Raw genomic sequence first — 142,741 nt, 5'->3', positions numbered from 1 at the left:
GATGTGCGACAAAGGTGGTGGCAGCACCTTTCTCTGACGTTAGCAATTTGATCAATTTGCAAAGCAGAATGGGCAAAAGTTAATTATGCCTCATTTCTATTGAGCGGTACAGCGGTACAGCCATCTGCACAGATGGACAGAGTGTCCATCTGTGCAGATGGACACTCTACTTTGTCTGTTTCTATTGCAACAACAGCCCATATTACTGAACCACAACATTTCTGGGCCCCCTTCATTCCTATGTTAAAGGACAATAGTATGGCACAAATAGGGCGGAGCAACTGGCATCACAGAATACAGTCCACTGACTGGGGTGATGAGCACAAAACATACTAGTGCATCACATTTGTCTACGGAGCATTTGGGTTTAACCCCACCTGCCCTGTGAGAGTCCAAGTCTTCATGGAAGCCCCCTTTTTTCAATACAGAGGTCCATAAGATTGTGTACCGAACCTCAGCGACCTCACAGATGCTGATGTATTGAGACTGAATGCCAAAACTGAATCAAAAGTTAGTAGTTTTAGTGAAAGACAAACACTTTTTACTGTTTTTTTCCCACAGATTTACCCCTCTTACAGGTCATAAATGTCACATTGATGGTTTCTTTCACAAAAACCTGGCATTTTTACAGCGGTGTGTAGATTTTTTTTTTCTGTCCTTCTTTATGTAAGACAGCAGTAAATGGCACCTAGGAAGAATCTATGCTCAGCAGACCCACCAGGATGAAAGGCTTTAGCACAAAAGGAGCCTGATTAATTCTTTATACTCCTCAGTTAAATAAACCAACTCATCTTCTCAAATGAGATTTCCCTTTTAAAATGCTGACCACATACAAAGGTCGTCTCTCAAACATGTTCGGCCCTGGAAATACTCGTGGAATGAGACATTTGCTGTTCCATCAGGACCCACCGAAGAAATAATTTGAAGGTCTCGTAAGTGCTCTAGTTATTATTCTGCGTTTTATGGTCCTGTTGTAAAAATGCAAGGTGTCACAGAGACATCTCTGATCTCCCTGACACCTCCCATCCTCTTTCCACCTTGCCACTTTCGTCTGAACGGAACCGTAGGGCTCACTTTACGGCGCCGATAAGCTGACAAGTTTTGTAGTGCATCGCTACTGTCTGAAAGGTGTCTAAGATGAGCAAGTTGTTAATGGTGAGGTGGAGTTTCAGATGGGAGACCGGGCTATCACCACATCCTCTTCCTGCGGTGCAGCTTCAGTGGTTTCCTCTTCTGCAGCAAGATGAAAGACGTGGAGGTGTTTCCTACTTCTGTCTTGAACATTTGTTTGCTTGACTCTATTGGTAAAATCCAACGATAAAGGGTTGCATGTTGGTGGAGTTGGCAGTACTGTTACTCCCAACTGTTACTGTTGCACCAAGAATGTCATGAGTTCGAAACCCGGCCTGTAGTCTTCCTGCAAAAGGTTTGCATGTTCTCGTCGTGTTTTTTTGAGTATTCCGGATTTCTTACACAGTCCAAAGCCATTCTTGCTAGGTTAATTGGTTTCTCAAAGTTTGTTCTTTGTATTACTATGTAATGGAGTGACAGCCTGTACTATCAAGGTCCTGCCAAGACCAGTACCTTGACTGGACCAGTATCTTGACAAAACCAGTTTCTTGTCAAGACCTGTACCTTTCCACTTGCCTCCTTGAGACCAAGAACAAAGGATTGACCTCATCCATATGGTGTTTTCTGAGTTGCAGAGACTTTGCCTGTTTCGCTACTCTGGTTGCAGCCTCTATTTATTCTATTGTCTACTTTGATTGAATCATTGCATTAAATCTTCCCTGATGAGCAGGCAGCATAAATCCAAAGGTAACCGATTACCTCTGAAATATGAGAAATGCTCTCTAATTGGATTTGTTTCCAAGAAAACGATGGAATTAACATTTAATCAAGCCAGATAATCTAATTATCTTAAAATACCATCGTTATTGCTCGTCTCTGCGTTGGTGGTTCAAGGAAATCTGTCTGATACTCAAAATCAGACATCTGGATATACAGGAGGCAGCATGTGAAAGATGTGATTGATGTTTTTGAAAGGTAAGGGTGCAGGACAGATGTGCATCACTTGCACTTTATTTACACCGCACTTATTGGGCTTGCAGTTTACCATCCAATCTGTGCTGCACAACCTCTTCTGCATTGTTCATTGTTGTGGTGGACTCACTGCTGAGTCAGGGAGACTGAATCCCAGCAGCGTGACCGAGCTCAGCTCTTATTAGTTTGTTCCCCCCAGAGGTCGGCTCCCATCTAAAGTCAGCGAAGCCCACAATAAAGCCTGCGTGAGAACGCCGCGAACTCCCCTGGTTGTCTCCCGTTTGTTGTTTTCGTCCCTCCCACGCTGCTTCAAAGCTCTCTAACCTGAGATTGCATTAGCACTGATCAGTGACGACGCTTTTAACAGTCAAAGTTTTGTCTGCCGAGATTCAGCTGTTATGGTGCGCAGCTGTTGTTTCAAGCCCAAGTCTGTTTTTATGTTATAAAGAGAGTCTCGAGACTCTCCTCCTCCCACTCTTTTAATTGCTCAGCGGTGGAGGATGTTGTCGTCAGTAATTGACCAGAATCGCACAAAACTTTGCTTCAGAAAGCTAATGAGCTGCACTCTGGAGCCAAAACCGGTGACCCAGAGAGGATTCCTGTCACTGTACTTTTGTGGTGATTCGTCTTTTATGGAGCTTTCCAGCTGGATTTCTGCCATCATTAGCTACTTTCCTTGTATGACTTGCCCGTCAGTTACACTCAGAGTCTTCCCAGAGGTGATTTATCAGTGGAGGTGTCTCTCCCCTGGATGCTTGGAGAAGTCTCTCCTCATCCGTAGCCTCTTCTTAGGTGGGCGGCCAACTAGATGAATGGGACTGGAATGTCTTAAGAGACTGATGTGCTCCTGAATACAGTTATGGTCTTAAATTGTTTTACCTTTTGTGTTTTAATTTCTTCAAAAAAAAAAAAAAAAAAAAAAAAGTCTTATTTATTGTATTTAAGAAACTTGGATGTTATTTCAGTGTAATAATTTACTTACTGTTGCTGCATGCTTGGCTTACTCTTCATGTCATATTATCTTTGGACGTTTTCAGAGCTTCTGGACATTAGTCAGATTCAGTCAGCTGGACTCTGTACTATCCACCTTGCTGTCTGACTAATGAAATCCAGCACCTTTGGGGAAGGTAGGTAGAAAAAGTGTCTAAACTACAGATGCACCATTCCGATAATATCTGCCTCGGTTAATTTGTAAAAGACAAAAAAAGTTTTAAGAAAATTTAACTTATTTCAAAAAATACTTTATTGATCCCAAAGGGAAATTAGATAAATTCAGCACTATTTTTCTGGATCTGATTGATATTGGCAGATACTGAACTTCAGATACTGGCACCAGTGTCGGAAGGGAAAAATGTGGCCTGGTACATCCCGGATCTAAACATTGCATTTATTAGTGTTATTCCCTCTTCTTCCTCCAAAATTATACCATAATTCCACAGAAGTGGTCTAAAAGGTGACATATGATTATGCGTCACAAGCTGCGCCTCTGTTTTTAGCTTAACTTCCCGTCTGGTGCTGTTGTCTTGAGACTCTGTGCAACATCTTCCTGGAAACTATTTCCCACATCGAAAACTTGGAGAGGCTGTCATTGTTCTGTGTTTTTCATGGGGATGTTTGCGCAAACAAAACCAGCAGAGGCAGTCCCATGACTGCTGCACCAAAGCACACAGTGTCTACATAAACTATGCTAAAAAATGCACAGCTCAGAGTTCGTCCTGCCAGGCTGGTTATAAGGGCCTCTGTCCCCTGAGTGCACTTTCCTCCCTTACACCACATTTCCTGCACACGCTGGTGATTTCAGACACCATCAGCTTTATTTGGAGGCCAGAAACTCCCAGAGGGCGCGTTGGACGCTTAACTATTTCAGACACATGAAGCACATCTCTGTTGTCTGCATCCTAACTGGTGGAGACAAGCAAACGCACCTGTGTCACTCTGCGGGGTGCTGCAGCTGAGCACAGGGTGTAACCCACAACAGCCTGGATGATCTGCTAAATCTCAACTAACAGGAAGGGTTGCCTCCTCCTCTACGGCTTGTTGGGTGTGATTCAGGATGATGTGCTTAAAATTAAATAAATACCTCGAGCTGTGCAGAGTAGTAGTCAGACTATCAACAGGCAGAGATAATATTGTGCAGGTTTCTGGAGTAATAATAAAGAAAAATGATGAGTAGTTATAGTTTGTTTTTTTTTTAAATGTGGATTATCTGACTTTTCTCATATATATATATATATATATACCTTCTACATCAATAACTTGCATATACAAACAGTATTCCCTATATTTCCTCTATATTTTCATATACACTGAATAAATAAAATTGCACTATATTTTAGCTTGGCGTTAGACAGAAGTGGTTGGAAGTAGAAAGACGTTGTTTTTGCTCTTTGTTAAATCAAAGTTGGATTCTATTTGTGCCAAGCTTGTTACTTGTAAAAGTCACCTCAAACTTTTAAGTAGTAGAGAATGCTTCCCTGTTCTATCCGCTCAGACTGCAACACATCCAGAGTTGCTGCTCTGCTGTATGTGTTACATTTATTGAGTTGTTGTTGAAGGATCTGTTCATTTCTAGGTAGCACTCTCCATTCTCTATTGTCAAGTTTCACTCCAGCCAGTTAATGTCTGGTTGGGTGTGTTTCCATTGGCAGTGTGTTTCTCACCATGTCTGTGTGAAGGAATGTAGACATTTTCTTTAAGTATTGTATTTCTTTTTTTCTTATGTCAGTATATCTCCAGCATTTTCTTGTTGAACTACAAGATTCTGTCTCCACTGTTCCCTGTTTTTTATTATATCTTTTTATTCCTCAGTGTTTCATTATTAATAATATTACTAGTATATTACTGTATATTGTATAATATTCTCTAGTTTGGTCTTTCCTTCTTTTTCCCATGTGTAACACAGCCTTCCGTTTGCCAAGAAAAATTGCAATGTATTATCATCGCGAGGTCTTATTGGTGCGTCCACAACAAGAGCGTTAAAAACACGTCTGATGCTTAAAGTTTGACGCGTGTGCGCTTGGAATGCAGACGCTTGACATTTTGCTCTACATCTAGTGTTTTGCACGTCTGGTTTAGATTCAAAGTCAATGTGGAGGCGTGTCTAAATTGCTCTATGCGTTGCTTTCCGTTGCCAGCCTATTTGTCCGAAGCACTTTATGCTTCAAGCACTCAGAATGCTCCAGATCGCTTCAAATCACACCTTGACGCGGCTCCACATAGATTTTGACTGTAAACCAGATGCACCCGATGCTCGAAAGGCATTTGTTGTGAACTCGCCACATGAATTTCCATGCTACCCTTTCAGGAACCTGTTTTAACTTTTAGCTACAGTCTTAAGCTGTGTGTATATTGTTTGTATTAAGAAAAAAGACATTTTGCTTGTGGTTGACAACATAACACGAGATATTCTTGTCCATTTACATTCCTGCAAGCGACAGCGTAGTTTTTCTCCTGGTCAACAGCCGACAGCTTTAATCGTAGTTCATTCCAGGTTCTGCCATGCAGAACACAAACCCTATACAGCAATCGTTTCAGAGCTCTGCTCTTCAGATATTTTCTCTGTCTGCTTCATGGTGTGTGTCCCATCTTCATGTTTGGCCTGTGCAGCTTTTAGGGCAATGCCTCAGAGCAGGAGCAGCACAGTGATGTTTCTGTCCTCTCTCTTGTTTTGCGGTCCAGGTGGAATCACGGGACACGTTGAACAGCATTGCGCTCAAGTTTGACACCACACCCAACGAGCTGGTTCAGCTCAACAAGCTGTTCTCCAGAGCAGTGGTGCCTGGCCAGGTGTGACCCGCCGTGCTCGCCTTCACTGCGCCACTCCAGCCACCCCACGAACACCTCAGGCTCATTTCACTGCTCCATTGTGCATTCTCAGTGGTTTGCCTTCATCACAAAGTGACTCTATCGCCGAGTTTGTGAATATATCTGAAAAATTGGGTTTTTCCACCTACTTTCTCAGCGCAACTGGCTGACTCACTAACCACATCTCTGTCTGTCCTAATTGCCTGCTAATTACAGCATCATTTGTCCCATTAGGCCGCAGCACATTCTGTTAGACCCATTTTGTTTCTAAAAACATTTAAGAACACGTGTGATTCTTGGATTCAACCCCCTGATGCTGTTGTTCCCACATCACACAAGATAATCATCTATTACCTGCCAAACGCTTTGCCAGCCTCCCTGGCTTTTATATTTGTTCTTTTCGTCTTTTTTATGGGAACGTGACTAATATTTCTATTTGTTTTTGTCTCTGCATTTCCTGGCACTAAAAGAACCCAAACCGCAGCTTGTCTAGCTGGCACCCCTCGCTCGTCCTCAGCTCTTAGCAGACATCATTTAGCACACTGTGAACAGGGAGCAGTGAAGGCACTTACTGAGACTGAAGATATAGCTCCAAAAATGGGGCCAGATTTTATTTCACCCAAAATTTGTAGCCAGATTAAGATTAATGTTGATCTAAAACAAATCCCAAAACAGAGTAACAAATGATCGAAATTTAAAAGCAAGGGATTGGCATGGTACATGTCTAAAAGCAGGTCACGATTGGTTTAATGCAAACCCTGCCTCTTTGTTCTCAGTAATTACCTAAATTAATCTTGGGAAACATTCATTGGAATTCTGTCACTTTAAGCCATGGTGTTCCGCAAGGTTTAATTTTAGGCCCCACACATTTTAATCTTCACTCCCTGTCTTTGGGTGGTGTAAATAGCCAAACTTAGGGAGTGTTGCATCCGTCTTCCATTATTGTTGAACAGCGTTAAATATGTGATGATCCATGTCTGGGAGTTTTTTGTTAATTCCTCCAGCAGATTTGTAATTTGCGTATCTGAACAGATTGATGTAGCTGGAAAGAATTAACAATGTTCTCATTTGTCAACATTTGTGACAGAGCCTACTAAATTAATAAGTAAATAAAATAAATAAATACATATTAAGAAAAATAATTTAGCTCCGTCTCAATAACTTTTAGACTTGCGTCTCTCTCAGGGTTTCACAGAATCCCTGTGATACGACAACCTTTTATTACTAGAGGGAGAACTATTACTGGCAACCTTCCAGAAACTTCACTTTAAGCACACATTTTCACCATTGACTTGCTTTGATTGCCTGCAAGAAAAATGATCCGTAACAAAAATCCAGGAAGTCTTTTACCAAGCCGTGGGTTAATCTTGTTCAAAACTCTGTATAAAAAAACCTAACTATGTACATGGTCTTTATTCAGGCTTAGCAGTATTGCAACACAAATTGTTAGCTTTCTTTTGAAAGCATTTAGGCTAGCTTATTTTGCGGTTTCATCTCACAACATTGGGCATTTTAAAAATGATTGTTTCAGTTTGAAATCTGGTTCTGTGTGAGCAGTTAGTTGCTAATCTGCAATTTTCACCCAAAACGTCACAAAGTAAAGAACTTCAGCGCTAACATGCTAACAGCTTGCCGGAACATGGAATGGTTCTGGTAGGTGTTTTTCTACCATCGTAAAAGAAATATCGATCTACATAATTAGTTTTAAATTAATTTAAGATATTTATAAACATTTAAACTGGCTTTCAGTTTTATTTCTTCATTTATAAAATAAATTAAATGGTTAGCATGATTACAAGTTTCAGTGCTTACATGCTAACAACTTGCCAGTCAGTGGCCTAAAACAAAGAGCCTTTCTAACATCTTAAAAGAAACATCAAGCTACATAATTTGTTTTAAATTAGTTTCAACTATTTATAAACCTTTAAAATACCTTTCCATTTAATTTCTTCATAGGATTGTGGTTATGTTTTGCATTCCTTATGTTGATAATGGACTGTTGGGTCTATTTTAGTTCCTAACCTGCAAGGAATCAACCAGAGACATAAATTACTTTTCTGCAGAAGAGGGAAGTTTGAGCCAGACACGGAGAACCGTCGTCAAACACTGTTTGGGATCAACTCCGTCTGCTCTCAGTCCCCAACTGCCTTTTATTATTATCCTAAACATCCTAAAAACAGTTAATGATGTACTACAAAGGAAATAAACTAAGTAAGAAGCTAAGTAAAAATCACACAGAATAATAATATGAAAACATAACCTTTCAAAATAAATTCATAAGTAGATAAACCTAAATAAAAGAATTCTTCTAACATGGACTAACTTTATTGGTGTACATAACCGAATAATGGAAATATAACAAAAGGTTTCCAAAATGTTCTTTACTGTGATCATTTCAAGAGTAAAGTTTTTAAAAAATCACTTTTACTGGATCTCACTTAGACTAGCCTCCAGCTCTGCCGTGGATTCAAAAATTTCTCTCTTTTTAAAACGAGGGCATGAAAGGAAGATTGTAGCTGCTCATTCGCTTTCCTTAGAGCCTTTAAAAAATACCAAACATCCTTTTAAATTCGCCATTACGCTACTCTGTAGGTGGTTTATAGAGCTGCTGAATGTCCTGCTGGGTTATGGGAATTGAAATGGATTGTTTTTGAATTGTGTGACATTTTAGAAACTAAACGGTGACTAAATTTATTTGAAGAAAACCCATTGCCCCATCAATAATGTAAAACAAATGGTCAGCTGCGGCAGAATAAATGCCGGCTCATGCTCTAAATGTTCTAGCCATGAAATGCATGAGACATTACATCCAGTTACTGCTAATTCTCACCCTGTCCTACTGTTATGAGTGTCACTTTTCCTCTGTGTTCACTCGGTCAATAACATGAGACTTTGACCGTGATTTCATGTTATTCGCCTTGTCAAACATACGTCTTTGCTGTGCGTGACAGCAAAGGCGTATGTCTCTGTCGTCACCTGTGTTAGTGTGAGTGGTATGGTGCGCATTCTGTGTAAATACAGACATGGGTTATGTTTGCAGGTTCTGTACGTTCCTGATCCCGAGTACGTCTCCAGTGTCGGAAGCTCCCCCTCCCTCAGTCCCATCAGCCCCCTGTCTCCTACTTCCTCTGAAGCTGATTTAGAGAAGGCTACGGTATGTTGAAGCACGGTCTCTCTCACACACACACACACACACACACACACACACAACAAAAACCCCACTGGTTTATACATGAAATCAATAATGGCAATAAATAATTTGATTCAAGTATCTATTTCTTTTCAAGAGCAAAGTAGCATTTATATTCACAGAGCAGTAAATGAAACCCTGGACTCTTCAAGTGCATAGAACCTTAAAGTAAAATGGTGTTTGTGTTGATTTAATGAGTTTATTGAATATCCGTCTATAGAATCTGATTTACACCTGTAGCATCCATATGCTTCGAGGATTGGGGGAGCTAATGATCCTTCTCAGCTACAGAAGTTTCTTAATTTCGATCTGACTAATCTTATCAGACAAATGATTCAGTTGATTGTTTGCCACTTGCTGCAATCAGCATCAGCCGTTGATTATCTAAAAAGATGGAGCAGGAACTTAATGCAGACGCATCTGCCATCCTTAGCAGTCTGGATGTCGGCACAGGGCTCTTAAATAACCGCAGGCTTTATCTGTTTTTACTGGTTCATTCAATAGTAACACCAGCTCCGCATCCAGACACTGGACAAGATCTGTTTGGACAGTGACTTACCAGTTTCTACAAAATTAGGAATCACTGAAGATAAAATTGGAGTTGGACCACATCAGGGATTTTTGTAAAGCTCGGTTCAGTTGGTAGATATGATCAATTTTCTGAAAGGTAATGATTAATAGAATTTTATTTTTTTACCTTTGATAAAAATTGGGGAAAAAAATAGTTTAATTCTCAAGGGAAGCGCAAAGGATTAGATTTAAAGACCTGCCTTTCTCTGCATTGCTGGAAATCTGTAATTTCAAAGATTATAGAACAAAAATATCTGTACAAAAAACCCAACCGAACAAATATCATGACCATTTCGCCCTTATAAAAATGATTATAACTTCCCCTTAGCACCTATAAGTACACAATTTCACAATGTATTAGTTTTTTTTCTGCAAGATCCACTCAAATTACAGCCATGTGCAACCTAATACTGTAGATTTATTATATATATATTTAGAATGTTGGTCTGAATCCTCAGACTAACTTTGTAATGCTTTGTTGCTGAAATTGTGCTATATAAATAAAATGATCTTACCTTACCTCAGAATTTAATGCAACTTTGCTGTTAAATAGGATTTTACTAACATTTTAAACCAAGAACCAAAATTTATTTTGTTGATGCCCAATGGGAAATTGCTTATTTGTTTGAGAGGCTACTCCATCCAAGAGTTAAATATTAGCAAACATTAGCAATGTAATATCACACTTATGTTCTTAACAAATTTTACAAGTAATTAAAATGTAACCTAAATAAAAAATGAATAAATCAAATACAATAATAAGTATGTACATGGAAATATGCTAAACAAGGACCTTACTGCAAAGGTAGCATTTTTATCTTCTTGTATCTTAGATAATTAGTAGATCTAGCATTAATAACCTTACATCTCTCTGTTTGTATTTTTTTTTTTTTTTTTGAGAATTTTGATTCTTGTATTAACTCTGAAATTTCTAAAAAGTTTCCTACATTTCTGACCCTTTTCAAATTCAGTTGAATTAAAAATTATTTTATTGGTCCCAAAGGGAATTTAAATATTGCTGTAAAGTTGACAATGGCTGTTGCCAGGAAATATCTCCAGTAGCAGTCTGCATTACAGCAAGTTTGAAGAAGCCTCTGACTAAAGACATTCTGCTTTTTTTTTAAGCAGATAACTGATAACAGAGCCACTCTGGACTCCATTCATCCTTCCAGTTATCTCCTGAAATGTAACAACCTGATGAACAACTGATAGGACTTCATTTCTGAAAAGCTCAGATCCTGAAAATGGCTGCCTTCAAGTCATCTTCGCTTGGTAACCACTTCGGTTTCAAAAATGTTGTAGGTAGCGCAACTTAATATGGTGCGTTCACTGATCATAAAATAAAAAGATTCTGAGAAACTGAACACCAATAATGAATGATCAAGCTAAAAATGGTCCATTTCCATTCTCTGTACAAATGTACCTGAACGCATCACCCATCAGCATGCATTATTTTCTTTGGAAGAATCAACTTGGAAATCGTTGCTAAGTATGAGGCAGACAAGAACGCCGTCTAGAGCTTTTTCCACAGGAACGTAAAAGTGTGAAATAGGCTATTATTGAAACTTCCTGCTCGAGTTCTCCGCTTTAATTAGTAACCGAGTTGATTGGACTCTCCATTCATTCTCTGTTTACCAAGACGACGACGTGGGACGTAAATATGGTTAGTCTCTAGGATTGAACAGAGGAGTTTTATCGCTGCTCTGCAAGATGTACCAGCTACACAACACGCAATTCCTCCCAATTCCACACACAGCGACATGCAGAAACGCTTCAGATTGATTCCCTGTGGAGTGTGTGTCTGCGTGTGTGCGCAGCGAGTGCAGGTCTGATCCAGTCAGCCGTACATATCCTGTCCTCACAGCTCTTAAAAGCAGCAGCGTAAGCCCTCCGCTTCAGGTACCGTCTGCAGCATCTCAAAGATCCAATCACCGAGCACCGCAGGACGCTCGCTAGTCCCTTAAGTAATATATGACTGTTTGTTGGTCTCCATGGAAACGGGGGATCTTGTTTTTGTGCATTTGTAAGAAAATGGATGCTGCAGGTCTCTTCCTTCCGTCCGTCAGGCCATTTTTAGGGGCCTGGAGATTCTGACACGTTTGGCTGCAAAAAGAAAAAGAAAGACGCCCCCACATTCATTTACCACTTATCTATTTAGGTCTTTGCCTGTGAAAACAGGAGCATCTTCCACGGCTCTCGACGGGGGAGGGATGAGAGAGAGAGAGAGGGGGCCATGACTGCATGGAAATTAAGCCTTTAAAAGTGATGCGGAGTCTGATATTTAGAGCAACTAATGAACGGAGGCCAGACAAGCAGCCAGGCAGCAATTATTCCAGGCAGAGGAAGTGTGCTTGGAAGGCACATTACCTCACTCAGTGTGTCAGCACTGTGTTTGTGTTGATGGAGGCAGCGGCGGTGTGTGTGTGTGGTTGTGTGTGTGCACGTGTACATTTGTGAATGTTAATGTCAGCGGCAGCTTCCTCGCTTTCGGTCTGTGAATTCATGACAGAACGATGCAGCATTTAGTTGGGGTTTATATTTTTATTTATAAAAAAAGAAAAAACAAAATTTTTTTAAGGGCCTTTAGTACTCCCTCTGCTTCTTGTTTTCTCCAGAAACGCAGACGTCTCTTTAATTACAAGCCTATTTTGGTGCGCAGCACACTTGTCTCGATGAGGGCATTATCCAAATGAATGGTTCTGGAAGGTGTACAGTAATGGCAGCGCAGTCAGAACGGAGCTGGTAAAGCCTTGATGAAGATGAGTACCCTGAAGAGAAACGGCTTTCAGATTGATCTCTGTAGGAATACCATAGAAGACTATTACAAGCGCTTTAAAAATCCCGTTAGCTATGAAAGTAACTGAAAATAATCTGAGCTGTTTCTGTGAGGACTTTTCATACCTATTGAATTTTTTCACATCTTGTCACATTTCTACCACAGTCGTTGATGTAATCTGCAGGGATTTGACATGATGAACCAGGATAAAGTCGTTTACAATATTTCTTACAGGTAAGTCTCAGTAGTGTGGCAGGCAGGTTTATTCAGCTCCTCTGATTCAATAGTTTGTAAAACCAGCTTTTGATGCAACCGCAGCTGCAAGTCTTTTGGGGTTTGTCTCTACTAGCTTTGCACATCTAAACCGTTCAGTCACACTGGATGGATCACACTGTCAACGGTAAATTTCAAGTCCAAGTTTGATTTATGATTGGAAGTTTGCTTTGATCTAAACGATTCCATGGTAACTCTGGTTGTGTGCTGATGTTGTCGTCCTGGTAGATGATGAATTTTCACCCCAGACTCAAGTCAGTTATGTTTTCTTCCACAGCTTCATAGGTATGCACTGATTCACTTTTTCCACTTCCAATACCGATACAGATATCCGATGTTCAGTATCGGACGATACAGTTCAAATACTTCCACCACAACAACCATGTGGCTACCTTGTGGTTAATCCACATTGTACTTCTTTCTGTTCAAATCTGACAGGAACAAGCAGCATAAGTTTGAACAAACCTAAATTTGTTAACTCTACCGAACACTTTCTCCCAGATAGAAGAGGCAAAGAAGAACACATTCAGCAATATGTACAACAAAATACTTTTATCTTGTTGCAGAGCGTTCCCAGAGAACTTCATCTACCCTGTTCAGTGTCAGTTTGTTGTACAGCAGGTCTGGGCAAGCGTTTCGTAGCTTATGTAGCTCTGAGGTACTCATGTTGGTAAAAAAGGCAGCTTCTTTCTAAACAAAGAGTTTTTCTTGTCAACTTTTATTGTTCTGGGTCTCTCTGAAGGAGTGTAAAGACGGTTCAGAAGGCCTTTAAGTGCCTTCCTGGCAAGACTTTGCCTGTTGGCAGGGAATTGTGGCCCGTCTTGACGGCACGGACCATTGGTTGGTTGCCTGTCTGGTTCTGTGTGTTTACATGTTCGCGTGCGTGAGTAGCTGGCTGACTCTGGGTTGACCGCCCTGCTGCCGTCGGATTATTTGGCAGCCGACTCTCTCTGGCCCCGTCCCTCTCTATGGTCATCTGTGTGAGTGCCCGCGTCCTGTTGGTACTCTCTGGACCTTCCTTGTGCTCATGCTGACACTCGTGCCCACGCACCCTGGTGGTGCAGCTACTACTGAGATCTTTTCCGCTGCTTCCTCTTTTGGCACCACGTCTATCTCCCTCTGTGCCTCCTTCTTTCCTCTCTTCCGGGTCATGGTTTAAAAATAATTGTGAATGAATCAGAACTAGTTTAGATCACCTGTATATCACTTTTTTAAAATGTTGGAATGTATTCAATGTAGGAACATCACATGCACAAAATGCCAGGTAGGTGAATAGCACAAGATCAGAGCTGCAGCCTGACAAACCTTAATGACAATCATTTAGTACGTCTTCATCTCCTGCAATACAATCCCATTCCCACTGGAGGGAGCTGTGGATTGGTTTTTGGGTGTTTTACTGTCAAGGTCAAAGCTGGGTGGCACCTGCAGGCTTTTAGTGCTACAAAAAATGTAACAAAAGGCAAATGAAATGTTTCTTTTTACTCTAATTTTCTAGAATTTTTCCTTGCAAACTTTTGTTAGGACAAAAGCCACACAGTGCTCAGTTATTTTTCCCTCCCAGTTGTAAATGTGGTTCAAGGAAAACGTGTTTGTGTAAATCTGAAATTATGTTGCTTTATAGTTTGTTGACATCTTCAACAAGTGTCAACTAACAATGTTATCTTCCAAGTACACCTCTCAGAGGTTTGTGATAGGATGTGGCTCACCTCATAAATAAAACCCAGAGGAGTTTTCATATGCAAACCAGAGGACCTTACCATCCATTTGTAGTTCCTTAGTTTATTCATTCTCTGAGTGTACAAAAACTACACTGGTTGGTTCAATAGCAAAGAAAAACTTTTAGATTGTTAATTCAGGATACTGTATTTTGTGATTTAACTAATCCATCTGAAATTCAGACACAACACATAGGCATAAATCTCCCTTTCTTCCAGTTTGACTGAATATTCATAGCATTAAAGCTGTAAATTAGCTTGTAATTGGCAGCATGATTATTACATAATTAAAACTAGGGTTGCACCGATTGCAGTATTCTCTTCCATCACCAATCTTTAAAAAGCCTGACCTACCTATTCCAATTTTTTTCCAAGCATTGCTTGTTTTTGTTTTTAGGAAAATAATTTAAAAATAAATTGATACAAATGCATTTAGTTGTTTTTTTGTTGTTGTTGTAGTGTTTTTGTAAGCGTCTCTGTTGCTCTGAGCGTTTCTGGCGGAGCAGATTTATTCCTAAAATATAGATTTATAGTTGATGCATTTAAAGGGCCAATCACACAGCTGGTGTCTCTGCACATTGCCTGGTGCGCTGTCGCTGCTTGATCTCTGAAGTTTACCTCAGCGCAGCTCAAGCACGCCTCCTTTCACTAAAACTGGACACAGGCTGACCTGAGTTTGTCAGATTGCGCAGCGATCTGACAAACTCGCCTCATAAACTCGAGCAACTAAAACAGTTTCTGTGGCGCAAAATGGAAAAGCTACAAAAGCCACATTAGCAGCACTAAATTAAATCTCCCATATGTTAAGCATCTTTGCTCGCAGTGCAGTGGATTGTGATCTGTGTTAAAATATTCGCATTTATGTAGCCCTGGAGGACCTTATGGAGCCGTTGACTTAATGTGGATTAAACAGAAGTGCAAATAATTGATATTCATTTTAATTGTACTTTTTGATTTGTTGTTTTCAAGACTAGTTGTAAGTTTAAGTAGGCTGTCACTGGCAATGTTTCCCAGTAACATGTAATTATCCAGTAATATTTTTACATTTCCTGTCTACTTGGCATCTTTTAATACAAAAACACGGTGGACCACCTCGGCGCCCTGAACACCAGGATTGACAAGTTTTCTGGGGGAAACCCTGATTGAGCAATGGTGTCCAAACTACTAAAATAATTTAATTATTTAATTGTTTCTATAGTCTTCTTTCATATTTAAACTTTTTTCCCATGTAAGTATTGACCGATTGCCAATTCCCTAAAATTATTAGTGCACTCTTAATAATAATAGCATGGGATGCAGCAGCAGTACATTTTCTCAATATGTTCCATTAGCTAGACATATCTGACCTGTAAGGAAAAAGATATGCAGTTTTAAAATTATGTTTATAAGTGAAAACTGAACATAGTGGCGTACATTTGGATTTAACCCCTCTGTTACTCTGATACATTTTTTATAAAATCCAATGCAAATAGAAGTCCATTTGTGTCTAATGTAAATTCTACAAATCCAGCCGTTCTGTGAAGAGTTTTGTTAGAGAATATTAATGAAAAACAGGATCAGGAAGACAGTTGTTTATTGGAAAGAGTCCACATAATTCAAGCTTATTTGTACAGCACATTTCAGCAACAGGACAGTTTAAAGTGATTGACATAATGAAAACATCATACATTTGCCAATTGTGAAAGAAATAATAAACATTACTGGAGTCACGGTTCTTCCGTGACGGAGCTAAAAAATAAATAAATAATTTAAATCAAAAGTGCATTACTGCCATGCAAAGACGTTATAAAATTAAACCTTTTCTTTCCAAGAAGAAATAGAGGATTGTTTACCTTGACTGAGTTTTAGTTTATCTCCCTCTTTGTGCTTTTCCTTTTCACCCCACCCCCCCTACCATGTTTACCGCTCTGGTTGTCTAGACGGGGCTTAGTGTGCAGGATGTAATAAAGCGGCAGGTGAGTTCAGTATTCCACCTCTCAGCACCACTCAGAGGCTTCCAGGAGGCATCCAATATTTTCTCAGCTGGTACCAGAGGCCTGTGCAGGACAAACGCTGGTCAAATATTGAGTGATCAAAACAGAAAAGCAATATTTGCGTCTTATGTGAAGTATTTTTGGCCCGATGGCGCCTAAAGCTGTATTGATCTGTGAGCTGCACTTTTCCCTTTGAGCTTGTTAGCAATCGTGGCAAGCCTACACTTTAAATCATTAAGTGGGACTCCTTCCCTGGGGTGTACTTGGAAAGATTAAATCAGTCACTTAAATCATATAGGGACAAGAGTTAATTTACATATATTCTCGCATCGTGAGCCTGTTGTTGGAACTAACTGCTGTTTAGCAAAGGCCATGAACTCTGGTTAGGTATTTAGCACTATGTGGGGAGAGGCTTAATTAGAAGTTGTTTGTGACAATGAAAGGCTTTTAATACCAGTAGAGATGATTGTAACTTTCACAGTTATCCAGCTTTCTGCAAGGTTCTGCCTATTTGAGATGTTGGATCCAGTAGGGCAACATGGACATCAATCTCCTAGAGAAACTTCTCCGCCTCCTAATCAAATATCCCAAGGACTTTTCAAGCTAGATATACCCTTGGAACATGACCAGAAAACCTCCAAACTGAGGTGTCGTGAAGAAATCCTAATCAGATGCCCAAACCATCTTGCATTTTGATGTGACAAAATGGAAAACCCAAATCCAATGCTCATAACCCAGACAACAAACCACTTAAAGTTGTCTTCTTGAAAAAAAATTCTCGATCTGATGGAGCAGTTCTACTTATCTGTTTGAAAAAGCATTTATTATCTTTTTTTTTTTTTTTTACAGAATGTTAATTTATGATGTCTTTTCCATTACAAATGTCCACACTGTCAGAAAATCAAAACTTCTTTGATATTTTCCTACCAAAACGTTTTGCAATTTTGTCGTTTCCTTTACATAAAAAATGCTATTAAAATATGTGAATAAGCTTGCTCAAAGGAAAAGTCAATTAAAATTGTAGTAGCAACGGATGTAAACGGTTAGATGAAATATATTTATGTTTCAGCCACACCACTAGCAATCATCATCAGACATCAGAGTAGACATCAGCGTCTTACTGAGGCGTTGGAGCGACTACGTATTAACTGGCTTTGGGAAACTCTAGTAGGCTATTTTACAGAAGGGCAATGGATTCAACACATTGAATGATAATGTCAACTTTTGATGAACAATGTTGTGAGAGGTCTTATGGCGCCAGCTGCACATTGTCCAAGGAGGTCAGCTTGTCTACAAATAAGTGCCTTGCTGCTGTATACAAGCTGGCATGACTCACGTGATTCGAGAACTTCCATTGCAGTTTTCCAAAATGCACCAATGTCGATATGAACGTTGGTGTATTTCGCTAAAATTTTTTTATTTGCAAAATGTGAGTTTTTCTTTTTTGTTCAATTGACGTGTTTCTATCATGCAAATTTATTTCCATAATTCTAATTTGCTCAGTTATACTGTCAATGGAAACGTGGCCTAATATGCTGTGAGCTAACTTCCTGGGTTGAGGTTGCAATGTACCAATTGCTGGCAATTTGTCTCAGTAATCACAAAAAACATGGCAGGATCAGAGGAATATATGCTTCACACACATCATTCCTTGCCAGTAACACACGGGACGGGTTGGGCTAACGGACTAACTTCAGCCAGCGGTAGTTTCTTCAATAGCTAAGGGATCCAAACCAGGCTTTGCTCTACATCTTGGGATTCATGCGGACACCTCTCTTGGTGACTAATCAGATAGTTGATCAGTTTGCAGGCAAAATGGGAAGTTGGTATCTGAGACACAAACATGGCTCTGGTTGGATCAGAGTTTTGCTGGGTCTGACATAGACCCGATCCTTCAATAAAGAGAAGCAGACCAGCTCCATTGACTGTGATGAGTTTTGTTTTCTTCCCTTTGTCATTTATTGAGATGAATTTCATGGTTGTTAATCGCTTGTGGACGGCTCGCAGCTGATTGGCAGAAAGTGTGCCTTCGCCATCCACTCAAGTGGACACTGTGGGATGTTTGATGGGTGTTATTTCGTTGCCAACACATAACACCCCTGTCTGAGAGGTGCTAGACTTAATGACAGGGGATCCCAGACTGTTTCTGTTGTGAGGGAGGATGTTTGGACGCCGGCGGTTGCTCGGTTAAATGCAGGTGTGCGGTCGCACGTGTGCTGGTGGCAAAGTTTGTTCTGCTTTTCTTTGTTAAACTTGAGAAGTGCAAGGCTGGATTAGAATGAGTCACAGCTCAAAGTGAAGCGCTGCTGTGCGGCTCGTTGAGCTGTTCAAACTCTGCAGTTGGAGCTCTGATCTTAATGTCAGTAACAATAGGATAGTTGACTGATCAGAGACACATTTTTTTTTTTTATTGTTGCTCTTACTGCTTTAATGCTCAACTGATTCTTCTAGATTTCTTCAGTCTGTCCTTCTGGAAGGATTTTCACGGGCGAGCCCTCTCAGCCTTCCCAGGCCGCCAACGTCTAGGCTCAGTGTGTCGGTGTGGGTTAGTAGCTTCAGACGGTTTGTCGGCTGCACTGGGAGACGGAGAGGGGGAGGCGTAGGGGTTGATGTCAAGAGGACAGCAGACAGTTATTATATGCTCAGATTGTCTTCTTTCAGCTCTTCACTGCTACTGTAGCTCTCTCCTGCCTCTCTCCTCTACACCCTGATGTCCTTCATGACCAAATCCCCAAATGGAAACTCCTACACAGATCTCACAGTCCTGAGGTGTTTTTTTTTTTTCTCTTCTGTCCTTCTGCAAATCATGTCTTTTCATTGCTGTCTGTTCTCTTTTTTTCCCCTGTATTCTTTGTCTGTGGTAACAACTGTATCGTCTGTTTCTGCCTTTCTATTTCATTGTTCTGCATCTTACATCCAGACCTTTTTCTTGTCCAATCCGATTCACACTCCATCCGGTCGATCGGTGTTCAATCAGTCATGCCAGCAGGTGTCCTTGTGGACAGACATCAGTCAGTTTGTCGACTGCATGGCAACAATGCCATGGTAGATGCACTGCCCTGCCACGCCTTGTGTTTCCACGGCAGCACACACACCGTCTGCAGCGTTATCATAGGATATAGATGGTAGCAGTGACAGCAGTGCTTCGTAATGCTTTTTGTCTTCATGTCTAAGAGGTGGTTTTGGTATTATACCTGCACTCAAACGCTTTTTAAATACATGTCGTATAAAAACTCTATACCTCCATTCCTTTTTCACATTCTGTGATGCTACAATAACAAACTACAATTGATCAGAGTGAATCCCCCCCACACACACACACACCTTCTTCAAATAAGACAAAATTGGTGCCAGTGCTGGTTTGTGCAACAAAAATGTTTGTGCCGCTATCATTTTAAACATGTTAATACTTGTTTCCAGTGGTCATCAAAGATCAATCAGCTCTCTCTCTTATATACTCTGTCAGGCAAATAGATGAGTTGTTCTCACATTTCATTGCATTCTCTGACTTGAGAGGATTGCTTGCTAGCTAGCTGTTTTGCATCAGTTATGGGTAAGTGCAAATGTATCAAAAGTTGTCTGATTGAAGTTTGTACATTTCTGTGGAGATACATGATCTTAAATTTTATCCATAATGCTCTTAAGAAGCATTATGAATGAAGCTTCAGTAGAAGAAACTATGTTTTTGGAACTGACGGGTCGAAACAACCACTTATGGCTCAAGTTGCGGCATGTTGCAGTCAAAGCAAAATTAAAAGTTTTGCTTAGTTTCCTCTGAGTGCAAGTTTTAGTCTCTGCCTCACATGCATGGCAATCTACAGAAATCCAAGTTAGATACGTGTACAGTTTAGTTAAATTTAACCTCAACACAGTTGTGGAAGAAATGGGTGTAAATGTGAAGAGCGGGTTAGGAAGTCTGTGTTTCCCCTGGACCAAAGCTTTGCATAGGTGAACCAGAGGAGACAAAATCTCCATGAGAGATGCAAAGCAGTCAAAACAAACCCAACAAATGCAAAAATATTTAAAATAGCAACGAAGAGACTAGAAAGAATCAAAGATGGCTGAACGCTGCTAATTCCACAGACCTTAACAAAAACAACAAAAAGAATCATCTGAGAAGACCTGGGGGGTGGCAGTACTCGCACTCCAAACGACATCTTTTCATTGAAGCTATTTAAAGTAATACTATTTTATTATAGTTGATAAATAATACAGCTGTTTGTTTCATCTGCAGCTTGTTATTGCAGGGCAGCCAGATTTAAACACATGCGTAATAAGTCCAAACGAAGCCCAGCAGTCCAGCCTTGACTCGAGGGCATGCTAATGCGCTCTCTGAATGTTTTTAGCTCGTTAAAGCCTCACAGGAAGCTCATTGTTTTTGGCTCTTCGCTGGCTTCCTTTAACTAGATTGTCCGTCTGTGCAGAAAAAGATGTGATACATTTAGAGACTCGAACACGTTAGTTTGATCAAATGAGACGCAAATTAGTCACGCTGTGTGTTATCAAATGAACCGAGGCATGCAGGGGGGGGTTCCTCCCAGAGTTCATGATTTATCTGTTTTGTACTTTGTTTAGTTGTAAATTATTTAGAGGTTTTTATTTGTGCCTGCACTGTAAAAACACAAAATCTTACCAAGTATTTTTGGTCTAGTTTCCAGTGCAAATAACTTTTTAGCAAAATAATTAAGTAAAAAATGTCTTAATATTGATTAAACAAATACTAATTCCACTGAAAATACAAAATTTTATCAAGTGTTTTTACTCTAGTATTTAGTGCAAACATCTTAGTACACTTGAAATAAGACAAAACTAACTTACAAGTAACTTTTTATAACAAAGTTTTGGGGAAATGTCTAGTTATAAATTAAATAGTCTGTTAAGAGGAACTAGTATATTTTTTAATCAGTATTAAGAAACTATATACTTTAAAATTGCTGCTATATCTTATTGAAAAGTTGATTTTTGGTTAGTTGTGTAATTTCAAATATAGATATAGATATTTGCTCTAGAAACTAGACTAAAACTACTTGATAATATTTTGTGTTTTTGCAGTGTGTATTTTCCTCTTCCTTTAAGAGTTTTTGCCTCTATTTGTGCAACAAATTACAAAAACATATCTTTTGTTTCCTTCCTCTATTTTTTACCCCACTTTCAACCACAGCATTTTTTTTATTTTTTTTTTATGTACGGGAAATCTATTTTCTTATTTTAAAGTCTGACTTTCTTTAACACTTCCTCTATAATATGATTTTTTTTATAAAGGTAATCTGTCTTCTGATGCAGCATGCTGCTGACTCTAATGAGGATCTCAAACATAAACCTGCCCTTCTGCTTCCAGGAGTCTGATGCCCCCCCCAGGCCAGAAGGCGTCCACCCCCCGGTGTTCTCGGCTCTGCGCCAGTCCAGAGTGGTCTCATCCACCTCCGAGGAGGAGGAGGCCCTGACCGAGAAGTTCCTCAAGATCAACTGCAAATACATCACCGACGGCATGGTGAGACAACGGCGGGCGGCTGCAGCCGGCAGCATGACGCGCAGAAAAGCTGCAGAAACCGCTTTCACCCTCTTCCTTAGATGAAAAGGAAGTGGGTGAAAGCGGGTCTGTTGGTGTTAAACTAAGAGAGCGAGTGAGCTGCGGAGCCGCCAGCTGCAGACACTAAACACATTTAATATCTGAGCTTATTTTAAAGCCTTACTACAGAAACAGCTTAGAGCCATTAATCAGTGCTAAGTTGTTACACAGGTTAAAGAGTAAATGTTTTATTATCATAGTCAAACAAGACCGCAAAGAATGTTTAAGGACGAAACGAAAGTCGCTCCATCATGGAGCCGAGTGAGTTTTTGATCAGAAGAAGCAGCGAAGTCGAGACTTTAAAGAGACGAAAAATCTTTTTATTCAGACATCAGTCAGCCTTAATATACTGTGGCTTCTGTTGTTGGTGAAAATGTGAAACCACAATGTAGGAAGCACTGTGTGTTTTATATTTCATCCACTGTGGTGTTCAACACAGGGGGGGTCAGCTAAACATGAATCAGTGGAAGCTGAAAGGTTAAGCTGGGAATCATCTGACTAGTAAAAGGAACTAATAATTCAAATATCCGACATGATTTGCTAATGTTCACTGTAAGCAATCAGTTAATCACATGATAAATTTAAATGAGCTCAGCACTTTCCATTCTGATGTCTAAAGGGCAATTTTGTTTACAGAGAAACAATAATCCATTTATTTATGGGTTTAGTTGTGTTTTATTTTTGGATACTTAAAATATCTTCCAGTTGCAGTGTTAATTGCTCTGTACAAAATTAGAGTTTATTTGCCTTAAGAAGGCAAACTTATTATTCTCTCATCATCAATAGATTACTTTAAAAAGATCTCAAAAAGACAATGTCATCATTTATTGCAATAACTACTGGGAGAGTTTATTGTCCAGCAAAATATCTTATCATGCTGCTTTGCACTCTATATTTATCCCTGTTTGTCTGGTTTAAGTTGTGATTCATTATTCTTTAATGAAAATGTTAAAGTTCAAGTATATACAATTTAACTTCCTAAAAAAGGGGTGTCCAAAGTGTGGTTCGGGGGTCATTGGCAGCACCTGGACTGATTTTTTGCGGCCCACGACTGCACCTCCCCACCCTGCACGGGGGGCTGGACTTGACGGAGAATTTTATTTTTAATCTGGACAAAGATTTTGCAGACAAATTAAAATCTTACATAAAACAGCTGCAGCCTGGCAGCAGCTGGTTTTTTTTTTTTTTTAGAATGAAAACAATAATAACAATAATAATAATAATAATAATGATAATACAGACCTTTGGGCACTTAAATAACTTAAAAACAACATAATATGTAGGAGAAAACAAGATACAGAAACCCTTCAGTTGTTAGTTTGACAATGAGGAACAGCAGAAAAAAAAAAAAACAAGTCTATGATTTGAATGTTGTGATGATTTAAAAATGTCTGCTGGAGCTCAAACATTTCATCCAGCTGTCACGTTGTCAAAAGGAGGAATAAAAACAACTGAAAGGCTTTCAAAAGGCCAGTCCCGCTTGCACAGCGTTTTATTTACAGAGTCTTTGAATATCTCAGTGGTCCAGAGATTTTCCTACCAGCACCATCTGGATCTCTCTGGCGTCCAGCGTTTCGTATGTCAGGAATTAAATATTAAACTACTTAATATTTAAAGTTATTAAATACTTTGTTGTTGCTAACATTTGTTATTGTGTCTACTTTTCAATTAAAGTGATCCTAATTGTTTTTTTGTTTTTTGGGGGGTTTTTTGACACAAAATGTGATCATTTGTCTCGAGAGACCCTGAATTAACAGTTTACAAAGCGGACCCATTTCCTTTAAGGAGACAAACCTTCAAAACCTTTTATTTTTTTGGATCTGCAAATATTTACACATCCATTTCCAAAGAAAAATGTGATTATTGGTTTAATTAAAGTTTTGCAGCTTAGTTTATGGTGGAGCAAGTAAAAATAATTCTTATTATTTTATGTTTTTGGTCCAGCAGTAATCCTTTTGACTTGACGATTTTGGCCCGTTCAACAAGAAGTTTGGACATCCCTCTCCTAAAACCATTAAACTTTATTTTACTTTCTCATAAATATAAGCTTACTGGGTTTAGACATTTATAGAGAAATAAATGTCTCTATAAATGTTAGTTTTCAGCTGTTCAGCTGAAAGTAGTGCACATTGAGCCTCATCAGATTTGTTGAATTAAATTAAATGTTTATGTAGCAACATCAGAGCTGCCAATAGGGAAAAAAGTTGCTCTGCAGTAAGTTATTAAAAACTAAACAGAGCTAAATGATATCCAGTGTTGAGCAGTGTATTTTATTTCAAAATTTTGTCTCAATTTAACATTTGCTTCAGACAGGAAGAGACCTTTCTGTAGAAGAGCAGGACAGACAATACTCCAGCTCCATGAATAATTTCAGAGCGGCTCGTCTGCAGCCTGGCAGCAGCTGTTTGTTTCAGCTGGATGCGGTTGGGATGGCTGTTAATAGGTCTGCAATGACTTCAAACAAACTGTAGCTTCATTTGTTATTTAACAAAAATTGTTAACTGGTGATGAAAAGCCACAACCGTGAGTAATTTCTCTGCATTTTAAACTGTGACCATGCGTTCAGTCCAGCCCCACTCAGCGGCTGTTGGCTCTGTTTTTGGCATGGTTGGATGACTGCTCCGCTCTGTGGCCCCCAAAACACCCGCTAACACTAAAATTCAACATGTGGCGACGAATTTTTACTCGAGGCGGTTCATATCTGTTTACCTCTCCGTTTCCCAGGGCGCGGTGAGCGGGGTGCTGTTGGTCACGCCCAACAACATCATGTTCGACCCCCACCGCATGGATCCGCTCGTTCAGGCCCACGGATGCGAGGAGTACGGCATCATGTGTCCCCTGGAGGAGGTGCAGTCGGCCGCCGTCTGCAAGGAGATCACCGACCCGAAGATCAGAGAGGCGGTTCCCGAGTAAGAACATTTCCTCTGCTTCGTTCTGGTGCCAGCACACCTGTGTCAGGAGAGAGCAATGATTAAACTCTCGAAATGAGCTGCGTGATGTCAGATGTGTCTCCAGCGAGACGAGGAGACGTCTTCGTCTCCCAAAATTAATTAAATAATGTCAACAACAAAAAAAAAAACGTTTTTCAATAAAAAGTTTTAGGAGGATGTGGGTTTTTTATCCGTATGAAAATGAGTGTATTGTGCAAAACTGTAATGGAAACAGTTTTGGTTTTGGTTTTTTTGGGGGTTTTTTGCATCACACAAATCACGTGATCAACACCCAGATGTTACTACCGGTGTAAACGACGAAGGCGACGACAGGAAGTAATAGGAAGATGATGGTTTGTTTTGGGAATTTTTTTACAGACAACATGCAGCTGGCTCCAACAGAGCTGTCACAGCATCACACAGTTCATGAAAAGTTGTGTCATTCCAGCGTGTTGAATCCATAACTCCTCTGTAAAATCACCAACCCGTAGTTTAGTGGTGTAGTTAAACCGTTTTATTAAGACGCCGACGTCTCCTCTGATGGCTGGAAGACGATCAGCGCTAGAGCCATGACTGAGTTATGACTATATATCATGTAAGCATTTACATCCGTCACTGCCATGATTTTTGACAGCTTATCACATGAACAAGTTTATTCGCGTGTGATTTTAATGTCAATTCTTATTTAACCGCAATTACAAAATTGTGTTTTTTCAACATCAGCAGTTTTTTCAACATCAGTATTGATAAAGATTTGCACACATTCATAATGAAAACGCAGCTCCTGTCTCATTTTAATCAGCGTTGCTCTCTGGTGCACCCAGGATCAGACGGCATCACAATGCACCACTCTTTAATTCTTTCCCCCCACGTGAAGAAGAAACAGCAATTATGCCAAGGTTAATGAAGTGTGTGTGCTTTCTCACCTCATTATGCAGCACAAGGACCTTCTACAGGTCTCCAATGTTTATTCTTTGTTTATTTTATCTTGGGTTTGTTTCAGTGCCTCTGAAGACAGAGACGGAACAGCACACGGCAGGATGAGCCGCAGTTTGCCAGCTTCCTTAGAGGCAGAGACGAGTTTAGCTGGCTGAGTGTAGCTAATGGCAGGTTTCTGTGCCAGGTCCAGCTGTTCTCCCAGCTGAGACCCAGCGTCTGCGTCTTCTGTTTGTCCTTCTCTCTCGCCTGACCTCTTTTCCTTCTGCGTGTGTCCTACTGATCACGACGCTGGGCAACAAGTGGAGCTATGAAGTGTGTGAAGACTCTTAAATGAGAATGAAGGAGACGTCACAACTGCGGAGGCAAGAGACAAGAGTTAGGTAGAGACAAGAGACTCGGTCCGATCGTAAAAGTTGCCACGCGACTGGAAAATTGTCTGAAATGTGCCTACAATCATGTGGACCAGTGGACCAGCCCAGCTTTATTTCAGTAAAATTTCAGCTGGTTACACAGATTCATTGTGTTGATATGTGGTGCACACTCCCCTTTTATTTAATTTATATTTATTTATACTTTTGCTTTGTGTGGTTTGTTATTTAGGTGGGCTGCTGGCTGCCAGTGATTCATTGTTGTCTGCTTTATGTTTAGGAAGAAAATTAAAGTGTGAAAATTCTGTCACTTTCAATATTATACATTTCATTTTTGATTAATAATACAAATACGGTTGAGAGAATTTTCCTTCTGATTTACAATTATATGCTAGTTTTTGTTGGTCTAAAATCCCCCAAAATATTTTTTGATGTTTGTGGTTGTAATGTGACAAAACGTGGATAAATTTGAAGGGTTTTTCAGAGCATAATATTAGTCAGCAAAATTAAAAAGTGTAATTGTGGAATCCTGGTTGATAAATTGTATTATACATACCCCTATGAATGTTAAACTGTATTATTGCTCAAATCTGCTACAAAATTTTTGATTTTAGAAGCAAAAATCTTTGCTTCAAAACTTTTAGATTTTTGAAGCAAAATCTGCTCATTTTCTTGATCGTGTGATTACTTTTGCTCCCGGAATACAGATCATTTCAAAAGTCGACTCAAAGGTCACTATTATCGGATTTATTCATTTAGGACATTGTCTTGAGTCTCCCCTGGTGTTTTCTATTTACAAACCGAGGTACACTCCCTAGAGGCGTTGCGCCTCCGTTGAACGTCATCCTGGTTGTGTCGCAACAAATCCTATTTTTCTCTTGTTCGCGCTGAGCGGTTTGCATCGTCTGCTCTTCTTCTCCTTCAAATTTGTGTTAAGGTTCCTCTTAAACATTTCACTTTTCCGCCTTTTGTTGTCAGTGACCTGGAGCCTCTGCCAGCTGAAAGACACCCATCCCAGCAGAAAGACCCAGCGGAGCAGCGCCTGAAGGACCAGGGGCCCAACGGAGGCGGTGGCGCCGTCCCGCGCAGCACCGAGGGTTCCATCTCCGAGGACGTCTTCACCGAGACAGAGCTGTCCCCCATCCGGGAGGAGGAGCAGGCGTCCAACGAGGACCTTCGCCAGGACAAATCGTCCGGCGCGTCAACGGAGTCTGTGCAGACTGTCGCCACGGCGGCGAGCACCTGCGACCCGGCTGGCCCACCGCAGGAGCCAGACACCACGAAACCAGAGGACAATCCACCAGAGACTGCCACGGTGAATGACACCCAGATCTCCCTGGGGCCCAAGCAGCACAGTGTAGAGAAGCCACCAAGCACACCCACCAACACCACCAGCAGCAGCACTAGCCAGACCCAGGGGCCCAGCAGCAGCAATGTCTCTCGCCCAGGGTCCCAAAGCTCAGTCACTACTTCCGTCCCAGCCAGCCAACAGCCCGACGCCAACCAGGAGGCCAACGTCTCCAGAACGGACACTATGCAACAAGGCACGGAGGACAAGGAGAACGCAGAGTCCATGAAACAGGACGACACACAGAACTCTGAGGGTAAATACACTTCCTAAGAGATTTTTACCCCAATCAAAGTGAGCCAATCAAGTCCTCTTCTCTCTGGTTCCTGATAACCTTTCTGTTTCCACTCCGCCTCTGCGCGGGCAATCGGAATACAAAGACGAAAGGGAAAGGTACGCTCGCCGTTGCTATCGGCATCGCAGAAGCGTCCCTGGCCTTACGACGGGTTTTCTGCAGCGCTTTGATCTCCAGCCGCGGTGGCCCAGGCGATAAACTAAAGCCCATCAAACGCCACAATGCCACAAACGTACACAGGGCACCCAGAGGGGAATCTCTGTGAACGAATAAATCCCACATCAAAACGCCGTCTGAGGCAGCATTCAGGCTGCTTTTATTTATATCTCGCATCATTTTCTGTTGCTGCTTTCATGGCTATTTATACAAATGGTAAATCCCACAATCCAAGGCAGAATTCATCTGGTTTGATTTTTCCCTTCCTCCTTTGAAGGTGATGGCCTAAGCCCTTGTACACAAGTAGCCAGGTCTTTATTTAAAAAAAAATAAAAAATTATATATATATATATGTCCATATATATATATATATCCACCACACATTAAAAAAATATATCTTATTCACAGGACTGGTTTCCAAAACGTTTTCATCTGTATTGACCTGCACAGTTCTGCCATTGAGCGTTGTTTTAAACATCCCAAACCCATAGGGGGCAGTGTGGTTCAAATCTAAAACCTGTGTCAGCTAATCAGATATGTTTTCATTTTAGGAATTAAACAGATAGATAGGTTGAACTACTTTTAAATAGCACATTAAAACTGTTTGTAATTCTTAATACACTTTTTTCAATAAGTTTTTTAAATGTATGAATAGTTTTGTTAATAAATAATAAGACAATATCAATTGGGAAGAAAGTATGCGGATATAATGCTGCATTATTTGTTGCAGATTATAGTGCGTATGGCTGTAAATTGGCAATTTCCCATGTACACACGCAAACACAAAAATTCTCAAATGTCCACTTTGGTCAAAGTTTTTATTAATCATTTTTTACTGATACTAAACAGTTTTTGTGTTGTTGAAAGGCCAAAACGCATAAAAATATGTTCATTTTATTCCAGAGCTTCACTAAACAATATTTATTATAGAAAGAAAAATTCAAAACACCACACTGCCAACAAACCAGATTTGACGCAACACTTATGCTAAACAAATGTCATAATTATTGAATAGAGAGTAAAAGAGAGGAAAAGACAGTAAGTAGCACTGTCGGTGGGTTGGAGAAGTCTGTGAACCTTTTGACTAAAAGTGGTTAAAAAAAAACAACAAACAAACTAACTTTAGAGCAATATTTCCGGAAGCTTAATAAATAACTTGGGCCTTACTTTTAATGTACACATATTTAATTTTAAAAAACCTGAAAATGAGTCACTGCTGTCTATATTTTCAATGTCACGTAGCTTATTGACTCAGCTGATCCCACAGTGTTTGTTTGCCCTCGGTCTTGCCTGTAGCACATTTCTTCATGGGTCAGAAAAAAGCGAAGGGCGTCCTCTACAGAACTTCAGGAAAGTATTAGATATACAGTGTGGAACAAAGTCATAATCGGTAATTACATTATGGTGTTTGTGCTGTGAAACATAACCCAATTTGTTGCCGCAAACAGCAGCAAACTATAAAAGTCTCAGTCTGCCACTTTCCGCTGCAGTTCTAGGCGTTACTGTGATTCTGAAACGGTTTCTCCCTCCATGATGAAGCAGCATAAAATGTGAGAGGCAGAATTCTGTTTGGTGATTATCCCCACGCAGATGTCTGGGCACCGCTGAGCGGCCCATTATTCGGAAACGCATTCACAAAGCCCACACAGGAAATGTCAACTTTGAAGCCAGGCCACATCAATCTTAAAGAAATGCAAGGCCTCCCCTTCAACCTCCTGGGGTTGTGACCTTTGACAAGGCCTCTGATACTTTCTGTTCTCCATTTACACTATCTATTACATTAATGGCATTCAAAGATTAATGCAAACAGAGTAAAGGATAGAGGAAGGGCTGGTTTGTATTGGATTGTAATTGGGGCTTTTAAAGTAAAGAAAGCTGAATATAATTGGACGTCACGGTTTTCAGATTTGTATTTGTAAAAAACAAAAAGTGTTGAAAAGCCTTTTTCTATTCCTTCCACCTAACAAATACATTTAGTTAGTCCATCATATAAAATCCCAATAAAAGTTTCTGGTTGAAACCAGACAAAAAGTGAGAAAATTAAAAGGAGTTAGAGTATTTTCATTGAAGTGTCATTGGAGGTACTTTGATTATGAACTAAATATTGAATTCTCAATACTTGAACTCATTCACTAGTTTATTGAATATGATTGTAGATTAACTTCACTTTACCACCAGCTTCGAGGCATAGGGGAGGATATATTACTATAGGCTCGGGCTTGAAGGTTGTATTCATGTCCTTGTCTCGTTTAGGTACTGGGTCTGCTGAGAGGACGCAGCACCGCTCTCACAAGTTCCTGTGTCTGCGAGTGGGGAAGCCCATGAAGAAGACGTTTGTTTCCAACGCCAGTGCCTCCATGCAGCAGTACGCCCAGCAGGGCAAGAAAAACAAGTACTGGTTTGCCGTTCCACAGGAGAGGTCAGTGTGACGCCCAGCAATCCTGAGCCCAATGCGTGTTGGCTCAAATCCCAGGATTTAAAATCCCAGACGTTTGCTCGTGCTAATATTAGAGAAAATCACAAAGCAGCCACCCCACACTTGGATTTGTCCCTTTTCTACAGCACAAGTCCCTTTTAATATGTCACAAACTCATTGAGCCTACTTCTAAGGCTAAAACATGCTAACAGATGTGATCATAAGCTACATAATTTGAATGCTATGCTAAACATAAACTATGGACCTGGCGTCGTTTTGTGTTTGAGTTTTTCCAAGTTGCCTCAGCCAGTCTTGGTGCTCTGCTGCCAAGTAAGCAGTACTTGAAATTACATTTGGAGCTCTTCACACAGGAGGGAGACGCATTATAAGTGACTGTCTGCTTCCACACGAGTCCTCGTAATGTGAAGAATTATTCCCACTTGCACTAATGGCTTAATTTGATAAGTTACTTTCATTTAAAAAGCCATTCATTGAAGCCAGATTTGGAGCTAATGTAATACAGCACTGTGTCAAAGCTAGTTTAGTTAGTTACACATGTTCTTGCTCAGGCTGGTAATTGTCATCAGAATAGATATCAGGTGCTTCTTGTAGAGGCATAAATAGTGTATACATAAAAGATGTGTGAAAAGTCTCAAAATAAATCCATATTTTGTAATCTTGCGCAGAAAAATATAACATTTGATTTGAGTCGGTATTCAGTGGACAACCAATCCCATGTTAGGAAATTACTTTTGCCAAAAGCACATTCAATATATTGAATCACAATCTTGATAGCTTAGACTCAGTGTTTGGTAGGCAGCCATTGTAAATCCGTTGCCATATGTTAAACTCTGCTTGTAGAGAACACATTTAGCCACTTAGCTCCACATTTGCTGTTCTTGATGCTCTCATCCAATAAGGATCATCTGACCAATCAGATCAGAGCGCTGAAGGAACGGTATGCAGACATTGCGTTAGTGGAAAAGGAAGAGCAACAAGAAAAGTAAATGTTAATATCAGCAGATATAGTCATTGTCATAATCTACAAAGATCACAAAGTCATATTCCATCAAGCAGCCCTGTATATTTTTTCTATAAGACGCTGACCTCTCTTCATCTTTCTCCATGAACTTGGAAGGTAAAGCTCATCTCTGCTTGTCCCCACTTTATAACAGCAAATCTGCTGCAATGCACGTTTCTCTGGGGTGAAACAAACAAAGATAGGGGCCGAATCAGAGCTAACATTAAAATCTGACTTGCTCCTTTTTCCTCAACTGTCTTTACAGATAATTGATTACAGAAGGTCAACTGTGTGTTGGGACATGATCCTAAATCTTTCAGATTGCCACAACAATCCTTCACAGCGTTGTTTATTCAGATAGGCTGCTGTGCCTTGACCTAGATGGGAGGCGACCTGTGAGATGTGTCTCTTAGTGTTGTGTCATTAGTGAGTGAAGAGAGAGGCAGCTGAAAGGCCCACGCTCACCTGTGACCCTGAACACAGCTTTCCACTGCTCTGTGTGTGGTTTACTTAGATCATATTAAGAACCAAATTGTAAGACTTAAAAAGTGGAACACTGAGGACCTTCCGGATGACGAAGGGTTCTTCCAACTTCTACACCAATAGGAGTCGGTGTTTGATATCAGTGGTGATTGTTGAGTCAGTATTGCATTTGTCCTCTTTGTTTTTGTATGTTGGAGAAAATCTGAACAGTGTATTTGACCTCCCTTGTCTGAGAATATAGTTTTTCTTTTCATGTTAAGATGAAATTAAATATTAAGTGTACAGAAATACTCAACAGATTCCACAATAGTTACAAACTCTTTTACATGAAGTCCATATGAAGAAAATTATAGATAATAGTGGTAAAGGTGCACCAACCAATAGATCAACCCTGATTTCCTTCATTTTGGGTAATTGGCAATCAATCAATACTTGCATGTGAAATTAAATTAAATTAAATTAACTCATCCAGAAAAATCCAAATCTAGTTATAGTCCGTCATTAATATCAGATTTCTATTTCGGTCGCAAGTTTTATATCAGTGCTTTCCTGGTTGCTAAGACAGAAAGTTCCTTTTTGGACTCTACAGACCTTAGCTAGCATGTTAAATGTTACAGCTTATGACAAAACAATTCTAGAAAGACTATTGGTTTTAGCTCTGAAAACAATGTGGCAGCATAACTCAAGATTGGAAATCTGCATCAGAATAAATCTCAAGTCTTCTGGGACATGCGCAGAAACCAAGCAGCATGTCGGCACCAACAGTGTGTACCGACACTCAGGGTTGGTGTTTTGCTAAAAGTGGTTCTCTTTGCTATTGAAGCATTTGATGCTCTGAACGTTGCTGTTTAATTTTGGCTTCATCTTTGTTAAATAACTAATAGTGTTTCTCTAATCAACTCATTAAGTCACAATGCTAAATATTAATAGCATTCAGCTGTTTATTTCCAGCTTTAAACATTAAAATTGTCTCTGGGTTCGGGTTTTTTTTCTTTCTTTTTCTTTTTTAAAATTAGCTCTGTATTTACAGCGATTACACCTTCACCGTGTGCTTCGTTTTCAGATCGGAGCACCTGTATGTGTTCTTCATGCAATGGAGTCCGGACATGTATGGCGAGGGCGTCAAAGGGATGGGACAAGAACCCGGGTTCATGGTGGTCAAAAAGAACGTTGCAGCAGAAACCCCCGACGATGAGCCCATCACCGACCTTAATGTGAAGGAGTGGGAGGTAAGGTCAAGTTTCCTCACATGGCCAAGAGCCTCATCTTTTGTTGTTGTATCAAACCTCACAGATATGGATTAAGTTTACAGCTCTATGCTGGTTTAATCCATATCCTGTGAAACCCAAGTTGTATGTGCTAGGCTCTCTATTCATTTGAATGCTAAGTTAAATGTTAAATAATTGATTTGCTTTCATTACACAGTGCATATTGTGGATGTATCGTGTAGATCTTGTTTGAACACCATTTGAATTTTGTAACCGTCAAGCCTCTGTTTTGTATTCTACTTCTGTATTTTTGCTCTGTTTTCGTACCACTGCATTTTTTTTATTATTATTATTAGTTGTAGTAAATCTGTCAACTTTCTATCACTTTGCAAGTTGTGTAAAATGTCTCACACTTGCTTTGCTTGGAAATGTGCTTCTCTGAGCTTCCAACCAAAGTGTTTTGCATGTTTGTGTAATTTCTTTTTTTAATTCCTCCAAGTCACTGTATGGTAGTTCCATCACATGTCGTGTGATTGTCTCAAATGTCGGTCAGCATTTGTCACCTTCAGTTGCTGAATGACAAATGACCGACGCCACAATGAGTTACTTATGCATTTTTTTGGTTATGAAAGGCTCTGTGAAGGGAAAGTGACGCTGATTTGGGTTCTTCCTCTTTGCGAACAAAATTTGTTTAGGGAGGAAGAGATGATGATGATGGCTGCAGATTGAAATTTTTGCTTGTCCAGGTCAGTTTGGTGCTGCTTTGTGCTGAGTAGGATAGGATCTTCTGTAGTCAAACAAGACATGTTTCCACCCGGTGATTAATGCAAGGGGTACATTCATTGTAGGGAGAAATTGAGACGACAGAGGCTGTGCCCTGCATTTAAATTTTAATGAAAATGAATGATGTAGGAAACAAAGTGGACTGATTTGTTTGTCTGTAGACTTCTGGCAAACAGAGGCAACATGATCCATTACATCTGAATAAATAAATAGGGATCGGAAGCAGGACGTTTTAGCAACCTGAAGCAAAAACGTGTTGTTTTCATAGCTTATTTTATCCAGCTGTATATTTTAAACTTGAAATTGTTTATTCAAATCCCCATTTTAACACACAAGACAACCTGACAGTTTAAAAACACTCTGGGGCAGGGGTGTAGCTGTGTCTTTAAATTCTGTCGGCTGTGAGATGGGCGTGATCGAGTTCCTTTTTTAACCAATAGGATGCCGGTTTCCGTCCAGTCCAGTGTCGTCATTGGAGCTCGGCGATGTCACGCAAGTCAGTCATCGCAGCGACCCTTTGAGGGGCATGGAGGGGGGAAGCTTCTATTTCAGTCGACCAGTCTCCCAGGCTTTCTGCCAAACTCCCTCGGCGAGTCTCGGAGTGACACGGAGAAACTTAAAGGATGTGTAATGTGACTGTCCAGCTTTAACACCAGCCAGTGAGCAGGAAATGTTCTCTAGGAGGGGGAAGGACCAAGAGACACGGGAGACTCCTAAGTACACCTGTGTATGTTGTCTCTGCTCTCTTTCATGTTCTCAGCCTCTAGCGGCATATATTTCTTTATGGTCAGTTGTTGTTGTTAGCTCGCTAGGCTAACGTGCTAACGGCGCACATTTAGCCTGCTGGGTCTATATGCGCGTTGGGTTTTGCGGCGGTTTTATGGGAAGATGAGCCGCTCCTGTCTCACTACTTGTTTGTATTGACTCTGTTTTGGTCTTCTTGGCAACGTGATTCGCTGTAAGCTATTAAAATATCCCGTAGTAACACGTCCCCGACTTATTACACAGCCCATTGTTCATTGACTTTTGACTTGGCTCGTTTGCTCTTGCTTTCAGTCCAAAATATACAACTCTTACCAAACTACAGATTTATTTTTTGTGACATTGTTTCTGTTTGTCTGAGTCAAATATTAATTTCTCAACTGGAATAAAACAACTTTAAATAGAGTAACAATAATTATTATGTATTGTAGACTAAAACTTTAAAACATTTTTAGCAAAAAGTTACTTAGTAGCAACAGAGTAGAGCATATTCTTAAGACTGTATGTCTGTGTCACAAAAGGTTGTTTTAACCCCTTTCTGACCATTCTAAACCATCACAATATTTTTCTTATATTTTATTACCAAAATATGTAATTCATATGTAATGTATGTATAACGGCAACATGTTTGTTAAAACAAAAAGCTGTCCTTATGCACTTCTAAGATCTTAAGCACATCTATATTTATCATTTGGTAAAAATAAATCTGAGAAGCTGAATCAGATGGACAATCTGAAAGCTCTTTAATAGCCTGGTGGTCAAAAATGATGTGTAGTAGCAGCTGAATATTAGGTGTTCATTAAAACAATTCAGAGCTTTATTCTCACCTCATTGAAACATGATCCTGAATGGAAAATCTGAAAAAATACTGATGTCTGAGCTAAACATTTTCAGCCCTTTATGATCTAATATTGCTCTATCGACCACCTGTGGTGAGAATTTTTTTTAATATGTAATTTGTGTATTTATGGCAGTGTGATTGTTCATGGGCACGCAGGCTGGACGTTCTCCATGGTGTTGTCTGGTTGTTGGATCAGTAGCCATGTTCAGTAGCCTAGCAGTCTGGATTTCAGGGCTGCTGCTGACAAACCGCTCCAGCAGGTTTTGTTGCATCACATTGACCTCAGCTGCTGTGTGTTAATGAAGAGGATTCTCACACTCAGGGTCTTACTGCTTTGCTTCCTCATCAGTGCTATTTCCCCCCCCACACACTTATTTTTAAATGGAACTGCAGGACCTTTAGTAGTGAGGTATAATGCGTTGCACAAACATGCAAAACAACTAAGTGCTCTTCTTCTCTCTCAGCTCTTAACAGAGGCGATCTGTCTGTTTCAGTTTGGGTATGCAAACTGAGCTTCACTACTTCTGCTGGTTAACTCTTTCAGGACTCACCTTTCCTTTCCCCCTCCCCAACATGGCCGGCAAACAAAAGCGGTCGAGTTTTTATGTTTCCACTTGTTCCTGTGTTTGTGCTGCCAGGTAGTGTCTCTGACGGAGTACCACCGTCGGATCGATGCGCTAAACAGCGAAGATCTGCGCTCGCTCTGCAAACGACTCCAGGTGCCCTGACCAGCCCTGCTTATCTGTCTGCTCTGCCCAGCTCAGCTTCCACCCCAGTCCACACGGCCTCCTTTAGGCTCCCTGCTCCAGGCATCCGTTGTAAAAAAACAAGATAAAATAGAGATGCGGAGAGTAGACGCCGTAGTGGGAACAGTTTTAGATTATTACTTACAGGGTTCATTGAAAATGCTTGAATTATAATAAGGTGTTTTCAAGGTATGGAAAGTGTTTGATTTTTGTATAATGTCCTTGAAAGTGCTTGATATGCAAACTGCATCATTTGGTGATAAAGTGCAATCTAAGGCTTGATCACAAGCTTAAACATGGAATATTTACAGTTGAAACCAGACATTTAAAGATAACAAAAAAATATGTACTAATTTTTTTCTCTCTCGCTGTCTGAAGTTAAATCAGACCAAACTTAAATTGTTTTTGCTCCGTTGAAATTATAAAAATTATTTCTGTTGGCTAAATGCCAGAAAACTTTGCTAGAATGTTTTCTTTAGAGATGATTTTGTAGCTTTAGGTGTAAGAGAGATATTTCAAAACATTAAACTTTGTTAGATTTAATTTTACTTTGTTCCTGCTGTAGAATGTACAATATTACCACAAGATATCAATAATAACAGCAACAAATGTCATTAATAGTGGATTGAAACAGTCTTTTTCTTTTTAAGTTAATTTTTGTTCTTATTGTTGCTGGGAAAGTTTGAAAACTTGCCTTGAAAATGCTTGAAAAGTTCTTGAATTGTGCAGTGCGAGAAGTGTATGAACCCTGTAATTATATTTACACTGGCAGAAAGATTCAAATGGTTTATCGCTTTGATGCAGAAATGATGCGGTTTTCACGTGACATCAGTCTTATCTGTGCGTGTCAGGCTTCCCCTCTTAGACACGCGCAGCGTTACAGGCGGTTCATTCAGTTGTTCATAAGTTAGTAGACGTCGATGTTTAGTGATTGCATTTGAAACGGGTTGAACGGTTGGGATGTAGACGTCATAAATACTGACCAAAGACACAAAGAGAGTCTGTCTCAGTGATGAGAGGGCGGAGTGAGACTCCCCTTACAGGATGAATGATCTTGTCCGGAGACAAAGCAGGACGGCAGGATTTGAATCGGGGCTGAAACAGGAGATGGTTCCCGGCCGCTGGTGGCGAAGTGCTCCATAGTCGGCCTCTGTTATCGAGGAAGATAAATAACCCGCCACCGGTCTTTTCGTTAGGAAGGAAAAAAAAAACTGAAATTGAAGAGTTGCAAATTATTCATTGGGTTCATTTCCTCTTCAGTTTGCATTCTCATCTCCCAGGCAGCATCTCTGCCTGTGCTCTCTGTTCTGCCAAACCGGTCCGGATCATCTGGCGTTGCAAGGAGGCAGCAGCACATTCAGCTGTCTTCATCAGATTCTTGAGTTTACAGTGTGATGCTAGTAAACGATATAGCTATGGTTCTGGCAGTAAAACTAGTTTCAAAGCATGGTTTTATTGTTATCGTTCTTTTAGTTTAAAGCGGGACATCTGCTGCTCCTATAGTTGGTTTTCTGTTCCCGGGGCTAGTTAGTTGTTGATTGCTGCGTTTCTATGCAGCCTGACTGTTATCTGTTGTAATGGAGTACAAGTAGTGAAGCTGCGACTGAACCCAGTCAGTGTCTATGCTCTGTGGAAGTAGCTTCGTAGTGCACACGGATCGCTAACAGATGTTTGTTTGTAGATCACCACCAAGGAAGAGGTGAACTCCAAGCATGGCACATCGATCAAAGCCGAGCTGGAGCCGGAAACGTTCAAACCCAACCTCAAAGAACCCAGCGAACTCCTGGAGGCCAACCAGATAGAAAAGGTTTGTGAAGCATGAAACATCCATCACATACGAGCTGGACGTTACCAGCATTTAGCCTTTGTGATGATAGCTTGGTGTGTACTTGGTGTGTACTCGCTGTTTCACTCCGTCATTTCCTTTATTACAATAAATATAATAGACAGAGTTGTAGTTGGTTTACTTTTAGGCTACTTTCAAGCAGCGGGTCTTGATCAGGGTCTCCTCATCCTTTAAAAAGTCTCATCTAATGTTTGTAGATATAAAATTAAGCAAGTTGGCATTAAATGCATTAGTCACAGGTCTCTATATTTTGTCCAATTTTGTCATTGAGTCATATTTTAAGTCATGTACATGTAGTGTTTTTTTCTTCGTGAAACATTTCTGTCAGGTAAAAGTTTAAGCCGCACTCAGACATTTTTTTCTGCTGTCTGTGAGTAGAAATGGCTGAGGCTAACGCTAACCTACTGCTGACATGTCCTTGCTAGGATGCAAAAAACTACCTGTTTTTTGCATCCTATCATGGGTAAGTGCAAATTTATCACCAACCCACTGAAATTTGTGCATTTCTGTAGCAATCTAGGTTTTAAATTCCATTCATAAAACCTTAAAGGTCTCAAAGCATTTTAAATCTAAGTTGGTGACGCCTGCAGAAAGCATTGATGTTCAATTCCTGTGACCGTAATCAGACTTCTGAGTGGACGGCTTACAAGCCCAAAGAGACCTGCATATGCAGAAGAATGTTTTAAGTTTTATTCTGCTTTAATTTGTTTGCATCACAATGTTTACATTATATAATAACAAAATGGAGAAGAATAAAAAGCAGAAGAAAGATGACTTCACACAGCAGCACACCGTTTACTGAACTAATGCTGCCGACCGTGAATTGTTTTTAAAGTTATTCACTAACAGTATCATCACAAGATCATAACAAGATGAAGGAAGCTGATAGAAACACAACTAATAGAAAAGGCCTTATATCAAAGTTTTATTTTATGTGGCTTTGAAACATTTTTAATTGTCCAGGGGCAGAATTACGATGCACGTCTCACATCAATGACATAAAAGTCTGAAAAATTGCGCCATGACTGTTTAGACTGCAGTCGCTTTGGAAACGGGATGCACATCTGATTTAGTATAACATATGGACATTATCATGGCTGTTCATTATCATGAAAATGTCCAATATGTGCAGCGTTTGGACAAAACCATCTGACTTCTGTCGCATTTGCCTGAACAAACACTCCAACATGCTCCGTGTTCCACAGAAGAGAATGGCCCAGTCAAAGTCCAACTGAGACTCTGTGGCAGAAAAAAAAAAGAAATCATTTAAACTTTACCTGAAGCTCCTATCATTTTTTTTTTTTTTCATTGGACCACAAAAGGTTCAAATAAAATACATGTAAGTTTGTGAAAAGATAAAATGTGAAAACCTTGTTCTTCGGTCAGCTGTGTTTCATCGTTGTGTTTGGGGGATAGATGCTGCAACATCTCTGCTTCTACAAATCCAGCTGCTGTTTGGTTGCTTAGTGACGACATTCAGCAGGAACACCCACACCCAACCAGTCCTTGCATAGACACTAAAGAACCTGGCTAATTACTTGGTGAAGCAAATGCAGATGCAACTAAATAAGCAGATTAGTGTTTTTGAATGATAAATAATTAAAGTGTACATAAAACTGCCCATAAACTAGCAAATCTCTTGAGCCGTTTAAGATTAAAAGCTGTAACAATATTTCCACTCTGTAGTTGAGGTGCACCAATCCAATTTTTTCACTTTCAATACCGATGCAGACATCTGAGGTTTATTATCGGTGATACCAATCTTGCTGAATTAGATTAAAATACCTGTTGTTGTTTTTTCTTTTTAAACACAGACATAAATTAACTGAATTACATATTTATTAGATTAACACCAACAGCTTCGCAACCTTGGTCAAACAACTTTAATGTGTTCAGCAATAAGGAGAATAACAGCCAGTATAAAATAAGTAGTAATAAAACTGACGAAAACAATAGTTTGACTACTTTGGTAAAATATATAAAAATCAACAAAATTTCTTCCAAATGGTTCAGAAATTGTTAGGAATTCTAAATATAATGTAGAATAAACATTATAGCATGACGTCGCTCAGAGCACAAAGTATAGAATTAGACTGAACAGATGTGCTCTTACGGATCAGGCACATTGCCACCAATACCTCATCTAAATAATTTTTTCAGTATGTGGGCCAATACAGATATTAATATCAGATCGGTTCATCTGCAGACTCTAGTCTGTGGCTTTTTTATGCGGCTGTTAGAAATGAAGTGTGTACACTTCCCTCTTCCTCCACCACGTCTGTCGGCTCTGTCTCCCCATCCAAACAGCCGCCGTTCATCTTTCAGTGTGTCTCTCTGATGAAGGCCCGCTCCTCTTCCTTCTCTCGTGGCTGAGCGCCACGTTTGAAGCGCCGTTACTCTGCTTTAAACTCCAGACGGTGTTAAAATGTCACCACACATGTAATTGAGCGTTGGTGGCTGTGGCCTTTTCACTGCTTCTGTGTCTTTTTCTTTTCTTTTTTTCCCCGTCATGATTCCTTTATCACTGTGTGTTCCACACACACACACACACACACAGCTTGCCAGGAATCTCCCCCCACGGACCATCGGTTACCCCTGGACGCTGGCGTTTGGCACGTCAAAGCACGGCATGAGCATTAAGACGCTGTACAGAACCATGCAGGGCCAGGACACTCCGGTCCTGCTGGTCATTAAGGACAGCGACGGTCAGGTGAGCAGAAAAGCTGCTGCACAGCGTATTAATATTTCAGATCTGTTTCTGCCTCTGCTCACAGTCTCTGTGTGTTTTCTCAGGTATTTGGTGCACTTGCATCTGAACCCTTTAAAGTCAGCGATGGCTTTTACGGCACAGGAGAGACCTTCCTCTTTACCTTCAATCCAGAGTTTGAGGTACAGCGTCGACTCGGTGTCATGCTCTCGTATTTGAAAAGATTTTGGGCCTTTTTAAAAGTTATTTAGAGGAACTGGAGGTTTGATTTGTGACAGTAAAGGGAGTCGGGTAGACTTCCTGAAATGAAAACGTATCAGCAAAGGACAAATGCAAAACCTTTTATGCTCTTTTTCTAAATCCTAGCTTTTTTTGTTCACCAATAAGAGCTGTTCTCTTCTAAATCTTGATTTGGTCTTCTGCATGTGATGGCAACTAAAACATGGCTGAACACCTGCTCTGTCCACAGGTATACAAATGGACAGGTGACAACATGTTTTTCATTAAAGGAGACATGGACTCTTTGGCTTTTGGTGGAGGAAGGTAAGCCAGAAACCAGACGATCTGAACTATAGGAACTGAATATGATCTCATTCTGTCGATCAGATGATACTGCTCACTTCTTGGTTTAATTTAAAATGAAATCCGACTCCAGAAGAACCTAAAAAATTCATTAATTGCACACAGATGGATGTTTGAAAGCCTTGATTTTCTATTTGCTGTAGTAATTTTCTACTTGTAGCTAATCGTAAACATGGCAGTTAAAATTAGAATATTACATCAGACCAATAAAAAAAACAAAACTATTTTTAAAAACAGAACTGTAAGCTTAATGTAAAGTATACTAATACCTGCTTAAGCGTTATTTTCAAAATGTACATTTAATCTGACAAATAAGACTCGCTGTAACGGATTGTTGACTCATAGAAGGTACACCCCGCCTCACGCAGTGGCCACTGTCAGTAAGGGTGTCTTTGGGTTTGTTTGGTTTTTTCCACCACTGCACTGTCTGGGTTTTCAGTAGTTCAGAGTGAGGTCATCACTGGCATCATGTTTGAAAAACATGTTCACTTATTTGGACTTAGAATTCAGGGCAACTCACAGAAGGAAAAGCATGTTTTTGAAAATGTTTGTTGTGATTTATAATTTGTTTTTAAGGGAAAGAGGTGAGAAAAAAATGCACTAAGATTGACTTTGTTGTGAAAAAAAAATAGTAGATTTTATTTTTAAGCCCAGGACAGCTATATTTTTCACCCAATTCTCCATTTTTATAAGTCATTGAAGTTGTTTATAGCATATTTATTCCACTCTCAGAGGAACTAAAATGAGTAACATTCATCTCCACTATCAGTGAATGTAGATGTGGCTGATATGGACTTAGAGTTTTGTCATGATATTTTGTGGTACTATAATGAGTTGTACCACAAAATATCACTTCAAACATGAGTCTGGCAGCTGATTGGCTGGATGATAATTACGATTAAAAACTTTATTTCTTACTATTGTTTTTAGCTGTATGGCTGTGACTGCATGACACCGCAGTCATAGCCCCACAAACACGAGAACATGATCAGTTTCATATCATGATGAGAAATTTATCCTGATAAATGATAAATGGTACAATAAATGTTCATCCCTAAGCGGACGAAATCTCCTAACTGGAAATGTAGCTTAGATTTACCACATCTCTTCTACAGAAGTGAACCTGAGTACTCGCAGTGCCAGCCAGCTGTGTAAAGTGCCTCCTGTGTGTGTGTGTGTGTGTTCTGTTCCAGCGGTGAGTTCGGCCTGTGGCTGGATGGAGACCTGTACCACGGCCGGAGCCACTCCTGTAAAACCTTTGGGAACCCAATGCTCTCCAAGAAGGAGGACTTCTTTGTGCAGGACATCGAGGTGTGGGCTTTTGAATAACAAACCTGCTGCAACACAGGGGGAAAAAAACAAGTCCTACACACAGGACTAAACCCAGGGAGCGGTCCTCCTTCAGAACAGTGGCAACATCCTAAACCTAACTGCACACCACCAGCTGCTCCCCTGTCTGGAGGCCAGCTAATGGATGCTTGTTGTGCGTTAACTACTGCAGTTATTAAGGAGCTTTGTTTTATTTTCCTTTGTTTTTTTTGTTTTTCTTTGTGAAAAATAAACCTCTGTGTGTATCTTATTGCAGCCCTGTGCGGCGTCTTTGCAGAGTAGGGAGAGTACGAGGAGAAATGCAAGGGAAGCAGGGTAGGGACCGCGCAGTCGCTAAGGGCAACTGGACTTCCTGAGGCTGAGGTTTGGGACTGCTGCAAGAAAGGAAAGCTGCCCCACCTGGTGCAAATAGTGCATCAGAACTCTGAAGAACCTCAAGGAATCCACCCCCACATCACCACACCACCACCACCTTCTGGGATCCCAGCTAGAACTCCAACTCACTGTGCTGTCAGCCGTTACGGAGAGAGACTCAGTCGGAGGAAACCGAACACATTCCATTTCTCTTGATCGTGGAGTGTCAAAAGTGGTGACTCGTGGTGAACTTACAAAAAAAAATTAAATTAAATTAAAAAAACGCGTCCGCATCAGGAACCAATGACGCTAAAGCGAGTGAACACTTGCTCTGTGTGTAGGTGAAAGGGAGAGGGGTGACTGTGTCCTCCGCTCCCTCCTCCCTTCAGGCTTAACTTATTGAGTATCGTGTGTCGTAGTCCTGTCGTTCACTGTCCATAGCACACCATCTGAAAGCACATAGCTATAACCAGACCACCCGTCGTCGTAGCGTTCCGTTCAGTGGGTGTACGTGTGAGTCCAGCTGCCGGCCGGACGCTGGCTCTACTGTTTCGTAGACAGTAACGTGTTGCAATAGATTTGTGGAATATGCAAATAAACTGTCCTGTGACCTCAAATAACCCCGCCGGGCGGCGACTCTTCAGCCACCGTTTGGAGAAAGAGAGAGAGGAACGTGTAAAGCTTTTACGTCTTGACACATAATTGCTTCTCTGGGTATCATTTGAAGGCCTGAGATGTGGTTACCTGTTTTACATGCATATATGACAATTATATATTGTATATATGATTATATAACTTTATATAATCATATATATTTTGCTGTTGAGTGTGACAGTGATATATTTGTGCTGATATTTCAGCTGTTACTATATATTGTATATTACCCTGTAAATTAATGGTAAAATAGTAGATTTGTTGCAATATATATATATATATAAATACATTATGCTATATAAATATATATATATATAATAAAGTGTGAATCAATGGGTTGCTTTTAGCACTTTAATCTGGTTCAAAAGCGTCAAGGCCAGGTTCTTAGATTATCTTAGAAGTAGCTGTACAGTATATATTTTTTTCCTTTCCTGTTAATTGTTACTAGAAAGCTTGCTGCTACCAATATCAACAGGAAAATGTCCTAGTGCTCTCTGGAAGGACGAGGATTACTCTGAGGATGTAACGTTTGGGGATGAAATGTTTTAAAGACAGCAGCAGGTCTCGGTTTCTCTCCGCAGATGGTCGCCAGGTGAGTCTGAGGCAGATGCACATAATAAACGTGGGAGAACAACATAACACTTCCCCATAGAGTCCTGACTTCCCTTTTTTCTTTTTTTCCCCGCCCCTCCCCCCTGGTCTTCCACGCCAGTATTTGTGTCCACGTAGAAAGTCACAGCAAGTAAATATGGTTACCTCTTTAATTTCACCAGAGCATTGTATCAGTGATGTACAAATACTAATAAAGCTGAAGTAATTGTTGTAACCAGCGAGATCTCTGCATTTCTGATTCTTCTCTTCTGTTTTATCTTTAACCTGCACAAAGTAGCATACAGTTTTAAGTGGGCGGTAAATGCTGCTGCTTCTCTTCTTACAAAAAACACATTTTAAATTATGGTGTACATCTGTATACCATAAATAAAATCCAGTGCAAGGAACTCATTCCAATTAGTACAACCTGTGTGTAATTTTTGAGTATGTATCCATGTCGTCAAATGAAGACCTTCATTGGAAGGTATTGGAGCTGCAGTGTGTATATAACTTTAATAAACAATCTGTAAAACGGTGAGTATGGTGTCAAGGTGCTTTCCTTTAGGTCTGGAATAAAAATTAAAAAATAAAATTGAAATAACATAAAAATGACAATGTACTGAAAGAAATACTAAATCTCTCTGAACAGAGATCACTAATCATGCACACAACTCAAAAGTTGTTGTTTTTCTTTCCCCCATTATACTTGTTAAAACTTTCACTATGTCCTGACAGCGTGACACAAAAAAAGTGCTGGTCCCAGTGACCAATCAGAGCCAGGGAGAGGGTCTTAGTGCTGCCAATCACCTCAGACAGCTAGTTCCTGATATGAATGCTAAGCTAACCTGGCCAATATAATGGAGGATAAAGGGTTTTCCTGTAAAGGTAAGTTGTTTCTCAGCCTTTAGGACATTTAGCAGCTGTTTCTGCTGTTTCAAGGCGAATGTGTGCAGGTTTCTGCCTCTAACTGTGTGAAGCTGGTGGGGGTTTATCCTAAGTTTATCCTAAGGGGTTTATCTTTAGTTACGCCTGTAAATTGAGTAATTTACGCACATACTTGACGTAATTTTGAGAAGTAAATGTATTTTTTTCCTTCCTCTTGACAATTATATGCTGATGTGTGTTGGTTTAAAATAGCGGTGAACTTTTTATCACACGAACTAAAACTTATAGGTCAAAATGTTGTTGTTTTTTAATGGTTTTGAAAAATTACTTTTTATTTGCAATATTTTAATTAAATGAAGTCGTATTTTTATATTGTTGAAAATGGGTGTGTAAATCCTTAGATATTGAAAAAAGGTTTTCTGCATTTGCCTCGTAAAAAGAAGAGTATCTGGTGTTTTAATTTTGGGGGGACGAGAGGAGAAGGGTCTCTGTCGCGAAGCTCGAAGCATATTTATTCTAAAACATCCTGCATACATTATATACCAGTTCCTGAATTTTAATTCTAAAGCACAACATGGTGCCTTAATCTAGTTGTGACCTGATCTGCTTCAAAGCAAGAATGTATGTGTGAGTGCGCCCTCTGCTGGTCGTATATAATATTTGTTAACGCCTTAGCTGCAGCTTTATGGAAGATCTTAAAATTCAGGTGATTTCTCTACAGACATTCACCTCAACTGAACAACAGACACAACTGATGAATACTTTAAACATACTGTAGATGATTTGTACTATGTATTGCCATTTTATAAATAAAAAGACAACAACCCAGAGACCATTAAAGTAGAAGAATTTATTAAAAATGTTTTGTCTTGTAATTTTTTTTTTTTTAGCTTTATCCCATGACCTAACCCTTTTTCACTAAATATATATACACACACACAAAATCCAGCCGGACAAAGCCGGGAAACTTGGAGAAATGCCAAACGTTTGACTTAAAACTAACGTAGGACATTTGTTCAGCAACAGCTGAACGTATCAAGGCATTTTCTTGGGGGGGAAGAGTACAAAGGTCATCAGAAAGGCCTTCAGTTTGGCCTTCCCATCACTGTGCTTTCAATTTAAAATACAAAAATCAGTTTTTCATTCACTACAAAAATAAAACGGCACAATAATATATAGAAAAGTGGTAGACGCTATGCTAGACTACATCCCAAATAAACTTTGCAGCAATAAGGGCTTCTTGATCACAGGACGGCCTTCCTGTTTAATTAGTCCATAAAGTTAAAAAGTGGGACAAGAGCGTTCTGCTTTAGTGCAACAACCAACACGCACGGATGCAGAAGTGGGCAGCAGTTAAAAACAAATGCGCTTGTCCTGCTCTCAAGTCAAAATGTCTGCCATAAAGCAGATCTGTTGTCAGTAGATATATGTAACCGATGTGATTGTCACCAGCACTATGGCACAAACACAGAAGCTTTGGAGGGAGGACCACACACACACACACACACACACACACACACACACACACACACACACAGTTTGGTTGTTATGTCCTCATGTTGTGCTCTTTAGTAGACCAGGTACTGGAGTTCAGAGTAGACGAGGGGGAACATGACGGTGCAGGCCCGGTACAAGATGGCGGCGCTCTTAAACAGCGCTCGAGGTTTCGTGCTCCAGGATTCCGACTTGAAGTTGAAGTAGATTGCGTACAGCGCCACGGCAAAGAAGTGACCAATCAGGGTCATGGGTTTAGGCGACAGGCTGTGAAAGCAAAAAAAGTTTTCAATGTTTAATTCTGATTTTAAAGAAACTATATGTAAAGAAACAATATCATATGCGAGTGTGCTATACCTTGTACAATATTGTCACCTTCCTAGAATAATAGGCCAAGTCCTTTTTTTTTTGTTGTCAACAGTGATTTTTGCAAAAAATGAAATCACCACCTATTCTTTGCCAGAAAACAATTTAGGCAAAAACTAAATTACTTTTGGCAAAAATTGCAAGAGGCCATTATTTTTGGAAGGCAGCAACATGTGAAAGCTGCATCTGTGCATGTTTGCTACTTACACTGAGAGGAGTCCAATGGGCCCAGTGATGCACGATCCGCCCAGTTTAAAGTACTGGAAGCAGGCCTTCCTCAGCTCATGGAGAGAATCTGATGAAACCCAACACAAACACAGATTCAGATCATGTCTGTCTCCAACATTTCATATCGTTGCTGCATTTCCCCTCATGTGCTGTTGGCTGCAGGGCGAGGTGGTGACTCACCGTCGGTGGCTGCAAACAGTTCGTACAGAGCCTGGGCCAACACGTTCACTACAAAAGAATGTGATGACTTGCGTTCCCAGTGGAATTTTTTCTTCGCCTGTTGGGAGGAAGAGAAAGAAGAAGAAGGGAGGGGTGTAAAAACACAGGTTGTTAAATTGCACACTGGTCTGCAGTCTCCCACCTTCAGCCCAGTTTAATAAAACATGATGCAGCTCAGTCCAAATATAGAGTCAGCCTGAATCTCTCCTGCTCAGGTTTGATCCTGGAAAATCAACCGACCGCAGGCTCTGGACACGGCCGTGTGATTTATGTCAGCGCCAACACCATCATCTTCCTCTTCTTCCAACTCTGACTATGGTTTGTTTTGGTTTTTTTTTTAATTCCCAGTGAGAGGAACATTAAATAATCACCTGTAATAAAGCCGCGTCGTCGTACAGATCCGGAAGGTTCCTGAGCAGGACCCTCCAGATGCACACGTCGTTAAGGGCAACGCTCATCCCGCCCCCCGTCAGAGGATGCCTCATGTTGTAGGCGTCGCCCAGGAGGAGCACACCTGGAAAAAGACGCACAGCTCAGTCTGTGTTGTTCTCCTACTAATGTCTCATTCCAGCAGCTAGACCCCCCTCACTCCCAGGATGATAAAGAAACAGGTGGGGGAGGGGGCTGACTTTGTTTTAGTTCAGTTTTTCTGTGAAGAAAATGTTTCTGCCTAAATGTAAGCTAACTATATTTAGTTTTCACTTAAAAGTGCTAAAAAAAAAACAAGAAAGAAAAGAAAACACAGGGGTGTCCAAATATAAAATCTTAGGATTTCTGGCAGTAACTACGTCTAGCTGTTGATCATGTGACCTGCGTGACGTGAAAAAAGGGTTTCCATTGCAGTTTTGATGCAGCCAAAAAAAAAAAAAAAAAAACACCTCATCCTAGCATCAAAACATTTTAGCAAATATTGGTGTATTTCCATTAAGCGAATACAGTTTCGAAATGTCAAATTGTGCAACTACATGGCCAATGGAAACGCAGCCAGTGGGACAACAAAGGATTTTCTATTCTGAAATTCTCAGCATGTCCTCTAACGTTCAGACATCCATTATGTTAAGTAAAACAAACAATATGAAAAAAAATCTGGGCATCCTTAAAGTATTTTACTATAAAAAAAACTTTGAAAATAGTAGAAAATGTTTGATTTAACCTTGAAATTCTACGAAATTTCAGGAAAACGGCTAGGGAGGCCTTAGTATTATTAAAACAAACACATCTGAGTTTAAATGTGTGTTTTCCTGGGTTAAAAGTGGCAGCAGAAAGCGATGGATAGACTTCAGTACCTGGCTTGTTGACGGGGGCAGGAGGGAGGAAGCTGGCGGGCATGGACCTGAGGCGGTCGTTCTGCAGCGCCTCCATGAAAGGCTCCTTTAAATGCTCTGCAGAACGGGAGAAAGGGAGAAAGGGAGAGCACAGGAGGTCCATCAGCTGGATGAAAGCACACAGGTGCATTCTGGGAACAACCGGGGAGTAGGAAGCCTGTTCTTTCTCAGTGCATCGGCGGCGCAGTGGGACTCTGAGGTCATCGGAGTCGCTGCTTTGATACTGTGGCTTTGATGTTTCAGCTGAGAAAACGTCAAATCCTGATCTTTACGTCTTGTGGCAATTCATGTTAAATGTTTGTAAATCGGAAATTTTGTCAATTTAGTTGTTTCTTTAGGACGTTTTGAACCAAAATATGTAATTTTTTTTTTTTGTTGTTGTAATTGTCATGATTACTTTGATAACTTTTACCCCCCCTTCTCACAATTAATTTAAAGGGGCAGTATTTTGTATTTTCCAACCACAGTCTTGATTTCAGGTATAGGATTATTAAACCAATAAATAATCCAGAATGGAACGCTCTGAGCAGGACCTACCTGGTAGCTGTGGGTGTATCCTCTCAGCCATGTACCCTGGAAGGTCACGAGGCATCTCCCCTCTGATGTCCACCAGCACCCTGGTGTGAGAGGAGGAGATCTGGTAGATGAGCACCGGGTTGGGGTTGGCCAGCACCAGCTCTGCGTGATTGGCCTTGAACTGGGGACAGTCCTGTTGGAGCAGCAGAAGATACTGGTTTAATGGTGGACATGTCCTTTTAAACCTTTTGGTTCTGTTCCCACAGAAGCTAGAAGCTCCTTTTCTTAAATTAACACGTAATAAATAAATTCCATTAATGATCATTTTCACTGCAGTTCAGATTTTGCTTATATGCAACATCATCCACATTTATTTACCTTTAATAGTTGCAAAATTGTGCACAAACTGCTGAAGCTGCATAACCGTACACTAAAAATGTAATGAACTACAAACTTTGATTTGAAGACATAAGCCCCATGGGGATAAAACAAATAAACATAATATATCGAAAAGTTATTTTTGTTTTTCAGTAAAATCGCAGTGTCACATTTATTGACACGCCTAACAATTTCTGTAAATGAATATTGAAAACATTTCTAAAAGGCCAGTGTTATGTATTTTCCATACCCACAGTGTTATTTTGTAGCACAATAGAGTAAATATGTTACCCTCAGTTTTTTTAGAAATGCTCTAGACATTTCCAAAAATGTGACTTTGTACTTTCTCACCTTAAAATTGTGCATCTGTCTCAAATGGCTCTGTTGTTTTTTCCGATCTTCTGTCTTCAGTGTGTCTTCACAGCACTGCTGCTCCATTAGCTCTTAGTTTCTTTCTGCTATAGTGTTACACTGAGAAGTGGTTTGTATGATGAGCTCAAAAGATACTTAGTTCCAGGTGTTTGCTAATTGCTTTGTTTTCCCACTTTTTTGTATGAAAACAAAAACCATTTCTAGTAGCCTCCCTTAAAAATGGGAAACACAAGAGAACATGCAATTCCAATAAGGCAGCTGTGCGTTGACCTTGATAATACAGGAAGGGGTTCCAAGCGAACCAGTGCAATCTAGGCTGGCTCAAATCAGCAGTCAGAGTAGAAATTAAATCAATCAAACAATTTTAATATTTGGATTATTTTTCTTTCTTCTCTTTTCTCTCTTGGGCTTCTGGCACAGCTTTAATTTTTGGTTGAATAAATGTGGAAAACAATGTTTATGGCAAATGTTTAAAATGTTGACTGAAAACCCCCGTTTTTTTACATTCAAAAGTTCCAGTTGGAACCTTTGAAGTTGCATGTTTCTGGTACACCCATAAACCTGACGCACAAAGGACATCTGCAAACAGCAACGGACGACAAAGGAGCTTCTGTATCACACTGGAGTTAGCCTCTCTCTAATTTAGTCTTTATTCAAGACTAACTTAGCATCTCAATGCTAAGCATGTAGTAGCAGAATTGAGAATGTTGTTCCACGAGTAGCTCTGATTAAAAGGTTCTGCTCTTCCTACCTTCATGAGGCACCCGACGAAGTGAGAGGAGATGCGAGCTTTCCCTGACACCAGACTCTTCCTGAATTTGGAGAAGCAGCCGTCGGCCACCACGGTCAGCCCGGCGTGGATTTCCTACAGGAAACACGGCGACGCGGTTAGAAGGTTCCTCCCGCAGGATGAGAGGGAAATATGAGATTTAAAGCAGACACCTTGATGTCTCCGGTTTCTTTATCTTTATACTGGACTCCAGTTACACAGCCATCCTCCTCCAGCAAGCTGCTCACCGTGCCTTCTATGAATCTGACACTAGGGGGCGCAATGAAACAGTTGACAATCAAGAAAACTATTTTTTATGGTATGTTAAGGTAATTCTAGACAGAAAAAAATGAGTCAATTTCCACCAAGAATTTGTGAACTCTAAAAGTTGAAGATTTGTGAGAAAAAACTGAAATTTTGAGATTAATCTCAGAAATTTTCTAGAAAAAAATTGAAAATTTGAGTTTCAAGAGCTTTTGACTTCACTTTTGAAAATTTCCGAAAGTGGAACATTTTTTATCCTTGATTGTCAGAAAATTTCCAAGTTTTTTTCTGGAATATTTCTGAGATTAATCTCAGATTAATTTGAGCTTCAACAGTCCAAAATGTTGAACTTTTGGAACTCCCAAGTTTTTTCTAAAATGTTTTGAGGTAAATCTAACATCTAAAAAAATTCTATATGTTTTTTCCTAGACAATTTTCAACTTTTCAAACTCAGTAATGGCCTAGTTTTTTTCTTCTAGAAAACACCAGAGATTAATCTACAAATTCCTCCTCCTTTTCCTTTCAATCTACGATGGCCCTAATACGCCGTCGTAGTTAGTTACCGATATGACTCGGCTTACTTTGACTCTGCCATGGCAGCTCTCCTCAGCCCCATTATGAAGCGGCCATGATGGAAAGCTCGTCCACACTGGACACTCCCTTTCTCCTGAGGATAAGGGATCTCCACCTCTGATTGGCTGTCCATGTCGTGGATCACATAGCCGTTCACCTGGTGGGCGTCCAGACCTTCCACCGAACCTGAGGCCAAACAGTACAGTTACACAACGCAGGTTCACGACTGAATAAACACCTGGTTATGGGGTGCAAAATTGGAAAACCGGGTGAAACCTGATAGCAGCCTTTTCAAAATAATATGCTAAAATACAAAAAGTCTGTTGTTTAGTTAATCATGTTGCTCATGGTTGGAGAAATGAATCTTTAGACATGAAAAGAAAAGAAACTTCGACCAAATTTAATCTACTTCCACAATCACCAAGGTGTACACAAACTAACCAGCTGCTTAGGGACTCCAGGCCAGAAGAGGGCGCCCAAGAATGCTTAAAATTTCACACATAAGATGAGAAATGTATATTTTTTGTGTAAGTTAAACACTTTTTCTTCCGTTTCAACACCTGTAAAAATAACATTTAGTCTGTTTTCCATGTTCCCACTGAGTCTGTGCTGAAGCTCTGCCATCGGCTCAACAATTAACCATGAAGTTGTCTAGTAAAGCAGTGATCAAATATGAATAATGTTTCATTTTTAACTGTAATGGTGGGTAATTAGCTTCATTGGAAGTTGCCTCCAGATCAAATTCTGCATAGGGCCTTGTCTAAGTTTGGGGTGATGCGCACAACAAATAATCCATCTATTATGCAAATCCTGTATTTCATCCTGAATAAAGATTATTACAGGAGAAACCTCAGTTTCTGGTCAACTTTATTATTTTTATTAAAATTTGTCAAGAATAATGCTAGAGGAGCTGTATCACATCTTATATGTCCAAAGGATCAGTCTAACAACAAAAGTAGATCCAACAGAAGCGCTAAAGTGCTTCAACCTTCATTATCTGTTCTACCTTAATGCAGCTCATTCTAAAGACCTTTCTGGTCAGGCAGAATTAACTTTCACTCAATAAATTGTGCTGCTGAAGGTAGATTAAAATAAATTTGTTAAAGACTCATTGTAAATGAAGTAATATTCAGCAGAGTTACAGATGCATTTGTTATCACTCCTGGTGAATATGTGTGAAAAAGCCTTAAAATAAATCCACAATTTATCGGAGAACCTATTCTTACATTGAAAATTGCAGCAGAACACAACTTTCAATTTGAGAAAATGTACATATCAATTTATATTAATTCTGTTTTATAAAATCACTAATGGTATGAATATTAGTACCATTAACAATCTGTTTGAATCTAGATGTAACACGCATTATTATTGAAACCATGACTTTCTGTTTCCCTGAGTATAATTCCTCTGAGCCGATGGTGGACTAATATTTTCAGAATCTTGCATGGTTATCACGTTTACAAGAGATAAAATAATAAATAAATAAAGCTCTCAGTATCCTCCTCTGTTCTGGAATGTTAAAACTGACTAAGCACTCCCCTGTAGCTCATATTTACAACAGGAGTATTAATAATGGTGCCAGCCTTTGGAGAGATAATGGTGATTCTGTTTCAGTCATTTTTTTCCCTCTGAATTGAGTTTTATTTATTTATTTATTTATTTAAATTATTTTACAGTGTCAGTGAGACTCAGAAAAAATGTGTCTTATTATATGAGCCTGAAGGTTTTGAATCTGATCTGACTCATCAGGACTGAGGCTCATATCTGTTTGACCTTTGTGGTGCTTTCTGCATAAGGTCAGATTAGTTTTCTGATTGGTCAGGAGAAATACTGACGTCACATTCTCTATAAGTTCGATTTCTATATGTTTATTTTATATAGTCAGTGGTTGCCTTCCTTTCTCTCTCTTCTTTCTCTCCCTCTTCTGTTTTGTCTATGTGATGTCCTGCCACATTTTCTGAGAAAACATAACATAACTTTCTGCTTAGCAAACCATCCAAAGTTTTCTCCCAGCAGTAACTGACCTTCCAGTCCCAGGTCCCTGAGGGCCCTGAAGCCCCCTGGCTGGAGCAGCTCCCCCACTATCCTGTCTGGCTCCTTCAAGTCCCTCTCCACCACCGTCACCCTCCTGCCATCCCGGGCCAGGACGGCCGCCATGGCCGAGCCCAGGACCCCGGCCCCGACTACCACCACATCTGGCCCAGGGCCCTCAGAGGGGCCACAGAGTGGGGCATACTGTGAGGTGGAGGACTCCGGTTCTGCTCTTCTTCTTGTCCTCTTACTCTGCAAATTAAAAATACTTTTTCTAGACTTTTCATAGTAACAGAAACAAAACCCACCCAGACTGAACCAACAAGCAGAAGGTAAAGCATCTCTGCTGACTTACCTTTTCAGTGTTCTTCTTCTCTGCTTTCTTGCTGCTTTCAGCTCCAGTTTGAGGGATGAAGTGTTTGACCAGAGGTAGAGCTGACAAGACGCTCAGAGGCAAATAAACTATCTGAGACAATGACAGTTTGTGACCATGAACAAATCTAATGTAAGAGATCAGCAGTCCGGCTGAGAGGAACAGAGCGGCTATCAGCAGCAGCTCCTTATGAGCCACATTCAGCAGCATGTTGGACTTTTTATAAATGTACGTGAAAGTTGCAATTCCCAAAAAGGTCCACATTGTTTCAAAATAGTTTTAAAAAAATGCTTAAAATAAAATTTTCTGCCTGAAAAGTTTTTGTTTCTTTGTTTGTTTAAGTTTTAGGTTGTTCTGTTGCCGCTAAAAAAAAAAGAAACAAACAAACAAAAATATGAAGAAGCCCGACGGCAGAGGCTGGTCGTAGACAGCTGGAGAGATGCTGCTGAATATTTTATGATAACAAACCGGGAGTTCTTTAGATTGGCTGGGGTACTCGCTCTGTCTGCTGCGCCGCTCGGCCCTCCAATCAGGACCGGCGTCAAGGTGAGCAGAGCTCGCGCTATGCCCTGATTGGACGGCGGGGACACCACCGAGTGTCCTCTGGCTCGCTGATTGGACAACCGCGGAGCAGGTTGGTAGTATGATGTGATGTCAATGGAAGGTGCGTGTTTTATTTTGTCTTTTTTTTTTGTCCTGTTCCGAAGCAGAAGTGACAGAAAAGATGTACTCTGTGAGATCTGACAGGATGGCTCACTCTGTGGGTAAACCCAGAATGCGGTAAAGTAAACATATGACTCAGGAAAAAGCACAGAGTGAGAGCTCTTTCTGAACTTCTTCGTATGAGCTAGTTAAGTCTGATAATGTTGGAAATGTAAATCTACATTATTTCTCATAAAATGTTGACTAAATAATTGTATGATGTTGTTGAGGGAAAGTGTAATAAAAATGCCAAATAATAAAATATCTCTTGTAGTGACATGAGTTCAAGTTTTGACCTGTAACCTGTTTAAATTTTAACAAATTGACTGCCTTCCTCATGTAAATTATCGTAAGTCTCTTACCACTTATACAGAGATGAGTTTGAAAGATGACTGATATGAACTGGAAATAACTGTAACTCCTAATGGAAATGATCAGTTATTCAATCTGTGACCAACATTTTTACATTTGTAAGCAATGCTTGTTAATCAGCAGGACAAACCGCATCACTGTTAACATATCTTTGATTCTGGCCTTGGCAGAAATAAAAACAGAAAAAGACACAGAGACTTTCTGCTGGAGAGTGTGTCTGAATGAAGCGGTCAGCAGACAGGAGGACTCCTTCACTTTGCTTCAAAGGTTTTCTGTGTAAAACACATCACTGCTTAATTATTTGATTGGATTAACTTTATATATAGTCTTTTAGGCATCCTGTAGAATCAATACCAACAATCAATAGAAGAAATATTTTCAATAAAGACAAAGTATTTTATTTATTTCATATCAAGTTCATACTAATGTGTCCTATTTACTGCTGCATGGCAAATTCCAGACTATTCTCCTGAAAATAAACTGAAACAAAAACTAGAGCAGAGGAGATGACTGTTTTAAGTTTCTGAAGCTGCAGTAGAATCAGATCTAGCATGATGTGACAAGATTCCTGTTAGACTTTTGAATAGTGAAGAATCCATCCATCCATCTAAAGCTGCTTTTCACTGCAGGGTCAGGTGGAGGCTGCTATCTGTCTCCAGCAGCCATTGGCTGAGAGGTGTTGTAAAAAGTCAACTGTTTTATTTTTTGGAGTGTGGGAGGAAGGCGGATTATCCGATGAGAACCCATGCATGTGGCGCTAACTGCACCGTCTTGTATGTTTACGTTCGTCTTACCGTGAAACATCCAGTAACCCAACAAGACAGGATTAACAGGAAATAGAAAGAAAACAACACAACAGAAACTATGATGCCTGCAGAAATCCAACCTGGGACACTTCATTTAAACATTTTCAGTTATATTAATACAGTAAGGTAAAATCTCCCTGAGGATGTTTTACAGTACAAATATTTCTCCATGACTCTAGAAGCCAGCAGTAGAAGCTGAACGGCTGCTTCTATACTCCAATATAGACAGCTGCTTAACGAACCTGTGTCTTCCACACTTACCTGTTATTATTATTGTTATTATTATTATTATTATTATTATTATTATTATTATTATTATTATTATTATTATTATTATTATTATTATTATTATTATTATTATTATTATTATTATTATTATTATAACTTTTCTTTTTGTTTCTTCAGAAATGAACTTTTAGGAGCAGTTTTACTAGCTACGCTCTACTTTTTGCTTTTAATTTTATTGTGAAGTATCATTACTCTTCCTTGATGAAAATTTCTGGATCATCTCCCCACTGAGAGTGACGTCACTGAATGAACAACAAACGTCAATTAACCAAACATTCACCAGACACAGACACACGCATGCAGTTTTTATTAAACTTTTTGTATTTACATACATTGATTTGGAAAAGTGTTTCTTTTGCCTGACTTTATTTTGTAATTATGCTACTTACATTAATTATTTTCATTTTGGACTACCAAAACTTTCACGGAACTTTATAAAAGCTGTGCTGTTCGCTCATCAAACACAAGATGTCACTGTTTCCTTTTGAAAGCACGTTGTTTTGTTTTGCTCTGTCGGCTGAGTCACCTGACTATTTTATACGAGACGAAAACTGCCGCGGTCTCACAAACCCCCTCAAGTTTCACGCTGTAGTAAAAGAATATCCAAAACTCTCCTGTTTACAGTCTGCTGCTTCAGTGTTTGGTTTTTATTCTTTTTAATAAAAGCCCAGCTTATAGAATTTGTTTTGCTTCCAAAATCAGATGTTTGCATCTTTCAACATTTTTCATTAAATATTTTTCCTTTTTCGTTTTACTGATTTCAGCCTTTGCTCCTCACAGTTTTAATGGGTTCAGTTTATAGTTTGTTAAACCACTTGATTCATTCAAAAGAGAAATAAAACTGTTTTTTCATTCAGTCATGACAAACATTAATGCATTTTATAGGAAGCTTACAGACCACATGAAGTAGAGCACAATTAGAACGTGGGAGAAAAAAATATGTTTATAAAGATATTTACAAATGAAAATCTGAAAAACGTCCCTCTCTTTTAGAATGATGACCTGGGTTAAAGTCAGGTGTCAACAACCTCGTCGACAAACACAGATGTTCTGTGAAAACCTTGAAGGTTCATTAGTTACCGGAGACCAAATGGAGTCATAGAGGGTAGTGCGCCCCACTTTTGGAGGCCTTCAGTCCTCGACGCGGCCGTCGCGGGTTCGATTCCCGGACCCGACGACATTTGCCGCATGTCTTCCTCCCTCTCCTTCCCCATTTCCTGTCAGCCTACTGTGGTATAAGGGACACTAGAGCCCACAAAAAGACCCCCTGGTGGGGAACAAAAAAAAAAAAATGCATCAGGTTAATGTGCAGAACAACTGGCTAAATTTCAACCTGTAGTGCAAAAGCTGAAGGAGACTATTAGGTTAATTGATCACTATAAATTGCCCTGTATTTGTGTGTGTGTGTGTGTGTGTGTGCGTGTTCACAATTGAGCTGATCAGATTTCTTATCACAGCTCATAAATACTAAAAACAAATCTGTTGAAGGCCTTTCCATTTCCTCTCTTGTAGTGAGAAACAAACCATCAGATCCAATTTTTAATTATTTATTTTTTTTATTTGTAATGGTGCATTTAGAAAATGCTGAAACAGCAACAGAAAAAGTAGAAATGACATAATAGACAGACAGATAAATTATAAATATTAAATTAACACATTTTTGCAAAGTACAAGTTTTCTATTACAGCCTTTGGTCTTGAACATAAGTCAGGTGGAAACGCCCATAAAGCCCTGCTTATTACATCTCATCTCCACACACTAATAAGGAACATTTTCACCTAAAACTTCTCCCATGATTACAACTGCAGTCTTTTTCTTTTGCATAATAAATCAGCAGAATGGAAGGCAAAACGAAACGGACCGAGCACCTGGCACTGCAGAGAGGCACCTGAGCCCTTAACGCCTCTAGTTTGGCATCATTGATGTTTGGCACATGAGGGTGGCTTTGCACTTTCAACTGGATGTGTGTGTGTGTGTGTGTGTGTGTGTGTGTGTGTGTGTGTGTGTGTGTGTGTGTATACAGAATAGCGTTGCAGAAAGAAACAAAAAAAAAGAGCCCTGTGTAGGAAAACATTCGAGTCCCAGGCGTCCAGTTCCAGGCTGCCACGGTAACCGCTGCAAGGCGAAGGACTTACATTCCACATATTTACACAGAAACAGTGATTTATTTATGAAGGAAGCCCGCTGAAGGCTCCGCAGTCCTTAGAGAAAATAATAATAATAATAATAAAATAAAAGTTTGTTTCCAAAGTATTTCCAGCAGTTTGCACCTTCGGGTGTTCATGAGGCCAGTGGAGTCGTCCCGGTTCAGGCACATGGGGGCTGAAGCTGCTATGAGGATGAGGGGGGCTCCGGGAGGCCGGGGTCTCTCTTCCTCTTCTTCTTCTTCTGCTTCTGCTTCCTGCTGCAGGGTTTGCACATGCAGCACAGGATGCAGGGCGACGCCAGCAGGAGGAGCGGAGACGTCACCAGGACGATGATGCTGACCCCCACCAGGATGCCCACCACCTGGTCCACAAAGACAAGCTGGTATGAAACACGCATTAAGCCAGGGGTGACCAAAGTGCAGCGCGGGGGCCACTCATGGCCCTCTGAAGGATTTTTTGTGGCCCCTGACAATATATTGTCATAAGTACATGTGGTTGATGCAGATGGATGGTTTTATTTGATTTTGTCTTTTAGGTGATATTTTCTCAGACAAAACATTTTTAAAGGGGCAGTACTATGTATTTTCCAGGTACATAGTGTCTGGAAAATACATTTTATAGCACAATCAGGTAACTATGTAACCTTCAGATATAAAAATGCTGAATACATCAAATATAACTCAAAAGAAATCCGACTCCTTGTTTTAGCACCTTGAAATTGGGTCTGTGTCTCAACAAGTTACTTCCTTAACACGCCACCTAATTAAACATGTAACCATGAGCATAATGTAACAGCTTAGAGGCTAAGACGTTGAGACTGAGGCAGGTGTTACTTTTTAATCAGGACACAGTAGTCTACTAACATGTTTATGTGTCAGAATGGTCCAGTCAAAGTCCAGACTTAAACCCAATTGAACTTCTGAGGATAGATTTAAAAAATATATTCATAGATGCTTTCCATACAACATGGGCTTCACTTATTTTAGATCCAAAATTGGCTCTAAAAAAAAAAGAAGAAGAAGAAGCATGCCACACTTTTCAGATTTTATTTTGTTAACATGTGTTCTTACTGGTATATAATTTTCCTTTTAACATTACGTTTATGTTTTACTTTGTCACATAAGAATCTAATAAAATATACTGGAGTTTGTGACAAAACATGAGAAAGCTCATGTTGACGTCTCCCGTTAACAAAGCTGGATGTTGGAAAAATATCGCATATCTGCATATTCTCAGCGTTCTGGTCAGCCGGGTCATCGTCAGAATAGCATATAAATTCAGAGCATGTTGAATAAACACAGCAGCCTGCATGTCGAAGCAAAAACGTGTACGGGCAAAACAACAGAGCTCAGAGCTGAAGGGAGTTTAGAGCGGAGAGCGTCCTGTTCACTGCAGGGCGGAGTTTGGACGCTTCCATAGAAACGAAGGATCTGATGGACGAGGGCTGAGAGCTGTGCTTCTTTGGCTCCTAAATAAAGAGAACTGCGTCATGGAAATGTTACTGCTCTGCTTCAATTTCTGTGGCGAGAACTTGTCTCTGACAGAGAGCGGAAATGAACTCTATAAAAGCTGAAGAAGGTTTATGATTCCAGGTTCAGAACCTGGCCGGCTCACTCTCCTGCCTCTGAAGGCTAATCCGTCCTAACAATGACCTGGAGGAAACGCAATGTGAGCTCACCTGCGTCCGGTTCCACATCACAGAGGCCCTGGAGTGTCCCAGCTTGTTTCTGCAGGGGCCCTTATCGTAATGCCTCAGGAAGATGTCCCCCTGCAGTGAGCACCAGTCACAGAAGAGTGTGTTCAGAGCCGTGTGGAGCTGAGCAGCAACTAGTTACACTTACACAGATTTACACGAGTATGTTTTTGGCAAAATGGTCCTCTTACTACGCTGTACTTTTTACTTTTACTTGAGTAACGTTATTATGAAACATCGCTACTCTGATCTGAGTAAAATGTCTGGATTCTCCACCCACTGGAGTCACTTCACTGAAAGAAAAACAAACTCCATTCACCAGACACACACACACACACACCTGCAGTTTTTGCCAAGTTTCATAAGTTTTATACTGAAATAAATTTGATTTGGAGAAATGTTTCTTTTCCCTGATGTTGTTATTTTGCAATTATATGAATTGTATTAATTTTGGCCTTTGAAATACCACAGAACTCTACATTTTGCTCCGTCTGAGGATGATTTAAATATTAAATGATTCATGTGTTCATCAGTTGGTACTCGAGTTTCCTTTATACCAAATACTTTTTTACTTTTACTTGAATAAAAACATGCTGCAGTAGCGCTACTCTTAGCGCTACTCTTACTCGGGGCACAATCTTTGGGTACTCTACCTACCTCTGGAACCATGTCAGCAATTGTTTTGTGTGTTTGTGTGTGTGTGTGTGTGTGTGCGTGTGTGCATGTGTGTGTGTGTGGCCACTCACATCCAGATTCTGCAGGCAGTACCAGCAGAAGGTGTGTTTGCAGCTCTTGCAGAGCATCTGTGCACAGCCCTGGTTCCTCTCGATGTAAACGCCACACATGGGGCACTGCTTGATGGACGCCTCCGGGTCGCTGCGGAGAACGAGGCGGTGTCAGGCACACAGATAACCGTTACTGTCATAATTAATCAATCAATTGGATAATAACAACAACAACAACAACAAAAAAGCCCATTCTGGACATTTTTTAATTTAGCCACTGAAGTTGTTTTATACATTAAAAATACATTCGATGATGCAAAAAACCCTCCCCAAAATAACATGAATTCTTTTTAAAATAAAAACTGAATTTTGTTGCCTAATGTGCAGCAGCAGCATTCTTTCAGTGAACGCTTGATCAGCTGTAGTAAAGGATGAATCCTTAAACAAACTTCTAAGATCAACATGTGAAAATCTCAGGACTTTCTGCTGGACTGAACATCAACACAGCGTGTTTTGGATCTGCTGATTATTATTGTTTTGATTCACTGATTAACAACTGATTAGCAAAAGTTGATGAATAGATTTTTTTTTTTTTTTACTGAATTTGAACTGGGTGAAGCTAAAACGACCAGTTGAATCTTATGTAAAACAAAATTACATCGAGAGATTTTTAAAAAAATCTTAAATGCAAAATGGATATGTTTTTCTAACGTTTTGGCTTAATTATCGCTCTGACTATGTTGTTCTTTCAACAAATTCTCTTTTTTTTGAGCCTGCATTCTCCAGTTAACGATTAATCGATCACTAAATTAGTTCACAAGAATCCCGATAATCGATTCACCACGATTAATCGGTATTCCGTTTTCAGGAACATGGGGCTTCTGCACTGCAAAAGTGTGAAATCTGGATTTGTGGAGGAGTCGGGACTCTGATTGTTCAGGACAGCAGCAGAATCAGGGAAGGACTTTCAGAGTCCGTCGCTCTGCCGGGTCGGCCATTGTTCTGATTACTGTGGATTTAGAAGTTAAAGAGGAAGAAACCTGAGCAGCAGAGCTGTAAAGATACGGGATATAAAAGTAAAACAATGAGGGGGGGGGAGAAATGCATGCGGGGGGGAATCTCTGGAGTATTTTAAAAAAGGTAGGAGTTTTACAACAAAACTTCTAAGTGAAGTATGATGTTGTTGAGCTAAACTCTGTGGGGGAATTTCCTTCACTTTCTTTATCTTCCTCAGCACTCGGCCTTCACTGCAGCCTCTAACTAACGCACCCTGTGGCCTCCTCCTCCTCCTCCTCCTCCTCTTCCTCCCTTTGGCACAGAGACAATGAAATTCCAGTTTAACTCAGTGGCTCCCTGATGACATCAGTCAGGCTGGCACAGCCACAGCAAGGCAGATTATGCAGCTGTACGCTAGCGGACTGAAGGCTCTGCTGAGGAATACCGAGCTATTAATGCTGAGATAATAGATTTATTCAGCACAGGTCCCATCGCTGGGCTCAAGGAAAAACAAATGATCTTCTTGACACTTTCAGTGTGCTGGATGTAGCAGTCAAACTTAGCTTAAGTTGTTTAGCATAGAAATCCCAACACACTCTTCACTCTTCAGATTTTGATTGAGATTTTTCTTTTTCATAATCATGTAAAAAAAAAACAAAAAAACAAACAAAAAAACACTGCGAATACACAAAATTTTACCAATTATTTTGATCGAGTTTCTAGTGCAAATATCTCAGTACACTTGAAATTAGACAAAACTAACTTTCAAGTTATTTTTTCAGAAATACACAGGAGCTCAATAATTATTGAATGTGGGTAAAATAGTAGTAAATCATTGGCAGATTATTTCACTTATAACAAGACATTTTCTCATGCTTTAAGTGAAATAATCTGGCTGTGGAACTAGACTAAGGAGTCTAGCTGAAAAGTTTCCTGTATGTTAGTTTTGTCTTATTTCCAGTGTACTGAGATATTTGCATTTGAATAAGACGAAAAAAATATTCAGTAAGATTTTGTGTTTTTTGAACAAAATCTTTTTTGCTGATAAATGTTACCAGTTTTTTATTGTTTTTTTTCTATTAATGACATTAATGTCTGTGTGTGTTTTGGGTTGTCCACTTTCAATGTTCTTTGTCAAATTGTTACATATTCAACAGATATTCTTGTTGCTATCCCAGAGACGTAGTTTATGTGTTCAAAACACATTTTGTTTCTTTTCTTATTAAAAATAGAAACAGAAATCTGAAAAGTGGGGAGTGCACTGGCATTTCTATGCAGAATAATTTAAACCTCAGTCACTGAGAGCATTAAAAACCTCATTTGTTATTTATCAAGATATTTGGGCTAGGAACTAGATTAAAAATAATTACTTGTGTTTTTGCACATACATTTAAAGTATGTGATTGTAACATGACTAAATGTGAAAAAGTCTAAAGGAAGGAAATCTTTGGCAAGGTGCTGGGACATTTTGAAACTTCTTCTATGTTCTATGAGCAGCTGAAACCAAACCAAGTGACTGACCTGCTTTCAGGAAACAGCGGGGGTAGCATCATGGGCTGGCCCTCGGGGCAGGTGTGGCCCTCCAGCCAGGGGCCCCTGCAGCTGTAGCAGAAGACAGTGTGACAGGCGGGGCAGGCCACGGCGGCGGGCCGGCCCTCGGTGCTCGCCTGCACACTGCACACCGCCTGACATTCAAGCACTGGGCACCACGCTTTGCTGGGGTCCAGCTTCACAGCTGCAGAGAGATACGGACAGAAACATATCATACAAAATACACAGAATCTAAATATTCTTTAACATTTTCATCCCCTGTCTTGTTTCCAAACAGATTAACTTCAGCTACAGGACGAGCTGCCACTGTATTTTCTGAATAAATGCAGAACACAGGAAAACATGGAGAAAACTGCAAAGAAAAGAACTAAAATCTAAAATAAGAATCACTGCGACTAATAGCTGCAGTTCGCATGGCTGTATTCAAATACACCATACTGTAACCTGTAGTTGCTGCTAACGCATTCTTTTACAACAACAAAAGGATCTGATCATCCTGTCCAGACAACACTAAAACATCCACAAAAAGAACCAAAGGATTGATCAACCTGAGTGAACTTTAAAGGGTGAATAATCTGTTTTTATCCCCATCAGGTCAAATTTAAACCCACTGCTCATGTGAAGCTGCAGATTTAAACCCGACAGTGAACATCTAGCAGCGCTGGACTTTGTCTTCAGTTGTATTCTGTAATCTTTGAGGATTACGTCAGTGTAAATAAATACTCCTGTTAGATAGTTTTGATTGCTTAGCAGTTACAAGTTACAATGGATAAACAAAGCTCCTGTTTAATACAGCGGTGCTATGGAGCTTCGCAAACACATTAGCATTCCCATGCTAGCAACTGTTTGCTAGTCTATAAAACAGAGCAGTTCCCCCATATTTCAATTTTTTAGTTGAAGTTATCAGACGGGCTTAGACCAGGTGGAATAAATTTGGAACGTATTAATTTATTGATGAACATTTCTGTAAATCTGCCAGAATTAGCTAAAATGCTATTTTTCAGCTGTTGTCTCTGGACAAAGAGCATTTTGTCTTTCTAAAATCAAAGTTCATACAAAAGAAGTTTAAAGTCACCTCCTCTTTTAATTTGAATCTGGATGATCTTTCTATAAAGCAAAACTATATATATATGTATGCTGATGAATTCAACATTGTTTGCTAGCAGTAGCTAGTCGGAGGTAGTGCTAGCAATGCTGTCCAGTACAATATTCTGTTAAACCTTAAATAGAAAGTTGCAATCAGAACCTAACACTTCTATATTTTTATTTAGCAGACAAAGTGTTTTGAGGAAAGTGAAATATTCATTAATATATTAAAATAAATGATCTATAATGACAATAATATATTGCAGCATATTGTAAGTACCAGCTAATATGATGGTGCATTTACAGTCATATTTAATAAATTATATGCTTTCAGATGAGACTCGTTTGTCAGAGTAAAAGTACTTTTAACCTAATCCCTGCGAAAACAAAAAATCGTGTCAACATTTTTGTTTAGTTTCTTCTGTTTGGTCATTTAAAAACTTTTTGTCCAGTTTTGAATGACAAAACTAACTTACATGAAACTTCTCAACAAGATACAGTAGCTTATTTTAAGTAAATAATTCTTAAATATTGATAAGTACTAGTTCCACTGGCAGAATTTTCACTAAGATGCTTTTGTTCCTGTTATCAATGAAGAAAGTGTAGTAAGATATTTGCACCAGAAGACAAAAATACTTTGTAAGATGTGTTCTTGTAGTGACATTAAACATATTTCTCATCAAGAGCAGATTTATGTATACATTTTTTATTGGTCTGATATAATATTCTAGTTCTCAATGCGACTTTTTCATTACTTGTAAGTGGAAAATCATAATTGACAGAAATAAAGGCAAACATCCATCTGTGTGTAAGTAAGCTATAAAACGGGTTTCATTTAATGATGAGTTGTGTGAAATAAATGAGTTATTACTTCAAGTATTTTTATGTTATATTATAAAACATGATATGTTTTATAATAGCTGTGAAATTTATCACATTTTATCTTTTGCATTTTAATTTTGTGCGTTTCTTTCGTCATATGGAGGAGTGTATCTGGGAGAAATGGTAAAATGTTGAAAAAGAATAAAAATAATGCTAACATTCTTAAAGATGTGTGAAATGACAGATCAACTGGGCTAAAAACGCTCAGCTCATATCAGTGTTAGAATACTCACAATTACAATAAAAGTACAACTATAAGAGGAGACGTAAGAAGTAAAACTGGAGGTAACCGGGAACAAAACAAATGCAGTAAAAATATTTGAATGTCAGTTTGTACTTTCACTACGAATCATAATGAAGGGAGTCGTTGCAGCCAAGCAGCACAGCAGGCAGTATTTTGACCTTTGTCTCACTTCCAATAATTTGAGTCTCATGATCCGCAGCAAGAGAAAACAATACCAGTGATTGGCTCCACAGCATACCGTTACCGTACAGCTGGAAAGGAGCAAAATACACCCGCACCACAAACTGTTCTTGGCTTGCAAATCATATATGTCAGCAGAAAGTTATGTGAACAGTCTCACTTCTCAAAGAAGTTCACAGAATGGGCAACATTATTATTATTATTTATTTTTACAAAACTGCACAACGATGAAATAAAATGTCTGCATGTTTATGTTCTGGCATTTCAGTGGAACTCAGGGTAATACAGTTATTTCTTAAAAAAAAAAAAAAACAAGAACAGCACACCGTGCAGTAATAGTAACGTAGTTCTAATGTTACTTTGGGTTTCTAGAAGCACTCAGGATGTGACAGTACTCACCTCTCTCAAACTTCAGGCGCTGGTACAGCTCCACCTGATACGGAGCTGCTAAACTGGCAATCTGCAATGAGAGAGAGAGAGAGAGAGGGCGACCCGGGTCACACACCCAACACACAGGTGTTTAGATCCAAGTGTTTTTCAGATCCATTCTGTTTTGGGATGCATTTGCCACTAAATGCATTTTGTATTAACTTGTTCTGTGTATTTTTCAGTGATGTTATAATGGCAATCGTGTATGAATATGCTACTTGGTGCTGTGGTTTCGTTTGTTTTGTTTCTTTTCTCTCTTTCTCCAACTGTAGAAGCAGATTTCTACAAACTAATGTTCCCTCGCTTGTTTCTATCCACTCTTCTAATCTCCTCTAATCTCCTTTCCCTAGAAACCTTTTCCCCACCGTTACATTTGAAATAAACCCAAAACAATTTCTAATAAATATACAGACATGTTATGTTGTGAAGTCGCAAAAACAAGATCCCACCTTCCTGCTGGTCGCCAACAATGACTAGCATTTAGCTGTCAAGTCGCAACATAACATGCTAACGCATATATATATATATATATATATATATATATATATATATATATATATATATATATATATATATATATATATATATATATATATATATATAAAGGGACGCAGTGCTTTGCTAGTACTTGTCAACACTACAGCAACAAGGTCCAATGATGTCACATTTTACAGATCAGAAAAAAGTTTTAATAAAAAGAAAGGTAGCAAGGGACAGGGAAGTAGGTCGGTTATGCTAGCTTGACTATGACAACCTTAACATTAGGTGTGTTTTGGTTTAGTTAAAAAAAAAAAAAAAAGGCGACCCACACACCAACTCTGATGATCATCAGTGGAGCAGGTGTTTAAATGAACTTGATAAATGTCTGTAATTCTTCACTTGTGAAAGTAAATCTGTTGGCCCTCACCAATCAGACAACAATTTTGAGAGCCACACAAGAGACACTTAGTAAAAAAAGAAAAGAAAAAACTTTCGCAAGCTGGTGTACAACAATGGCAATAAGGACTGCACAAAATTAGCAAAGTTTATTTCCCCAATTTGTAAGTGTAATAAAAGAATTTAATAAATTTGACAACTAAAGAACAAATACTGAAAGCTAAAGTGATGTGTTCTTTTTTTGTTGTTGTTGTTTTTCCAAGACTGTTTTTAAGCAGTAACTTGTGAGTCATTCTGTTTCAACATCTCTTTTTTTGGAGCATCACTTTCATGCTTTCATCTAGTGTGTGGTTCAACATCTCCTCACTTTAACGTTGCCACTAAAACATATAACAGTTCACTTTGTGATATCATTAGAGCAAATATATTGTCACCTTAGTAAAATATTGGCCCAAGTTATTTTTTTGTCAAAAGTGATTTTCTTGCCTAAATGATATTTTGATAAGAAAGAGGTGGTGAAAAATATATTTATAGTCATAAAACATGTATGGTAAAATTTAGCAACTTATTTCTTAAGTGTGGTTGCAAGACAACAAATCTGGAAATGTTCTGTGATTGAAAAAGGAAAGAAAAACCCCAAACCAAAAATAATGACTACCTGCTTCTTACAGACAAACCCCGAAATATATATAAGATGGTAGAAATAAATGTATCCATCCCACATTTAAATTAATAAAATATGTTAAGCTTAGCATACTTCCTTCTTAGGGGAAGCAGTTTTCAAGGGACCCCAGAGCCCACGCCACACAGCCGTCTTTGTGGCACAACTGTCTTAGTTTGGCTCTTCATGTGAGACATTCTCAGTTTACAGGTCATACCTCTGAGTCGAGCAGGGCTCCGGTTTTTGGGCAGGCCATATCCGGACAGGTGATTGGAGCGCCGCCGCCCTCCATTACGGCCAACTGGACGTACTGTTGCAAACACTGGAGGGGGCAGGAAATGCAGCAACGTGAGATTTTTTTATATTTTGGTGCACCAATTGCAGTTTTCTGACAGAATACTAATCTTTAAAAAAACCTGACATGATGATTTTGACTTTGGTCGATAACTATTTATTTATTTTTTGTCTATAAAGTTTCTAAATATAGCGACAATGACCCTGTTTAGACGACGACCATCTATTGAACGTCGTTTCTGTCAACACTTTTACATACTAATGTCCTAATTGTAATCTCCTTCACACAGAAACAGTAGAGATGTGAAAATTGTGTAATTCTCTCACCATGCCACAAGTTGGCGCTATGGGCCTTAAAAACGCTCTGCCTGAAAGCCACCAAAACTAATAATCGTTCAAGATGGCAGATAATCTGTTTCTACGGACAGACGTCTAGGTTCAGCTGTTTCCTAACATGACCGAGTTAGAAAACCACCAAATTTTGAACCATTGTTTATATTTTTTTCTTCTGTGGTTTTTAAAATTATGGGCAGCCGCTATGTGTCCATCTTCTGATTCCAGTCATTCTGCGCATGATCCAGGGATTCCCCAGAATAATAATTTAAAAAAAACAAACTATTTTTTTGTCTATTTTTTACACAACGGAGACCAAGACGTTTTCAAACCATTGCGCTCTGAAACCTGTTATCAAACTGCAGCATTGTCAGAGGAAACATTTATCATCATGTAAATGAACAATACCAATACAACAAAACATTTCGCAAGGTTTCCATAGGTTTCACCAAGTCCAATTTAAGACCATTTAAGATCATTATGAATGGAATTGAAGACCTGTACCTCCACAGATAAATTTGCACTTACCCATGACAGACGCAAAACGTTACTTTGCCAGCTAGCTAGCAAGCGCATGTTAGCAGTGAGTTTCCGGTGGCCTCAACCATAGACTTAATACATTTGTTGCATTATTGTTTAATTATAATGTCGATGGCCTCAACCGACTTGAGTCACAGAATGCAGTGCAGCTGTCTGAGTGCGACAAAAACCTTTCCTGACAGAATAGTCTTGTCAAGACAAAATTTAAGACCTGTGATTAACACTTTAAAGGCCAACTTACTCTAAAAGTAATTTAAGAGATCCTAAGGCCTTAATTTTACAGAAGATTTTTTTAAGGGCCAGAAAACATGTAAAAAGGACCAAAGTCACTAAGATGGCAACAGTGGGGTGACTGGTGTTGAGTCCATCGGCAGAGCAAAGCGGGACAGTGGCTGATTTTCAGACCTTTGCGAATGTAGATAAGGTTGGTTGATAGCATTGGTTTCACATGTCCAAAATTATAAAATCTGGGCCAGTTTATTGGTGCACCCCATGTCTTATGCACTGCAGAAGACTCCCAAATGCCACGCCTTTTGAAAAACAAAAAAGTCATTATTGCATCAAAACAAAATAACAGCACATCATCTAGAAATACAAAGGAAGCAGTCAAGGAAATGAAGTGTTGTGAAACCAGGGCAGTTTATAAGCCTGACAGAAGCTTTTTTAGCGTCCACATGTCAAAAGTCACATGTTGCCTCAACTGTGGATTCTTGAAAAAAGGAGGAACTACACAAAGGTTGCACAAATACAAACCAGTTTGAGGAACAGAAGAAGAAAAAAAAGTCATTTGAATATTACATTTATGTAGAAGAAGACAAACAAAAAGCCTGAGTGGAAGTCTGAAATGAGTTGCTAAACAGGTTGGGACCAACGCGAGCCTTCTGCCATCTGACAGCAGAAGGCTCAAGGTATTTGTGATTTACACAACAGAGATAATCTGAATGTCCTGGCTCCATTTCGTTTTTCCTCCTTCTTAAAACAACGGCATATGTAGGCGTTGTTTGGTTTCTGTGACCTTGTGCGTCCGAAGCCGGGGAGCTGGGATAGAGATTAGCACCTGCTTCCCTCTGACGGGAATCCACTCCGCTTAGAACAAATGGGACGCCAACGTCTGGCCTTCGCTCATAAATATTACAGCTCTGTCTTCTAAAGATAGCGCTACTGATCTCATAACAAGTGTGAAAGTGAAACTCTGCCGATGACTGGGAGCCGGCGAATACCGTCAGCAGCTGGGAGCAATCTGAAAAATTCCACGGACGAGTTAAATGGAATAAAGTAGGCGAGGGAGTGCCAGAACCTTCATCTGACCAAAATGGAAACGTCTGATATGTGCCAATAAACGGGTCTATTTTAGGGAGCAGATACTGCGTGAAAATAATCACAGAGTGCATTTGTTTTGGATCGCTTTTGGAACACCGTCGCTGCCAACACTGCAGCAAAACAAGAGCGCTCTGAAATTGTATGCAGTAATAACACCCTGTTCTATTTACGGTGCTCTTCAGGAGTTTATGCACACTTACTGCTGAAACCAGAAGTTTACATACGGCAAATAAAAAGGCATGCAGTTAACTCAAGCAAGTCGGTTAACCTATCAGACGTTTCTAAAGCCATGACATCATCATCTGGGCTTCTTGTCGTTTAAGGAGATAGAAATCATTGTGGATGTAAACTTCTGACTTTAAAGAAGTAAATGTCTGAAATATTCTCTCTCATTGTGAGAAATAATTTAGATAATTAGAACTGATCAAAAACAAGAGAGGTTTGATCTAATTTAATTTCAGAGAAGGAGGGAAAAAATAGGTAAACGTGTCATTTTATTGGGTGAATGTGAACTTCTGGTTTCTACTGTACAAGCACTGATGTCAAATTCATTTGTGATTCTTTAGTGATGCATTTAAACAGTTCTTCGTCAAGGTGAACTGATAAGAAAACACACAGCTTCGGTGACGATAAACACAGTGGATGAAGGTCTGGGTCAGGTTAGGAACTTAATGTGTAACCTGCTTCCTCTATTCCAAAACCAGTTTTATTGTGTCCCGTTGACATGCACAACTGTGTTAAAGCTTCAAACTCAACTCTACCGCATGGATTATGTTGAAAGTTAATAGAATTTAAATGAACTCCAGCTTTTTTAAGAAGAAGTGTTAAGTGTTTTGGATGTGCTGCCTTGACTGTGCTGAAAGATTGTTATTGGCCACAGTGTGTGGTTTCGCTGGAACTTAAAGCTGCAGTATGTACCCATCCATCCATCCATCCATCCATCCATTTTCTGTTCACCCTTGTCCCTAATGGGGTTGGGAGGGTTGCTGGTGCCCATCTCCAGCTACGTTCCAGGCGAGAGGCGGGGTTCACCCTGGACAGGTTGCCAGTCTGTCGCAAGGCAGCAGTATGTACCTTTAATAGAAATAAGGTTTTTTTTCCTCCATATTTGTTAAAACTGTCGCCATGTCGTGACAGTATGTTACAGACAGATAATCTGTGAAAAGATCAATCCTCTGCACCTTCTCTCTGAGCTGCTACCTTCATCTGAAGAAATGCACCATTCCTGACCAAAAACAACCAATCAGAGACAGGAGGAGGGTCTTAGTGCTGTCAATCAAACTCTGGCACACGCTGCTAAATTTGCTGATGGTGGAGAAGCAACTTACCATTGCAATTTATTTTTATCCTTGTGTGTGTTCTGGAAAATCCACAATACATTCAAACAAGTGCACCAGGTTCTCTTTTCAAATTAATAGAAGTTGGTTCAAACGCATCACTAAAGAAGCAATGCCAATATGGCAATTATCAAAAATGTGTGTAAACTTCTGGCCAGGAGCTTGAGCGCTGTGAATCCCAGAATCCCTTCCACAGATCAGCATCTGCCCTGAAGTCGGACGTGTCAGCGCCGCAGCTTACCGCTGTGCAGAACATGCACTTGCAGCCCTCCAGCTCCCTGATGGCTGCAAGCGGCTGCAGGCTGAGGCACAGCTTGCAGAACACATCCTGGCTACTCGGGGGACCGGCGGCGGCCATCACTGGCGACGGATCCCTGGCTTCCAGGTGAATGGAGGGACGCCTGCTGGCCATGGTGGGAGGAGGCAGGGTGGCTCTAGGCCTTCCGCTGGCCTTCATGACGATGATGATGATGATCTACGGTCGCCATGAACCTGGAAGCAGAAATGAAACGGATTTATTCGCATACAACTCCGCTTCCTTCCTCTTTGGACTGATTCTGGAAAGTTTACCAGCTCTGACGGTTTTCCATGTGTCTGCATTATCACCTCTCCCAAGATATGATGTCATCATCTTTCAGGCCAGAGGTCTGTATTTAGCAATCCTAAAGTTATTAGGCATCAGTTCAATCATTCTGAGTGTAAGAATTAATCATATGTTGTGTCATCTATACTGTTTCTGGTCCTGTCCAAGAAACAGTTAAAAATACAGTTTATGAGTACAAATCAACAATATGATGAAACTTTTTGGGGTGTTTTTGTATCACAGTCGAGGTCCTGTTTTCTAAATTCTGTACGTTTTTTTTCTTTTCAGTGAACTTTAGTTAGAGGAGTTCACAAGTCATTTTGACCAAGTCCAAATCAACGACTGAAACTAACATTTTCTCATCAAATCCCCAACATCTAGGTCACCTGACCCTTTATCGCTGTAGGTTTGGTTGCCAGTACAGTACTTTTGTATTCACCTTTCAGTCTAATATTTATAAAATTATCTTTCAATTGTTTAACATTTAATTTACCAACCAAGACTCTGTTGAGAGCTGATTTATGTTATTTAGAAAATTGTTTAAATCTAATATTAAACCCATTAGAAATATAAATAGGCGTTAATGTTGCAAAAATAATAAGTGTAAGTGAAAATTTTATTTCCAAATGAATCAAACAATTTGTCTTTATAATCACTAAATTAACAACTTTTTATCCCCATCTTCATATTGTCCACTTATTTATATATTGCACTAAATGTTGTCTGGAGGCTCTTCTTTTTAATAATATTGGGAACTATTTTCTACATCCAAATTCTTCTCAAACACAAATAATTATTTTCAAATTTAAGATGTAAATGACAACATAATGAACGAAGCTAAGTGTTGTCAAGTGATGAGCAACATTAACAACGATAACATTTAAAAATATACACAAAACACAGCAAGTTTACTCAAGAAACACTGCACACTATCACATTTGTCCAAAATATACTGTAAAACCTATTTGTAAAGAAAACACAGAGCTTGTTCTAATACATACCACAGTAACAGACGTCAACAAAAACAGGGGACGAGCTATCAGTTACCGGTAACTACGGTAACCACCCACGGCCAAGAGCAGCATAAGAGAACTTAAAACACCAATAAATGTCTAAAGAAACATATTAAAAAATAAAGTCAAAGAACAAATAAACTCATTTTGACAAACTTCACATTTAGAACACTGTTGGATTAAAACCCTGTTACAGATGTTGTTTTTTTGGAAATAAAAACGTGACACCATCACGTCGCCGCGTGCGTGTTGGGCGCGGGCAACAAAAACTCTGGTTTGTTAAAAGTCATTATAATGAATCATAATAACGTTTAAATAAATATGTGTGGAGCTTAATATTAGTGAAGCAATACAAAAGTAAGAAATTTACTCCAGAAAAAGATGATCTCCACAGTCTCCCCTTGCCATGAAGACCTTGCTCTTACCAAAAGGCATTTCCATTATTTAGCAGAAAAATTTGTAAGTTCTTGAATAATGATTTGTATAAGTTCTTACAAATCATTATTCAAGGGCTTACCATTTTTTTCTTCTTCAGCTCTTAAGAAAATCAAGAAAATGGCTGCTGAAGCTTTGTCCCTTGACGGTTCTGTTTGTAGCTTAGGTACTGTGTGTCTTTTTTAAGTCAGAGGCTGTTTAAAAGGCTCTTGAAAATAGGAAGTGGTTGATGCAGTGCAACGCTTCCAAACTCGTTGTGTACATGTTGCCGGCGGCGCAGGGTTGAGCGGCGTAATGTGGGCCATTCTGGCCACAGACCTCTGTGAGGACAGCTGGGGACATTCAATAAGAAAAGATCATCAAAAGCAAAATCTAAAACGTTCCTGTGCAAATGTTGACGAGTTCCAAATGCTTGAAGCCAGTGACGGATTTTTGTGGGGGTGTTTTTTATATTGCTATAACAGGCTGATGTGGCCTGTACTTCAGGTTCACAGTTTGCGATGTAGATACGAAGCAGATCAGGTGAAACATTGAGCTAGAAGCCCAAACAGCTGAAAAGATGAGCTGTCCAATCTCATTGATCTTTGCTCCAAACAGCTGGGTGCCTATTTGCATCTGACACAGGGAATGAAATCTACCCTCTGGGCAAAACCGGGTCCATTTATGTGTGACCTGATTATGTGGTTATTATTTGCCTCTCAAGTCTGAACATGGATCTGGGAATGGCATGAAACCCAACTTAATCCCCCTTGGGAAATCAGTAGGGTTTGGCAAATGTTCCATTCCGTGACCAGGCTAACTACTATTAGCAGTACAAGTGACGAATGTATCATTTTACATGTTCACAAACAGAAATAATGGCACACAAGCTGACAAAGTACAGAAACATAAACTGGATTCAGCCCATAATGGATTTTGGGGTTAAGGTTAGTGAGGGAAAGCCATTTGTCCCTGATGTTGGAATTCTCACTTCAGAGAGCTTTCCTATCCCAAGCTTGGGACCTTGAAGTATAAGCTGTGTTTTAAAATGTCTTGGCCAAATGGTGGTCCTTGTACACCTTATTGTCTAAAAGAACAGGAACTTGATGCAAAAAATTTGAGATCCAAGCTCTCTCTTCCTCTGGGAACCAGCTCAGTCAAGTTTAGGTGCAATTTGGAGGTGTGTGCCCTTCCCAGCTAGGAGAACTGCAGTGCAGCACGTCTTGCTTGTACAATGTGCCTAAAAGCTGTCAATATCAACCAAACTCTAATGGTTTGGAGCCCTAGACACACCTGAGTTTATGTCTTTGTAGATAAACTGACATATTGGATGCATGGTTAGACTTAGACTTAGACTTAGACAGACTTTATTGTCATTTTGTATGCACAGGGGTGTATACATAACGAAATCATGCTAGTATGAGGAATGTACACTGCAAATAGCTTGACTGGAAACAGTTTTAGCCATTCCGTTTGTAACGCTTTAATCAGTGTACCGTACTACAAAATAAAGGGTAGAATAAGTTTTATATTATACTTCAGGCCTAATCCCCAACAACGGCCATATAAACAGTTTTTACCTCATGAAGGGTTCTAAACGTCATACAAAAGCATTCTTTCTTGGTAAGAAAAACAGATCTTTTGTTAATAGTTGACAGAGGGCAAGATAAGTCTATCTTGGACGATAGATCCGGACCATCTCCAAAGGACAGAGCCCCACCCAAACAACAAATCATTCCTCTGTTTTCAAAAAAACATGAGCAATAATGCCGTAATCTGGGATTTGCACTTAATCCCGAGAAGGACTGCGGGTTGGACGCGGAACAGGGTCACACGGGAAGCTACTGTGTTAAAAACAAACTCTGCAGCCCGAGCCGCTGCTGAAATCACAAACTGCCTCGGACACGCTGTAAAAGGTGGCAGGAAACTTCTGCAGCAGTTCGACCACTGCAGCCACATTTTAGGCTGAACGCTCTGTTATTGTTATTATTATGGGTCATTATCGATCTGCAGTTGCTTCTTTACATGCGGAACAGCACCTTTTCTGCCCAGTCACGTTTTAATTTCCTCCTGCACTTCCATGCGGACCAGCTGAGGCGTCTGCTATCATCACGCCACAAAGTCTGCTAGCTTGTCCCATCCTGCCTGGGCCCTACAACCAACTCTGTGGTCTCATGCTGGAAAATAACAGCCTTCATTCATTTTGCCTCCCTCCATGGAAACTCCCCTTATGTCATTATTAATACAGTGGAGCTTTTGTTCAGGAGAAACTTTACAGTTGAACTTGAGATAACATCGGTGGGCAATCTGTCAATAGGGCAGAGCAGCTTCGATCAAGCTGCAAACCTAAGGTGGTTTTTAAAGGACCTGCGACTGCAAAATGCAACCACATTTTAACGCAACAATGCACTCTAATGGCTAATGTTGGACGGATTTCCATCCAGATGTCTGTAGAAAGGGCAAAAGTTTGGATTTCAGCCCGGAGGCCTTCAGAAATCTGATTGCACCCGGCCCCCCCATCTGCAAACATTCCAGCTCCCACCACGGCTACAGAATGTCTTATATCGGCACGGCCCTGTGTGCAAACTGGGTTTTCTTCTGTTTGGATGAAGGTCTGGATGGGAATGCTACACAAGCTGAAGGAGTTTGGAGGGCATTAAGGCCGGGGATGGAAAACCAGATCAGCCTGGTGAGAAGCTGCTGCTGCTTTTGCACAGACAGCCACTGTACTGCAGCTGGGTCTGGGTGTGTGTGTGTGTGCGTGCGTGTGTGTGTGTGTGTGCGTGTGTAGCAGAAATCATATGGCATCACTTTCACTGCTGTGTTCACACACGTCTGTGTAATTCAGAGGCGTTCTAACCTGATAATTTGAATGTTTATTTACTTTGAGAGAGACTGATACACGATCACATAACACTGCAAAATACCGACTTACTGAAGAAGGAAATGAAAGTGGAAATAAATTAACATCGATCATGTCAACCACCATCGGTTGCTTGTATTTATAGCCACATGTATTTGACCAATATCATCACAAAAAAAAGAGAAGAAAAAAAACTGGATATTTTTGCGAATCCAAACTAAAGACATCTGCCTTTTTGAAGCTCGCGCTTTCACACAGATGAGAACCGCCAGACGTGATTTTATTTTTTTACATATATCATTCTAGTAGCTGGAAATGCGTTAAAGGAAGACCTACCTACCTTGCCTAAGGTGTGGGAGCAGCTTCCAGATCCGCAGCAGCAGTGCTCTCAGAGGAACATATGTTGATAAAAGAGCCTGCCTCTGTCGTAACCTGCTGTTAGCCTGTATAGCTCCCGCCGCGGCCCTGGACACGGTCTTCCTCACTGAACTGGAGTTTGATGGAAGTGGAAAAACATCGCAGCAGCCCCGCGGCTCCCCCCGTCAGGACCGTGTCTCCGTGTGGGAGCTCTGCCTCCGCGGTCTGAGCCCATCCAGGAAGCTCCGCTCGCTCTCCACTGAGCTCAACTCACGACTGCTCCTGCTGGTTGACTCGCTCAACTCATGCTGCTTTCAAGTACGGTCCCGAAAATTCAGACACTACGTATTACGACTATCCCATTGCATATGCGTTTAAAAGGGCAGTTTTGTGTTGGCGTGGACTTGTATTAACGTTACATCGTGTTTATAATGTTAGTCCATGATCAAAAACATACATGGAGTTTTAAATTGATTCTTTTAGGCATGTTTGAGAAATCCTTTAATCTTCCCAGTGTCAGAAACTATTGCTCTCACCGAGCGCCATCTTTTCCACGAAGCTCCTCCTCCGAGCTGCTGTTTCCAACTCGAGTTTCAGAGAAGACTCTCCTCCCTGACTCCCCCACTCAGCTCCGTCAGAAGGCAGCAGCAATGAGAAAACGCCTGGTCCAATGAACAAATCTTGAGCTCATCATACAAACTACTTCTCAGTGAAATGCTGGTGAAAACACAGTAAGTTAAAATATTACAAGCGGAGCATTGAGCATATAAAACAAATCAATGCTGCTGAATATGAGCATCCCTCTACCTTCTGCACAGTTGTGGATGGGTTGTTCTGCAGAGACAAAGTCGCCTTGCAATTACTGATTCACTGGAACTTGAACTCCATTATATATGACCTCAAATTTCCAAAATCAAATGTGAAGTAAAGTTTGGCTAAAAATGGTTTGTGTGAAAGCAATAGCAAAATGAGGACTACTTCCAATCATGGAGTGGTTTATTTGTAAGGAAGGAAGTAAAGTTTGCTTGTTAACAGCATTTCTGTACAGAAAACCAATAAAATACAAAAGGTTGTACAGAAAACCCATAAAATAACTATTAAAATCAAATGACAATAAAAAAAATAGTATAATATACCACAAAAATTGTTCCATGATCAATTTGCTGGATCTCAGAGTAGCCTTTAATACAGCTGGCCATAATTGTTAGCCTGAGGGTTTTAGCTGCTGTCTTTGGTTTGGCATTAGACTGCTTTACTTCCTAATGTAGGATGACTTGTTCTGGTATGGCAAAGAAGTTCACCTCTAAGATTGCTTGTATAATCTGAGGGGCTCCACAGGGTTCAGTTCTGGGTATTGCTTTTTACGTACTTCACCAAGTTGGTCCTTATTCAATCTTTCAGTGATGTTTATTATCACTTTTATGCAGAGGATATTCAATTGTATGTGTCTTTTAAGTCCCATCAAGTTGCCAGGCTGTTCACCCTAGTCCTCTATTGTTTGTTGTAGATCAGTAACTGACTTTCCAGCAGTTACCTTGTTTTGAACACCAAAAAGACTGAGACGATGATCATAGCCCCGAAATATAAACAACCTCAGTCAGGCTCTTGCTTTCTTTTGTTTTTTGTCCCTCGCCTAAGTCCAGCATTTGGAGTCTGGGTGTATTATCCGTGTTTTCTTGAGCTTTGACTCATGTAAAATCTCTGTGACGTTCCTGTTTCTTTCATTTCAGGAACCTTTCTAAACTGCGTCACATGGTTTTGTCAGGAAAGAGAATTAAATGTATTTGTGTCATCGCATTCAGACTACAGTATTGCAATGTCCTGGTTACTGGTTTGAATAAATCATACATTTCATACCTCCAAGAAACACAGAAGTGCCAGACTACTGACGTGTTCCAGCAGGCGACCTCACATAACCCCTATTCTATACTTTTTGCATCAGCTGCCAAGAGATTTAAGGATTCATTTAGGGAGGAAATGTATCTTCTTGGTAGAACAGGACAACTCTTTTGGAGCATGATGTTGTCTGTGATACAAACCCCGTTTTGCCATTGTTTTAGAGATTCTGCAGAAAAACATAAAGAGTGAAATAAAATATATGCTTGAATACAGCACTGCTGAACCTTCATGTTCCAGTTGGGCCTCTTGTTCTTTGTTGGTAGAAAAAGCTGACAAAGTGTGGTTTTGTACAGATTACTGCCAAGTTAATGCTCTTACCAAGCCACATGCTTTTCCACTACCTGTCATTGCAGTTGGCAAAACGGCTTCTGCTCAATTTCTAACCTAGTGGGTCGCTAGGGGTGCTATAGCTCCTCCTGGAAAATCCACTGCACTTCCATAGAACCCCAAAGAAAATATCAAATTATTTTCTTTTTTTTTAATCTAAGTTAATATTCTTTAATATGTGGTTATTGTGATATTTTCCTTGCTAAATACAACTGATTAAAAGAAAAAAAAAAAACAATGATTATTTATTGAGTAAAAAAAATCCCATCTTGCAACAGGAAATGAACTTGTATGCCTATTTTCACTTCCGGAAAACATCTGAAAGGTGCCCATAATGCAAAAATGGATCGTTTTCTACAACCCAAATTTCCAGGAGGGATCTGTGGATAAAACAGAAAAGGTCAGATCACCAGTTTGACAGTATTCCAGATATTTAAAACAAAAAACTATTCAATAATTTTCTCTTATGTGAAATGCTTACATTGGGATGCGTTTTTCAGCCATATGGTCCTGCCATATGTATTAATTAAATAGCAGAATACCACATATTCACTTTCCACTTTGTTGATGACTGTTGTAGATGTCTGGGTTCTGCGTTGTTCTGTGTGTTCAGAACTGTAATAACAATGGTCCTTCATACCTTCAGATCATCCGCAGTAAATTGCTTAGCATCTGCAGATAAGGATTTCTGGAGCTGCCACTGCTGACAAGTTCCTCTAACTCATAGAGCCAAAGAAATCTTTGTTTCTGTTGTTCTCTTCGGAGGGTAATACTGTTCTGGGTTTTGGGTCAGGAATGCTCCTGCTGCATGAACAGGGTAGTGTCTTATCTGGATGGTGTGGTATACAGTAAGGGTTAGTAAGGGTTCCTGCCATGTTGGTAGGATCAAGAAACTGTTTGACGGCCTGAGGAAACTGTCACCTACTTGGGGAAAGTAGTTAAACAAGGATGTGTGCAGCCAATTCAAACTAATGTTTTTCGTTATTGAACATTACCCAATGTCAACAAACTAACGGGAACTTATGAGTTTCCTGCCTGGTGGGTTACTACCGCAGTTTCTGTCCAAACTTCTCAATTTTAGTTGCTCTCTTGATTGAACCTTTCAAAACAAAGGCACAGTTTATATAGTCAACTTGTTGTCAAGAGGCTTTTGAATACATTAAAACAACGTGTTTATGTTGTCACTGCTGGTATGCTGCTACAATATGATGGGAATGATGGTCAACATCCTGTGAGTTTCTTCTCCATGAAGTTTAACTTGCATAGCGATACTATTTGGTCATTAAAAATGAAGCATTGACTATTGTCCAGGCATTTCAACACACAAGAGCCATAATCCTATCACTTTTTGGAACTTGCTGCATTGTCTTAATCACTGGTAGATGCAGTGGTTTTTGTTTTTCAGGTATTTGCCACATAAAAAGTTCTGACAAACACGGGGAAGATGGCTTATCAAGAGCCTCGTGCTTTTAGGGCGTGTCATCACTTTGTGCTCATTGATCAAAGCTCTCTTGCCCTACTTGTTAACTTAAAGTGTTTTAAATATTTCAAAGTATTTCCACGTTTTAATGTCACAAGTATTAAGTTTATAGTCTTAACTGGATTCTTAGTGGAATCCATTTCTCTAAGAGAGGGATGGTGATGACTCCACCACTAAGAGTCTCTTTCTGTTTTTGTCTTTCAGGCTGTAACCTGCCAACAGAAGCACAAGTTTCTCCTTGTCACCGTTCCTCCCATCTAACCTTCAGTGGGAGCCAAACACCACGGTATTTGGTTTTTTGTTATGTCTGAGTTTTTGCACCACATACATTTCCACACATCCAGGCATTCTAAAATTACTGATAAGTGTTAATTTTTGGTTTATTTAAATAAATTATTTTCTTAAAAAATGACCACCTCGTGTTAATATTTTAACACAAGTTTGTAACAGTCCCTCAGTTTGTTACAGTCAATCAGTCAGGCTATAACAAGTACGAGAATGAAATGCCACAACAGAATTTAAAGGAGTTTTTATGCTGTTGGCTCCACACAAACTATAAATGGTAGAATGAGTGTGAGAGGAAGACCAGGAGTGAATAATGGACGTTTAAAAAAGGCACTCCAAACAGGACAAACAATGGCATGAGCCCAAATAAATAAGTGATGTAACTAAGGGATGCAAGTCTTTTCCTCTCTTAAATTATATCACACATTTGGAAGCAACTCAATGAGTTGCGCTTACAAAGAATGGTCTAAAAAACAGAAAATATCCAGTGGGTTGGACTTGCTTGGCCAAAATCAGTTAATTTCAGTGGAGAAAATGACTGAAAGGCAGTCATAGCTCATGTAACTCCTTATCAAAACCAAAGCGTTGAAAGCTATTACTGAAAGGACAACTTGTCTAATTAATCAGTCAAGCTAGAGACGCAGAAGCTCAAACTGGCTGACACTCTTCCCAGCGAAGGACAGAAAACAGAGGCTTCAAGAGATTGAAACAAAGTCCAATAAGTTTTGATTTCTGCAGCAACATTCAAATCACAGGGTCAGAATTTGGTGTAAGCTACATGAAAGTGTGCATACATTCTGCCTTGTATCTATGTATGGTGTTAGTGAGATGGTGTGTTGGAGACCAAATTACCATCGTTTGCGCACCACAGTTACATAAATCTTCCAGCATACTTTAAAGCAATTTCCTTTTCTTGTCTCCTACCACATCACACAGCTTAAATTATCTAAAACTGGGTTTTTCAACGTAACAATGAGCTCTGTACTCCAGCAACCTCCACAGTCACCAGATCTTGAGCCAAAATAGCCCCTTTGGGATGTGATGGAACAGTATATTCACATGACGGGTGTGCAGGCGACAAATCCAAGATGTTGTCAAGTCAGCAGGAATCACTACGTTGTGGGCATTTTTCTCAATCCTCGATGAATCTCTACAATAAACAAAAGAGGAAGTTGTGAAAGGGGAACGCGTGAGGTACATAATTCTTCTAAGTGTACCCAATTAAATGGCATTTTAGTGAATAGTATATATAGCATGTTGTTAAGGCAAAGGAGATTGCTCTGAAGAAAACAAAGTTCAACCGAGTCATGTTGTTTATGACTCTGATCTTTCCCAGAAATGGCAGCTTGAAGTGCAACCCCCAACACCACAACTTCCCCTTCGACTTTTATACCCCAGCTCTGTGTGTCTGATACAAGAAACTGACTTTTGAAAAGTTCTTAACTTATTTCTGTTGGAGCAATGGCATGATGATGATAATAATAATAATAATAATAATAATAATAATAATAATAATAATAATAATAATAATAATAATAATAATAATAATAATAATAATAATAATAATAAAAATTAATTGATTAATTAATTAATATTTAAAAATACAACAAAACAAAAAAACATGCGTTATACAATTTTCTACAGGTTGTGGGTTAAATAACCCTCGTTGGTGTGCTTTTTGTTATACTTTGGTCTCAAAAACTCTGCAGGTTTGAAACTTGCATCAGACGAAAACAGCGCAAAGACAGTATTTGCTAATAGGTACAAAGAAAAATAAAACCATGGCTCGTTTTTATATTCAACATGTGCGACAACAAATAATATACGTTTACAATAGGAACTAAACACAAAGAGTATGACGCAATATTAAACGAGAGCTTCTCCTCAGTCCGCGCCGGTGTTTGTGTCGAAGAGCCGCTCGACTGTAAGTCACCTGACGTAAACCGCAAGTCAGAGCGCGCATGCGCTGGGATTTTCACTATATAAGAAAGCGATTGCCTCTTTTAGGGATTACTTTATCACAACCCCTGAAGCCATGGGTAGCCCCAGCGAGCTGAACCCGAATTCCGCGACTGACAATAATCTGACTAAAATAGAAAGAGCACCGACAACTCAGGTAAGGTTATGGCAGCTTAATATGTCTTCCTTGGCATTAACAACATAAAAGTCAGGTTGTCGACCAAAATAGACGCGTTCCCAAAGTTCAAACGATTCTAAAAACGTAGTTTGCCTTCGAACTATAACTTTAGAGCGATTTTCTATGATATTTTTCAGTAAAGGTAGGGGGTTTGGAGGGAGGGAGTGCGGGGAATCCCCGTCGCGCGACTTGAAGTTTAGGAGCAAGCACGAGACTTAAAAACTCGTTTGACTGCTTTTCCTTTGTTTCAAAGGCTGTATGTTAGAAACTCGGATTTATTTGTTATTCCCTGCTGCAGGTTATGACGTTTAAGGGGTTCAGCATGCAGAGACTCTTCCAGGTGATGCAGGCGGTGGCCATGAGAAGCTGCAGCAAAGCCTGCCAGTTCTTCTGCCTTCCTGCTGTTGAAAAGAGGAAAGGTTCCCCAGGTGAATCATTTAAGTATATCTAGATATACACACACATATATATTTGTGGGAATATGGCTATGTGGAGGCCGAAAAAGTCAAAATCAACATCTGCTTCACTACTGTTGACAGATCAGACTCTTCATCTAAGGGAGGAGAAAAACGCACAAGGTAATCAAGGTTTTTATTGTTCAGTCTGTTTTTACTGTTTTGTAAAAAAAAAAAAAATCGACTTTCTTTAATAATATATCTTTCTTGTTTTATCTATATTTGAATATATATTTAATAGGCTTATATGTGGATTATGTCAAAGTAAAGCAGCTGTTGGATGCAAAAAAGTTTTTTACTTCAGTAAATAATGATGTAATTCCGCTATGGCGTCACTCTGGAAAAAATCTACTTCCTGTTTCAATGTTCTTTCGCTTTTCACTACCTCTACTGACAGATCGACTCACGAGCCCGCCCCCTACCGTTCTCATCATCAACATCAGCAACTCCACCATGATCAACTGCGTCATCGGGGATTCCCACCCCTCCGCAGCGGCTGAGCGGCGGCCTCTGATGGAGGACTATGAGCAGCAGAAAGCAGGTGGGTAACAACTGCAGCTCACGCTCGTCCATCTTGAGTTATTTATTTTATTTTATTATATTTTATTTATTTTTTGGGGGCACCTAAACACGTCCTGCTCACGTGTCACAGTTGAGGTGAGCTGCAGTTGCTGCCAAAGCCTGCAGGAGGCAGCACAGGCCGCGCCTTCAGAGCCTCCCCATCCGCTGGCGGCGCACCAGAACATCACCATCCACGGCTCATGCCTCAACAACGTCATCGTGGGAGACAACAACTACATGCAAGTTCAGCAGGACGAACTGCTCGACTAAAAGCCCAGAAACCTCTGAAGCCTCTCACACTAAAAGTCAGCGCTGCAGGAAGGGGGCAGCTGGATGATTCGGTTCTCCGTCAAGCATTCTCACGGACATAACTGCTGGTTTGTTTGTCCCGTGACTCGTGAACATGTAAAAAAAAAAAAAATAAAAAATCTAGTAGTGACGAAAGCACTCTTAAAGGTTCTCTAACTGTGGTCCTTCTCAGAAGCGTCGGGCGTTTTGCAATGCTGGAGCTTCTGCTTCCCTGACTTAAAGACGGGGAATTTTTACTGTAATTAACTTCTGCTGACTCAGTTTTATATGGTGGATTGTTGATTTATTTTATTGGTTTACTGTATATATGTGTGTCAATGATCAAGTTTATATCAAAAATCCTGTCCAGATAATGGGTTATGATAAAATGTAAGGCCTATGGTCATTAAGAGTAAACTTGCCAGTGCTATTTATTTCTCAAAGTATTCTTTGATATACATATATATATATATATTTAATTTAACGACATGTCCGACTCATTTTTCCCTCAGGGTAAACCTTGTAAGTGTACAAAACATGTAATTTAGCTTGTATTGTTTTATTTGTGACACTCCACTTCTAATCAGTTTGCTTGTTTTATTCATTTTTAAAACATTTGTAATATTTTGTAATACTGCTTTTTTACAATAAAGATGTGTAGTTTACATATTTTTGTCCAATTTCTTTCTTTTTTTGCTTAACTTGCAAACATGGGAGTGGAAGAAAAAATGTCACTTCTTCTTCTTCCCTTTCTTCTTCTTGCCTTTCTTCTCCTCTACCTTCTTGTAGGGGCCCAGGCCTCTGCGGACCATGGTGCCCCTCCAGTAGGCCTGGATCTGCACAGATCACAACAAGAACATCAGCACACTGAGACGGCTTCGTGTGTTGACAATCGGTTGGTGTTCCGGTTGGACGCCGTTACCGTTGTGGCGGCTACAGCTTTCTGCTCCCATTGGCGTTCCAACTCTTGCTCCTTCTTGTCCTCCAGCAACACCCGCTCCATCTCCTTAAACTGAAACCAACGATAATTGGTGATGTGATTTAAAGGGGTGCCGTGTGGTAACCGCTCTGCTATGAGCGCTGCTGCTCACCATCCTCCTCATCTCCATCAGCTTGTCTATGTTCAAAGTTCTTTTGCAGCCCAGGTTATCCAGCTTGCTCTGCTTTTCCTGCTGCATCTTCTTGGTTTGCTGCTTCCACTTGTGCAGCCTCTGTTGAAACTCCTAATCAGAAACAGAATTATGTCATGTGTAATACTAATAGAGTATTACTATTATTAGTAGTACTCTAGTAATAGAGTACTACTAATATTAGTAGTACTCTAATAGTAAAGTACTAATATTAGTAGCAGAACACTTGGTAGTGATTTTATGAATCATATACCTGATTATGTATGATTTATCAAATCATATACATGAATTCATGTCTTTGTTTTGTTTGAATATCCCTCTCAGAAACGTCATTAGCCGTGGTTCATACTAATTCATAATTCTGTGTACGCAACAGAAGAAAATGACAGTAGCTTCAAACAGGAATTTTTAAAACCGGAGAATAAGAAATATGCTGTGGCAAAACATTTGCACCAATGTTTAACACACTTACATGCTTCAGGCAGTATTATGTAAAGTTGACTTTTTTTGAGCTTTACCGCTAGCTTTTGCCTCACAGAGCGCCCTTTCCCCTCAACCCTTACTCCCCCACTCAGCTCCTTCAGACTAGCCAGCAGCAATTAGAAAAACACCTGGTGGTACTGCACATCAGCTGAGCTCATTATAGCAGTTATATTTCAGTGCAACCCTGGTAAAAACGTTGTTAAAGGCTTAATGTTGGGAGCCATGTTGTGATGGCTTTCTGAAGGCGGAGCTTCAGAAATAACAAGAGTTTTTAAGGAGACAAAGGCCCAATTTCAAGGTGATAAATTATGAAGGAAGATTTCTTTAAAGTGATATTTGATGCATTTTTATAACTTAAGTTTACATAGTTGACTGCGCTATAAAATCCCACTATGTACTTATTATACCGCCCCTTTAATGGTGTCCAAACATGATTCCCAGTTGGTAGCTTTAAGTTCCAGTATCCACATGTGAAAGGTTAAAGAACCCCTGGAGTTCTTGCTCCTCGAACAGGTTTCTGCTTTCCTCAGCTAGACTTTGAACCACAGGTGAATTGCCCAGCAGTTAGATTAACCCTGCGCTCTACATTTACATCTCGTTCAGGACATCACGTTACCAACCTCGTACTGAACCTGGAGGAACGTCACAGTCTCCTCGTGAAATCTCGTCTCTTCTTCTATCTGCTTCTGCAGAAGCTGAGAGCAAAGGCAAACAAAACTATGAAGGAGCAAAGTTCTCTTTGACGGAGGAGGAAGTTCTGGTGCGTATCTCTGGGAGATTGGGGTGATGTGAAAGAAAGACATTGATGTACCTCCAGCTGGTCCTCCAGCTGAGCCTTCTGCCACGTCTCTTTGGCTATTTGTGGAGACAGGGCCGTGGTTTTTGTCTTCTTTTTGTTCTGCAGTTTGGATGTTTCGCCTTCCATTTCATTCAAAAGAAGGTACATTTTCTGTGGGGGAAAAGTTATAGGAAGAGCTGAGAGTCCTGGGAGGTATTTTCTTCGGTTAACACTCACTGACCCTCGCATTAGGTAAACTGCTTTTCAACACAAATTGCAACTAAAATGATCATATGCAGAACGGGGAGCATGGATGACTTTGAATGTAAAATGACTGCTGGTGCCATATGGGCTGCTTTTAGTATTTCACAAATTGAGATTTTCACACACAATTAGAAAACAGTCAGAAGTGAAAATATGAAGTGTTTTTACACAAAGAGGAAGACAATGTGGAATTGGTGAGGATACTCAAAGTGGCCAAATAAATTCTGACAGAATAATATGAGTCATAATCTGAAAAGATTGAGTTTCTCCACTTCCTCTCGGTGCTACTACTGCTGTCTGAAGAAACACACCACTTCCAGTCAAATAAAACCAGTCAGAACCAGGAGGAGGGTCTTATTGCTGTCAGTCAATCTCAGGTACCTGCTGCTCAGTGTACTAATGGAGGAGAAACAACTTAGTGTTGCAGCAAAAATGTTTATCCAACGTCACCGGCAACCATGCTAACTAGCTTGGGAACTCATGAAGAAGAGAGTGTGAGTAGTGCATACTTGAGCATGATTGACAGCGCTAAAACCCTCCTCCTGGCTCTGATTGGCTTTTTTCTGGCGGAGCTGTGTGTTTCTGTAGTTAGCGCTGAGAGAAGGCAGAGGAGCTCGATTTTTTTTTTTTCGCAGATGATATACCTTATATTATTCTGTCACGACACGGTGACAGATCTAACAAATACATAATGGAGAACTGAGGCAGTTTTCTGCTCTAGTGGTTTTTCCTTTAGGTAAGGCACAAATAATAACTGGACCAGTGAGCACACGTTAACGCCGCTAATCTCTCACGTGGATTTGATCCTTTTTGTCCTCGATTTCCTGTTGTTGTATCAGCAGAGCCTGTTCTCTCTCTTTCCGCATTTTTTCATCCTCTCTGGGTGGGGAGATACACCACATATGTTTCAAACAAATGAAACATTTATTATTAAAAATACTGGCAGTACTGAACCTTTTCTTCCTGGCTGCTTTCTGTGCCTCATCCTCCTCCATGGCCTGAGGAATTGACTCAAAACTCTGGGTGTCCTCCAGCTCACAGCACAACTTGGTGATGTGATGGTCGATAAACTGACTGCAGACACAAACAAAACCTATTTAAAGGGAGAGGGGGAAAGACCTGATGCGACATACTTCTAGTTTTTATTGTTCTGATAATTACTCACCAATCTGCTTTGAGCTGCACCAGCCTGTCTTTCTCCTAAACATGGGCATATAGGAACATAGCACAAAGGTTTTTGACAATCTTTGAGAAAAATCTACAATAAACTACAATAATCCCATCACTTTATTGTATTGGCACAATAAAGTGATGGGATTTGCGTGAACTTCCACAATAATTCTCAGGAATTATTGTGGAATATAGTAGATAGATATAATTTGGCAGGAAACAGATAAAAACGGCTTTGATTTGATTTATAACATAATATTTAGACACAACTAGTGTTTAGTCTAAAACCTAGAGGGCCACATAAAAAGCTATGGTGGGCTGAATTTGACCCAAGGACCTTGAGTTTGATCCAAATGCTGCATGGAGCATGTTGGCCCAGGGCACCAAAGAGGCTAGGACCGGCCCTGGTTTCCTGTTGGGGTGTGAAACAGTGGAAGGACCTGTGTGGATGTGGAGCCTCGCTCCCTGCTGATCTGCACCGACAGGGAATGTCCCAGTAAGTCCAACTGGTGAGCGCAGTCTTCCAGTGCAGCCACTGTTCTGAGGCTCTGCATCTTAGATAAGAATAAGGACATCCTGAGTGGATCCTGAGTGGAGAACAGCGGAAAGGTCAGTGGATTCCTCCGCCCCCACACCGTTATTTCACTGAATCAAATATAGAGGCTCATAAAAACATAACTTCTAAACCACTTCCTCATTACAGTAATCCAAAAACAACGAACTGACTAACTTCCGTTTCACACGAAGTGAGTCTGACTAGAAAGCACTTACGTGAGTCTCATAAAGCGTCGAGTAATTACCCTGGTGAGTTCCGTTTTACTTCCAATTTCTGTCGCACGACTCAGACGGCGTTATTAGCCTGAGCTAATGTTTGGCGTGTCACCATAGTAACAGGACGTATTTCCCCCCCCCCGCAGTGAAAAGTAGAGTCATTTTTTGGGGGGTGGGGGGCTGCCCATAGCAATACATAGGAAGAGCAGTAAGACAGTCACTTCCTCGACACATTGCATGGCAGGCACCTATTGTTCTACACCCAATAGAATGTCTCTTTATTATTATTCTTAATTTCTTCTTCCGTGATCGTTAATGCGGCTCATACCGCTGCGTGCCCACCCACAAATATGGTATCAGAACGTGCGGATCGATTCCGGGAGGGGAGCTATTATTGTTAATGGGATTTGAAGTTACTATGGCGACTAAAAAAGCGATTGCTCTGAAAACAAAGGAGGACTGAACTGCCATTTAGAACTCCTTGCTTTTATTGGCTGCATATAAATGATTTAACCCAAACACTGTAACACATGGGATTATTTTGGCTCTTTGAAATTAAATTCACTAAAAATTTCAAAATAAAAGCCTTGACAAGTTTTACATCAAGTAATTGCTATTTTGGGCTTTATGTGACTGGTTTAGACAAAGCACTGTTACACATTGCAATAGTATGGCCATTTAATAGGAAGTTTACTGAAAATTTCACAATTAAAGCCTCATTATCCCGCTCAGGTTAGTGTACCGCCACAGGCGGTGCAATAATTATTAGCCTGCATTATCTTTTTCTCTTGCGCAGCAAGGCAGTTCATTAGCACTAGCCTTTTGGCTTAAGTAAGCTATTAGCTGTTTTTCTGACTTATTAGCAATGTTTAGTATACTGAAATGGAGTAAGTCAATTATGGACAACGTCCTAGTGATGCCCCACATGCTACTGACAGCATTCATACTAATTTTAGCATTTTTGCTAATTTTAGCTTAGACACTCATTTTAACATACTCAATGGTGCAAGTACATGTTAGTCAAACATTCTTCTGACTCTCCAAAAGCTATTGACTACAATTTACCTAAGCTTAGCATTGATGCTAAGTTTTAGCATCAGAACGCTGGGTCCAAATCGATGGGCACACTTTAGCAGGCCCCGGTTAAATTTCTTCAGGAATTTACTAGTTTTTAGTTGCTACTGTCTCGGATGAACCTGCTTACTCACTTGGGAAGAATTTTATTTATTTATTATTTGTGTGGTTGGAAAGTTAAATTGAACCACTTAGATGCAGCTACATTCATATAGTCCGTGGTGATGCATTTTGGGTCACCATGTAGTTTTGAGATTTTTATTTTCCCTCTTCTTAATAAAATGTTATTTTATTTATTATTAAACTAATATTAACATCTAGAACTCCTGAAATCCCAGTAATCTTTTAGTATTATTATTTTTCCCTTCTGCTTCGTCTGAACAAAACATAGACTCCGCTCATGTATTGCAATACAGTTTATTGTCGTCGTTCGCTGCAATCTCTGCAGGTAGTTACAGATTAAAGGTAATAGAGAAGGAGGGAACAAGCTATGCTGGAGTGCATGCATGTTGCTGCCTGTCACACCGTAGGCTACCGCTCCCAGATGCAGCTCCTCACCTGTGTCACTGTCAGCGCTGTCCTCACCGAGACAACATCCACCTGACCTACACACTCACACACAAACTATCACAAACGAAGTATGTACACCGACGCTGGGTGACTCTTCAACGAATGAGCGATCATGAAAGGCAGCTTGTAAGGCAGAAATATACCAGGTAGATGAGGAACACGTCCAGGTAAGAAGGCAGATTGTACCTCCTTCCACTCCGCATGATGATTATAAATCATAAAAGGCATTTTTAAATGTTAAGTCCTGTGCATAAAACAGCCAGACTGTGAATTATTCGCTGCCCATACAGTGAACTGGGGTTTCGCCTGAAGATGAGGCATTTCATTATGACTAACCTTTACACAATGCAAACATTGTAACACAAGAAGTTAATAGAACAAAAAGTAAATGAGTTACTATATGTTGATTAGTGTCAAGAGACAATTGAGATTATGCAAAAAATATGCATGTATTACATGAAAATTATTCAAAGACAAATCGAATAAAAATAAACAACCAGATTGTTTGCTTTGCAGAACAACAGCATTGATGTCACAGAACTTCACAGCCTCTGATTTATATGTGAAAAATAGGGAATATTTTAGATGATGCTTGTGGTTTGTTTCATTCATAACAACAACAAAAAACAAACAAAAAGTACATGCAGATTTTAAAAAAAACTAAAATCAAGAAAAAACATACCAACTTGTTTCTATCGAGACTATTTCTGATGTGTTACATTTTTAGAAGTGTTTGGCGAATGCGACCCAAATCCAATTTTTTTCCCGCACAAATGCGACTCATATCCAACTTTTACATGGCAGTCTAAACAGACCAATTCCCATTTCTTGGAACTGGATCTGTGCCATATGCGGTACTAAATCAGATAGGTCTCCGATTGCTTTCAAAGCGTCTGCAGTCTGAATAGTCACGTTGCGTTTTATCTGACATTTATGTCGCTGGAGTGAGACATGCTTCATAGTTCTGCACCAGGAGAAACCAGATGCTGTAAGTCTGGATGTACACAATGGTAGAAAATTCTAATTATGAAATTCTAATTTCTGAGTCATTGAAGTGCATCACTTCACCATCCCACCACTCTTGGTTCTGACATGCATCCAAATAGACTTCTCCAAAGAAGGAGACAATGTTCCACAAAATGGGGACTGCTATTAGTTGTGCTTTCTTTGTCTTGTTATGAAAATCTGATTTCAGCAAAATAAAAAACAAACAAAAAAAATAAAAAACACACACACACATCGGAATTGATCATCTAGACCTGCTGTGTGGACGTCGCCATAGAGACCCAGTAGTTCAGCAGTGGTTCTGTTACAGCAAAATAACATCCAGTACTGTTAAATCTCTGGTAAATACTCAAGTTCTGACAAAATAATTCATTTAGTAGACATGTAGTAAATGTTGCTTATGAGAACGTAAAAACAGGCCCTGATAGAAGTGGTTGAGGCGAGCTTCCTCCTGGTGGAAAGGCTGAGGATCTCCATCATCTCAGCCCAGACTGGAGCTGATAAACCTCTGATTAATGACAGTAAACTGATCAGGACGCCCTGATCGGTCACTCAGGACCTTATTTGAAGTTGTTTCATTTTGTGGGATGGGTTTCTTACTCAAACGAGAGCTTTGAGCAGACCTGGAAGTCACTAGAGGAACTGTGTATCTCTTTTGATTTGAGAATAAGCTGGGATGTGTTGCAGGGCTAACTGATGCTAAAGCACGGAGTTACACTGCAAAAACACAAAAGTATTTTTGGTCCTGTTTTTAATGCAAATATGTTAGTTTTGTGTCTTTTTTTAAGAGAACTAACTTAAAAGGTAACATTTCAGCAAGATATAGGACCTATTTTTAAATAAATATTTCCTTAATATTTGTTTCTTAAAAAAAAGTACCAATTCCACTCACATTTTTCACTAATAATAAGATATTTTTCCCATGTAATAAGTGAAATAATCTGCCAGTGGAACTAGTACTTTAAAAAAAATTAACATTATGGAATTATTGACTTAAAACAAGCTGAAAAGTTACTGATTTCTTACCTTGTTTGTCTTAGTTTTTATCATTTCAAATGTACTAAGATATTTGCACTAAGAACTGTTCCTTCTGTGATCTTATCTTAAATAAGCAGACAACAATGAACAAATAAATTAATTGTAGGCTTCAGCAGGAATACCATGGCAACAATGCCCTCAAGGACAAAGGTTTTTGTTTGTCAAAAAGAAAAAAAAAAGTATTATTTGACACAAACGAATATTTAAAACAAAACCTTGTTTCTGTCTGGTTCTAATTCTGTCAGAAATATCTTGCATTTCCTCTGAGGTGGGCTGACAGCAGCAGTGAGGATACATCTCCCTGAGCTGTCCATCGGTGAAACCTAAAATAGAAGGTGGCTCTTCCTTTATCTTTTGTTTTGTTTTGGAAGCAACCCTTTACAGAACTCACACATACACCCAAACACACATGTAAAAAACTAAATTATAACCCATATAAAATATACAGCTTTATATTCTGTGTTTTCTTGAACATCTCTCTCTCTTTCTCTCACTCTCTGTTTAGAAGAGAATCCCTCCTCTGGTTTGTGCTTTAAAATGAATCTGAGTTGATCTGGACCGCCCTCTTGTGCCATCCATGGTGAGATGTCAGTCCACTCGGACTCTCAGGTTGTTTTTACATTGACCACTAGTGGGGGGAACTGAAAGAGACTGGCGGTTCCTGCAACATGCAGTTGTCTAGAGTTGCTGTGCATGATGAGGAGAGGAAAACTTTGTCTTTTATAGTTCATGTGAGTCGTTCTGACCGCTCTCTGCGAACCGGGTGAGCACGAGCGCTTTTAGATTTCGTTGATTGTTCGTTCTGAGGGCCTGTAGCCCTCGGCCCCTTTAGGGGACGACATGTAGAAGGACTGCGTCTTGCGTTTTAAGCGAGCCCTCTTGGTGGCCAGCGACAGGCTGTGCTTGCTGGAGGCGATGATTTCAGAGATGAACTTCTTGCAGTCCACACACACCTCCATGGTGGCCCAGTCCTCCGTTAACTCGGGGGGCAGCTCCAGCTCCTCGTGAGACTTCAGAGAGCCGTGCTTGGAGAGCCTGCGGCGAGCAGAGACAAACAAATACCAGGCCTCTGTAGAAAAGCTTATGAGATCATTATACTACTGGCTTCAGGTGTGCAGCAACAGAAATACTTAAAACATTCAATAAATTACAATATGAATGAAAAGTCATTTTATTTTAGGAATTTTGTCACTAATTGAGACACTTGATGTAGATTAATTCCTCAGAGTTGGATGTTTGAAAGCCTTTACTTCTCTTAAAGGGGCAGTATAATGTATTTTCCAAGCATGTAGGGTCATTTTATAAACAATCAAGTAATGATGTTACCTTCAGTTGTTATAAAAATTCTGTATATATCACATATAATTTACTTTGTAGTTTAATGGCTTGAAACTGGGCCTGTGTCTCTTTAAAAACAGTTTTTGCTGAGACTCCGCCTTCAGCCAGTGATCACTCCTCTATTAACCGTTTAACAACATTTTCAGCAGCGATGCATTAAGAAGTAGCTCCTATAATGAGCTCAGCAGATGTGCAGTTCCACCAGGTGTTAAAGATGTTACTATTTGCTGCTGGCTAGTTTGAAGGAGCTGAGTGGTGGAGTCACAGCTGCTCTGTGAGGCGGAAGCTCAGAAGCTTTGGAAGAGCAGACTGGAGGAGGAGCTGCGTCTCGAAGGCGGAGCTAAATCCACCCAGGTGTTTTGAGTATCTAAATGGTTATCAAGGGACATTAAATGATTTCTCAGACATGCTTGAAATGTAACAAAATGTATAAAATCATTTGCTAAACAAGTACAAGTTTGAATTATGATTGGTGATTTTGTCTGTAGATATGTTTTAGAATACTATACAGAAAAGATTCAGATGTTTGGATTTCGAAAATGCTGTATTTATAAAACAGTGAACTTATAATAATCTTATGCTTCCACCTACACTTTTTTCGGTCCACATTTTGTGTTTTGGACACATCTGACTGATTAAAAGCTCTTTTTAAAAGCAGTAGTGTGGGCTTTGTGAGTAGTACGTTTAATACCTGCTTAAAGGTTATCATTTTTAAAAGATTATTTTACTCTGACAATCGAGGCGCATATTTAAATTTGTTGAACATGAACTGTGCTTTCTAGACTGTAATCTTCCAGACTTGCAATTTTAATTCTCTCCACTAGATGTCAGTGGCCGGCTGTGTGAAGCAGCAAACTTTGAAGCCTCAGCTTGTTGAAGAAGACGCAGCTCAGCTTTGAATTAGAAACACTGCACTGTTTTGCCTTCTCAGCTTTAAAACAGCAACATTCTATTAGCAGTTCTCATATTATTTTTATGTGTATTTTGATGCAGAATAATTCACTTTTTGTCCGGAAGCAAATGAAGAGTTCTGGAGCTCTTACTTGGACATGGTCTTATGGATACTGTGGCGCTGTTGGCTCCCTGACGGTTTGTCAGCCTTGGCAGCTGCAGCTGCTCCCGTAGCTTTCCCAGCTCCTTTAGATGCTGCCTTCGTAGCTCCTTTCAAAGTCGGGGTGGAAGCGGCCCCTCCCGCTGCCGTCGACGGCCCCGGCCCTCCGGCCACAGAGAGCCCTTGTCCTACGGCAGTCATGGCACTTATTCTGTCTCTGGGCAGAGTGTTGGTGGATCCGATGGAGTAGATAGGGAGACTGGAATACGGTTTAGATGGAAGCCGCATCTGGTGGAAATTGAAGGCAGAAATGTTACCAGTGGTATATAGTCGTATTTATGACGTATGAGGGCCATTGTACATAGAAAAAGAAAATGAGTACATTTCCACCAAAAAAACTTTTAGATTAATCTCAAAAATTTTCTAGAAGAAAAAAAAAAGGAATTCTCTGAGCTACAAAAGTAGAAAAATTGCAAAAAAAAGAACTCAGAAATTTGGAGAGGAATCCCAGAAATTATCTGGAAAAAAGGAAATTTCTGAGCTTAATCGTTAAAAATCTGATAGAAAAAAATCCTGAAATTTCGAGATAAAAATTTTGGAACTTAGAAAATTCTCTAGTTTTTTCTATAAAATTTCTGAGATTAAACTAAAAATATTTTGGTGAAAATTTACTCTTTTTTTTTTTTTTTTCCATCTACAATGGCCCTAATGCACCATCACATTGACGCCACAGTGAGCTGATTGGCTGATGGATTCATTCTGGGTGACCTACCTTTTTGCAGCACTGTGAGCACACAGGCCTACAAACAGAAGGTTGGAACATAAAACAGAGAAAGACATTAATTATAGTCAATGCTTCAAAACACGAAAGAGACATCCAGCTTGTATAGATATCTAAATATGAAAAGGTTTACTTTATGCAGAACTGGCAGGTATAGGACCAGGTGAAGAAGGAAAACCTTTTGGTTCGACAGCAGAAGCAAAGCTGCAATAAAACATGAATAGAATTATTTAGTCCACTGACAACTACATATACACTCAACAATAGAAAACTATTCTCTGAAGAAAAATGTATAAAGTTGTGAAATAAATACCAATGTTCCCAAGACTTTACATTAATGGGCTTAATAATGACATTATCTGGTCCTCGTTAGTTAGCATTGCCATAGTAAATGAATATACAGTACTTCTCTATATATGAGACTATAACTTAGATTTGGGCATTTATTTCTAAAAGCATCACAAAACCAGGACTAGGTTTTTGTTTTTAAGATCTGGTAGAAATCAGATGACCCTGACTTGTTTCTGCTAAGCGTGGAGTAAGCCTCGGCCATGTCATTGATTTAATGGTACCTTGCCCTTCTTCATGGCGTTGTAGATGTCTTTGTACTGCTGGAACTTCTCCAGCTCTGCTTTCACCAGCACCTGTCTGATATGCATCACTTCCTCCACCGTCAGAGACAGACACTCCACAGGGAAACAAAACTCCTCCTGCAAACCCCCCCAACAAAACAACAAGCTTATTTAAATCCAAACACTTCAAAACTAAAGTCAAAATCATAATCATTTCTTTAATCTTGTCTATGCCACATCAGCCTTTAAAGAACCATTAAAAAATGCATTTATACTTTGCGATATCCATATGGTGGGCTGCACAGTGGTGCAGTTGGTGCCACCAACTGCACTCTGGTTTGATTCACGGCCCGGGTTCTTTCTGCACGGAGTTCTCCCTGTGCATGTGTGGGTTCTCTCCGGTACTCCGGCTTCCTCCCACAGTCCAAAAACATGACTGTCACCATTTTATTGTATTGGTCTCTCTAAATTCTCCATAGGTGTGTGTGTGTGTGCATGGTTGTTTGTCCTCTATGTCTCTGTGTTGCCCTGCGACAGACTGGCGACCTGTCCAGGGTGAACCCCGCCTCTCGCTTGGAACATTAGCTGAATATATATATATATATATGTAATAGACCAACACTGTTGTAAATAACTGCATTTGCAGCCAATCCAGTTATGGATTTTGTTGTTTTTTTGACAAATGGAAATCTGTGTTATACCCCTAAATTCAATCCAGTGCAAACAACTGACTTCTAATCAGTTAAGATTAGAAGTCAGTTGAATTTATACAGGAAATTTACAGTATTTCCTGTATAAATTCTGTAAAGGCCTAAAAAGGTTTCTGGTTTAGCCAGATCAAAGTAAGGTTGGGCTATAAAATAATGTCCAAGGTTTTGGAAATCTCACAGAGAAATGTTAAAGACATCATCCAAAAACGAAAAGTCTAAATAGGCCATTGTAGCTGGACCATGAAGAGGTCCAAATCCACATGGCAACAAGAAAGTGGTGCTGTGGCACGAGAAGCTGATCTTGAATCCACTTTTTTAAAAAGTGATTTAAACTACATTTTTACTCAATTGTGTTTTAGTATGGGATGTGCTGCATTGTGGATTTTTTTTGTCAAGACAAGATAAAATAGAAGAAGAACTCCCCTGCAAAACACGTTTTAAACACAGATTGTATACCAGTACCTGTGCTTTGCAGTTTTTTCTTTCCTTTCACTCTGAAGAAGATCCACTCACCTCAGTGCTGTGAATGCTTGGAGCTAATGATTACTTGATTATCACACAACTTTGACTTTTCATCCTCAGATTATGATTTGATCATTTAGTGTGGAAAAACAATGGCTAAAACAAAATGGTGACATGAGAGTAAAGTAAGCTACCTCATCCTGACTAAGCTGAACACTGTGATTTCTACACCTTTCCTCCCTAAAGACAAACACTTTCACCCTACAAAACAGAGGTGCATCAAAAACAAACATACACACTCGATGTGACAGAACTTGATATCCCAGAAACTGTTTTAATATCTACTTGCGCTAAGTTTAAAAAAGCCACAAAGTCCGTAACCCTGGTTAGTAACTTTAGGCCATGGCAGAAGTTTGCTGTTACTGTTGATAAATGGAGTCTAAAGAAGCATTAGGAGAGGATAGCAGGGCTACAGCTGAAGCACCAGGACTGACTGAGAGGAGACTGGCAAACCTTAAGTGACTCCCTTTGTCTGACGCAAACACTTCTGCACAGAACAAAAAGCACCTTGACCAAACCCAACAGAAACGCCTCAGCGGGGTGGGAGCTCTGCAAAGAATGGAGAGCTGGGGGAGATGGGTAGAAGAGGTGGAGCAGGAGGGAAGTGATCCAGGAAGGATGCGAGGCTGTCGCCCCGACGATCTGAATGTGAAGACGGATGAAGAGTTTGTGGGGAAAAAGGAGAACAGAGCAGCTGGATTGAATAACTGATTGTACTTTACTGAAAGGGTGACCAAAGGAGAGAGCTAAAATGAAAACGGTGATCTATTTAACTTTCAAACCAAAGCAAGATGCAGTTAACTTCTTTAAAGTTTTCAACTGTCTTGGTTATTTTTTCACATAATTTACAATTTTCACAAATCAAATGTGTGCAAATCTTTGTCGATATTCTGCTAATGTAAAAAAAAAAAAAAGAAAATCACAACTTCCCAATTGCGGTGCTTCCAATAAGTAAGAAATGAAATTAAAATCACACGTGAAAATGCCTGTTCATGCGACAAGTCATAAAAATCATGGCAGTCACGGATGTAAACAGTTACATAATATATATTCATATTTCATCCATGGCGCTAGAACTCATCATCTATCAGAGCTCCGGTGGAACCAGCAGCAAACTGTCCAGGAAAAAAAACACAAAACCATCATCCTCCTACCGCCACTTCCTGTTGTCTTCTTTGTCGTCTTTGCCAGTAGTAACATCCGGCTGTTCCAGTCGGCTGTGTTTCCATTCCACTTTTTCGAAATACACTAATTTTGAAGCAGCTAAAAAAACCATGTCATCCTAGCGCAAAAATCTTTTTATCAAAAATCGTGAGTTCTTTTTTTAAATTGGCGCTCTTCTGCTAAGCAAATTTATTTTCACAATTTAAATGTGGGCACTTAATTAATAGAAAGGCAGCTAGTGTTTCATTTCCCAGTTTAGGAGTGAATGAATGCGGGGCTCTCACTCACCAGAGACTTGGAGTTCTGCTTGGACGGTGGCTGAAACTGTCGGACGCTGGTGGGCGTTTCCTTCTCGATGGAGTGTCTCCTCTGGGGGGTCTGACGCCTCTCTGGCTGAGGTGTGGAGGAGATGGGCAGGAACATGGGAGGGGCTGGTGTAAGAAAGGACAGACAACAAATGAGGAAACTTCAATCGGAAATTAGTTTTGAACTGGTGAGAAGTTAACACCCTACCTGAGAACTCTGCTGGCATCTTTAGTGCGAATTCAGGTTAGTTGAACCCAGAAGCTAAAGCTAACGTTTGGCTTAAGGAGACCCAAAGCAGACTTCTAACTTCTCGAAGCATTGATGTACTTTACTGTGTCCTTAACAAGCATGTGACTTATTAATAAAAATTATGGTTCAACTGAACAGCAGCCATCCACTCAGATTTATGCACTTTTCACAACAACCTCATAGGGGGCAGTAATGCAGTGTTCTACTGTATCTAACAGAGAAAGAGAAGAAGAAAATAATGGACTCAATCAATTTTTCAACAGTTTTGGGGTTTTTGTTCTCCCTGAAATATTGATGATCAACACTGGGAAAACAGCAGAGCTTTCCCAGATGTATTTCTCTGAAAACAAATAGTGATGCATGATCCAATGGCAATGACGTTGGTAGTGGCTGATGTTAGTTTTTTTTTTTTTTTTTTACATATAGGTATTTGTCCAATGAGTAAAGCTGGTCTAATAAAATAAATATTAATAACTCTCTAGAGGGTTCAGTATGTCAGAGCTTAATTAATATTTTTGAAGAGACAATTTTGCTTATAGTCATCATAATCCATTTTTGTGGTTTTGGTTGTTTGTGATTTTTATTTTCAATTAATTTGTTGTTTTGTTTTTTGTTATTGTGTTTTATTTTGGATAATTAAAATGTGTCACACTTCCATTGTAGAGTGTTCTGGACAAAATTAAAGTTTATTAGTCTTGCAAACCTGAATTACTATGCTGTTATAAATATATTATTGAAAATGGTCTCAAAACGGCAATATTATCGTTTATCGCAATAAATACCGGGGCAATTTAGGAGAACTCGAATGCCTGATGCAGGAAATACAATACCTTACCAACTATTGCATCTATGTGGTGCAGTGATGTCACAATTGTGATTTAGCTCTGATTTATATTCAATGAATTGAGTTATCAACTGCGGGTAAGACATTGACTGCTCATAACGTTTCACCAGAACCTCACTTTAATAGTCCCGAAATATTCCTTTAACCAAAGAACAAAATATCCCACATTACATAAACTCTGAGTCATGGCTGGTAAGGCTGTTAGATTAGATCTCACTTGTTGCTATCAGGTTCATTTTTTTATTGAATTCAGCTATGATGAAAGGTGAAAAACCTTTCACCTTCTTGACTCACTTTTCTTTCCCAATGCTGACTCTGGGGACGTATCATCCATCAAAGACGTTGCCACACTGGAGTTGCTTGCCGATGTGCGCCCGACCAACTCGTCCTGAATACACAAATGTTACCATGCCTTGCACTCGTCTTTCTGCTTCTGAAAGGTGAAGCTTAAAACCAAAAAACAACTTACGTCAGAGTCGGAGCTGTCCAGCTCAGCCAGGCTGGGCGCCTTCAGGAGTTTCTTCCTCTGAGGGACGGACTGAGATCCGGAGGGCTCTACTCTGGGAGAGCGTGACCCGTTGGTCAGAGACAGAGAACTGGACGTCCTCCTGCCCATGTACGGACTGAACTCATCTGCACAGAGCCACGCAGGAGGCAGTCACTCGACAGGAAGGAAAAGCAGATCAAATGGATCTCAACCCGCCTCCTCCTGTGCTCCGTTGCATCCTCATTGGGTTTTACGCCGGATCTTTAAATTGGTTTTATCTTCTTTTCTTTCCCCCCCATTTGTGAAATGACAACCAGATCCATCTGAGTGAAAGGATGGAATTTAATCTGTCACAGAGGACCAGGGTTGGAGATCCATTTGAGGGTGGGGGAGTTTGGGAGGGATGCGGAGGAGGTTCTGAAGGGTTGGAGGTTCAAAGGAGAACGTGGAAAACGCAGACAGAGTATTTAGAATATCTATGACATCTTTTTATTTACTGCTGACTCTGATAATATTTATCTTTTTGTGTGAACTAAGTCCTCAAATGTAAGGCCTTACTTTGTATTGACCAAACTGGAACTGGGATGAGAGCAGAAGATTTAAAGCAAAGGACAAAACCTTCAAAAAGTTTAGTAGAAAACGAGGAGCGGAAGAGGAGGAGGTGCAGGAGTACAAGCCTCTCCAAAACCCAACATTTCTAAGAAAAAAAAAAAAAATCAAACAAGACCTTTAAGTGATTTACTCAGACATCATTTTGCATTCTGCATAGTTCTTTCCACTCCCAGCAGTCGAGATTTTCTTTTCTTTTTTTTTTTTTTTGGAAGATGTTAGTTTGCAGCCAGGGAGGGGAGACAGATGAGGCCAAAAGATTAAAGCCAAACAAGGTTGTTCAAACTGCGGCATTGCTGATACGTTACCTACTCCTGTACGGAACAAATCCTGAGGCATACTGCGAGTTTTGCCAAAACCTAAAAGGTAGACACCTCTCTTATTAGAGCAGCACAGAGAACCTAATACAACTTAACCATTAACTGCATCCAAACAATCCATCTTCTCTAATGGCAGTGGTACCTTCTCAGCTAACAGTTTAGCACTTTTTTCTCTTCCTTGTTCCTGATTGAGGGATTTCCAAACTGTTTTCTTTAAACTTTTCTAATATATCACATCAATCTTTCATTAGTGGCTTCTTTGCAAGTTTGGTTTGAAGAAGATCGGACACAGAATAACAGCTGACTTGACTTAAAATGTTTCTTTCTTTGAAGTACAGACATAAATGTACAGAATTGCTCATTTATTTTATTACTCTGCACCAGCTGAGCACATTTAAATACGCCAGTAGCTTCACAAGCTTGCTCAAACAAGAATCTGACTTGATGTTTTTGATGTTGATTCTATGTTGCATTGTGTTTTTGTGTTTGATTTGATGTAAAGCACTTTGAAATGCCTTGCTGCTGAAATGTGCTATACAAATAAAGTTTGATTGATTGAAACATGTAAAAAAAAACAACACAACTTTAATTTGTTCAGTCAGTGTAATTAGCAGTGTAACAGCTAATGTAAAATAAAAAATAAAGAAACTGAAACTGACAAAAAAAAAATAGGCTGACTGTTTTGGTCAAACATATAGAAATAAACCGCAACAAATCTTTTTTTTCAAATGGTTCAGAAAGTGTAATTATATTCTAAATATAATGTAACATAAATAATGATGATGTGGCTCGGAGCACAAAGCATAGAATTAGACTGACTAGATCTGCACTTATGGTTCTGTAACTTTGTCCCCGAGAACCGATCTGGCATTCTTTTCAATATCTGGACCAATACAGATATTAACACTGCATCTCTAGAACACAGTGGACTCAATCTGTCATTACTGCTAAATCATTGCAAACAACTGACTGTACACACAACAACACACACGGATCAAACATAAATGGCAGAGGGTTGGACTTAAAGTCTGCGGTATGATGAGGGACACTGACATCAGTAGGAGGCAACAAGGACCACAGCATCATACTGCCTCTGCAGTCATTTCAGATTGTAGATTAGAGGTTACCATGGCAGCATATGGTTCAGAGTGTTGTGACACTTTTACATATCATGGACCAGATCTTTGAGAAGAATCTTTCTGGTTAAATATCCGCCTGTCTCAACATGGCACAGTTCTAAAAAGTAGCATTCACTGAGGTATTAATAGTGTTCATCACAAAACAGTGACATTATTCATATCATTCAACTTATCTATACTTTTCCTTGTAAATAACTCAGTCCCTGAGCTGTGATTTTCTTTTAAAAGCTCCAGAGTAGTAACAGATCTTTAGATGTCCCAGATTGCCTGCAAGGCAAAACGATCTGTTCCAACCAGCCAGAGAGCCGGGCTTAATCCCCTCCTTTGGGATGACACAGTTTTAATGAGAAACAGGGGATTCCCCGCTCTTAGAAATTGAAAAAAAAAAAGAGAGAGAGAGAGCATACAGCAAATCTTTAAAAACAGATTTGATGAGGCAGCAGCCATTGTTTTTTTATTATTATTATTATTTCTTCTTCAGGATGACGTTGGGATTAGGATACAGATATTTTTTCTGGCCAAAATATTTCTCATAAACTGAAAGAAAATCAGATGATCCTTCAAAATAAGGTTTCTAATAAGAAAAATGTATGTTCAATTTTATGTAAGTGGCTCCCAACATTGATCTTGGTCTGTTAAAAAATAGATAAAATAAATAATATTTATTTATTTATTTAATATTCATTTAATCTCAGGGGTAGTAAATTTCTTAATCTGGGACCCAAATCCTAATTTTGTAACACAAACAAGCAAGGTGGTATGACAATAAAAAAATCCTTGAATCCTTGAATCCTTGAAAATAAAATGGTACTACTGGTGAGATTAACTGAAAATCTTGATACATTCTTACTTTAGTCATAGACATTAATTGCAGTTCCTCTTTTTAATCTTTTTCCCTTTTGTCATCCATATCAACATCAAAACAGATGCAAAAAAGCTAGCAAGAAAGGGTATACTAGAATCTAGTTAGCGGTAAACTCATCTGTCTCAAGTCACAGAACGCAATGAAAATGTCTATGTGTGACTCAAACTGTTGCTTGCCATACAAAACACTACATAGAAGATATGACTAAATAGTTCTGCCTCAACACAAATTAAAGCCATGTGATTAACGTTTTTAAAGTCAACTTGCTTGCAAATGTCACGGCAATATATGTATTTAAAGGCCTCAGAATAAATGATGTGCATAAATATAATTATCCCTCTTCTTTGTGTTTTGTATTCTGTAATCTTAGTTTGTGAGTGGTGTCTTATGCCCCTTAGTTGCTAAGCTACAAACAGTTTCCACCAGATACTCTGTAACTTGGTTTTTGCTGCAAGAAATGTGTTTTTTCTAATATTTTTTTCTAGCAAACCGTTTAAAAACAAGTCCCAGAGCCCCATTTAGTCTCGTTAAAATTTGTTTGAGTGTATTTGCTCTGCTGCCTGCAGTGTTTGTTCCCCTAAGGATCCTCTTGCTGATCAGTGTCCCACTTAGCAACAGCTAACAACCACACAGAAGCATGACATGGAATGTGTACGCAGTCAGTACTGAGCATGTGTGTGTGTGTGTGGGTGTGTGTGTGTGTGTGTGTGTGTGTGTGTGTGTGTGTGTGTCTCTGCATGTGTGAGCTGATAAAGCAGATGAGCAGCCACAGCATGGTGGAGGAAATGAGATAAAAAGCCAGGTAAGCAGCAAAGGGAAACGTTACCTGACGCATCAAAACTGAAAGACATGCTAAGAGGCCGAATTACTGCAACGAGAAACAGTCACGGCGCGGGGCGGTTACTGCATGTTAAAGCAGGACTTAACACACACAAGAGAAAGCAATCCGCTTCTTTCTGGCTAATAATCCTGGCAAACATTAATAGGAATATCAACAGCTTTCACACCAAAACAGATATTTTCTCTTTTGTGATGGATTTTGTCCGACAGATTCCTGGTAGCTGTGTCCGCCTGTGAGGGCCAGCAAAACTTACCCTCTGCCCAAGTTTTAATCACTATTTTTTAAAGCTTTGGTCCACCAATTTTGTTTGCAGTGGTTGCCTCAAATATTGCACAGCAAAATAGTAAGTTGTAGGTATAATCAATCTGTTTCATTACTTTATTTTTGTAATGATTCTTTTTAACCACAGCTCAAAAGCAACGTGATTTTCATTGGTTAATTTTTAGAACATTTTTATTAATTGCCATCAAAGCTGCATCTGTGACAGACGCAAACAAACCTAGCTCGCTACATAGCAAGGGTATATTAGTAGCTAGTCAGCAGTAGCCTCAAGTAATATCAGGCTACTTTTCGGGCTTTTTGGTCATACTAACAATTTTGACTGCAGGTGTAAAGGGACATAACAACCTTCCTGTTATCTGCTGAACTCTGTCTCAATTGGGCTTTAGCGGCTTCCTCTAAATTCATTCTTAAACTCATTGGTAGTAATTTAGGCTAACTTTAAGTCTTCTTTCCTCACCAAAAGTGTTGCTAGCACTTAGTTGTGATATGCGCACTTATTTGTAAAAAGATAATTTTTTTGGTCGTGGAACTAAATCTGGTTGAAAATTGCGTGACTGAATCATCAGACAATGTCTGGATCATTTCTTTGTTTTTACTTCTGGTCTTTATGAGGTCTATGATGTTGCCGCTACATTCTTCAGAAGCAAAATGCCTCTGTTGTTATTTACACATAATACAACAGTTTCTACGACTTTGAGTTTTGAATGTGAGATTGGAATATTCTTCGCGTTCTTTCAAAAGTAAAGGTATAAGCCTCATTGAAGGAAAGGCTAGCTGGTCTCATTAGCAGCAGACCAGAGACAAACTGCTAACATGTGTAAAGTATTTACCTCACGGAACAATAAGGAAGGCTTGATGCAGCTCTTGTTTTTTTTTTTTTCAGTATGTGGCTACACAGAAGAGCAGACACAGTAGCCATGAATTTGTCTTTATGATTAAAACAAAGACACTCAGAATTAGTTAATGTCCCACCTTAATCCTACAACAAAGTGTTTAAATCTGCAGATTGTAACTTCAATTAAATTATATACATATATATATATATTTGTTGAAACTGTCTCTATTATGTGTCAGTATATTATGCATATTGTATTATATTATGAGACAGATAATCTGTGAAAAAAGTTTTGCTCCTCTTAGTGAATGCTAAAGCTAGTTAGCATGATCACAGCTGATGACAGACAAACGGTTTTCCTGTAAAGGTGAGTTGTTTCTCTGCCATTAGCACATGTAGCAGCGCATTCACAAGGATGATTGACAGCGCTAAGACCCTCCTCCTAACTCTGATTGGTCTGCATGTCTTCAGACGGCAGTGATAGCACAGGAAGTAGGTGGAAGAGATCAATCTTTTCACTGATTATCTGTCTCATTCTACACTGTCACAACATGGTGACATTTTTTAACAAATATGTAAAGAACATATATTTTAATAAAAGTTACATATTGCAGCTTTAATGCAGAGAACATTAGTAGGCATCAGCAGCCACACAGACATAAGAGGGTAGGAAGCAGTGGCTACAACAGCAAAGAGCAGAGAGGAACTGAAATAGATCCAAGCAATAAGGCCGAAGCGCACTGCATGTGATCAGCTTAAACATTTTAATGTGAACTATATTTGTGTGGAGTGTGCATGTTTGTGCTGCATCGCTAATAAATGCATGGCGGGTCTCCTTACCCAGCCGTCCTCTGCGGATCTGGTCGGGTGAAACTGGGCGAAGCTTCCTCTCAGCCTTGATCTCCTCCAGGATCCGCTCATGCAGGGTCGGAGGAGGCTGAGCCTGAGGCTTCAGCTTACGAGCCGACACCTGGGAGAGGGTGAGATATATAGAGTGGAATGGGGAAAAAAAACAAAAAACACTGACATGAAGGGTGTATGGCCTCCAGGAAGAGGAGCCACCTCTGCAGCTTCATGAATTAAATGATGCCCTCAACAGCGTCTGCTGGTCTGGTAAGTTAAAATCAAATCCTCTCAGCATGGGACATCTGTGGCTGTGGGCCAAGAAGCCACTTGTGCTGGATGGAGCTGTTTCACATGAACGCTCACTGTTTTCTACAGATAAAGACCAATCTGTGCTTCCTCACAAGGATTTTTTTGTTTCGCGCTGAAGTCCGAAGCGCTTCTTTTTACTCACAGGATTAAGTGGCGGTCTGGACCTGATGAACTCCAGGATGACTTCATGGGCGCTTTTCTTTAACCTCGGTGGGATGTCGCCTTTAACCTGACGGAACAAAGCAGACCCACAGGCTAACCAAACCCATCGTTTTATAAAGAAACTTATTTATAGGCAAAAAAACCAAAACAGGAAAACCAGTAAAAGGCCCCCATTGGTTGCACCAAGGCTGAATGTTTTGCTAATTCTCAAAGAAATGAACCAATAAGGATGCATTCACACCAACCCTGTTTAGTCTGCTTTAATCAAACTCTTTAATAAAACTTGTTTGCCTGGAAAGTCTGGTTCATTTGAGAATGTGATTAAACTCTGATGTTGACCAAAACAGCAAACTCTGGTGCAACTACAAACCCGGGTATTAGTGAGGTTCGAATGCCAAGTGGATCAGAGACCGCTCCAAAGGCAGGAAGTGGACGATAGTGCAGTTTCTATGGGCATTCTGGGTAATTACAACGTAAAAAAACTGTGTAAGTGTAGTTGAGAAGGCTTGTGATCTTTTACCAAAGACAAAGGAGAAAGTCTGATGTTTCCCCATTTTGTAGAAGGAAGTTGTGTTCATGTCTTCAGAGGTTTTCATGTTGTTTACTCCAGTGGTTCTTAAAAAACTACTGAAGGAAACAACACAAAAAAAAATTGCTCCACAAAATGTAAAGAAAAACAGAGATTTTAGGCAGATTTTAGTGGTTGTAGGATTCTTCCTTTATTTCTCTGGTAAAAGACCGTGAGCCACCTGTCCCTGTTGAGCTAGGCTCGTTTTGTCCGTATTTACCCAGACTATCCTGCGATATAATCCACTTCCTGCTTTTGGAGCGGATTCCAGTCAGCTTGCAGAAACATATGCATCGGAACCACGCTAGAGTTCACATCAATCGAACCGAAGCCGTAGGTTTGTAGGCGGACCAGAGTTCAGTTTTTGGTGTGTGTCAAGAGTTCGATTACCGATTCACACCAACACAAACGAACCAAACCTTCTGGGCAAATGAACTATAGTTTGATTAAAGGGGACTAAACTGGACTGGTGTGAATGCACCATAGGAGGCATGTCTGCAGGGTTAATCTCAAAGATCGTTAAAGTCTCTGTTGTGTACTCCAGGACTAACCATGACTTTGCGCAGTTTGTAGCGTTTGGACCTAATATCGTCCATGAGCATCTCATACGGAGTGAGCTGGTACTCGATCGGCAGAGGGTTGTACTGACGCTCCTGCACCTTCTTCAGCTTCACTCCCTCACGCAGGTCCCTCATCGCCTGCACCCAGATTCGAGCCTGGCAGAGAGAGCAAACATTTGTTCCAGACCGCTTAAATGTCATATTTTTGGAGGCGGAGCCATAATTTAGAATGATAAGGATAATATAAATCTGAGGTAACAAGTGTGGTTTCCCACCCAGTCGGCGTTCTGCAGCTCGTTGAGGTCTCGGACCGGCTCCTCTGAGGTTTCCTCCTCCATCTTTCGGAGGTTCTGTTGAAGGACGAGAAAGGATTAGTGCGATCACAGCTCTGAATCCACTCAGGGCAGGCTGGTCTTTACCCCTCAGGAGAAAACATGTATCCTGATTCCTGTTAATAAAAGAAGGATAAGGGGAGCTTTGATGAATGCAAAGCTCATCAAAAACGTTCTTTATATTTTTATACTAAAGAGTTCAGGAAAAAGTGCCTTTAACATACGAACATTTGTTCAATGGGGAGAAAAATACCACATTACAAAATTATTGGTGGCACAAAATAAATGGATTTTCTACAATTCAGAGTTTCTAGAAACATCTGAAAAGCAATCTATGACTTTCTGTTTCCATGATGTGACATGAAAGTCCAATTCATTTGACCACTAGCTTGAACAGGGATTTATATTTAGTTAGTAAAAACTCACAGGAAGTAAACCAGGTACAAAAAAAAACAAAACAAAAAAATAAACTCCAAAGCTCACTGTTGGAGATCTGCAGCAAACAGTGGGACCTTGGGATCACGAAGTCTCCACAGCAACCATGAGATGCTATCTAAATCACAGCAAGAATAAACATTTCTGTCCCTTCATTCCAAAAACAAACAAACAAACAAAATAAAACGTAAAGTTTGCCAAGCTACTGGGAATTTATCTGGTAAGGTATGAAGAGGTATCGTTGAAGTTGTGCACCTGTTTCTCTTCCTAATTTAGAAATAGCAATAGTTCAAAAGCTAGATTTTAGTTTCAGAACTAAAAAAAAAATTGTGATGCAGAAATGTTTGTTCGGTCGAATAATGATCTAAAAAATATGGCCGAACCAACGCAGAGCTGGTTAACTAGAGAAGCATGGGACCACAGGAGAGGAGCCAGGACTAAATATTATATACTCAGTGGTGTCCTACTGGTAAAACAGGGAACGGATACTTTTTTCTTCAAATGTTGAATTGATTCTATGCTCTTACATTAAAGGCTAAAAGCATGTTGTGTAGTTCGCACAGATGCATCATAAATACACTTCAATTGTGATTAGAATTTCACCCTTTCATATAATTTGTGTTTGAACAAAGTTCTCACGTGACTTCCAGCAGAAATAGTCCAACCAGTCAGACTGAGAGGTGTGTGCGTGTGTGTGTGTGTGTGTGTGTGGGTGTGTGTGTGCGTGTGTGTGTGTGTGTGTGTGTGTGTTTTCAAGCTGCCGCAGCCTGATAATGGTTTCTGCCAAGCATCAATCTCTCCCATCTGGATGAGTCCTGACATCCAAAGCTGCCTGCTCAGTTCACTGCTGATCTATTCCTTTAACAATGTAACTCTGGAATGTGCAACACACAGACTAAAGTAACACAGCAGTGTTGTGCTCAGGAGGAAACAGTCCTGAATGCACAAATGAATGATGAAAGAAAATTATTCTAAATTGCTCATCACATGTCAGCACTATTTGTGACACTTTTTTTTTTTTGGTTTTGTTTTACAAATTTCCCTCCGTGTTGGAAAACTTTACTTCTTCTAAAACTAAACTTCTTTTAGGTTATTTTTCTTTCTGAAGCTTCATGTCGAATTTGGAAAATGTGGACTGGCTGTTTAATGAGTCAGTTCTTTGGATGCTTGCTCTAAAACACCTTCGAAATCATTAGTAAAAGATAAGTGTGCTTTGAAATCCGCTCGTGAAAACACCAAATAGTGTTCGCCAGAAAGATAAAAGAGCAGAGTAAGTTGCGGTGACACCCAGCTGCCTCCGTGTTTCCAGACAGTCAACAGTTCAGTTGGCTCACCTCCGTCTTCCTGACACTTGTGTGAACCTACACGACGGGCGGCCATTGCCGTGTTGTAAAATACTGTCGACCTGACAGCGGTTCTGTGGGAAAACAGAGCTGATCTGCATTCCTCGCTGCCTGCTCCGTTTCCAACAGGAGAGGTCACTGTTTGTGTGCGCCTTCATGGGGCGAAAGAGAGAAAATGAGGCCGAAAAACGTGTGAGAGGGTTCTAAAGCAGCGGGGCGGACATCCAAAGCGTTGCCTCCGGTTAATATTTGTGGAGAGGAATTGTTCTGGTCACATAACAACGCAGCAGTGGTTGGTAAGGAAGTGACAAGGGGCCGCTCAGATGACTGCAGAGTAAAACGCAGAAAACAAGGCCAACCAGGAAACAGCCGACTCCACCGGCTGATCATAAAGTGTCCAAGCATCGAATCAAAACACACCTAATCTATTCAAGAAGGAACAAAGACAGAGATCAGCTTCATTTCTTCAGCCCTGAACAGAGAGAATGCAGTCACTAAAAGGCTGTAGTTTGCATACATGGTATGAATATATGAACATATCTCAGTTTGTAATCTTTTCCGCAATTTATCTACAACGATAAAGAAACAAAAAATGCCCAGATATCCAATGTCTTAGTGCTGGCAATCATGCTTGTGTATATGCTGCTCATATCCCTCCCTGTTTGGTGCATACCGTCCTTCAAGCTCAAGAGTGCCTGTGTGTTAATAATGATGGAAAAACAACCAAACGTCACAGGAAAACTAACAACTTCTCCAGTTCTCTGTGAGGGTGGGGCTGTGGACAGAAAGGGGGCGGGGCCTGTGAGGTGTGCTCGTTAACATTTTCAGTCTAAGACCACGGTTTAGTCAGAACTCCCTCCTGCAGCTCTACCAGTGCTCTGTGAGACGCTTAAAGCTTGAGATAGTGTTTTATAATCTAACAATGCTTTAAGCCTCCAGAAAACTGAAAAACAGCTGAAACGCTGAGATCCTTTAAATCCAGATTTAAAGCCCATTTGTTTAGAGCTGCCTTTGATTAGGCGCTGAGAAAATGTTTCATAATTGATGTCTGTATAATGTTTTCATAATGTAAAGCCTTTTGAATTGACTTGTTGCTGAAATGTGTCATATGAATAAACTAAACTTCTCCCTGACTTTTTCTTGAAGTTGTTTGTGTGTTTCACCTTCACGATGTTTGCTCTCCATTAAACCTCTAAATCCATCACAGAACAGCCAAACCTCAGTTGCTGACTCTGTAGGCAGCTGGCTGCACTAGATTTATTTCAGGGTATCATAGTAAAGACAGGGCAACCTTTTTAGATTTTTATTTGTAAAAACAAATTGAAAACTACATGTCATCCGCATCGTAATTATGCACTATTTTATGTCAGTCTGTCACATGAAATCCCAATAAAAAGCATTTATGTCAGTGTCTGTAATGTAGCGTAAAATAGAGCAGCCTGTTCTTATTTTAAAACGCCGCAAAGGAAATTAACGCCTGCGATTTATGTGGCGCTGTAAACACAGCAATGGTGATTACTTCCGCATACAATTCCTGTAGTCTCCGACTTCCCTTCCTCTAAAGCTTCTTTCTCAGCAGGTTATGCAACCGTCCAAATCTCCTTCACTCACTCAGATGCATTACAAGCACTTAAAGGGCAGCGGCGCTTGGCAGGGGGGAACCCTCAGGTGGAAGCCGCTCATGGGCTGATTTTTCACCGCACACTCCAAATGGTTCCTGAGTTAAAACAAAAGTCTAAGATGACTCTACTTGGGTTGGAGAGTGACAAGGTATGAGGCCTGGTGGAGAAATAAAACCACTAAAACCTGGCAGAGTGGTTAAAAACAGGCAGGATGTGAATTTGAGGGGGAAAAGGAACGTGTCGATAAGGTTTCAGTAATGAAAGAATCCCATTGTTAAAACGGTGACTGTTTGGGAAGACTCCATCGAGCAGAAAGAGTCGCCATGTGACTGTGTAGCTCCGCTGTTGCTCACAGATCAGTGTTTGGAATAAGAAACGACCTGCACAGACTATTCAATGTGAAACGGCAAAGTTCTGTGGTTTGTAGGCTAACTGCAAAATTACAAACAGCAAACGACAACAGCAGCCGCAGCGTGCAATTGTTTTAATCACAACTAACTGAATCAGGCAGGAAAACTTGACCTTTTGCTGGGATGACAGTTGGTATGTCGGCACTTCATGTTATCTATGGCTGATGTGTGGCCTGCAGTCTAGGGCTGTTTATGCAGCCCTAGACTTAATAGGGCTGCATAAACAGAAACCATGAAACAACAGTTGTGCGCTGAAGTAGTATTTTATCAATTAGATCGAAGCAGTTTTTATCTGCGTTACTCCAAATCGCATCTATCCCTCCAGTGTTTTGTGATTCTGCCAAAATTTATGCAAAATGCGCTGACTTTTTTTTCTTCATATAATTCTGATATGTAATTGAGTTTATTGTAAATTTTCCATAACAATAAGTCAAAAACATTGGGCAAGAGTGACCATTAAACTCCCACCTGCAGGTGGCAGTATTCCTTACTCCTTCTACCCTGCTGCCTTATTCATGATGTCATGATGACGATGATATAGCAAAACTTGACTTACCGTCACACATGAGCACAAATATAGCAAAATTTCTTGCAAATATTTCAAAACTTGTTTTACAAATAAGAAATTTGGAGCGTAAAAAAAAAAAATGAAAAATAGGAACTCATCAGGATGAAAAATATGTTTGATATTGTTTAGCTATAAGAAGTACTTAGCGAATGTAGACATATCTATTCATTAATATTTTAACAGTTTGTCAATGAGTATCAATAAATCCTGAGAACATCCGTGATCGAGATATGGACCAAATTGAAAATGAGTTTAACATTCCAGATTTAGAATGTTCAATTTGACTTTTTGGAGAAAGTAAGAATTTTTTTTCTTTTTTTTCTTTTTACTGTTCAAAGTTTAAAAATCATCTCGTTTTTACTTCCAAAAAAACAAAACCTGCAGCTGCCTTAAACAGTAGTAACATTATTATGAAATGAGATTTAAAGTGTATTCCTGCATGTTTTTAGTGATGAATAGTACATAAAATAAACAGGACATAAACGGCAAGTTAAAGCTGTGACTGTTATGTCATGAATAATCTCGGATGAGCTCTCATGTCTGCGTTCCATTCATTTCTTTCCCTCCGGTCATAAATTTTTGTCTCCATCAGCTGACTGACTATTTTAGCTCTGACAAGAAGGAGACTCAGCAGCCATTTCACTCTGCCTGGGATGGAAGGAGGAAGGAACAAGGAGGAACGTCAGGGTTAGACGATTTCCTTCCCCGTGCCTTTAAAACACGACTACAAATCCTGCAGAAAGTGCAAAAAAAATAAATAAATAAATTAAGAAATTTTGGATAGGAAAATATAACCACATGTTGAGGTTTATTGTTTGGTTAGAGGATAAATAAAGTTAAAACATCAAGTTTTATTAAGAGTTTGAGATGAAGCGGCAATCATTTTCTACTTTTTTCTCAGCTCTGCAACGTTCGAACGTATCAGAGTTCTTTAACTGCAGCTGATCTTGCAGAACTCAACGACCACATAGCCTCACCTCTTTGGCACTCTTGATCTTCTCCAGGAAGGTGCGCAGCTCCCTGGTTTCTGTGTACAGAGCTCGACACACTGCCTGGTAGTGACTCGGAGCGTCCGACACGCTGGGAAGATGGGCTGTGCACAGCTGGAAATGGGGGGGTGGAGGAGAGCACTTTTAGTGTACAGGCTGGAAAGTCATGCAGGACAAGAATGATGATTTCAGAACTTTATGCCACATAAATGGTACATAAAACTAGTGATGTTCAGGATCGGTTAACTCAGGTTTCTAATTAACTCATCAGTGGATTTGCTTTTCTTCAACCCAAAATTTCCTGACTTTTCTCTCCCTCGCTTCCAGCATCAATATTTACATGACCATTTTCCATAAATATGAATATATCACAGTTACAGCACACTGCGCGCAGCAAGTTAAAAGTCCAGAATGTCATTATGATAGCAGAGTGTGAACACATGGCAACTGAAATGTAATAGCGTAATAAAAATGTTCAATGTTGTGCTTTGCAACATTTATTTGCTATTGCTATATTTAGCACATGGCGTAGAGCTGCAACAAATTATTTTAGCAATCAATTATTCAACAGCTTAATCTGATGATCAATCGGATAAAACTATTGGCAGATTCTGCAGATTCTTCATTTAACCACTTCAGCGGTTTAGATACAATAATGGAAATACATTTTAAAATGCAAAACACAAATCACTACAGTTGTCTTTTTGAAAAAAGAAAATAAACATTTTATTGTTAACACAAGGATGCATCTGCAGCAGAAAGTGTTTCTAACATCAATGTGTCAAAAGCTCAGGCCTTTCTGCCTGACTTAATCCGGTGATTAGTTTTTGGATTAATAATTGGATAGCAAAAGGTGCTTAATAGGATATTTACTTGAGGAGTTATGAGTTGAAAATATTTCTTTACATATTTCTGTTTTATCTTAGAAACAAAATATATATATTTTCTACAATTTTTCCTTAATTACTGCTCTCATGGTGTTGTTCTTTCAACAGATGTTTTTTTTTTAGTCTGCATACTTCAGTTAATGATTGATCAATTATTAAATTACCTTACAATTATTTCAATCATCAATTCATCACGATTAATCCTTTCAATCGTTTCAGCCCTGCAACTGCCCAGTGATATATTGTGCAGCTCTTATAATTAGCATAAGCATAATTACTTTGCTTATTTTTGTTTACTAATTAGATAGACCTAACGCAACAATAACTTCAGAAAAAAGATCTTGAATGAATCTTGAATCTGGAATTCATTAGAAAATCTGATGGGTGTTTTTTAAGATCATTGTTTTGTTGCAAAGCTCAGATTCAAGCCAAGGTTGAGGTTTTGGACAAATGGCCTCCCATTTTGAAAAACTAGAAACAAAATCCCTAAAGGCAAACAATAAATAATAACCTGAATTCTACATACTTTATGGTGAGAATATCTTGAAGAAAATACTGAATTTGGTTCAATTTTTCATCCGTAAAAAGTAAAGGTTAATAACTGTTAATAGTGTCACCGACGTTTGATGCAGTAAGACAAAGGAGTACTGCGAGGGGGAGAGACATCAAAACGTCTGAGCCAACGTTTTGAACTGACAGCTGGTCAGCCACCGGGCCGGCCAGCATGTCACGCTGCTCCAGCATGTCAGGCACTGTTGATGTATTTGTAGCTTTGTGAGTTCGACCGGCTATTTATCCAAAACAGCATGAGGCCATGTAAGGAAAGAGACGAGGACTCAGTCACCACGGTTACGCGACTCCAAGGCAGGAGGAACATGGCCGCCTGGCAGCGCTGTGGTTCTAAGATCTGTGTTTGCAGTGTTGCACTTTTCCCTCGGCTACTCCTCAACAGTTTCCAGTTTGCGAATGAAATTGGTGAGAAAAAAACGATTCTCAAAAACTCTCATCAGGCTTTGAACTTTAAAGATTCAAGAGAAAACACATCCTGAACAGAAGAATCAGAACTATCTACATCAGTACCCACCATGTTTTCAGGATTAAAACCCACCATTAAGAGACAAAACTTGTGAAAAATGTTTTAAGATGTGCTTGAGAGAATACTGAAAGTAAACATCTATTTCATTTAATTTTTACACAAATGAACAGCTGCCAAAGCCTTTGCAATGTCCTCCACAAATGAAAGTGGTGTGTCTGGAACCGCTTGGATTCTTTTTTGCCGCTGACCTTCAGGATATCTCTGTAGCTGTGAACGCCGCAGATGCTGCCATGGCCGTCGTCCGCCTCGTCCTCTTCCTCTGTGGCCTCGTAGCCTTCGTCCAGGCAGGCCTCCTTCTCGGCCTCGGCCGAGTTGGTCATGAGGTCGATGAGCTGCTCCAGCGGAGGACTGAGTTCCCGCTCCTCGTTTTCCTTCAGACCGAAGTCCAGAGCCTTGTAGATCATGATGCCCAGAGACTCAATGACCTGCAGGGGAAGAACACAGCAACACCGTAGGAATGTGTCCAATATTCATCTCCCGGTTTTGTTTCATGTTTTCCCCGTGTTCGTTCGGGGTTCTCTGTCTCACAGTTCAAAACTGTGACTCTTAGGTGCTGGGTGCACGTCTCACCCATAGGATGCACGTCTCAATCCTCAATCATTTTGGTCACTTTCTTGTCATTTATGTTTCAGTCTTTCTATTATTATTACTTAGCAGGTTTTCCCATGTTCTGTTTAGCTTTGTTTATAGGTCTCGCTGTTTTCATTCCTTTGTATGAACATTTATTCTTTTCTCTTCTTTGTGCTTTTTAACGTTGTTCTCTTTGATTGGTGTTATTTTATTCCCCTTGATTTGTTACTTTTTTAAGTCAGATTTGCCTTGTTTAAAGATGACAACCTTATATCTGTGAAAATATTAATAAAAAAAAATCACTTAAATATTTAAAAATTACACATTTTAATATTAAAATGTAAACAATGATGCCTGTACCCTAGCAGAAACAGAATCAACAAATATCTAGTACATACTGTCAGATTTCATTTTATTGATCCATGTTACACACATTGCATTGCATTTGTGTGAAAGAAGTGACGTAGTTTGATTTTAAGGTAGAGATAAAGGCATAGATAAGATTTTTAAAATACGGTTCTGCTAACAGCTAAAAGCAGCTGCAGGCTGTACGGCACAACAATCTTCCTGTGTGAAACATGAACCGAGAATGAAACGTCAAATATTTCCAATCATGTAAAAGTCAAAAAAGGTTAAGTAAGAATTAGCTCATTTTGATCTCCTCGTGGTTATGCATATCCAAGTAATGTCTCCCCTTTTTGTTGTTGTTTTGTTTTTTATTGTTTGTTTTGATTGTGTAATTGTAAATGGAAATGCTAAACATAAGGAATGTTGAAATTGATCACAGACTGGAACTGTGGTGATATCGACCTTTTGTTTAACCTCCTTAATATTTCAACAAATAATAAAAGAAAATAACCCTGAAGTACCATTATTACAAATTTACATAGTTGTTTTTTTTCTCTGTCACAGATAATAAATGATTGATTCAAAATGTAGGATCAACATAAAAACATAAAACATAGTAAAAAAAACCAATACTGTTACTCGGTTTGGAAGTACATTTGTAAGCCAGCTTCATTTTACTAGTCTGTCTTGGTGGAAATGAAGCAAATTCTGCCAGAGAAGACAAACGACAAGAGTGAGAAATCACAGATGGGATTATTTTTGCAGCCCTAAGCGCTCAGAAATAACTGAGAAGGGACAGCATATAAAGCACTAATGGAAGCAAATGGCAGCGCGAGAAACAGTGTGCTGCAGTGACAGAGTAAAACATTAAAGAGCTTTCATGTTGTGATTACGCCAGGAGACAGTTTTTAATAAAGTGGTGAAAAATGGCATGAAAACCAGCTGATTTATCGGTGAGGCCAAAGACAAAGGCGAGACATCAAGGGAAGGAACGATCATAACAAGCACTGGTGTGAGCGTTTGTGTGTGTGAGCGTGTGTGTATGTGGACGGAAAGGTCAAAGGCAAAGCGAGGGGGGAGGAGTCATGTGAGCTTTTATTTTTTCCAATCACTACATCCCAGCTGGGTTTCCTCAGGGGGGAATCAACACAAAGATGATTTGGTAGCTTGTGCTGCCCTGCCCACAGCAGTGAATGGTGCTTAGTGATGAGCAACGAGATTTTCAGACTCCTGTCTCCTTTCTGTTCTTTTCCTCAGCCGTTCCAAATCATTTTTAATGGTTCTGAGACTCAAGTTCGAAACAACTGCAAAGGATGTAAGGGCAAATCCTCGTGACTGCAAACGTTCAACCCAGAAATTCTCCCCCGACTGGTTCCCAGGCTCGCAAGCGACCAAGCGGAATGATGGGATGGAAAGGAGGAAGGGGTGAAGGAAAAAAGAAAGACAACAAGAATGAAAAGGGGGAAAAAATTGGGATGTTAACCAAAGGGGATTTGTCGAGGCTGCAGATTAGCAGCAGCAGCAACGTCCATCACGTCAAGGAAGAACCTGATCAAACAGCTTGGGTTTAAGATGTATTTCTATCACAGATGGTTTTTAATTTCAGGACTATTCCAAAACCCATCTTTATCCCAAAGACTATACAACAGATTACATTTTGTTCTGACTAAAACAAGATGCAAAAGTTGCCGCCATCTTGCTACTACACTCTCCTAGTGTGTTTCATATCACCCACTTTTGGCAACGCATGCTCATTTCCCCAAACTGGTGGAAACGGGCGTCGGCTCTCAACATAGAACCAAAGTTCGAAGGCATACGGACCGAACAGGTTCAAGAAGGAGAGTTCTTTTGGTGGAAAACACCTTCTGGATATGCAATCGGGAGTTGATGGACTTCTACCCTTACAGCCAAGAAGACATAAACTGTCTCAGCTATGACGAGCTGATTCAGTGTCAAAGAAATGTTTCCAGGGGAACACCGACACAAAGTTTTGGATTGTTGATCATTCAGACTGTGACACAAGCACTTCTCTACTTAGCTGTTCAACCCCTAACTTTAGCTTTAGCTAACTGTAGCTACAATGTTACAATAGAAACAAACGCCTGCAACAAACATACTGACATCTCCACCTTGAACACACACACACACACACACACACACACACACACACACACACACACATATATATATATATATATATATATATATATATATATATATATATATATATATATATATATATATATATATAGTCACTACACTTTTAGTAGCTAGTAGTTTTTGTATAGAGAGAAGCCGTTCCGCTTAGCTGTGTGATAAACCAATTAAAGTATTTGATCAAATAGTCGCACAGTCACTAAGATTTGTTGAGGAAGTTTCTGGCATTTTTCTGGCTCCATATATCTTGGTGGAACTAGTAGAACTTTCACTTGGATTCCATAGTATTTAAAAGTTCAACAGGTTCTTGGTCAGAACCATTTTAGACCTCTAAAGTTACACTGCTTTATCTAATCCAAACCCATTGGCTTTTCCATTGTCTAATTGTGTCTAAGTATCAACCATCTTCAGGCCCAACATGAACAGGAAACTACCGTAAGACCACCAGTGTCATCACAATGAGATCAGCCGACACTGGAGTTGAGCAAACAGAGGGTCAAGGATCAAAACCAACACCTCTGAGCTTGACTGGAATTTGCAGAAGTGAACACACGAGTCACATTGAAGAAAAGGTCTAGAAATTCCACACCAACTTTAAATCTGTGCATTAAATTCTAGCTTTTGTCTTATTTATTTGAGATGTTTGCTGTATGCCCAAAGGAAAAAAAAAAAAAACAATTAAGAAAGCCTGGACATAAATTTTTCACATATTTTACATAAAAATATAAAAAATGTATTGTTCTCTTATAACTATGATAATTGCACTATGTTATTTAAATAAACAATAATTCATAGAACCCTGAGAGAAAAGTATGTCAGCGCAATAATCTTTGAATAATAATGTGTCATGCGCAAACGTAAGTCATTTCCATTCAGGCAGAAACAAATGCTCCCTCATATAATTCCTCATGACTCCTGACAATCCTCATGACTCAATGCATTTTACCAAAACAAAACAAACACATATGAGAACAAAACAAAAGCCTTTTTGGTCAATATGCAGAACGCTGTGTAGAGGGTAACATGAAAACATGACAAAGCGAAAATAGGGCAACTTGGATATATATCAGGTTGGTATAGTCAAAGTCAAATGTGAATTTGTGGCAAAACTTGCACATTTCTGCTCACAGATCCTCCCTGTGAAATCATTATTTTATTATTATTATTATTATTATTATTATTATTATTATTATTATTATTATTATTATTTCCGTATTTTCCCTGAAATGCAGACGAGTGTAATCTGTGTTGGGATTAATGGGCAAAAATAATCTGTAGATTTTCAAAACCAGCTGAAAATCTTGAACTAGTGGTGATAGCAGCAAAAGATTGTTCCACAAAGTATTGGCTTCGAGGGGGGATGATTACAAAACAGAGCTACCTTTACTGTTTTACTTTTCTAATGATTCATTTAATAAAATATTTTTTGTTTGCATTACTTGTTCTAAAAAAAAAAGTATAGTTTATTCATTTGTTGTATTATTTTTCTTAATTTACTATTTTTAGTAACTGATTAATCTATCGCTTATTCTGATGACTAATCGAATAATCAGATTTTAAAAAACTGGCACCTATCGATTGATTAACTGATTAATCAGATAAAAAAACAAGTAGCACATTCTGCAGATATATTAATATCAGAAATACCTTCAAAGACACAAACAAATAATTTAATTCCTTTTTAAAACAAGAAAGTAAACATTTTACTGTCTATAATACAACACAAGTGCTTTAGTGTATCGTCATTTGTAGCAAAGAATTCACCTGCAGGTTAAACAAACTTCTGACTTCACCATATAACAGCTGATCAGCGTAGGGCGGCTCAGGTGATTATTTTTTTGGTAAATAAGTGGAGGGCAAAAGATGCTTAAAAGGAGATTTTTTTTTAACACAACTTGAACCAGGTGAACCTTAAAAAGCTGTTGTTCTTTCAGCATGTTTTAGAGTCTGTAAACTGTAGCTAACAACGAATTGATCACTAAATTAGTCGAGGACTATTTCGAATAAAAAACGATTAATGTTTGAGCCCTTTTACAAATGCATGCCAAGCAGATACTTGTCTGCGAAGTGACAACAATGTCGGCAACAACATCTCCGCTAAAAACCGCAAACGATAATCGTCACGTATTTCTCATTAAACGAAAAACCGATTAATAAAAATATGCAGTTTTTTAATTTTTCTTCATTAATAAACAGAAGCTCTAGTGATTACCAGACAAAGGGCCTTATGTACCCCCACTGCATCCGTGAACCCGGCTCATATGCTACGGAGAAGAAAAAAACCCACATCATCTGACATGCAGCATCACTTTGCATGAGTTCAAGCTGTTTTAAGCCATGTGCAGATAATGTGTGTCAGCTCGGTCTAAACAGGTCTTCCTGTTCATCCAGCTTTGGGTGGATTCCACGCTCTCTGCCAGCCAAATGCCTTCAGCGCCGTCAAGCACCGAGCAACTCCGCCGACTTGCCAGCGTAGTTTTCGTCAGCCATTCTGCCATTGTGAGAACTGATTTCTGGTGCAAAGCTGCTTAGTGGGGATTTTGTCAATGCGGTTTCACGTTCCCTGCTTCTCCAGCGGGGTGGAAGCGTGTGCGCCCAAGTTATTTACCGGCTGCCCATCTGTTACGCAGCAGTTCTGTATCAAGATTCAACCGGGAAAGCTTCTGTGCACTGTCCACGCGGAACCAGGAGGAGACAATAAAAGTTATGAATTCGTCAAATTCTCTGTTGACTGGATAGGAGATGCAAGCGATTTTAACGGGTTTTTGCCCGTGGTAATTCAGCTGCAGTGTTGACTCTGAGCTTGATTTTACATTCTTAAAATGTCCATAAAAAATAAAAAAAATGACCGCCGCAAACACCAATAAATAATTTCGGAAGCAATTAGCACAGTCTTTACCAGCACATTGGAAGTAAGAGATTTATGACGCCTTTTAATTAGTTTACATTTTTTCCCCCCGTTGCTTTTATAGAGCAGGAGGTCGTAGTGGGTGAGATTCCTAACCAGTTAATCAGAAATACTAGCTGGGGCTCTAATTACGAGGAAGAAATGTCCGTATCCCTTATCCTAATAACTAATGCCTTGTAAAAACAATATCAGCAGAAAAGCTTGTGGTAAATAAAACCACCATGTTAAAAGTTTATTCAATTTAAACACTCAGGTTGTTTTTCCTATCACTTAGTGTTTGGCTTTTCCTGGTCAAGTTTTTGTTTAGATTTGACAACATTTGAAAGTTTAGATAATTTATTTATTTATTTTTAAAGCAACAAGCTTTGATTAAGTACACCATTCTTTCTACTGCAATGATCATGACATACTGAGTGCAAAATTTGTCTAAAGGAAATTAATAAACTGTGATAAAATAGCATTAATTTGTTTTTACCAGGCATGCCAGTCAAGAAGGTAAATTTTCTAGTCAGATACTCTAAACTTTATATCAGCACTCTTTTTCTGGAGACTAGAGGGCAAATTCATAAAAGTTATATTTTAGTCTTTCTGTAGACATAAAAGTTTTACATAGCTGCAGTGCAAACATTTCTCCTATTCCTAATGCAGCTGCTCCTGTTGCGGATGTAACTAGCAAATGAACCTACTACTTACAGTGTCAATATAATGGAAACTATGCCATCAGTGGTTAAGGCAGCCATTTAAAAGATCTCTCTCAACAGCCACACATTTATCATTTCAACATCCCATTGCTCCTTTTACAGCCCATAGCAGAAAAACGATGTACAAAAAATACAATGTTTTTGAATGTATTTGTTCAAAAACAAATACATTCACATAATACTGACCACACTTCTGTAGGTACATGAGGGCGTAGGAACATATTTACAGCAGGATAACAGTAAAGTTACTCACCTCAGTTGTTGTGCAAGGGCTGTATTTACCTGCAGGCAAAACAAGAAAGCAGTGTAAGCTCAAACTCACGGCAAAAAAAACAACACTGGGTGGTCATTGAATTATTCATGAAAGCATATCTACAACAGCTTTAGGCAGATTCCATCGTGTTTGAAACAATTATGCTAGTTTAGCCTGAATAAATTAACTGTTATAGAGCTAATGAGCACCAATAGCCAAAAAAATATAAACTTCGTCAAACATATTGATATTAGCTTATATTGCTAGCTAGCAGTTGGCCCAGCCACTGAGTATACTGATTTGCAAGTCCACTGGTTTTTCTTTTCTTAACAGAAAGGTCTTATAAAAACGATAGCTGTGAACATTTTTGAACTCCCAATCTGGAAATAAATAATAATTCCAAGTCTTTACTAACACGGTGGTTCACATGACTTTAAAGTTGGAACTACTACCAGAAAATGACACCAAACCTTGTTTGCAAATCACTGCGCTCAATGACTGGGCTGGACTAACTAGCTAGCAAACTAGCTAGCAATGAATTTTGTTGCATTTTGTCATTTTAAAACATGGCAATGCGTTTTCTAACAGCGGCACTTAGGTATAAAAGATGTATAAAGAAAATATCGCAATTTTCCCGCAGATATCAAAACTTTATACATGCTAGATGGCCATTTTCAGTTTTGAGATTGGGGATATGGTCTGTCTTAACTCAAATTTTCAGGACATTTCTCCAACTTATATTCCACCTTCTCAGTAAAGATGGAGTCCATTTTCAGATTGCATCCTTCAACCAAACATGCAGTGCCGATAAATAAAAATATTTCTTCTTCACGCTCCCTTTGTTCAAATGTTTTTATAATGTAGCCCAGCAACCTGTCAAAATTAAAGCTCTCTTGCCAGAGCCCTAACAACATTTTCTGATCAAAATTTCACACAATTCCTTGCTGAAATTTGTCCTTTTTTTCCTCAACATTTTTGGAATCTGGAATCACATTTAGATACAAAACACTTAATACAGTTGTGATTTACCATTATGTATGTACTCCAATTAATGAAACAGCACAATCCTCAGGTTGGTGACTTGGCGTCAGATATCCAAGTGGAATGAAGGGACTATTTCACTTCTTTTTCTCCAGTGACATGTGGACTAATTTGGATCAAACCCATTTCTAGATCGTTTAAACTTTAAACTTAAAACTGTGACTGATAGCCGATCAATATATGTATTGAGTTCTTAAATAAACACATTTCATATAATACCCATCTTTTGTCATTTATATTAATTCTTAAACCTACGCTATGCAACATTTTGTTGTGGTAAAACTAGATTGGATAAAGAAATGACAAAAAAAAAATCATGTCAAGAAAACAAAATTTGAAAATTGCAGGTTGTTTAAAACTGTTGCTCATTATAATATGACAAAAAGAAAAATACACAACTGAAAAGTCACATTTTAATGGCTTTTTTGGAAACACATTATTAGTACAAATTGAAAAGGCAATCAGGATTTTCATTGTCATGCCATTTCACAATTGATTGCTTGTGGTAAAAAATTTGAACTCAGGTCCCAGATGTGTAAGTAAATAAGTTGCCTATAAGTACTTCTAACTTTTTGGCAGTTCAAGTAAAGAAACCTCAACCTTTAATGTTGCGGGTTTTTAAAAAATGTTTTGATTATTTTTAACATTTTGTTAATGTTTTAATCTTTTTTTTATTTTATGTTTTTAATGTGTATTAATTCAAGTGCATTTTTCTACACTTCTCATTAAACTCCTCCAGTCAAACCTCCCTGCTTGGTTCATGTCTTTGTGCAAACTAGACCTGCTTTATTTGTTCAAATTTCTTTCATTCTAATCATTTCATCAGTTTGAGCTGCATGTGATTCGTGATGACAAAACTCTTTCCAAGAACCTTTGTGGGATGAATGTTCCTCCTTCAAAAGAAAGACACTTTAGCAACTTCTCCAGGCTACGTCTTTTACTTCATGACCAAACAAGCAGCTGACAGATGTTCCTCCGAACAATGAGCTCCTTTGTACGATAACAGACAGTAATGCATCGCCACATTGTCAGTGACATCATCAGGACATCAACTTGAATCAGCAGATTTCAGGCCACACGGCTGTCAGGTGTAGCGCCACATACTTCTGTCTTTATAATAAAGTTTCTAATATGTTTGCTAAATGTAATCTGGATAGACATAAAACAAAGTGTATGCGACGATAAAAACGGTTTGGTCCCGTTCAGATTTGTTCAGTGTTTGCCTTTTTTGTCACAGTAAAAATGTTTCAGATCCTCAGAAACTAATTATATGAACAAGATACAATACAAAAGGCCGAGTTTGAAAAAGTAAACCACAACTGAATCATAAAAAAAAGTGTGACTAGCAAAAATGATTGGCGACTCAGCAACGACTTCCAGAAAGAGCATTTCCTCTCCAAAACAGTAGGTGGCAGCAGTGATATATGGTTAGCAATATGTTTAGAAATATAGGCATATATTTATTTGCTTCAAGGAAATATATATATATATATTTTTATCTCAAGTGAATTATTTGGAAAATACAAACGTCGGGCTCCGAAGTGGTCTTGATACCAACATTTGGTTTTTCACATAGGGAAAGATAAGTTTTGATCGCTTTCTTCCTTTAATAAGTGAAATTGTATGATATTTTCTACAAATTATTTCTATTTGATATTAAAAACAATTTAAAATCTAAAATATTTAAGTGGGACAAAAAAAAGAAGCAGAAATAAGATAAGGGTGGTATATGACTGGAAAGACTTTTTCACAGCACTATAGGGAGTTTTGGTCGACGCCCAGGTCTAAAATATGCTGTTTTGAATATAAACAAAGGTCAGCTCAGCAAATAAGAGATTTAAAACTCCTAACAGCACTTTGTATTGATTTGTCTAATTATGTACACGACTGACTCTGATTAGCCAAGCTGCTGTGTAGAAGAACAGCACAGCACTACTGACGACTGTCAATAAGTGGCAATTAGAACAACTACTTGTGCTAGAAACTGAGATTTTATTGATACATGTGAAATGACAAAATTTACAGCTTTTTATCTGATGTTATTCCTTTAATATTTAACTCTACTTATTAGGAGGAAGACTAAGATTATTATGAGGGTGGCATGGAATAAAGTATCTAAAAAGTGAGAGTCTAGAGATGAAAATGTAAATGCAAATTTTGAGATTGAAAATGAAACTTAACGTGAAGGTGTAATGTCCCTAATGACATAAAGTAGAGTAAGAGATTCATCCATCCATTCTTTCATCAAATTTAAAATAAATAAAAAAACATGGAACAGCTGTCAACCTTGCCTGTCTGCCAAAATTACTCCAAGGTTGTTCTGACGACTCATTCAGGAGGTCACAGAAAAAGCAGAACTAAGTCTGGAACACTGTAGACCTCACTTCTCTCCGTTAAAGTCAGGGTTATTGACGCAACAATTAAAAAAAAAGAAACACGTGGCAACCATTGGAGATCTCCTAAAGGAGTAAAAATCACTTCTGACCAAAAATAGATCAGAGGCCTATTACATTTCCCCAAAAAAATATATTGGACTATCGAGACGACAGCAAAATCTTCTGGAAGGCGTGCATACTGTTACATCAGACTAAAGCCGCATTTTGGGAAATAAATACAATATCATCGGTCAAATACGACGGCAGTGTGATGGTGTGAGACTGCTTTGCTTCTTCAAGACTTGTCATAATCGATGAAACCATTTATTCTGCAATAAATAGAAAATCTTAAAGGCGAACATCCAGCAGTCAGTTCCTGGTCTTGAGTCAGTGGTCTCAAACTGAATTCCTCAAGGGCCCGTGTCCGACAACTTTCAGGTGTCTCTCTGCTTCAGCACAACTGGGTCCAATATTAGCTCATTGGCAGAGCTCTGAAGAGCTTGACCACATGCTGGTGAGGCAGTTTTGCATTTAATTCATTGGACAATGGACAAATCTAAGAGTTGCAGGTGTGGAGGGCTGTGTTGGCATATTTGCCAACAAATAAGCAAATGAATGCCTCAAAAACAACTAAATTAAGGTTTTGGGGAGGCCTATTCAAAGTGGTGTGGCATTTGTGCACATATTAAAACAATTCTCCATAGATTAGTTATTAGTTATTATTCCTCCTTATGAAAAAGTAATTGCTAATGAAATGCTTGAGAACAGATGGTGCCACCAAGGGTGGTCGAAGAAGTCATTAGGTTCAGAGGGCAATTGGCCTCCATCGCTTGTTTCCCCTCAAATAAATAAAATTATCATTTTGAAACTGCTTTATCTAATCCACTCACCTTTATCTAATATTAAAATGTGTTTCTTGATCTGAAAATGTGACAAAGAAAAAAAACACTAACAAAAAAAACAGAAGAAATCTGTAAGGAAGCAAATACTTGGTATGTGATCAAAAAAAATAAAAAATTAAACGGGTGTCTATTTTTGCATTATTATACAACAGAGGAACACAACATTGCACTCCCCTCTTCAGTGGTTTCTTCCTCGAATCTAAAAATAGCCCATTCACTTTACCCATATAGACTTACAGGCCAACGCTAGCATCATCATCATCATCATCATCATCACAGCTGTGCCTTTCAGATTTGCTCAACCAAGTCGCTTACACAAGACATGAGGCGCATCCATTGAATCAAAGGCTACACTGTTAGCTCAGCTGTGTGTATATACAGGTTCATAACACATCCCTTGGCCCTTTGGAAGCCATTAAGACTGATAGGCATTCATTTACTTAGTAGCATTCAGTCCAGTCTGCACTCTGGGAACACATAAAAAATATCTGGCTTTAGTTTGACGAGAGAAAGCAAAGTGTTACTTTGCCCTGCCCCATCAGAGACACACCCAACATCTACTCACTGCGACTCACTTATTGTATAAGAAATGTTGTAAGGTAACATTAATGTACTTGATCACCACGGAGGCATCATTCCGTGAGCCACCTCAATCCGATCAGTTCAGCTCTTAATCGCTTTCTTTAATCAGATGGGAGCATCATGATGATCAGCCTGATCTGATGCGAGGTGGCAAAACAGGCACGGAGGCTCCTAATATTAACGAGGTGAAACATGATGGGAGCACACGCACGTGGGGAGGATGAGGGGAAACGGGCTCGGTGGAAATCAGTGAAAACACACAAGAGTGAGAGCAACAAGGGTCCGAGATTCCTTTGTGTGTCAGACCCCAGAAGGAGCAGAGTAATGGAGCCTGAGGGCCTCGTGGGTGTTGTTTTCATCCCCACATGCGCAATGAGCCCAAACTGGCTGGGGGAAAAAAGGTTGAGAAACAACAAGAAGTAGTGTGAAATAGGTTTTGTGTGAGCCTATTAGCCCAACTTAGGCTTTTCCATATTAATATAGGCCTGCCTGCCTGCCTGCGCTGTGGTCCTCATGTTCAAACTGCGCCTCATTTTAATAAACCTGTGATAATAAAGGCGACAAGGAGGTGGATCGATTTCGGACAATCTTGAACAGCTGAGCCTGTCATGAATTTTAATTGGGCCCGCTTGTCATAAACAACCGCTTCTTTTACCTTCACAGCAGTGCTGGTCCATCCTCACCGAGCCGTCTTTCTGTATCCTAACATCCCCCGGTCCAGATATCCTCCGCGGAGCCGCCGCCGCTGCCACCGAGGATGCTCCGGTGGCAGCAGCGCCAGCGGGGCTCCCTTTACCCCGGTGGGTCTTCGCCAGCGTCTGGCAGCACTGGTAACACACCGCCCATGCCTGCTCCTCATTGATGGGCTGGCTGTAAAGGTTCAGTATCTCCTCCAGAGACAGGTCCTCGGCATCCTCCGATGAATTCATCTCGTCATGGTGCTTCCGCTCAGCCCGGCGAGTCGCTGCTGCTGCTGCCGCCGCAGCATCCGTCAGCACTTCGTGGTCCCCGCCGAAGCGCCGCTCGGCCATCCTTTCATTCTCTCAGCGAAGGAGGCCCGAAGAAGAGAGCAGGTCCAGGCCGACGTGACAGCGGCAGTCCGGGGGCATTTGTGCTTAGTTTCACAAGGCAGCAGCGCTGACCACTAATACAAGAAGAGGCACAGTGACTGTTTCCCCACCCGCTCTTAGGTTTTGCTGTCATACGTCAGTAGGTGGCGTATATTTGCCCGAGTGTACCTAACAAGGAGTGTGGGAGTCTTGGTCCTATTTTACTTATGAGGGGAGTGCTGTATTTTGTTTGGAATACGATTTTGATTTTGTTTTGATTTTGTTTGTTTCTTGATTGAATAATTAAAATTAAATATCACATTATTTGTGAAAAAGGTTTTGAAATGATTTATCAATGTCATGTTGGTTACGTGTGAAACATTAACAAAAGCAGACACAAATGAAAAGTTTGAACAGTTTATTGAATGTTAATGTGTCTTCTCTCTCCTGGTTGGCCCAGTGCTGTCGTTTTGTCTCAGTCATGCTACAGAATTAAATGATAATTGAAAGTGGACTCAAGATGACTTTCTGATTAAATCATAATCATGTCCTCACCATTCCCACTGTAGTATATTGATTTAGTTTCTGTCCATGTTAACTTGTTATTACTCCAGACCACCAGAGGGAGTTGTGAGTTTAGTTTCAGCTGCGAAGCAGAAAAGAAGGAGACTGTAAAAACATGTTGAGTGTAAAACTGGTTCCAGCAAATAAACGTGAGCACCTCCACAAGAAAAGAGTGTGACCCTGCTTATGTAGTGTGAAGTTATCACACCCACAATGTACTATAGCCAGTAGATCGGGAGGTGGAACAGATCTTCTGATATATTTCTGGTCATTTGACAGGAGTTGACAAAAAGGGAAAATAAAGGCAACACAACAGGGTTAAAGAGGAGAATATACATGGATAGAAGAGAGTCAGAACTGTTATGAACTCTGACCTCAATCTCATCCATATTTAAAATTGTTATATGGGTAAAAATAAGTTTCCTTACTTATTTTTTCAACTGGGTTCCTTTATCTGCCTCCTCCTGACTGGTGGTGTTGAAGGTGGAGGTTTACAGGTTAAAGAGATCCAACCTGGGAGGATCAGAGACATCAGAGTTCTGCATAGTCTTGACCTGGGATCAAAAACCAGCTCTGGATTTTCTAAAGTGCTTTTGTGTCCAATGTCTGACCCATTAATAGGTGATTTCTCGTTGTAAAAGCAGAGGGTAATGTCAGCATTAGTTATAATAAACTAAACAATTCAAGGTGTTGTTTTTCAATTGATGTTTCCATGGAGACCACATTATGTTTTTCAAGTAATTTTTCAAAAAAACTGATTCCAAAACTTATTTCAAATCAAAACAAATAGTTAGCATTAACTAAACAATTTAGTGTGTTGTTTTTTTAATCAATGTATCCATGGAGACCACATAACGATTTTCAGGTAATTTTTTAAAAACTGGTTCCAAAACTTATTTCAAATCAAAACCACTAGTCGGCATTAGTTATAATTAACTAAACAACTCAACGTGTTGTTTTTCCATGGAGATCACATGGCGATTTTCAGGTACTTTTTCAAAAAAAGATTTTGAATACCTCTTTGAAATCAAAGCAATTACGGTCAGCATTAATAAACTAAATAATTCAACCAGTGTATCCATGGAGACCACTGTTTTAAAAAAAAACTGGTTCCAAAACTTATTTCATATCAAAACAACTAATCAGTATTAGTAATAATAAACTAAACAATTTAACGTGTTGTTTTTTAATCAATGCTTCCATGGAAACCACTATTTTCCAGGTAATATTTTTAAAAAATGGTTCCAAAAATTCTTTCAAATCAAATGGACGAAGAACCAATTTAAGTCTAGACCATATTCACCAATGGGGGACCAGTGTGGCGTTTTTTCATTGGGACACAGAACAACCACATTTCCTTGCCAAATTGACAATAAAGTAATTCTGTCTCTTTAAGTCTAACAAAAAGATGAAATAAAATAATACAAAACAAAACAGTTAGCCACTTTTTAGAACCACCTGTCTTCAACAAACCTCTGACAGTTTCACAATACAGCTGCATTTATACTGAGATTAATTTGCTAATAGGCAGATTTTGTTATTTAAATGACATTTGAAGACTCTAGATACTGTATTTTATTCAGGAGTGCACTGGATTACAATCTAGGTCACCCCTCTCAAATCTTTATCTGTAAAACGTTTTGAAAGTGATGCTCCTCTTTGCCCCTTATAATTATGTGCAGTTGGACTATTATATAATGTAAAATACATTAAGAATTGTGGTTTGAGTGTGAACACTTTTGCGAGGCAATGTAAATGAATACTGTTTTTATTTAGTCATTGAATTAGTTTTAAAGAGTTCTCTGACATTTAACTTCAAAACTTTGAGATTTTCTTTTTCTCTTTCAAGAAAATGTCTCTCACACAATGATTTGTGTAAGCATTTCTTCAGATTGCACTCACAAACTTTTTCACGTTAAAGCTACTGGATTGCGGTTTTTTTTTAGGCCGCTCACCTTTTATGGAAAAGCTGCAGCATCCGTTTGTTTTCAACAAAAATATTTGGCGCCCCCTGGTGTTTTTAGCTGGCATCGACAGTGAAATTTAATCATTTCTCAATTAAATTCCAAGTAATTTCTTCTCAAAAAGTGAAACAGCCTATGGCTCTGCACATGATCAGTAATCACACAGCTTCATGGAGGATCACTTTTTATTAAACAGATGCTGCTTATGTGACTCACTCTTATCACATGCACATTATTGTGTGACTAACCAGCAAATCACAGTCTGGTATCCAGGACTCTGCTGTTTTATTTACACATAAATCCTTGGTTTCAATTACATATAATCATTTATTTAATCAGCTGCTTTCACAATACTCAGTTATAGATCTCTTTTTGACAGCAGATACACACACAACAAGAAACAACAACAATAACAACACACACACACACACTCCGTTAATAACTTGGTCTCACGACATCTGCAGGGGTCGCCCACAGACTCTGAAATGCGTACCGAGTGTGGTTGCCATGGGCGCAATGATGAAACTACCCATATGTAAACAGAAATCTCTGAACACCGACACGGATGCAGCTATAAATAGACACCAGCACATGTGGAATGACAGTAAATATATAACTCTCCAGTATGATTTCTGTATTCACTTCACATAAAAATAAAAATAAAAAATAAAAAAAAAGCTAATCACTTTTGTTAAAATAGGAAAAAAACAAAAAATTTTAAACTAGAACAATATATAAAAAGTATTTTTGTCCCTTGGTTGTAAAAGTGGTAGAGGGTTTTTGATGAGCGGTTTTTACCACAGGGAATGATCATGCAGCACAGTCGTGGCAGAAGCTGACCAAAGATTGAAGGTCGGGGAGGGGAGACAGCGTGAGAGAACAGGAAGAACATAACTTAATAATAAACACACGGCATGAGGACGAAAACTGGACGACTGTTCAAACTTTGAAATCTAACAGGTTGCAGTCGATCTTGTAGTAGACGTAGGGATAGTACTCCTGCTGGCTCAGGTTCAGGCCTGGGATGTCCATGGCAGACTGGAACGAAGCAGAAGACTTAGAGAGTGGAGGAACGCTGAGTTTGTGCAGAGGAAGCATCTCAGTATATTTTAATCAAGCTGTCAGTTAAACAGAATAGGGTAATGGTTCATTTAAAACTAGCATGGTGGAAGAGGAAGATTCCATCCACAGTCTGTGATGTCACAGCATATCAATATCCATACCTAAAATTAATCAATTATGAACAAAGTATAAAGGTCTAAAAAGCAATACAACATTGCTGAAAATAAATTTTAAAAATCCATAGAGTAGAACAAAGAAGAAAAATCTAAAGTAGTGAAATGTTACTTCTTTTTTTTTTTTTTACTAAAGTTCTGTTTTACATCTAAAATATTGAAGCTTTTTTTTGGAACCGCAGTTGGTTATAGAATAAACAGAGGTTTTAAAAATGTCTGATGTAAATTAGATGCTGTTTACATTAATGTGTAATGCAGAACTGTCCCTCCCCTTGTACTGCTGTTCATCTGGGTGAAACAGGCTACTATACTGTTTAAAAATAATTGCAGTTATAAAAAAGAAAAGCTTAAATAAATGGTATTGATGGGATTATGTTAATGCTTGCTTCCTCAATAATTGTTTTTCTGTATTAAATAAAAACAAATCATTTTTTATATTTTTATTTTACATTCTCGGTACAACAAGACTGCGGTATTTTTACTCATATTGTGGGAATCTAATGTTTTAGCTCCACCCCTCCTCCTCTTTTCCACAAATGTGAATGACACGTTCAAAAAAATCTAACTCAAAAGTGTTATATACAGAGAAAACAGTCATGTGCCAAATACACACCCCTGTTGAATCCCATGTCCATAACCTAAAGATCTAGAAAATAATCAATCAAATATGCTATGAGAGTGAGGCACCTGATTTGAGAAACCAAAATATTTTTTTGTCACTCAAGCATTCAAAATAAAAAAAGAACTAGTATTATTTATTATTTTTTTTAGTATTGGAATGTAGTTTCTACAAAACACATGTTCTTAGATTGAAGCCAGTGTTTAGATGTCCTCTTTTGTAAATTACCTTTAATGACTGAAAAGAGTAGATTTTTTTTTTCAGTCTTTAAAGACACTGTCTCTGGATTATATACTAATAAAAACATTAAAGTATTGTTTCTCGTGCGTTAATAATAAGGCTAGTTTTTCCTTAATGTCCATAAGATCGGCTCAGCAGAAGGTGGTGTTATTACAGAACTCACGTCAATGATAGCTGCTGCACTACTGTCCAGATGTTTGTACAGGTCGTTGAGAACCTCCCGCAGCTTCTTCATGGTCTTCTTGCTAGGCTGCAGAAGCATTGCCTGAAAGTTCACTGGCAGCCCATATCTACGGGAGAACAAACATGGCAGACATGTTCACTGCCACTGGGTTTATTTACAGCAGAGGTGAATCTAAACTGTTGAATGAATACCTCAAAACAGATTCCACAAAGACCCTCAGTGCTTTAATGTGAATCCATGCGATGAAGGCTTCACTGAAGTTAACTTTTAGCCATCGGACGAGGGGACCCTGCAGGAACAACCGGAACAAGAGGATCGGTTACGTTTGGCTTAAAAGTTTACGTTCCATCTAAATTTGGATTTATTGCTTATTATAAGAGGCACAGTTTCTGTACCAGAGTTTTTATGCAACTTCACTGATAATCAGTCCCTCTAGATATTTGTGACTCAGAAATCACACAAATTTACAAAAAAATCAACAGATCCCAGCAGTCTGTTGCGCTAGTTTATTGTACATTTTCTGAAAAATAGTCACAAAAATAGGCTTCAAGTGACTGCTAACTCCCACCTGCAAGTGGCAGTATTTCCTACTTCTATTACATTGCTGACTCAGTCTAGTCAATGTGGAGTGTGCCAAAAATCGAGCTAAATAAGCTCTTTAATGAATAACATTGTTTGTGCGACCAATCCACCTGCTTGTTGTTATTTCACATTTGTCTTTTATCTGTAGATTTTGGAAGGGATTTTAACGAGGAAAAATATGACAAAATTCCTTGCAAATATTTCTAAAGTGAGTGCAAAAATAAGGAATTTCAAAAAAGGTCAAATCCTAAAAAGACTGGATGAATACAATTTTCAAAGTGATTCAGGTTATAACAGGTAAAAGCCAACATTTCTGCTTTCTATGCAGAGCATGATGGAAAAATATCCAGCAGTGTGAGGTTCCCCACGTTGGGCAGGAGCTGAATTCAGATCCCGTGGCTTGTGGGAGCAACTGATTATTTTAATTTTAATTTACTCGCCTGCTATCATGCAACCAGAAAATGTACGGGCTGACCTAAAGGTCATGTTCATGTATGAACATTCTGAAACACTGGTATGGGCTTCGGTTTAAACACTGCATTGTTGATGATACAATAATCTAACCTAGATAGAAAAAACCCAAAACAATCCAACAGGAATCAGTTGATCTACATGTTGAAAAGTCAAGCGTCTCCCAATCAACTTCACTTACAAACTGCTTCTTCTTATCTGTGGAGAGCCTGGTCATCTCCTCCTTGTCAGCCTTCATCTCCTCTTCATTGTACTGGAAGTCTCTCACCGTGAATCTGGCAGGAAAAAAAATAATAATAAGAAAGCTGAATTTAATCAAACAAGCACCATCTTGTGGAAAGCCACATGTCGGGGGAGAGAAAATGGCGCCAGACTGAAACATAAAGTCTTACTTGTTCTCTCTGGCTTTGTGCTTGAAGTCATCTATGGCTTTCCTGAACAAAGTAACGCTGAACAGCCCACTGTCGTTGTCTTCAAACAGCAGGCTGGAGGACAGCACGAATGGGGATTTTAATATTGCAGAGAGTTGGGTAAAAATCCTCGGTATTGTTGTTTGATCACATTTTTGTTACTTACTTTGACGATCGAGGCACCACCATCTCGGCCAGTGTTTCATATGTTTTCTGCCAGTCAGGATAATTAGTCCTAAAAGAACGGAGCAGACGTGTTAATGATGCAAACTTTTGAATCAAACATGACTAGAGGTTTTAGACTTACTTTGGTACAACCACCAGCATAGTAATGAGGTACTCTGAATCCAGGACAAAATCTTCCTTTTTGACAATGTCAGCCAGGCTTCTGGTCAGCAAGCTCCCCCTAGTGGCAAAGGACAATTATACAGGAATACAAAACAAAGTAAAGTTAAAAAACCAAAAACATTCCAGTTCACATCTGAATAGAGTAGAACAATAAAGCACCACATTGAAGCTTCTTCTTGAGTCCCTTAAAAAAAAGCTCTTTAAAATAAATTTGAATACTTACGCATTCTTCCTTTCCAAGTTCTGCAGGTTTCCCTTCAGGTTGTTATAAGCTGATGCTCTGGCCTTCAAGTCATTGTCAATTTGGGTTACTTGCTGAAGGAAAGCAGAAGCAAAGCAGATTGAACGACTTACAAAGAATCTAAAAGCACTTCATGGATGGAAAATCTGGCAACTTCAAACAACTCTCGCCAAGACAGAAACACTCCAGCAAACTAATTACAAGGATTCTGGCAAAAAATGTACAGAACATCAGAGATTATTTAAATCGTATGGACAGACCCACCTTTGAGATGATTTCTGAGATGTTTTTAAGGGACTGCTTTATGGGATATTTCGCCATATCCCACTGGAACCGTGTGATGTAGGTGACCAGGTCAACTAAGACAAACAATAAAGCGCTTGATCATTTTTTGAGATATGGAAAAGTACTCCCAGTTTTTCACAATGAGTCAAATGTGTCAAATGTGAATGTGTTTTATTTGTATTTTCTGCGATAAACTAACACAAAATACAACATATTTTTGTAGTATAAGAAAAGATGAAAATGTTTTCAGGTTGTTTTTATTTTTTTATTTTATTTTACAAATAATCTTAGAAGTGTGGTGTGTAATTGTATTTGGTAAATTGTAATTGTATTTAGATCAAATCCAGGGCCTTCAGAAGTAACCTCGGTTGGAAACAGCTGTAATTGCAGTGACAGGTGGTTCTACTCAGAGTAAAACAGGGAAAATAAGGCATAAAAATAAACCTGCTGATTTCTTCATACTAGATTTTTGTTCTTGTTTTCTTTCCCCCAAAAAATTACAAATAACAGAAAACATTTTAAAAGTGTCTTTTATTTCAATCATTCCCTTGTGCAACAGAGTATTGGGGTCTGGCTACAAGTTTTTTTGTTTCTTCATGAGAGTATAGTCATAATATTAGCAGAATGCAGATGTGATTTTACCAGAAGAAAATCTTAAAATTATGAGAAATAAGTCATTTTATTGACAAAAAGCTTAGATAACTAATTTGTTATTTTTTGTATTGGAGATCTAATAAATGTACTACTTCATTCTCCTAATATTCTGACTTCATTCTGGTAACAATGAGACTTTGTTCTCGTATTATTACGACTATATTCTTGTAATAATATGACTTAATTCCTGTTATTAGAAAAATTATCTTAGCCTGACTTCATTCTGAACTATGAAAACCCAAGATCAGTGGTGAAAAAAATCCAGATTTTCCAAAAACTTTAACCTTCAAAAAAAAACTTTTTTTTGATCAATCAATAAAATCAATTTATTGCTAAGCTCTAACTCAGGGGTCTCAAAACAAATGAACACCACACTCTGTTTTGTTTGTATATATATATATAAAAAGAAAAAAAACAACTTTTAAAAAACATACATGACATTTCCAAACACTTCACTATCATGCTTTTTGTGTTGGTCTATGAAATAAAATCCAAAAAATATACATTTAGATGTGAGATTGTTCTAACTAGAAGAAATAGCTTTAGTTTCATGACATTACTGCTCAAATTACCACATTTAAACATATTTTCCATGTAGAACAACAAAGTTAGAACTGTACCTCCGTTGGCCAGCAGGTTCTCCTGCACTTTGTCTCGGCTGTCCTCCAGCACATCGGCCATGTACTGAGCCACCTTCTTCACCACACTGCGAAACCCCACAAGACACCAAATTATGATGTGATCTCATAACCCGCAGGCAAAAAGCTCCCGAAAGCTCAGAAGCTTTGGCACATAAATGTAAAAAAAAAAAGAAAAAAGGTTTTGACAAGGTTAGTTCTAACATGGCACATCAAAGCAAATCCCATCAGAGGGCCAAACTGCTATTTTAGAATAATATCCAATTCTCTTATTGTACATATGAAATGTTTTAGATAACTAAGACTTCTTTTCAGATTTACAAAACGCAAACTTCGAAGTGGAACTAAACTTATGGCCGACGGACGGCATAAGTGATGCAAGCTTGGTTTATTTTCCTCACAGATGTGGAAATCCCCACAGTGGAACTAAAGCATAGATCAGGCAGTAACAGCAGCGTGCGAGTTCTGGATGAGAAACTTTTCCAAAAGACTAAACTTATACCAGAAAGGCCGTACGGCCAAAACATGACTAAAGACAAATCTGCTGATGTGTCACCCAACTGTAAAAGGCCAAGTTTAGACCTCGGGAGCTCGCTGTTCGCAATTCCCGGCAAAATTCCTCAAGGTTACGAGGTCAGGGAGGAGGGTAGAGAACAGTAAACCGGCTACATCTGAGGGTCAGTGTTGAACGTTAGTGTTTTCATAGAGATGCAACAATCAAGTTTTCACTAGCTAAAGCCAATGTACAGGTTCCTTTCAAAATTAACTCTCTAAATCCGTCAAATCCAGACTGTTTTGCAATTTAAAGATCAGAGTCAATCAAGAGAAATTTCAACAATTCTGATCCCTGAATGATTGGTTAGTGATCTCGATCATCAAACGCTAAAGAAGCACCACAATAATGATAACATTTCTAGTCATGAAGTGTGAAGCGATGTAAATACCTTTCGACAAATGAATCTAATTTGGCAAGTTCGTCTGAAAGTCCAACCAAGACATCAAGCGTTCCCACCTGTTTTATGCATAAAACAGAAAAGAAAAAACATTAAAACGTTTTTGCCATTTAGGGATGGATACCCCCCCCCATCCTCTCTAAAGGTCAACAAGGCCGTGTTTGAACACCGACATCTAACGCTAAACCAGCCTGCAGTGATGCCCGGGGGGCCCCCCTGTGTGCTTAGGATGGCGCCTCTTTGTCCAGGGTTGCTCATGCATCGCTAACGGTTCCAGGAGGACATCATAGTCCCACGTAGAAACGACGTCAGCAGGGTGCGCTTACTCCGTGTTCAGCACGGAGACGAGCTGAACCCATGATCTGAGCTGCTCCATGGATTGAAACTTTGCCTAAACGCTTTCACCATGCAGAAAAGAAATGCGTGCAGGGGCTGCTTTTCAAACAGACAGGCTGCTTACTCTTGACAACGGATCCACACGGTGAGTTGTCTTTAAAACTACATGGATTTCAGATTGGATTTATAAATGGATATATTCTTTAAAAAGTGGAAGGACGAAAACTGACAACCAGATAAGCACTGGAATCCACTCTAACCTTGAGGTCTGGGATGCTGAACTTGTGATTGGTGGAGAGGTTGTTAGTGCGTGTGGTTGCTGCCATCAGCTTGTCCCATGTCTGTTGGCAGGTTTTCTCTCCAGGAGCAGAGATGAGCCAAAACTCGGTCATGGTTACAGCTCTGGAGAAGATTCTGGAAACTGGAAGGAAAGCCGTTTTAGGAATATTTTAAATTATTGCCACAATTATATAAACATTTAAGTTAGCAATACAAAGCACTATACTAATAAATTGCTATTCCTTGACTGCAACAAATCTAAGGCGATGTACTGACATGTAAAATGCAGCAATGGATGGTCATATTATACCATTAGGCTAATAAGAAACTCATTCAATAGGAATGTCCATTATTGTCCTGGCCTTGATTTATTGCCTTCTCTATTCGACTTCGCTCCCGGCTACTAACCAAACAGCAGTATTGAATATTACCCAAATAACGTGTTGAAACAACGGCAGAAAACGATAGTTAAGGTCAAGCAACATCCAGCAGGGATTAGCTGCCGCTAGCCACTGGGCTAGCTGTGCTAACAACAACAACACAGGTGTTTGGGTTTTTTTCGAGCTCCTTAACTATTTCACTCACCCGTATGCTAACTGCGATGGTGTTACTGGTGGAAATACAGCCGCCCGTAGTGATTCTATGGCTTGACAATGTTCATAGTTGCCATTCAGCGCAGGTCGTGAGGTCTCCTGACAGCAGCATCAGAGTCAGCTGATCCAATAGAGGAACCGGAAGGCCTCTGTCAGGCTCACCAAGGAGGCCGCAGCGACACCCACTGGTAGTAGAGAGGTAGTGCAGTATGAGTTGTTTTTCACAGTGGTATTGGATGAAGGAAGATATTAAATAAGTCTATAGCAGTGACGTGCGGTCAGGGGAGGCAGGTCAGGCAGTGCCTCACCAGCCATCATGGAAAGAAAGAAAATATATAATCATAAAGTAATTTCAATTGTTATATTCATCCGGTGGTTTGTACTAAAAAATATTTATTTTTCATGTAGCTTCACCAATTTCGATTTTTATTTGTTCAAAATCGCTGAATTTTCTTATTTTCTCATTCAAATGCTTGGAAGCGATGCCGGTGAGGCAGCAGCGAGCTCTGCCTCACCTTTGATTGCGCAACCCCTGGCTCTGCGCTGGCTGCTAAGCGGAGAGAGCATGTTGCTGTACGGCGTCAATAAAATGGTTTAAACAAATTTAATATGTGAACTTATTTCCAATAATTTAGCTTATGTATATAATGTACAGTGCTTTTTGTCACCAACTGTGTTTGTGTAACGTGTTTCGTGTAATGAGCGATTATAAACGGCAGAGAACAGGTTCGAGGTGAGGCAGGCAGTTCTCTTGCCTCATGGCAGGGGGCGCTCAAGATCCCAGACGTTCGTCTTGTTCACTCCTCAACTGCCGAGTAAGTGACAGCGAGCTAGGCTAAACGATTCGGGAAGCAAGTCAAGTGCAGCGGTAGATTATAATAGAGATAGTGATTTTTTTCCCTCTCGCTTATCCCGACTTTTGACATTTATTTTGTTTTGTTTTTTAAGGAAATGTGTGTTTTGTGAGCTACAGTTTGTATGTGTAAGGATGCAGAAGTGAAACATAACCTGTAAACTGCTGTCAATCTATGCATCTATTTGCAAATCTGATTCTGATGACGTCAGTGCCTCACCAGCTATGAACCTCACCGCACGTCACTGATATAGATAGATACATATCTATATAGATAGATACATATCTATCTATATATGTATATCTATATAGATAGATATCTATTTATTGATTTATAAATATATCTACAAATTCATATATATATATATTAATATATATATATATATATATATATATATATATATATATATATATATATATATATATATATATATATATATATATATATATATATATATATATATATATATATATATATCTTAGAAACATAACTAGTTTTTAATTTCTTTCAAATTTGTATAAGTTTAAACTTCTAAAAGTCTCTTTTTGTTCCATGTTTTTTACATTTTCTTTTTCCAAATCTCCCATTAATTATTAAATGTGGTTTTCTTGTTTTCTGTTTAGAATTAGAAATAAAACTCTTCCAATGGATGAACATGAGTACTGATGTTGTTGAACGTGGGGGAAGCCGGAGCACCCGGAGTGAACCCACAGCTACACAGGGAGACGTTTCCCACCGTGCAGTCCTGGCTTTTTAATATTGAAATGTCCAATTAGCAACAACTGTAGCTCTTTTCCCAAATCCCACCAATCACCCAACCCACACCTGGCCCCTCCCTCTTTTAGACCTGATCATCTGGAGACATAAAGTGTCTACGCTGTTTGGCCTTTTCTTCTGTCTTTAAACTGCCGCAGACAGGATGGAGTCACAGCCTTTTTGAATCGCCTCCACAGAGAAATCTTTGTCTTTGGGCTCTCTTCTTCTTCAGAGACTTTGTTCTGTTCATCGGACTCTTCAGATGGTTGAGTCTCTGATTGCTGAGGTCTCTGGATTAGATCATCATTTACAGTAACCTCTGTCTGTGGAGGCGATGTTCTTAGTTTTTCTGTAAGAACTACAGGATCCTGATGTGTTCCATCTTCTGACACTATGACTGGTTTTATCTCTGTTTCCTCTAAAGCTGTCTGTGGGATCTCTGGTGCTGATTCTAAATCAGGTTTTGGTGTCTCCGTGTTTTGGACCAAGTTTTGATGAGTCACTACTGGGTTTGAATTGTTTTCCAGTTCAGATTTCCCTGCTGTCTTTCTCCTTTTCTTAGATTTTGATTTGATCTTTGGTCTTTTCTCAACCTGATGATCCCCAATTGGTTGTTTTTCAGGGACCATTTTATCTTCAGTCACCTGCTGCAGTTTATCAATCACTTTGTTATTTTTATGAATCTCGATAATGATGGTGGCTCTCTGATCCTTGATGATTCCCGGCATTGAAACTTCTTCTTCTTCCTTGTTTTTTACAGAAACTTTCTCATTGTTGACTGTTTCTAATTCAGAGGCAGCTTTCTTTGATGACTCTCTCCTCTTCTTACCTGCTGATCTCTTTAATCCCTTGGTCTGCCCATCCTGATGTCCATCCTGTTGTGTCTCAGACGACTGTTCTTGGATCTGTAAAGGGAGCTCAGTTTGTGTCGAGATCGTTTCATAAACTGGTTTCAACTGGCATCCGGATTCCAACAGATCTACCTCAGTTTGAGTTGAAACCGTTCCACAAACTGGTTTCCAGTGACTTCTGGTATCCAGCTCATCCGTCTCTGTCTGTGTTGAAACAGTTAGAAGGACTGGTTTCAACTGGGAACTGTTTTCTGGTTCCTTCGTCTCTGTTTGTGTTGAAACAGTTTGAAGAACCGGTTTCAACAGGGAACTGGTTTCTGGTTCCTCTGTCTCTGTTTGAGTTGAAACCGTTTGAAGGACTGGTTTCAACTGGGAACTGGTTTCTGGTTCCTCCGTCTCTGTTTGAGTTGAAACAGTTTTCAGGACTGGTTTCAACTGGGAACTGGTTTCTGGTTCCTCCGTCTCTGTCTGTGTTGAAACCGTTTGAAGGACTGGTTTCAAATGGGAACTGGTTTCTGGTTCCTCGGTCTCTGTTTGTGTTGAAACAGTTTTCAGGACTGGTTTCAACTGGGAACTGGTTTCTGGTTCCTCCGTTTCTGTCTGAGTTGAAGCTGATTGAAAACTGACTGGTTTCTGCTTTAGGTTTTCCTCTGAATCAGTCTGAGTTTGAACAGAAACTGTTGTTTTCCTGCGTTGTTGTCTCTCTGAGAGGACTTTGCTCAGCAGATCTTTCTGCTGTTTTAGTTTTGCACTCAGTTTTTTATTCGTATCAAACATTTCGTCGAGCTGATTCATTAAATATTTCCTAAATTTGATGTGTTCCAGTTCAGTTTCCTTAAATTTAGCAGCACATGTACACTTTGGTTGACTTGTTGCCAAGGAAGCTTCCTCATAAATTTTTTGTGCCGCCATTGAAACATTTTCCGTTTCAATATTCCCAGCAATAAAAGTTATATCAACATGAGGTTCTGACTTGGGCAGCGTTTTCCAAACCGTCTTATTTCCCCTGCTGGGCGAAGCTGCCTGAAGACTTTGGTTTTCCAGCAGAGGTCCATCATTAATGTCAGTGTTTCCAGTGAAAAATGACAGATCTATGGTGGCATCAGGCTCGGGAAAAAATTTCCACAACAGTGGCGTCTTATTGATGGGTTTAGGCTTTGATTGTTTCTCCCCTTTCTGATCCAGTTTGCTGTCTGGTTTGGAGATGTCATTGTTTTCAGTCACCAGTTGTGTTACAGAAATCACAGGTTCTTCTGTATAAATATCTATATTTAAAGAATT

At 39.5% G+C, this 142,741-nt stretch overlaps 6 protein-coding genes and 1 long non-coding RNA gene across 18 annotated transcripts in view; 1 reads left to right on the top strand and 6 right to left on the bottom strand.

The window, feature by feature from the left end:
- Nucleotides 1–44,514, top strand: part of oxr1a (oxidation resistance 1a) — a 171,335-nt gene extending 126,821 nt beyond the window's left edge. For 3 of the 5 annotated variants that reach the window (XM_044117133.1, XM_044117131.1, XM_044117134.1), the window contains 13 exons: nucleotides 5,722–5,829; nucleotides 8,888–9,001; nucleotides 21,683–21,835; nucleotides 24,638–24,822; nucleotides 27,129–27,754; nucleotides 30,203–30,368; nucleotides 32,933–33,098; nucleotides 36,102–36,182; nucleotides 37,891–38,016; nucleotides 40,613–40,765; nucleotides 40,849–40,944; nucleotides 41,232–41,305; nucleotides 42,538–44,514. In XM_044117133.1, coding sequence (XP_043973068.1) covers nucleotides 5,722–5,829; nucleotides 8,888–9,001; nucleotides 21,683–21,835; nucleotides 24,638–24,822; nucleotides 27,129–27,754; nucleotides 30,203–30,368; nucleotides 32,933–33,098; nucleotides 36,102–36,182; nucleotides 37,891–38,016; nucleotides 40,613–40,765; nucleotides 40,849–40,944; nucleotides 41,232–41,305; nucleotides 42,538–42,673 — 2,184 coding nt within the window. In that variant the 3' untranslated portion in view covers nucleotides 42,674–44,514. Of the gene's footprint in view, nucleotides 1–5,721; nucleotides 5,830–8,887; nucleotides 9,002–21,682; nucleotides 21,836–24,637; nucleotides 24,823–27,128; nucleotides 27,755–30,202; nucleotides 30,369–32,932; nucleotides 33,099–33,439; nucleotides 34,588–36,101; nucleotides 36,183–37,890; nucleotides 38,017–40,612; nucleotides 40,766–40,848; nucleotides 40,945–41,231; nucleotides 41,306–42,537 lie in introns of those variants that run through there. The other 2 variants (XM_044117132.1, XM_044117135.1) reach the window with 2 other exon arrangements.
- Nucleotides 38,028–54,503, bottom strand: sqlea (squalene epoxidase a). Of its 2 annotated transcripts, XM_044117137.1 has the most exons (12): nucleotides 54,051–54,503; nucleotides 53,689–53,947; nucleotides 51,670–51,847; nucleotides 50,998–51,094; nucleotides 50,807–50,920; nucleotides 49,327–49,498; nucleotides 48,751–48,846; nucleotides 47,836–47,978; nucleotides 47,426–47,522; nucleotides 47,225–47,312; nucleotides 46,682–46,918; nucleotides 38,028–40,612 (listed from the first exon to the last, which is right to left on the bottom strand). In XM_044117137.1, exons 1-11 carry the CDS (start codon nucleotides 54,330–54,332, stop codon nucleotides 46,726–46,728), a joined length of 1,719 nt encoding a protein of 572 aa, XP_043973072.1. In that variant the 5' UTR covers nucleotides 54,333–54,503; the 3' UTR covers nucleotides 38,028–40,612; nucleotides 46,682–46,725. The 2 variants fall into 2 exon arrangements, with proteins under 2 accessions (XP_043973072.1, XP_043973071.1); XM_044117136.1 differs by lacking the exon at nucleotides 38,028–40,612 and having other exon boundaries at nucleotides 45,993–46,918.
- Nucleotides 54,504–57,767: 3,264 nt separating this feature from the next.
- On the bottom strand, nucleotides 57,768–77,051 carry rnf144b (ring finger protein 144B). 5 transcript variants are annotated; one of them, XM_044117127.1, is made up of 9 exons: nucleotides 76,744–77,046; nucleotides 72,101–72,177; nucleotides 71,772–72,022; nucleotides 67,924–68,028; nucleotides 66,140–66,200; nucleotides 63,319–63,532; nucleotides 60,823–60,952; nucleotides 60,062–60,151; nucleotides 57,778–58,744 (listed from the first exon to the last, which is right to left on the bottom strand). In XM_044117127.1, the coding sequence occupies exons 3-9, from the start codon at nucleotides 71,985–71,987 to the stop codon at nucleotides 58,568–58,570; spliced, it is 993 nt and encodes a 330-aa protein (XP_043973062.1). In that variant the 5' UTR covers nucleotides 71,988–72,022; nucleotides 72,101–72,177; nucleotides 76,744–77,046; the 3' UTR covers nucleotides 57,778–58,567. The 5 variants fall into 5 exon arrangements, with proteins under 5 accessions (XP_043973061.1, XP_043973060.1, XP_043973062.1 ...); XM_044117128.1 differs by lacking the exon at nucleotides 76,744–77,046 and adding an exon at nucleotides 73,115–73,132; XM_044117126.1 differs by lacking the exon at nucleotides 72,101–72,177 and having other exon boundaries at nucleotides 57,768–58,744.
- A 7,443-nt stretch (nucleotides 77,052–84,494) lies between these two features.
- Nucleotides 84,495–88,971, bottom strand: LOC122831163 (dynein regulatory complex protein 9-like). Its single transcript, XM_044117124.1, has 10 exons — nucleotides 88,789–88,971; nucleotides 88,458–88,604; nucleotides 88,013–88,047; nucleotides 87,802–87,921; nucleotides 87,642–87,726; nucleotides 86,617–86,754; nucleotides 86,426–86,500; nucleotides 85,284–85,415; nucleotides 85,115–85,204; nucleotides 84,495–85,028 (listed from the first exon to the last, which is right to left on the bottom strand). Exons 2-10 carry the CDS (start codon nucleotides 88,590–88,592, stop codon nucleotides 84,924–84,926), a joined length of 915 nt encoding a protein of 304 aa, XP_043973059.1. The 5' UTR covers nucleotides 88,593–88,604; nucleotides 88,789–88,971; the 3' UTR covers nucleotides 84,495–84,923.
- A 1,294-nt stretch (nucleotides 88,972–90,265) lies between these two features.
- On the bottom strand, nucleotides 90,266–128,600 carry spire1b (spire-type actin nucleation factor 1b). Of its 3 annotated transcripts, none has more exons than XM_044117122.1 (17): nucleotides 128,010–128,600; nucleotides 122,455–122,483; nucleotides 115,706–115,942; nucleotides 113,523–113,648; nucleotides 108,111–108,185; nucleotides 107,827–107,991; nucleotides 106,688–106,774; nucleotides 106,231–106,360; nucleotides 104,259–104,300; nucleotides 100,482–100,645; nucleotides 100,307–100,400; nucleotides 98,902–99,044; nucleotides 96,218–96,355; nucleotides 95,779–95,849; nucleotides 95,637–95,664; nucleotides 94,857–95,152; nucleotides 90,266–93,510 (listed from the first exon to the last, which is right to left on the bottom strand). In XM_044117122.1, exons 1-17 carry the CDS (start codon nucleotides 128,383–128,385, stop codon nucleotides 93,255–93,257), a joined length of 2,457 nt encoding a protein of 818 aa, XP_043973057.1. In that variant the 5' UTR covers nucleotides 128,386–128,600; the 3' UTR covers nucleotides 90,266–93,254. The 3 variants fall into 3 exon arrangements, with proteins under 3 accessions (XP_043973057.1, XP_043973055.1, XP_043973058.1); XM_044117120.1 differs by lacking the exon at nucleotides 104,259–104,300 and adding an exon at nucleotides 101,417–101,467; XM_044117123.1 differs by lacking the exon at nucleotides 104,259–104,300 and having other exon boundaries at nucleotides 128,010–128,597.
- Nucleotides 128,601–128,823: 223 nt separating this feature from the next.
- Nucleotides 128,824–129,696, bottom strand: LOC122831161. Its single transcript, XR_006370650.1, has 3 exons — nucleotides 129,396–129,696; nucleotides 128,959–129,049; nucleotides 128,824–128,887 (listed from the first exon to the last, which is right to left on the bottom strand). It is a non-coding gene; the product is annotated as an uncharacterized LOC122831161 (long non-coding RNA).
- A 1,402-nt stretch (nucleotides 129,697–131,098) lies between these two features.
- atp6v1c1a (ATPase H+ transporting V1 subunit C1a) lies at nucleotides 131,099–139,183 on the bottom strand. The gene is made up of 13 exons (XM_044117119.1): nucleotides 138,992–139,183; nucleotides 138,388–138,548; nucleotides 137,783–137,850; nucleotides 136,821–136,906; nucleotides 135,526–135,620; nucleotides 135,244–135,335; nucleotides 134,980–135,078; nucleotides 134,839–134,907; nucleotides 134,655–134,747; nucleotides 134,444–134,537; nucleotides 133,401–133,498; nucleotides 133,189–133,315; nucleotides 131,099–131,969 (listed from the first exon to the last, which is right to left on the bottom strand). Exons 2-13 carry the CDS (start codon nucleotides 138,517–138,519, stop codon nucleotides 131,871–131,873), a joined length of 1,152 nt encoding a protein of 383 aa, XP_043973054.1. The 5' UTR covers nucleotides 138,520–138,548; nucleotides 138,992–139,183; the 3' UTR covers nucleotides 131,099–131,870.
- Nucleotides 139,184–142,741: the final 3,558 nt, after the last annotated feature.

This window comes from Gambusia affinis, linkage group LG05 (assembly GCF_019740435.1).
Source record: "Gambusia affinis linkage group LG05, SWU_Gaff_1.0, whole genome shotgun sequence".
Classification (NCBI taxonomy): domain Eukaryota; kingdom Metazoa; phylum Chordata; class Actinopteri; order Cyprinodontiformes; family Poeciliidae; genus Gambusia; species Gambusia affinis.
The sequence above is the reverse complement of the archived record's forward strand: the minus strand, read 5'-3'. Positions and strand labels throughout refer to the sequence as shown.

Bases quoted from the DNA above. Each gene is read 5' to 3' on its own strand.
- rnf144b (XM_044117125.1), bottom strand. From the start codon at position 71,987: ATGAAGGCCAGCGGAAGGCCTAGAGCCACCCTGCCTCCTCCCACCATG. The intron at 63,533-66,139 runs GTGAGTACTGTC...ATCTCTCTGCAG, and splicing joins GCGCCTGAAGTTTGAGAGAG to CTGTGAAGCTGGACCCCAGC. The intron at 60,152-60,822 runs GTGAGTGGCCAC...TGCTCACTGCAG, and splicing joins ACTGCCTGCAGAATCTGGAT to GGGGACATCTTCCTGAGGCA.
- LOC122831163 (XM_044117124.1), bottom strand. From the start codon at position 88,592: ATGTCCTTATTCTTATCTAAGATGCAGAGCCTCAGAACAGTGGCTGCA. The intron at 86,501-86,616 runs GTACATCAATGT...CTTTGCTCTCAG, and splicing joins AGCTGGAGGACCAGCTGGAG to CTTCTGCAGAAGCAGATAGA. The intron at 85,416-86,425 runs GTTGGTAACGTG...GTTTCTGATTAG, and splicing joins TCCTCCAGGTTCAGTACGAG to GAGTTTCAACAGAGGCTGCA.
- spire1b (XM_044117120.1), bottom strand. From the start codon at position 128,385: ATGGCCGAGCGGCGCTTCGGCGGGGACCACGAAGTGCTGACGGATGCT. The intron at 122,484-128,009 runs GTAAAAGAAGCG...TTTTGCCTGCAG, and splicing joins GGACCAGCACTGCTGTGAAG to GTAAATACAGCCCTTGCACA. The intron at 93,511-94,856 runs GTAAGAGCTCCA...TGCTCGCCGCAG, and splicing joins ATCCATAAGACCATGTCCAA to GCTCTCCAAGCACGGCTCTC.
- sqlea (XM_044117137.1), bottom strand. From the start codon at position 54,332: ATGTGGACCTTTTTGGGAATTGCAACTTTCACGTACATTTATAAAAAG. The intron at 51,848-53,688 runs GTCAGTTACTGC...GTTTGGCCTCAG, and splicing joins CAGGGACCTGGGACTGGAAG to GTTCGGTGGAAGGTCTGGAC. The intron at 49,499-50,806 runs GTAGGAAGAGCA...CTGCTCCAACAG, and splicing joins TCGTCGGGTGCCTCATGAAG to GACTGTCCCCAGTTCAAGGC.
- atp6v1c1a (XM_044117119.1), bottom strand. From the start codon at position 138,519: ATGACCGAGTTTTGGCTCATCTCTGCTCCTGGAGAGAAAACCTGCCAA. The intron at 135,336-135,525 runs GTGGGTCTGTCC...GCTTTCCTTCAG, and splicing joins TCTCAGAAATCATCTCAAAG to CAAGTAACCCAAATTGACAA. The intron at 133,499-134,443 runs GTAAGTGAAGTT...TTGTTCCTGCAG, and splicing joins CAGATAAGAAGAAGCAGTTT to GGTCCCCTCGTCCGATGGCT.